Below are 141,437 nucleotides of genomic sequence, written 5' to 3' on the forward strand. Positions count from 1 at the left end.
TTTTCAAACGTTTTTTGTCAGCCGAACCCCTTTGACCTAAAATATTTTCTTGTAGTAGCCTACAGTCTAAGATCCCTTGAGATTTGAAGTAAATATTTCAAGGATTTGACAACACATTCAATCAATGTTCACTGTTTTCTGATATCGGTTATTAGTCACATGAGAGCAGGTAAACGTGCAGCCTACAGTATTTTATTATTTTAAATAAGTGTGTCATTTTGATTGCTGAATGTTTTAAAATAATTTATGCATTTTAATTGGACCTTTTTTATGTTTCGACCAATGTAGTGCAGTGCAGGATTTCAATAATTATAATCCATTTTCTCATAAAATAAATATATTTTATATGTATATAAATAGACGTAGACTAACTGCCACGTCGATACAACTATCGATACTAAATTGTAGTCTATTATAGATCAGTGATTGTGCCACAAAATTTGATTACGAGAGATTTCCGTCGTCCTCCCAGCGGCTCAGGGTTGCCAGTTAACACCAAAAATATTTTTGTTGTTTTATTTTAATTTTATTTATTTTCATTTTGAATTCAGTGATTTTAACTTTTGATTTCGTGTTTTTAATGTTTTAATACTTTAAAGATCAATTTTAGATTGTAATGTTTTAATGTTCGATTGTACATTGAAACATTACAATGTTTTATGAAACAGGGGGGGGGCGGTAAAAATCGCGTTCCGGGGGTAAAATACACGTTTTTTTGGCGGGGTTATCCTGGTAAAATTCGCATTCAATGGGATAAATATCACGTGCGTGGGGACATGAAAAACAACCCGCGGCAACAGTGTGAAAGGAACCCTATTCCGGGGGAAAAGCATGGACTTGGCAACGCTGAACTAAAGTCAAATGCGCGTTCACTGAGTTCGAGCTCTACGTCACCGCCCAAAGTGTCATAGAGTGGGCGGGGCATCTCGATCGGGGATGAGCTTTAAACATGAGAGCATAACCTTAGGGTTGTGTTCTCTATCATAACAGTCCGTTTCGATCTCAAAAAGCGCTTGCAGCTGCGGGAGTATATGTGGAGCATCAGCGTAAAGAGCTTTACCTCGATCAGGTTGCGAAGGAGGTGAAAGTAGGAGTGGAAGAGGGGGGGGCAGTGGTTGGGTTTAGTGAAAGAAAACAATATGGCCGCGGTGGAGCTGGAATGGATCCCTGAGACCCTGTACAACACCGCTATCTCAGCCGTGGTCGACAACTACGGCCGATCGCGACGGGACATCCGCTCTCTGCCTGAAAATATACAGTTTGATGTGTACTACAAGGTAAGAAGGAAAGCGAATGGGTTCAGTGCGGAACAAACGTCAAAAGCATCTGACACTTTTTACTAGCAGCTCGGCTAACAGAAACTGAAGCGACCTCTCAGTGGAGCGCTGGTTAGGAGAGACTCGAGCTGCGAGACGATTAAACCGTTCAGGTTTTCTGTTTTAAGAGTCCACTGGTTTCTGTGTGGCAGTTTGGCTGAAGTGGACACTATGTTCCAGTTATCTTAGCATGTAAGTTAGCTTATCTAGTACTGCTGTATGAGATACAGCTCTCTGGGTCAAGACTAGTTAACTATATAATACAGTGCATCTCACTTTTTACCCTGTTAACCTTATTTATGGGTACGAGCCCAGTGTAATATGTTTATTTTAATGTTATGTGAGTATTTAAACCATAACCGTGTTTATAACGACTTCATAAGATAAGACAACTGACATCTGTATGTGGTTTGAATGGTTTGTCACCAACCACTGTAAAATTATTAATAAACACTGTACAGTATAATAGACACTTATTAGCATGGTAACACTTAATAAGGTTCCTTTCGTTAACATGAACTAACAATTAAAAGTACTTCTGAAACATATATTAATTGTTGGATCCAACTAAACTCTAGTTGGATCTCTTAATATTATTTAATGCGCCATGAGCTAACATGAACTAAAAATGAACAGTTGATTATTATTATTATTAAATAAGATTAACAAAGAACAATATATATCATTGTTAGTTAATGGTAGCTACTGGTTTTACTAATGTCAACTAATGGGACCTTATTGTTAAGTGCTACTGCATATATTTATATATGAAACCACCAAATTACTTATTTTATCTCATTAATCTTTATGCGAAATAGGTTAAAAACTGTATAAAATAATGCATTTCTCATGTGTTTTGTAACCTGTTTAACGTTTTATGTTTGATTTGCATTTTTAGGTATTTAGGTTTGGAAATATGTGACTAGACCCATTCCACTGTTTCTGTTTTTTATACAAAGTCTATCAGAGTTTGTTGTCCACAAATGATTAATGATTGAGGAATGATAACATTTTTTAAATATTCTGCATTTCTATATTACCAAAGAGAGGACTGCATTTATTGCTTTAGCTCGTCAGTGTAGTTGAAATGACTTGACTTCAATTAAGTTTAACTGAAACCCACAATACTAGAGAAGAATGTTAACTGGCGTAATGGTTCTTTATTTTGGTAGTTTGGAGACTTGAAAGGTCTTATCTTGTCTAACAGCCATTTCTAAAAAAAAAAAAAAAAAAAAAAAAAGATCAGGTCTGCTTAGAATAGGGATTCTCGACCAAGGGGAATTTTGAGGTGTAAAGATGACTTTAAATATTTTAAATATAACAATACAAGCATTAAAATAACTAAAATCACAAGTTATTTACTTTTCACACCCTTTATTTGTTTATTTATGAATGAATGAAGAACCAGTGTTCCAACTGTCTTGAAAATACTTGATAAATGAGGTAGACTAAATTTGAAAGTATTATTTCTAGCTGTTGAAAAGTCATGTACATTAATACAAACTTATTACTCCATTTTTATGTAATATTTATATGATACTTTTTCTAGTTATGCTAAGTTCTGAAACATTTTCTTGGGTTGAAATTGTAAGCGCACAAATATTTTTAGAAAATTCTCATCATTTATAAATATTGTTGTGGACAGTTTGGGGCCTTGGAGTCAAAAAGCCTAATTTAGGATGATCATAGATTTTAGCTTAAATTACTCTGTTGTGAAGATAATTTAACCATTTAATCTTTGCATTATGTTTTTCACAGCTTTGTACAGTCAGGCTATTTGGTGTCGGATAACAGATGTGCCAGATCACAAACAAAATGTTATTGGCACGCGTATTGGTCTTGCACAAACTCTTCCTGATTGTACATTCTGTTTTCATAATGGCTACTTTTCCTGGTTTTCTGGCTCTTGGCACCCCCAAGGGAAGGCTTGAGTTGTCTTTGTGTCACATGTACAATAGGTTCAGCGATCTCACATTTCTTCATGTGTTCCAGCTTTACCAGCAAGGCCGGCTCTGCCAGCTGGGAGGGGAGTTCTGTGAGCTGGAGGTCTTCGCTAAAGTCCTCAGGGCTTCTGACAAAAGGTATTTGAGTCCACTCTCACTCTGTCCATCAAGGTAATATAGCTCAAATCCATATCTCAATGATGTGTTTATGGCCACGCTGAATGAGATTTGAGAGTGTGTGTGTATATTTTGAGCTGATGATTCAAATCTCACATGATGTATGGTGCAGGCCTTTATTGGCATCTTCACAAGACTTGGTTTTAGAGTAATGTATGTGGTGATAGACTTTGGCAGGATTCAGAAACTAATTTGTACTCATTTTTTAAGATGTTAAATATTAACGTACTGTATGTTGGGCTTGGTAAGATATTTTTTTGGAAAGAATTTTCTAATGCTCACCAAGTCTGCATTTATTGCATCAAAGATACAGTAATAAGTAATATTGTAAAATTTTAAAATAACTGTTTTCTGTTTGAATATATTTTATATCTTGTGATGGCGAAGCTGAATTTTCAGCATCATTACTCCAGACTTCAGTGTCACCTAATCCTTCAGAACTCATTCTAATATGCTGATTTGCTGCTCAAGAAACATTTCTTGTGATGATCAAAGTTGAAAGCAGTTTGGCTGCCTAATAAGTTTTTGGAAACTGTGGTACATTTTTGTCAGGATTCTTTAATGAATAGATGGTTAAAAAGAACAACGTTTATTCGAAAATAGATTTAAAGCAACGTAAAAGACTTGACTGTCAATTATGATCAATTTAATGCGTCCTTGTTGAATAAAAATAAAACACTTTAAAATAAAATCTTACTGACTACAAACGTTTGAACAGTAGTGTATTACATGCAAAGTGTATATGTAAATATGCAAAGTGTATAGCATATGTTTGCATTATCAGCCATTCCACTTTCTAGATATTAGCTTTGATTTTTAAAAAAAACTGTGTTGAATCACCAGTAGTAATATATTAATTATACAGTATTTGACATTGCATAAAGTTAAAAGAAACATCCCTATACCATCACCCTAAAAAAGTAGCAAATATATATATATATATATATATATATATATAGGCTCTGTTGATACTTTGATGAAAGACTAAGTACTTATTTTCTTTCACAGGCACCTCCTACACCACTGCTTCCAGGCTCTGATGGACCACGGTGTAAAGGTCGCTTCAGTCCTGGCCAACTCTTTCAGCCGCCGATGTTCATACATCGCAGAGTCAGATGCGCATGTGAAAGAGAAAGCTATACAGTTTGGCTTTGTTTTAGGTATGGCTGCTGTGGCTCACTTTTCTGCTTTTTCAGCTTGTAATAACAAGCTGTTGCAATAACACTTTGCTTGGATATCAGGTGGCTTTTTATCAGATGCCGGCTGGTATGGAGATGCAGAGAAAGTCTTCCTGTCTTGTCTCCAGCTGTGCACATTACACGATGAGGTTCTTCACTGGTATCGTGCAGTGGAGTGTTGTGTGAGGTGAGTGAATGGTCAGCTTGAGTCTCCTCTAGCTCTAAATGGTCATATTAACAGTGAGTAAATGTTATTAGTATCTTATCAATGTGTTATTGTGGACTTTGTATGCCAGGTTACTTCATGTGCGTAATGGCAACTGCAAATACCACCTGGGAGAAGAAACTTTCAAACTGGCCCAGTCTTACATGGACAAACTAGCAAAACATGGCCATCAGGCTAATAAGGCTGCACTCTATGGAGAACTGTGTGCCCTACTCTTTGCCAAAAGCCATTATGATGAGGTAAGTCCCATTGCAAATATCCCAGAAGTCTGTTTGAAGAATGGCTGCTCTACAGCTTAATGTGTTCCTAATGTGTTTCAGGCTTATAGGTGGTGTATAGAGGCGATGAGGGAGATCACAGTTGGTTTACCTGTGAAAGTAGTAGTTGATGTTCTCAGACAAGCCTCTAAGGTCAGTGATTGTTAGATATTTGAGATATTTTATAAATATATGTGAACTTCTTTTCCATTAAATAATGAATATTGATCCCTGCAGGCATGTGTTGTTAAGCGGGAGTTTAGAAAAGCTGAACAACTGATAAAACATGCAGTCTTTTTGGCACGGTAAGCACTGTCGAGCGTACTTCTTTTTCTTTAAGCATGGGTGGTGTTGAAATTTTGTTCTGTTTGGCAGCAATGAAATGTATTTCCACATTTTGTTTTCAGGGAACATTTTGGGCACAAGCACCCAAAATACTCGGATACGCTACTAGATTATGGATTTTATCTATTAAATGTGGATAATATCTGTCAATCAGTGGCCATTTACCAGGTGAGCCAAGAATTTAAAAAAGAAAGTATAAATAAAGGATTTTCTCATTCTTTGAAAGACTATTTGTGATTTACTTGTTATTGATGTGTTTTACCTTCAGACTGCACTAGATATTCGGCAGTCAGTGTTTGGAGGGAAGAATATTCATGTTGCAACTGCACATGAGGACCTGGCGTATTCGTCCTACGTCCATCAGTACAGCTCTGGTAAATTCGACAATGCACTGTGAGTATCTCAATCCCATCCTGGGTGCATTAGTTACATGTTCAGAGAAAGAATTATTTTATATCATTTTGAACCATAATTGTATCTGTCAGATGGGTAAATGGACAGTGCATGTGTTTCGTGCACCGCTAATCTTGTACTCTAAATCATAAAGAGCACATCAATTGCAGATGATTGATGGACAGATGATTTTATGAGCCGGTTCTTTTAAAGAATCTGTTGTTATCCGTTTGAATCATTCTGAATGAATCCTTCACTGAATGAACAGAATCTGTCAGAGTGCATTTTGCATCTTACTCATTTATTTGACCACAATTCTTTCATTCTTGTCCGTTTTCAAATGAAGCTAGAACTGTTTTGAGTAACAGACAGATATCAACAGTATCATTATTAACTGTTTTTTTGTGTGACTGAGCAATTAGTGTTTTTTTTTTTGAAGTAATGACATTTACATTTTAATAAACAGCATTAAGCTATAAAATATAAGCCAAAATACAAAAAAGTAACCAAAATAATATTTTTTCTTCTCTTTTTCAATCTTTGGTGGGACTCCTCGCTGCAAAAACAGAATTTGTTAGGCAACACTGAACAATACGTAATAGGTCAGAGGCAAAATAGCATTGCTGTTTTTATGAAAAAAAGACAAACATTCTTATTAGATCACCATGAAAATATGAATAATTGAATTGGTGTTGTAAGTCACTTCTTTAAAAGCAAGCTGCCACATTGCTCTATTCACACCAAGACAAAACTAATCCCATATGAACGTTTATACCATTTTATATGTCCCTTGAGTGTTAAGAAGTCCATGACACAGATGACCAGTAGTTGCCCTAAACTTTAACACAATTAAGTTGTTCTTGTAGAACTGTTCCGCAATCTGTGTGTTTTTTTTTTTTTTTTTCATGGAAGTGTTTATCGAATAACATGTACCCATTTCATACTTCGAATTTTGCTTTTAGATTCCACGCAGAACGTGCCATAGATATCATAACTCACATTCTCCCTGAAGACCATCTGCTGCTGGCCTCGTCCAAGAGGGTGAAAGGTGAGACTAGCACTTTGAAAATCTTTCATAACTCTCCTCATTCACAGCTGCATTACTGGAATGACAACATTAAGATGGTCCTTGACAGTTCAAAGTAGTATACTCTTTTCACTCATCATTTAGTTTGTTTAGGTTATGAGTTTTAAATGTTTAAAAATCATGTTTCGTCAAGCCAATTTATGTTTCTGATCTTCCATCTCAAGCCCTAATTCTGGAGGAGATCGCCATTGATTGCCATAACAAAGAAACCGAGGAACGCCTCCTGCAGGAGGCCCATGATCTGCACCTCTCCTCCCTGCAGTTGGCCAAAAAAGCTTTTGGAGAGTTCAACGTTCAGACTGCAAAACACTACGGGAACCTGGGCCGCCTCTACCAATCCATGCGCAAATTCAAGGTGCTTATTAATTATTCCATATTTAAACCCGTAGTATAAGTAAATTGTCGGGCGTGGATCATTGTGCAAGCTGTGTGTTTTTGTTTTCTGTTGTGTAAGCTAAACTCAACATAGAGTGCTTTTGAGGTCGCTCTTGGGCTAACTGACCTTTCCATGGTGTGATTTGTAATGCAGGAGGCAGAGGAGATGCACATCAAGGCCATTCAGATCAAGGAGCAGCTGTTGGGACAGGAGGACTATGAGGTGGCTCTGTCAGTGGGACACTTGGCCTCGCTCTACAACTACGACATGAATCAGTACGATGACGCAGAGCGTCTGTACTTGCGTTCCATCGCTATTGGTGAGGTTTATGTTTGTTAACTCATTTTGGGAGGGAGTGCATGATATCGGTACCATCAGACAGTTACTGACCTTTTCTTTTTCTTTTTGTAAATTATTAATTTAACTTAATATTGAATATATACTTCGGACGAAATAGGATATTTAATTGTGATGCTCATTTCCACATGACATTTATCTTTGCTGTCATCTAATGCTTAAATAATTTTTTGAAAAGATCAACATTTTATTTTTTTACATTTTTAATTAATGATTTAATTTAAATAATGTTTATGGCTAAAAACAAATCTGGGAAAAATTAAAAATCATATATGTTGTAATGCCTAAATTCACTTTTAAAAGTTAAAAGGATTCATTTTAGTTTAGTGTTTTATTGTTTGTCTGTTTAGATCAAATAATAGTGAATTGTAGTATCTGCCTTTTATCATGAAAATAATTATGAATCTGTATTTGCCACGATTTCAAAATCTTGCATTCCTAATTGTGGGCAATTTAAAGTACTGTTAGAAATTATTTTATGCTCACAAAGGCTGCATTTATTCGTTCAAAGATAGAGTAAAAACAATAATATTGAGAACTTATTACCATTTTAAAATATCAGTTTTTTCCTGTGATGGCAAAACCTTCATAGCATCATTACTCCAGTCTTCAGTGTCACATGATCCTTCAGAAATCTTTCTAATATCCTGATTTGATCTGCTCAAGAAACATTTCTAATTATTGTCAGTGTTGTGCTGCTTAATATTTTTGTGTAAACAGTAATATATTTTTACTGACCCCCAACCTTTGAGCAGTAATGCTTTGTGTTTTATCTCTAAATGTAGAATCAAGTTCTTAATCTAAACATAAACCATATGTCTGTTGTTTCCTTCAGGCAAGAAGCTGTTTGGGGAGGGTTACAGTGGACTGGAATATGACTACAGAGGCCTGATAAAACTGTACAACTCAGTTGGAAACTACGAGAAGGTCTTTGAGTACCACAATATTCTGTCCAACTGGAACCGTTTAAGGGACAGGCAGTTTGCGGTAGCCGATGCGCTGGAGGACGTCAACACCAGCCCCCAGGCCACAGAGCAGGTGGTGCAATCTTTCCTGCTTTCCCAGAGCCACGGAGCCGGGCGTCCCTGCTTGGGCTAACGGCCGGGAAGCCCACCTGAAACCTAGATGTGCACACCCACCCCCATTTCACACCCTCACATCCATTTATTCACAAGTAGTCCAGACAGACGGGGAGTGTGATTATTATCCTGAGCTTCTCAAGGACTGTCAGTACACTTGTACCAGCAACTCCCCAAAACCATTTCTTTAAAATGGGAGAAAAACCATGACGTCTTTGCAACCATGCTAACACTCATGATGGATAAGCAACCATTCATTGAATTCATTCACTCTCCTTTGAAGAACCCGACCATTTCTCTGAGTTCAAGAGGAGTTGAATAAAAAAACAGAAAAGACGGAAAACTTCCACACCCTCTATTCTTTTTTTTTATTTTATTTTGTATTTGAAGTAGAGTCACTCCACACTACAAGAATACTTTGTTTATCACCGCATTTTCTATGTGTGGAGGAAATTGCTCAGCGCAGCTCCCACAGAACGAGATTCGCCATCGTTCATGTAACCGAGTGAAGGAACATCCGTAGACATCCGTGTCCCCATTAACACGAGGATTAGAGCTTGACTTCATATAATGCAAAGCTTTGCATTTGAGGATTACCTGTGTGCTCTCTGGAAAATGAGACCAGCCATGTTACATTATGGACCATTATGTTTATTTTTGCTTCTTTTTTATTATTAATTCATGTCACGTGTGGAATTTACGGACCAGTGAGTTTACGATTGCTCTAGATACCTTGTTTTAAGTTCTCTTCTGGTTTTGTATTCCCTTAGTACTGACATAGCTTATTTTAAACTGCCAATAATTTATATGCAAGGTATGCTACAACTTGTAGGTGTAACATTGTAAATGGATGAGCCAAAATTACTTTTGTTCATAATAATAATACATGTGCGACCACAGCTAATTGCCATAATATGAACTAAACACAGTAGTATGACGAATTCACAAAGCTGGCTTTCTGTCATAGCCGAGCCTTATTCACACGCACACACGTATAAGCTGAAGTGGTGATAGTTACGAGACCAGGTCGTTGTTTCCCAGGTCGTTGTTGTTTTCCTTTCAGAGCTCGGCCCCGGGCGGCGTAGATTAACACCCCTGGCCCACTGCCAGCTGACTGGACACACAGAGGAAAGGGCTGAGCGCAGCACCTGTCATTGTGAAGAGGCTTCCCTGCTGGGGAACCTGCGGTATAGTGCACAGGGGTGTGAATCCACACACAATTGTGTAGTAACAGTGCAATATTTGCAGAACGCACCTGTACCACTCCAAAACCAATCAGTCTGACTCATTTCACTGCCGCTCCTCTCTCGAATATATATATATGTGTATATCCAAAAGTCACACAGACTCCCAAACAAGTTGAGAACATTTCAAGTTTGAGTGAGGACCGTTCAGATTAAATTGGCATCCTTTTGTCACACCTTCATGAAGAACTCATTGCTGAAACAAAGCCTTGCTGCGGGGCCAGTCATGTAGAATGTGCTTTTAGTGTCTTGCCACATTTTAGCTCCTAGCCAGCAGCACCGGGACCCCAGTTCGAGCTGAAGTCCCAGCCTTAGTCTTAAAGGACTCTCAGCTGGCTGGGATCTGCTTTGTCAGCTTTTTTTGAGTAGCTTGCTTTGAATGAAACCTCCACCTGCAGCTTTTCAAACACCTTTAGCCCCATAAACAGAGCAAGAGATGGATTAGGACATGTGAGAGACTATAGTTTGACTCCTTAGAAATCCCTTTATTGTTATGTTTGAGGTTTTATCGTGAAGATTGAGGCGGTCTTAAATAGGAAAGTCCACCTAAAATGAAAATTCTGTCAGAATTTGCTCACCCTGATGTCTTTCCAAACCTGTATGGATTTCTTTTTGCTGTGGGACATGAAGATATTTTGAAGAATGTTGATAACCAAACAGTTTTGATTTCCATTGACTTCCACTGTATACACAAAAATACATTGGAAGTCAATGGAAACTGGAAATATCTTCTTCAAAGTATGTTTCACAGAAGAATGAAAGTCATACAGGTTTGGAAAAACATGAGCTTGAGTAAATGATAGAATGTGTTTTTGGGTGGACTATTCCTTGAATACCATATTTGAGGCAGCAAGGTAAGGACAGGAATTTGCCTTGGTTAGAGAGATGGAATATTGTAACAAATAAACTGTGATCTTGCAAACTTTAAGTGCATTTCCATTGACTATATGCTGTAAATTGACTGAATTAGTAGAGTTCTCATATCAGATGACGAATTTTGGAATATGAACATCAAATGTGAAAGTAATGCACATGGGAAACAAGTAAGCTTGGTGGATACTGAATGAATTTATAACGTAGCTCTGATTGCTTCCTTCTGAATGTCGATTCAAGGGCTTATTTGTCAACCTCAAGTGGTATTTCATGGTTAGAAAGATGGTTGATCAAATCCAAACTGCTTCTCCATCTGAATAAGCCAGAGTTCCCCAAAAATCAAAGGTGCTTCTGGGTCAAACGTTCTCTATTTTTGCATGTTTAAATAAATGTATATAGATGTAGATGCATAGCTACAAGTGGTTATTGTCCCAGTGAGCTCCATATTGACAGAAAAAAAATAATTTTACACTGAGCAGTTAATAAATGTCCCATGAAATAAGAGAAAAAAAGAATGAACTCGGCCACTCTGAAGTGTTAAACTGATCACAGATATTAATAAATAGCATCCTCTGACAATAAAAGCAATCCCGTCACTTCAGCTTTTCTTCGAAATCTGCCCTCAGAGAGTTGGAGAATGTAATTAAGGGTTGATAGCTGATACAGTGGGGCCTTTTAGATGCTAATTATCTTTATGAAGTCCTCAGACATGCTGCCACGTGTAGATTGTGATTTAGCCAAAGTGCTGTTTCAGATGGACGATGGCGATCCTTGATGTAACAACCTATGAGTGGACGTGCTCTCTTATGACTTTCTTTTGTCTATATTCATTGGAGACACTCTAGAAGAGTTTTTGATCAAATCCAATGACAAAGAAGAGGAAAAATGTGTTATTTAACATTGATACTGACTCTTAACCTGGAAATGTCAGTAACCTGTGCCACAGTGAGCCTCTGCTTGGATACTCTTCAGTCATTGGCTTTATGTAACTCACCCTCAGTAGAGTCTGTTGTACATTGTACATCTGTAACCACCAAATCATTATTAAACTCATTTGTATCCACTATTGTGAAAATCTGTAACTACTTCTAACACAAAAAAACAATATAGAGCTGTCTAATAGACTACAACGAGCAATAATGCTTCTGAAGTATTAAAGTTGCTTTATTTTTTGCCTTTACATGATTATTCTCCACCTGTTCCTGAAGTCAGTGTGATAGGCTATGTTGAGTCCGTGAGATGAATGAATGCGACAGGATCCAACAAAAACCACTCTTTTGGGTGGATTGGTGACTGAACAAAAAATGAAGAATAAAAGACTGTACTCCGCATGTGTACGTCTGGAAGATATTTACTCATTTATTAATTTTCAATTCCAAATTGCTGTATCTGTCGTTGAAATATTATGCATGTAATTATACACTACTGTTCAAGTTTATTTTAAGAAAGTAATACTTTTATTCAGCATTAAATTGACCAAAAGTGGCATTTATAATCTTACAAAAGAATTATATTCCAAATGAATACCTTTTATGCACACAGCTATTGATTATTTTTACATTTACCAGATGCTTAAATTGCATTTCTAGGCACACTTTATAAAGTTCATGAATTTCCTGAGAATCAGACTCATGACCTTGCTGTTACTAGTGCCATACATTACTGTTTGAACTGCAGAAACCATAAAGTCCGATATACAATAAATACAAAATAAATACATGAAGTGCAATCTTTGCATCAAGGAAATCTAAAATGCAATGTAATTATTACAGTGCAAAAAGAAAAAAAGTTAAAGAAAGGAAGCTTTAGGGTTTTCAAGAAAATATAAATAGATCCCTGGAACATTACTCCCTGGTCAACTGGTTTTTCTTTTCCATAAATTACATTCAACAAGCTCAGTAACAGAGAAAAAGTGTTTTTTAGCTGCTTATTAGACCAGAAGCCTCATAAAATGTGAATTTTAATCTGAAACCCTTACTACATGCTAAATGAGCTTTTAGAGATCCCTAGTTCTTCTTTTCTTCCTCTTCATCCAATAAGAATCTCAAATGGGTTACGATGCACCACATCTGCAAAATGACATTAACAGTAGTATTTACACATAAATGCCTTTATTGTAACAGTAAAAGCACACTAATAATGCTGAGTAAACATGCTCCTCACCTCAACTGCAAAGCCCAGTAAGCGTCCCGCTGCCAGCACCAGAATCCCCAGAATCTGTAGCCAGTTTGGGGCAAAGAGAGTCTGCGACAGCACCTCATACTGGTAGCCATACAGCCACACGGGTAAAACATGGAGCCCTGCTACTGTCAGAATGCCCAAAGGAGTCTTGAATCCTGCAACAAGAATAACAGCATTCATCAGGGCTTTTCACAATTAAAATGGGTCATTCTAAACCCAAGGTAAATGGAGTTTATAAATTACAACCGTGAAATGTTCCTCTACCTTGGGTTAAAAGTGGGGTTTAGAATGACGACGGAGTTAAATGCAATGTGAACAGACATACATCTGTGCTTTCAAACATTTTACGGTTTAAAAAGAAAAAAATAGCTTGTTGCCATACCTTTTGCCATCACTGCCTGCACCCAAACCGGGCTCTCCGTGAACGAGTTCTTCCATTGGGCACCTCTGGCATTGTGGTTGCACACAAATACACACCACTCCACTGAAGACACTAGCCAGCCCCACTTCACAAGCACAGAGAGCAAAGTCATTCAAACTAATACAAATATGTTTGGGACAAACATACATACCTCTGCTGTCTGAACATACATCATAGAGCATGTTCCAGAGCATGCCACGTCCTACATTGTCAATGACCACATCCAGCCACGCTCCGAACCTGGAGGTTTGCTGCAGCCGACGGGCCACCCAGCCATCCACCCCTGGCGCAAAGATAAAATAATAATAAATCAATAAATGTGGTTACTAAAATTCTTTAAATATACTTAAACTAATAATTGAACAAGTAAAAGGTTTTGCAGTTACATATATTTGCATGTTACATTCTGCACTTACATATGTTTAGCAGAATATATTATGTAAACAATAAGGAAGTAAATTTTTATTTATGTAGCATAGAATTGAGTAAAAATATAACTAAAAGGATATAAAAATGCATAAAAATATAAAACTAAAAGAATAATAATTATATTAATTTTAGTTTCTTATATAATGTATTACTGTATCATACAGTATATCATTATAAATATTATGTAATTTATTTTTAATCATTTGAAGTAATTTTTTGGCCCTCTTGGAAGTTACTGAGGCCCCATAGTTTCTGGCCCTTGTTAAGCAGACTTTGTCCCTGCTAATATTATAGTATAATAATAGTAGGCCTATAATAATATCTGATTTAAAAGTGATGCTTCCAAAAGGGGGTTTTCAAAGCGATGCCAAAGAAGATCTATTTTTGGATTCCTCAAAGAACTTTTTAGTGAACAGTTTTCGATTATTATTTTTGTTTTATTATTTATTATTGTGAAGAACCTTTGACTAACAATAGAACATTTTGTACAATGTTAAATAGTTCCTAATGGAACTAAATGCTAAAAAATAACCATTATTTTTAAGTATTTATAATTTCCCTAGCTTTCATGTAATTACCTACCATCCAATATAATTGATAACACATACAAGGGCACAAAACTCCCTGGCTCACTATACAGAATCCAGGCAATGAGAACAAGAAGAATCCGGATATAACCTATAATAACAAACATTTTACATTACAAACAGCATAATACCATAATTAGAGTGCATTAAATATTGGCTATGTCATAAATGTAGCTGGAGTGATCTAATATTTTTAACCAATTCTGCTGCTGCAACAAATATAAAGATGGCACGTAATAATTACTCTGACTCACCAATTACATTGGGTACATAGAAAAAGACATGAAATCCCATATCACTGCTTCTGCAGCCGCCGCGTGTCTATACTCACCGTCTTCTGAAACAACACGAATCTTATTTCTATGACTTCATATGCGCAGTAGCGCCTAATCAAACCTCTTCTCCATGGGTGACATTTATGGCAGAGCAGATAAACAGGACTCTCTTCCGGCTTTATGACAAGGTTTATAAGCGTCATTCGTGTTGCACAAACACTAGATGCCATAGGAGGGCGCTAAAAGATAAGAGTCTGAAAGATTGTATTAATTGGTGAGGCGTAATTAAGATTAATGAAAGGTTGGCGCCAAATGCGTATGTTTACAGAGGGTAAATGTGCATTAATTACTTGTCAGACCTGATTTTGTATAGATCATACATTCCTGAAAAATTAAAGAGACCAAACCAGTGTTGTTATTGATTGTTGCTGATATCAGCTGATACCTATACGTTTTCGTTAAATGAAATAAATTAAAATATAGGCCTATATTGAATTAAAAACTTGCTAACGAAAATTAGAAATGTTGCATCGGCAACTAACTGAAATAAGTTGAAGCTACTAAAACTCAAATAATAATAAAGTAAGAAACACAAAAACAAATAAAAATGACAAAAACACATAACAAAATTAAAAAACCTTATAATAAAATTATAATAAAAACGGAAAAGATTAAATATATTCGAGAAAAATGCTATAGGCTAATAGTTTAATAATACACACACACACACATATATATATATATATATATATATATATATATATATATATATATATATATATATATATATATATATATATATATATATATATATGTGTGTGTGGGGGGGGGGGGGGGGGGGGGGATTCTATAATTGGAGATACATTTGGCATTTCAGAAATTTAAGAAAAAAAACTGTTCACTAACAGAAATTCTTTCCAGTATCTTATTGAAAACATATAACATTTTAATAATTTAGTGCTGGCCAAACACAAATTACTTTGTTTTGTTTTGTTTTACTTTTAATGAAAAAAACTGATGTCTTTATGGTATTGTTTGTCAACTCTGTTACAGACAAATAAGGCAATGTGCAGGAATAACAATAACTCATAACCAGAAAAATCCTTCTTGTTTCGTTAGACAAACAGTCCTTACATTCCAACACTCGAAACTGAGATAATATATCACCTATGTATACCTTAAAAATAAAAAATAAAAAACTATATCTTCACAGAACTGTCCACTTGGAGCAAGTATTTTCCATCTGAAAATGTATTATATAAAAGATCCAGTAAAAAAAAAAAGAAATGCTGTTGAAATATTATAAAGGTGCAACAATATCTCAATAATGTTTATGAGATTTTAAACAACAATTTTATTGTTTTTTTGTAAAAAATAGGTCCTAAACAGAGTTGACCTTTTAAGTAGCAGAATTGATAGAATTATCCGGTGGACTGTCAATTCTGTTACACTATTGTCAGCATTGTTATTCTACCTTGGTAACAGAGTTTGATGGTAACAGAATTGACAATTTTATTTCATTTTTGCTAAAAACTCCACTTGCTGGCATAAATGTTAAGAGCACATTACACTAATGAAAACATGATTAAAGGACCTTTAAATAACCCAATGTGTGATCAGTAATAAATTCTGTTTTCCTTTTGAGATTGTGGTAACAGTTGACGTTCTACAAAATAACTCTTGGTATAAGAACTTTTTAGATTAAAATATTTTTTCAGAGAGACAACACATACTTTTCAGTGCTTCAGATCTTATCAGTGAGGGAAAGTGACATCATTTCCTGTATCTTACACAGTTGTGGGAGATAATTCCACCAATTTAAAGGAAAAATATGGAACAGTAGAGTTGATGGAAGATTTGTGGACACACATTTCTTTAAGAAAAAAATTAATTTTAAATAATTTACTGTTGTAAAATTAAATAAGTGACTATTTAGAGCTTTTATAAATAAAATGAACAAAATGTTACCAAAAGAAAAGTACTAAAAAATATTTTGATTACACATTGATACATGATGGAAAAAATAAATTGACTAATTCGGGCAACAAGAAATTGTGATTTTCAGCTATTTAAGACACTTTTTAAATAAATTATGATGTTGTTATGGACTGTAACATCTTGTAATTGATAACAATGAGTAACAAATTATTAAAATAATAAAAATGATAACCATTTGAAAAAAATCTGAAAAAAATAATGCCATCGGACACCAAATATACCTGCAATTATATAATCACCCATATATATATCACCCATATATATATATATATATATATATGTGTGTGTGTGTGTGTGTGTATAGTAAATACTAGGCGTATGGAATAACGCTAAACTTTACGAAAAAGCATTTCTTAGATAATTTTACTTGCAAAAAGTTTCTAGGTAACATATTTAAGCAATTTTTTAAACATAGAAATAAACTGTGTGACTCAGAATGTTGTAAAACACTCAATAGCATATTTGAATTATATTTCGTTGGGTGATAAAATTAATAGAAACAGCTTAGGGCTCCCCAGAGCAAAACAATGTGCTGCCTCCACACAGTGCACCATGCCAAAAAAGAAATTAAATTGACCACCAGGAAAAAGCTACTGGTCTGTGAAAGTAATTTCATTATTAACCATTTTATTCCCATATACACAATGTCCTTGCAAAGTAAATGAATGGTGTTTTTTTGCCTGATGCAACACGGTGCAAATTGGTTAAACTGGCTCCTCACAACCACGCCAATATCTAAAGATCTAAAATCAAGCACGGAAATTAAAGTCCACGGTACGACAGGCAACTGTGGGCGCAAAGGCGTCGGTGCTGCGTTTCTTGCGCGAATCTGACGCTAATACGCCCTCTGTGCTCTGATTGGACAAAACTCACGTGATCAAGTATGGAGGCGTCGGCGTTTAGACGCGTCACTCGTTGATAACGCAAAACTCTACCGCTTGACTTGATAGGAACACCATACCGAGAAAAACAAAACAACGGAAAACAAGGCAACAAGAACCGGGCACACTTTGCGCATTTCTGCCATTGCCATGAAATGAGGGCACTATGGGCGCCAAGGAGTCACGGATAGGCTTCCTTTCGTATGACGAGGCCGTTAAAAGAGGTAAGAGGTTTGAGCTTCAGCGATTAACGGCGGTCAGTCAGTTACGCGGCGCGCTAAGCTAGCATTAGCAGCGTTAGCAAGCTAGTTAAGCTTACATATTAACTCTTTCTGCGAGCTAACAAGCCTCAAGATGCCCAAAATCGCCTGAGAGTGCACATCACACTTGGTATTGACATACAGCCAGTGTCTAACTAGCAGCCGACTGGAAGTGTAACTAATCTGGGCGGTGCAGGAGCGTCCATACTGGCGAACAGATTTCACTAATCTGTCAACATTTCTCAACACCCCATTCGTGTTTATCATGTAACCTATCGCACTTTATCAGCTCACTGTTCCTGAGAGTGGAAGTGCTTGGAATCTGATTTTTGCACTTGTTACTGCTCAGTGTATCACTCCTTTACCTTTATGTTTGGTGTTATTTAAGGGTTATTGTCACTTTCAGAGGGAAGTGGATGTTCTTCAAGAATGATTAAGTAATTGAGACATCGTTTAAGTCTTGTGAGAAGTGATGTTTTTAATAAAGTCCTATTGACAAGTTAATGACAGCTCAATGACAGTTTCCATAACCAAGGATGTAAACAAATATTTAAAGGGATATTTCACCCAAAAATGAAAATCCTGTCATCATTTACTCATCCTTATTTTATTCCAAACCTGACTTACTTTCTTCTGTGAAACATAAAAGAAGATATTTCGAGAAATGTCAATATTGTGGAAGTCAGTGGGAATCAAAATGGTCAACATTCTTCTGTGTTACATAAAAGAAGATATTCTGAAGAAAGTCATACAGGTTTTGCATATAAATTAGGGTCAGTAAATGATGTAAGAATTTCCATGTTTGGAGGGAATTGTGCATTTAATACTGGTGTGAAGCAAGGATATTTTTGAGAGTTTATTGAATTTAATTATTAAAGGGAACCCTTAACTGTCTTTGGTGGTTACCACCATCACATTTCATTTTAGACAATATTTGAATTTGTTGACACATTAAGGTCCAGCCATGTTTACTGTTTATCAAATTTTCATGGGTGATTTTTAGTCAACGGGCCCAAATTGTGTAAACAGATTTGCCACGTTGATCATCAGAAAGCTACTTGGTTTTAAAGTTGATTTTGTATGAGCTGCATTTCATACATCACTACATTATAAACAATAAACCCTATATTAGCCCATGAAAACTCACAGGAATTTCAAGAATGAGACCCCATGTTTAGATTCCAATATACCGTGTAAATTCATCACTGACGTGGCATAAACATTGCATTAGACTTGCTTTCTCAATACCAAGGCGGTACGTCTGGTTTGTTTTTAAGATTGTGTAAGTGAGGGTATATTTTGAGCATCGCATTCTTAGGCTGCATGTGTGTTGTTTATGTCAGTATACTCCAGAATATTTCTGGCAGTCACAATCACATATAGGCGTAACTGCTCCAGTGACTTGACCACAATTTGGGTTTCAGGTTTCTGTGTATTTATGATCCAATTTAGATTTCTGAAACTAAAATCTGAATGTCAGTGTAGTCTGATGCTACCAGGCCTCGATGCTGCTGTGTTTATGTGTAGTGATCGGGGTGTTGAGAGCAGATACTGGCACCTGAGTTAGAGTGCGTCAGCACTGCTTATCTTTCCACACCTTGATGAATAAGCAGAATTTAGCTGTTGCTTTTCATAGGCGTTATTTGCATCTTTGTTTCTCTTACCAGGAAACCACAGGCCAGGATTTACATTCTGGCCAAACCTATTACAGCTGCAGAGGAATTTCTTTGCTTTAAGCCTCTTGTTGACATGCTGATATAGTGTTTCACAAGCTAAATAGGGTGTCTTGTGAGTCACCTGAGAGTGTTGAAGGGTTAAAAGATTGTGTGATTATTATCCTACAGCACTGTGTGTGTGTGCCTTGATGTGTGCACGTGTGTTGGTGGGGAGAGGGAGCTAGCTGGCCCTGAGCCCGTTAGTAGAGGTAGAATTACTCTAATTGTTCCAGCTGCATACACACTGTGGTGGCACATTTATTGCAGCTTTTTGTGCCATGCTGCCCAACAGCCAATGTTGCTGACATCACTTCATCACAATAACATAGTGTTAAGGAAGAATAGCATTCATGTCAGCATTTTATTGTTTGCTTTATTAATGGCTAGTTCTCGATCGTGTAATAGTTTTCCTTAAATTCATCATTGTTTATTTTATATTATAAATGATTTACATGATATTAAGGGCTCCATTAAATTATATAAAATGTGTCTATTAAATGGAATATTTTTTAAGCAACATATTGATAGCCTATGTCTTAGAAAAAAAAAATATCATACTTTCAGTTCCCACTTTCAAGATGGACCAACTAATGGGTTTTCTGAATGATTTGTCGACTAATCGATCTTAAGGAGTCACTGTAGAATTAGACTGGTTTTGGTTTCATCTGACCATTTGGGTTGTTTACATTAGTTCTTGCATTTTAAAAGAGCTTGAGAGAACAAAAAATACAATTTGTCAAGGTCTTAAGATGCTTTGAAATGTTTGTAAGTGCATCATGTCACTAAAAATATTTCAACAAAAAAATCTAGATAAATTCCCTGACGTCAATAATGGTAGGATGATTAGATCACTGTCATGACCTGTCCCTACACAGAATTTTTCATTAAATAATGTCTTAAAAAAAAAACAGTGTATTATGTTTGTAATTTGTAGCTGGAAATTTTATAGCCTTAATGTGACAGCTGGAATATTCATAAACATTTTCTGGAAAATGATGTAGCAATATCTGATTTTTTTATATATTATCAAACCCATTCAGACTGTTGCTTCTACAACTATCACAAATCATTCTTTCAGTTTCAAAAAATATATTACTTCGTTGTCTACCCAGCAGAATTTGATCATTTTCAAAACACTGATGTTTAAAACATCACATACAGTGCTATGCATAAGTTTAGACACCCATGCTAAAGTTGACTAAAAAGAGAAATAAAAAATCATCTTTTGGAAATTGAACTTAATGCCTTAATTAAAAACATTAGGAAAAATCCAACCTTTAAGGAAACCAATTTTCTTTGTGAATGAATAATGTATCGTAAATAAATAAATGTTCTTCCTTAAAATACAGGGTGTATAAGTTTGGGCACCCCTATGTTAAATTCCCATAGAGGCAGGCAGATTTTTATTTTTAAAGGCCAGTTACTTCATGGATCCAGGATACTATGCATCCTGATAAAGTTCCCTTGGCTTTTGGAATTAAAATAGCCCCACATCATCACATAGCCTTCACCATACCTAGAGATTGGCATGGTTTTATTTCAGTTAGCCTAATAGCTGGTTTGATTTGCATTGAGAGATGATCTTATGGAAAGTACTCCATGCCAATCTCTAGGTATGGTGAAGGCTATGTGATGATGTGGGGCTATTTTAAATCCAAAGGCCAAGGGAACTTTATCAGGATGCATAGTATCCTGGATCCATGAAGTAACTTGCCTTTAAAAATAAAATTCTGCCTGCCTCTATGGGAATTTAACATAGGGGTGCCCAGATTTATGCACCCTGTATTTTAAGGAAGAACATGTATTTATTTACGATACATTATTCATTCACAAAGAAAATTGGTGTCCTTAAAGGTTGGATTTTTCCTAATTTTTTTAATTAAGGCATTAAGTTCAATTTCCAAAAGATGATTTTTTATTTCTCTTTTTAGTCAACTTTAGCATGGGTGTCTAAATTTATGCATAGCACTGTAGGCCTAAACCTGAATATTTAAAAAACGTAAAAACACAGGCCTATGCATGATCAAAAAGACCTCTTGTCTTCATTTTTTAGTACTCCTACTGTGTCATTCTTGAAAAGGTGTGGAAACAAGGTGTGTTCAGGTTCGTTTGAATGTAATGAGGGTTTCAGTCCAATGCTCATCCTCAAAGGTTTTCAGTGGCTTTCCTCCAAGATTGAACATTAGGTACTGTTCTGTATTATAAAGGAGCTTCTAGTGTCTGTCTGTAGCTTCCAGTGGTACAGTGAGCCCAGGCATTCCCCTGTCAGCTTGACTGAGAGAGGCTCCTCTGAGATTCCAGGCCATCGAATCCATCTGAGATAATTAAGTCTCGTCTTCAGGAATTCATGTTTATTTATACTGCTTACCTATAAGCGTCAGGTGTCTCATTTGCACTCAGGCCGTCCTTGGAGTCCTCTGTCTCGAATGTAAGGTTGCCACCACCTACAGACCTACTTTGGAGCAGCTTACTGGGAACTCAAAGTAGGTCACGTTTCTGGGTAGTAGCGCACTAAAATTAGTTTTACTATAGGATACAGTGTATCCTGCATGCTTCATCAGTAACTCAGAGCATTATGGATCTAGCTGCCTCTCCTCTGAGGGGAAGTGCTCTGACTGGACGAGGAAAGGGAAAATCAAAGAGGCTGTGAATGCTTTAGCAGTCTGTTGCTGTGCTATTTCAAAGAGTAGAGCTGTCACTGAATTCCCCAGAGCAAGACGATATTTGCATTTCCTCGTTTCTTTTTCATCACATGAACGCCACTGAATGTGTTCCTCCATGTTAGATTGTGTGTGTTTTTCTTCTTTTTGGATATTATTTTGGAGGCGAGTTTAAATAAACACTAAATCAGCCAAGTATATAGTTAAGGTAGACAGTGTTATTGGAGAATAATTGAGCCAGTGAATCAGCGAATATAGGTTACTTTGCCTCACTGTATTTTATTTTATATGTATTTTTTATTAAATTGTTTTGTTATTTTATTTATGAAACTGAATTTTAAAATAGTCATATAAATTAGAGTAATTATTCTGGAAGTTTAGTTAACCGATTCCAATGTTTCATCTCCTTCATGCATGTTTTAATTAGCTGCACTGTTGTCTCCCAAGGGAACCGTCTCATGCTTTGCAGATATTACTTTGGCGCCTTTGGAGAGAGTAATTTGACAGTTGCTTAATAGAATCGCCTTAATTGTCTCTTAATGACCTCAAAAACTGGTCAGGAGTTCTTTGTGCACATGCACAGAAAATATCTGCAGTGTTAAGCATTGACAATGTCATTGACTTTTCAGTGGAACATCTGGCGCCATGATTGTGTTTATGAATTTGGGATGTTGTTCATCTGATGCTTTTCTCCTACAGAACATTATACAGAATAATCACACGTCCTCCAGGTCTGTTAAAATGCCTGTGGAGAGCCTGCAGAGTTATATTAGTGCGCATCTGCTGACCTGTCTACTTTAAAACATCTCAGATGCATCGGTCTATTCCACAGACATGTCTCTGCATTCTGTATCACATGAAGAGATAGATACCTCAATGATCAACCTCAACTTTTGCCCTCAGTAGTGTCTCTCTCTATAGATTGTGGCCTGGGAGAATGAATGTCATTTGGGTATTAAAGGCTTTCTCCTGCTTCATAAGAAAATCAACCTTCCTTTAGTCTTGAGGAATTTTTATGACCCTCTGAGCTCTAAACTGTTTTCTCAGGCAGTATTTTATGGTTCACCCCGTGCCACGGCCAAGATTATACAGTGTGTTTCCTGTCGTCATATCTTTGCAGCACAAAATACCCTTTTCTTCCTGGTATTATGAAGACTGTGAGATGACTATTGAGAATATTCTCTGCTTAGTGGTGGAGTAATATATTGGCAAGACTGATTACTCAGCTGAAATATCTTTTTGTATTGAGACCAATAACATTACCAAGTCTATGAAAAATGCCAAATAATTTGATAAAATCCAGACTTTAGTGTTAATCAAGTTTTTTTTAGCCTTCAATTAATTTGAAATGGCCCTGCTGTGTATGTCACAATGCAAGACATGTCAACTTTCAAATAGTATTGGATGACAACTACCTGTATAGGATGTAAACGGTGTTTCTTTCCATCGACTCATTGGAAGAACAAGTTTAAGCTTGGTGCTTTATTTAAGCTTCTGTGATTTGTTATTGTCCTCAGTATTTGTCCATAGTGATTTTAAAAAAGTATCCTCAACATCCTTAGGCAGATAGTTGTATCTCAGAGTGAAAATGCTCTTTTTAACTCCCTTTCAGAAGCCAAGTATTATGTGTATGAATGTGATTCACCATCATATGTATCTCTCCAGATCCTTGAAACAGTTCACGGGCTTCATGCAGCATTTTAATTACAGTGTTCTGGCTCATAGTCTCACTTTTGTGCTGAAATTGTTCTTTAACAAGTTTCTGGCTCATTCTTTATCATTTTCAGTATCATTGAAGTCATATCACAATGACATGCCCACATATGCTGAGCACTGATCAACCAATCAGAATTAAACTTAGACTGAATCTCGTTGCCACACAAGGGATAAAACAAGGCACAGGTAAACTAAATGAACTCACTGAATCAGTCAGATGTGTTTGTTGAATTAACATCTGACTCAATTAGTGAACCACAAGTTACAAATACTTTCAGTGACATCTGTTTTGAAATTATGCTAGGTGTATGAAATTTAAGCCATTATCATTGCTGTTTATAACAATAACAATGCGTGAGTACATTTGCAACCAGATTTTTTTTTTTAATAAAAAATGAATTTTTTGTTAGAAAAATACATGTTTCTTTACAGGAAAAACAAAACAAAGGGCAGGAGAGCATCAGCTTCCATACTGTGATGACTCCATTGAGTCATCAGTGCATATCAGTCCTCAAATGGCTCTGCTCTGAACAGAGGGGGCTTTTTTGGGGTCACAGTCGCTCTGTTTCAGTGATACGCTAACAACTGTTATTACAATAGAGTGGCATTTGTAGCTTTCTTTTGTTGTGGATGTACTATTTGCTGGATAAATCCAAGCATTCCTAAAGCCATGGTTCACCCAAACATTCTGTCATCATTTACTCGCTCTCGTGTTGTTCCAGATCTTTATGAACACAAAAACAAAACATTTTGAAGAGGAATGTTCATAACCGGACAGTTGCTTGTAGCCATTGACTTTCATTGTATTTTTTTTCCATCTTCAAAAAATTCCTTAAAATATCAGCAGAAGAAATATATGCATGCAAGTTTGGAACAACTTGATTAACCATCCCTGGATGTCTATTTTATTAGTGGTATTTCAAAGCCAAAATTTGTTCTGTCAGAAAGCATTTCTGGAAAAATCCCATTTGCAGAGAGCATTGTGTTTTGGTTCTCTACTCTTGGCCCTGACCCTGTTATGGATGGGTCAGATAGAACAGTGCTGTGGTTTATGAGCAGGTCTGTTATGTATTGTGCTAGGCAGTACAAGGCTATGAGTGGCATGAAGTAGCAGTGGTCTCTTGTAAGTAGGGGTGTGCGATATGACGATTTTTGATCGTCTCCACGATCTGCTTTTGAAGAAATATCGTAGTATCGTGCTACAGCGCACATTATGTCAAATACAGTTCTGGCCTCCATCTCTATATACTGTACAACACGACATACAGCAGTAGAGTTACTCTGACAGGACACTGCACTTATTCGCGATTGCATAAGTACATTATTTGCACACAAGCCTTGCTGGTTAAATGATTCGCGCACTGGTCTGATGTGTGCTTTTTCTGAGCACATACACCTGAAGCACACGCACTAAAACCCTGTTTGGCCACAGCCATATCACCCTGCAGCCCAAGACCGGTTGCCCGCTGAAGCTAAGCAGGGTTGAGCCTGGTCAGTACCTGGATGGGAGACCTCCGGTGAAAACTGGGTTGCTGTTGGAAGAGGTGTTAGTGAGGCCAGCAGGGGGTGCTCACCCTGCGGTCTGTGTGGGTCCTAACGCCCCGGTATAGTGACGGGGACACTATACTGTCAAAAAGCACCGTCTTTCGGATGAGATGTTAAACCGAGGTCCTGACTCTCTGTGGTCATTAAAAATCCCATGGCACTTCTCGTAAAGAGTAGGGGTGTAACCCCGGTGTCCTGGCCAAATTCCCTCTACTGGCCCTTGTCTATCATGACCTCCTAATAATCCCTATACACCTGATTGGCTCTATGACTCTCTCCTCTCCACCTGTAGCTGGTGTGTGGTGAGCGCACTGGCGCCGTTGTCCTGTGGCTGCCATCGCATCATCCAAGTGGATGCTGCACACTGGTGGTGGTTGAGGAGAGACCCCCCCACTTGATTGTAAAGCGCTTTGGGTGTACAGCAATACACAATAAAGCGCTATATAAATGCATTATTCATTCATTCAAAACCCTGTCTAACAGCGCCTGATTACTCAACTAAGTTATCTTTTGCGCTAATACTGTCAAAACACACAAGGTTTACGTACAGACTCAGTTGGTTATCTCTAAAATGAATGTAAATAGTTAAGAGAGAAACGGATGCATGCCTGTATATTAGATGCGTCGACTGTCATTAAAGGGATAGTTCACCCTAAAATTTTATTTCTGTCATTATTTACTCTTTACATGTTGTCCCAAACCTCTATTCATTTCTTGTGCTGACCCCAAAATAAGATATTTTGAAGAATGAGGGTAACCAAACAGTTGCTGGTCCACATTGACTTTGATAGTAGGAAAGAAAAATCCTATGGAAGTCGACCAGCAACTGTTTGGTTTTCCACCTTCTTCAAAATAGCATTTATGTTCAGCAGAAGAAAGAAACTCATTCAGGTTTAAAACAACTTTTGAGTAAATGATGGTATAAAAATAAAACAAAACGCAAAGAGAAAAATCACTCTCTATTCTTGACTGAAAAACTTTAATACAGTTGCTTCAATTTGATTGAATGCTCCTCCTAAATACACCTATTGTACTTGAAAATAAAGCACTGTTTGTTTTATTTGTATATTATGTGTATTTGTAATGTGTATCTTTGTTCTTATTTTTTAATAAAAGATAAAATAATGACAAAGATTTTTTATCTTCGCCCACTTTGGCCTAAATATCTGCCATGCATCTTTGTCTTTCTAGTTTGGCTGTAATGCTCAGACAACTTGTAAAACCAAAATAGTCAAACTAACATGACAAAGAATCGTGATAAAATCGTGAATCGTGATATGATATTTTTCCCATATCGCCCACCCCTACCTGTAAGTGTTTGGATTAAATACAGGCTGCAGAGGCGGTGATGTTTTAAAAGGTGTGTGTGCGTGTGCGTGCGTGTGGGTGTGCATGTTTATTTGGTTTATGAGGACACAAATTTGTATAATGACATGGGTATGACAGAGGTATTACAATATGAAGGTGGTTTATGAGGACACTGCCTATGTCCCCGTAATTCAAAAGGCTTAAACATACTAAATGGTGTTTTTTTGAAAATCTAAAAATGCACAAAGTCTCCTGTGAGGGCTAAGTTTAGGTGTAGGGTTGGTGTAGGGCAATAGCACACACAGTTTGTTCAGTATAAAAACCATTACGCCTATGGAGTCCCCATAAACCACAAAAACCAACGTGTGTGTGTGTGTGTGTGTGTGTCATAACTCAACATGCTTTGAGCTAGAGGAGAAATGTGCAAAGATGGCAATGACTTTGACATGGAAATAAGAAATTTGCTCAGCAGCTACCTTTCTCAGGCTTAAGGCCTGCTTGCACCAAATGTGAATTTTCAGCATGTAAAAACTGCATAACAAATACAGTAAATGAAATGATGAACCGCTTGATGTCAATTCAGAAATATCATACTGTTCAAACTTGTTTCTTTTGAGGTCAACAAAGAGCTCAAAGGGATTCAAGTTTGAATCTGGCATGCATCATGTCTCGATTTTTCTCACTTCACTTTCCTCTTTTGTTAAATTTTTTTTATACTTTTATTCAACAAGGATGTATTAAATTGATCAAAATTTTATTCAAATGAATTCAGATAGAACATTTTGCATATCATGCATTTACAGTTTTTATTGTATTTTTGATTAAATAAATGCAGTCATGGTGTGCACAAGAGATTTCTTGCAAAACAATTTAAAAAAGCTTACCAGCCCAAATGTTTGAATGGTAATGTATATATTCATTTAATAGCCTAATTAAAATGTTTACAAATTTTTCAGAGGTTTTATTTATTTTATTTTATACAATTCTTTCAGAAATTCAGACATTGTTTTTCAGAGAATGAGGAAAATTTAGCATAATTTAATGCCACATGTAAACAAGGCATTAAACTTGGTCTGAACAGGCCGTTAGACAATAGCAGGTATAAAAGAGTGAACCTCATTTTGAAGTAATTTTTCCTATACAGCTTTTTGACAACTTCCTAATGTGTTCACAGTTACCGATGTGGAGCTCAAACGTCTGCGAGATGCCTTCAAGAGGACCAGTGGCCTGTCTGTCTATATGACCCAGCAATGCTTCTACAGGGAAGTACTAGGCGATGGAGTTCCTCCAAAAGTTACAGAGGTTAGTCAAGCTTTGTTAAAAGATAAACATCATCAGAACACCTCACAGCATCATGATCTCTCTCCAGCCACCCACTCCTTGTTTCAGTGCTGTTTCTTCATATTTTAACAGTTCTGCGATCGATTGGTCTGTTCCCCTGGTTAATTTTCTGGCAGACTACAAGTAGTACATATTCATGGATGAATTTAGATTACATTTTGTGCTCAGACTTGACACATGATGGTCACAAAATCTTAGGTAAATTTTTACAACATGCAGTTCTCCACTGTTGATTTGGTGTTCTTTGCATGGCTGCTGTTTGACTAAGCTATTTCCCTGTTTGTGTGCAGTTCAGTTTTGCTTTACTGATGCTTCAAATACCCACAGTCATGTGGTTACCAATTGTAACCCAGAGAAACACAAACTGAAAGGTGGGACTTTATGGTAAAACATCACATTATCGTCTGACATTTAAAGACTTCCCCATGACCTGACCGCTGTAACCATGAGTTCATGTGGCCCTCTCTACCTGCCTCCTGTAACTTTACAGGCTGTTCTCTGCAAGATGAATCATTCAGAGATCCCCACTCTATTTCAGCAGAAACCCGTCTGGTCTATACTTCTACTTGTTGTCATAGGAACTAGTATTTGCAGGCCAGCCTGTTTAGTTATTTTCAGCTTGTTTCTTTGTGGCTCTTAGCCAGCTTTATTGTGAATAATGTTTTGGATCAATACTCTAAAAGCGCTTTATGAGGGGGGGGGGCATATCTCTTTGACGTTTTAGAGTCAATTAAACGAAGTCCTTAAAACCCACGGAGGCCTTTAACAGGACTTGACTCTACAGTCATGAATCTTTTGTCAGGTATTATGAACTTTCAGTCATGGCTGCAATCCAATGAAATTCTTTCAGCAGAATAAAACTGCCACTCATCCAAGAAAAACAGAAAAAGAGAGAGATGTAGTTATGAGGTTATTTTTTAGCTCTTTTCCCACAACCTTGTACTGTGACTAATCCTGATTCTTGCCAAGCACCTTGCCATGCTTTTATCAGGTGAATCTTGATAAAATGATTCTTTCTGAGTGCTGCACACATTCACATCACGTTTCTTATTTTTTTTATTTTAAATGAGATCCTGATTGTCCCACATTCAGTGCAGTCTACCTAAAAAAATCAATATTTCATCAAATTATTTTTCAAATCTATTTGAATGAATGAATTATTGACTTGCTCGTAAATACTTAATTGTTTCATTACTAGATCAATCAGCATTAACTTTTTTTTAAAATCTAGTTTATAATATAATTTTAAAAAACCTTTGCTATGTCACTGTTTATATCCAAACAATTTTATCTCAGTACTTTTGTGATAATTCAAGTTAGATATACTAAACAGGGCAAATTAGCATAAGACCACAATCCCATCAAAGCGCAGATGGAAATTCTGTGGATGACAGTCCAGTCCGGACTACCCTCCGTAGTCTTCTGAGGTCAGATTTGGTAGCTGAGCTGAACCAGACAGTTATAGAAGTGCAGAGGATGGATTCAATGATGGCGAAGTAGAACTGTTTCAGCAGCTCCTGTGGCATGTTGAACTTCCTCAGCTGGCGAAGAAAGTACAACCTCTGCTGGGCCTTCCTGACAATGGAGTCTATGTGAATATCCCACTTCAGGTCCTGGGAGATGGTGGTGCCCAGGAATCTGAATGACTCCACTGCAGTCACAGTGCTGTTCATTATGGTGAGTGGGGGGAGAGCAGGGGGGTTTCTCCTGAAGTCCACTATCATCTCCACAGTTTTGAGCGTGTTAAGCTCCAGGTTGTTAAGACTGCACCAGACAGCCAGCTCCTTAACCTCGTGTCTGTAAGCAGACTCGTCACCGTCCTGGATGAGGCCGATCAGTGTGGTGTCGTCTGCAAACTTCAGGAGCTTGACAGAGGGGTCTTTAGAGGTGCAGTCGTTGGTGTAGAGGGAGAAGAGCAGTGGGGAGAGAACACAGCCCTGAGGAGCTCCAGTGCTGATGGTACGAGTGCTGGATGTGAATTTACCAAGCTTTACTAGCTGCTGTCTGTGTGTCAGGAAGCTGTTGATCCACTGGCAGACGGAGGTGGGGACGGAGAGCTGGGTTAGTTTATTCTGAAGGGTTTCCGTGATGATGGTGTTAAAAGCAGAGCTGAAGTCCACAAACAGGATCCTCACATAAGTCCCTGGTCTGTCCAGATGCTGCAGGATGAAGTGCAGTCTCATGTTGACTGCATCATCCACAGACCTGTTTGCTCTGTAGGCAAACTGCAGGGGGTCCAGTGATGTCCTTCAGATAAACCAAAACCAGTCTTTCAAATGATTTCATGGCTACAGACGTTAGGGCCACAGGTCTGTAGTCATTAAGTCCAGTAATTTTGGGTTTCTTTGGGAAGGGGATGATTTTGGAGCGTTTGAAGCATGAGGGGACTTCACACAGCTCCAGTGATCTGTTGAAGATCTGTGTGAAGATGGGGGTCAGCACTGGATTTCAGACAGGCTGGTGACACACCGTCTGGGCCTGGTGCTTTCCTCCTTTTGTTCTTCCTGAAGACCTGGCACACATCTTCTTCGCTGATTTGAATCGTAGGTGTGGGGGAGAGAGGGGTTGCTGGAGGTGTGAATGGTTGTGTGGAGAGGTGTTCTGGGCGGGTGTGGGGTGATCTTTCAAAACGACAAAAGAACTCGTTCAAGTCGTCTGCCAAGTGTTGATTCTCCAGAGTGCTGGGGGATAGTGACTTGTAACTGGTGATATCCTTCATTCCTATCCACACTGAACCAGGATCACTGGAAGAAATTTTTTTTCCTGAGCTTGTCAGAATAGTTCCTCTTTGCCACTCTGATCTCTTTTCCAGTGTGTATTTGGCCTGTTTGTGCAAGACTTTATCCCCCTTTCTGTAAGCATCTTCTTTGGCCTGACGGAGCTGTCTGAGTTTTGCAGTGAACCATGGTTTGTCGTTGTTGTAGATTAGATGAGTCCTGTTAGGAATGCGCACATCCTCACAGAAACTGATATAAGATGTTACAGTCTCTGTGAGCTCGTCCAGATCGGTGGCAGCAGCTTCAAAAACAGTCCAATCAGTGAGGTCGAAACAGGCTTGTAGATCCCGCTCTGTTTCATTAGTCCATCTTTTAACAGATCTTAATACAGGCTTTGCAGACTTAAGTTTCTGCCTGTAGGACGGAATAAGATGAACCAAACAGTGATCAGAGAGTCCTAAAGCTGCTCGTGGAACCGAGTGATATGTGTCCTTTTATTGTTGTGTAACAGTGATCCAATATATTACTGTCTCTGGTGGGACATGTGATGTGCTGTCTGTATTTTGGCAGTTCGCGGGAGAGATTTGCTTTATTAAAGTCCCCGAGAATGATTAAAACAGAGTCCGGGTGTTGTTGCTCACTCTCTGTGATCTGATCAGCGAGTTTCTGTAAAGCTGTGCTCACCTGCGCTTACGGTGGAATGTAGACACTCACGAGAATGAACGAGCGCGGCGAATAGAACGGCTTGCAGTTAATGAAGAGTGTTTCTAGATCTGAACAGCACATCTTCTTTAACACAGTTACATCTGTACACCACCTCTCATTGATGTAAAAGCACGTCCCGCTGCCGCGCGATTTCCCTGTTGATTCTGCGTCCCGATCTGCTCTGATCAGCTGGTATTTAGGCAGATGTAGTACGCTGTCCGGTATGTCGCCATTCAGCCAGGTTTCCGTGAAACACAGGGCAGCAGAGTTAGAAAAATCCTTGTTTGTCCGGGAGAGCAGAAGAAGTTTGTCCGTTTTGTTGGGTAGAGAGCGGAGATTCGCCAGATGGATGCTAGGCAACGACGTTCGAAATCTGCGCTGACGAAGCTTCACGAGCACTCCGGCTCTCTTCCCCCGCCGCCTGCGCCTCCTGTAGCGTTTGACCAGAGCTACGGCTCCGCCAACTACAATGTCCAGCAAAACGTCCGAAAAATCAAAATCCGGTAAAAGATTTTGTGGTGTGTTCTGCCGAATGTTCAGCAGGTCATCCCCTGTAAAACTATTTCCGTATTTGAAAAACAAAAAACAGGAAAAACAAACAAAAACAATACGAACACTGAAGAGCAACGCACAATAGCTGCGATCATCGCTGCCATTTTTCACCAAGAACATAAAGATACAGCCAGATCATATCAATAATGACCAACGCAATCTACCAAGAGCAGCTCAAATTAGCATTAGGGTTTCAATCAAGCAGAGGCAATAATAATCAGGCACAGGTCCTCACTACTACTAACAACACAGACACAAGGTGAGTTGAGACATGCTTTTTTGGGGCGTTAAATAATGACGTAAATTCCTGATTTGACTAAAACAAACCTTCCATGATGCATCTAAATGCTCTTCCATAAATTTTGCATCTGAAAGGGAGACTACAAATCCATATACACGAAGGTCAGCCGATTTGAATATCTAAAAACATTAATGTTCTGGTGTGATCATACTTGTCAGACGTTTAATAGAATAGAAGAATCACTGTCATTTATAGGAGTGGGTGATATGCTGGTAAACATGATTAACCAGTAGAAATTTGTCAACCGGTTGAGATTTTGGACTATCGTCTCTATCGTGGTTACATTCACACATGATGTTTCTGTGCTACGTAGTCACGAAAACTTGTCTTTTAAACTTAGTCTATACGTGCACACTGTCTGAGAGACAGTTTCTGAGTGCTGTCAGAGAGGCGCACATGTGAAGACTGTGCTCATAGTGCGCTGGAGTATTGAACGCAATTGTTTTTGCTGCTTTATAGGCCTTGAACGGTTAAATACACACACTTGTATGTGTCAGAATACCCATCTTTGCAAGTATCATGCGTCTTCAGCGGCCTGGATGTCGGGAGTAAATGATGACTGCTATGTTCATTATTACATCCAACAACAAAACACCTCAATCGCTTAGGAGCCTTTCTTGTCTACAACCGTTCTGGCGTCAAAACAATGGTGGACTGATGGCCGCAGATCTGTGATAAAACCAAAGACTGACGCCACTGTCAATCAACAATCGTGGGAGGGGCCTGTGCAGAACTACGTCATTCTACCAAGAATCTGAGATCAGCTTGATATGAGAAAGGGGTTTGGATTTATCGAGATTTAAAAAAAAACACTGGGTGGATTTTTATTATTATAGGGTGGTTGTGTACACACCCCGCCAAGGCACAGTTCAGTTCAAAAAATATGTAAAAGTGAATTTTGCATCCGACGACCCCTTTAAATGAAAGCAAACGGCTGAGAAATAAAACACATGTGCAACACAGTATATTGAATCTGGGAAGCTCTTAAAGTGATAGCAGTGTAATATTCCTGCTGTCTTTCATTTATTTTAATCAAACAACACAAGAGAGAAAATCTGTCACTGCTCTTGACTAAATCACTTTTGTAACTTTAATAAGAAGAAAAATACATTTAATTTACACAGTGAAGAATATTCAGTGTTTTTATACATTTGATTACTTTATTCAATGTATATAGCATTTCTTATTTATTTGTTATACTGTAGTTTTTTTGTCCTATTGCTTGGAATTAGTTTCTTGTTCTTATTTAAGCACTGACTGTTTACTTGTCTTCAGTGAGTTTGAGGGGTTTTTTCAATATCATAAAGACCTTATTTAAATCTGCAGTCTGTAACTTTTGGCGCTCTAGCGGACGGTTAATAAACAGAACTGCGTGCATCTTGCGGAAAAACATTGTACCCAGAGCTACTTCTCTCTGTTTATGACTACGACGAATCACACAGGTACCAGGCTACTTCGCAGTGGTACCCACCCGAACCAGTCTAAAATAGTCTGAATATAAACACTTATTATATGTGTACCTTAGTGATTCAGGACAAGCCTAAAACATGGTTTGGAAAATGGATTCATGGTGTACTCGCTTATTATATAAATTTTGTAAATTTTGAACACACAAAGGACTGCAGCTTTAAAGCAAAAATAACTATGTTGTGATATATATCGTTACCATGAAATACAAGTACTCATATCGTGATATAGGATTTTGGTCATTACGCCCACTCCTAGTCATTTAGGAATAAGATCCTATGGTGTTTGAATCAATATCACAATCTTTCACCAGTTAATTGTGCAACTGTAACTCCACCCTATCTAACTATGCTTCAAAATCAATATTATTCACTTAACCTACATGCACCCACATGTGTATGAATGGCAGATAGTCAGTGTCTGCGTCCCGTGGGTGATTAATCTATAGGCTGCAGGTGACATCTCATTATGCGTCCATCATCAGGAGGCACAGGCAGAGGGAACCCCAGGCACCCAGCTGCTCGTTTCATCGCTGTGATAAGTGGGTCGGTTCCCCTGAACTGAGCTCGCAGTCAGCCAGCCAACACCTCACATTGATCTTTAGCACCCAGCCTCATTAAATCCCTTGCAGCATCGCACACTTCCCTCCCTTTATTCCTCCAACTTCCTGTCTGTGTGCGTGTCAGCTTCAGGAATACTGTAGTTGATCATTACCTCTACCTTCAGTCGCTCAGTGTTTGTATTACATCAAAGGGCAATGATTACATGCTACGGAAGCGTGCTACATTATTCATTATGAAAGCAGCTTTCAATAAGAATGGCTTCTGTGTTTGTGTATATTATAGATCTGTACAATGTCTTTCCACAAACAAATGAAATGAAACAGTGCCGTTCTGTTACAGCAATGTTAAATTTGTACAGAAAATATGACATGCTGTCAGAGCAAAATACATACCACTTTCAAAATCACAGTGATGCAGTGACTTATGTGTGTAAACGGCCCATAAGAAGTGAATGTCTGTACACATACCAATATCCACCCAGCAAAAGGACTTAAAGCTAAAGCAATTAAAACAGTCAACTAAATGCCATTTGTTAAGCTGGAGGCTTTGTGTATTGATTTCAACATAATGGTAAACTGTGCATTCCAGTGGAGTGCCGACAGCTCCTCCAAGCCTGAGCCTGAGCACTGACATCCTCTCTGCCCTCTGGCCAAGACTGCAGCCAGCTTTACTTTACGAATCCACACAAAACTGAGGCCAGGACTGTAGAGATGGATGACAACACAGTGTTCATTAACCAGACCTTAACTTCATTCAGACTGGCCAGCAGGGTCCAAAATTAACACTCGCCCGGTGCCAACTATATAAATAGATTTGGGTGAGAGTAACTGGCCAGTAAATGTACTGTACATTTAGCTAGGAAAGTACTGGTCTGAGACATATTTTTTGTGTGTTATTTGATTTTTTTTTAAGGTTTTCTTTGATAAATATTTATTTACTTTTACTTTTTTTTTATTGTTTTGGCGAGTACAAAACAGAATAACTTTTTTTTTTTTTTAAGGTTTAGGTTTTTTTCTATTTACTGTTTTAATTAAATTTGTTTTTTATTTATTGGTTTATTTACTTAAGTTATTTATTATTTAGTAAATTTACTATCATTTAGCTAAAAGGTCACAGACAAAAATTAGTTTTTTTTAGTTTGTATTTTGTATTGGTTTTTTATTTTATAGTTATGGTTATGCATGTTTGATAATTTTGTTTATTTTTATTTCCTTGTTTGTTTCCACAAAAATGTGTGTAAATGTTTCATTGTCAGAAGTTCCTTTGCAAGTTGCTAAGGGGGAAAAAAGTGAATTTTGGACCCTGCTCACCAGTAAAGCTGCTGTCTAACTTGTCAGTCAAGACTCATTTGGACTTGGTCATGTACAGTTTGACACAAGAATGATACCACAGGGAAGGTACCTGTCACTATGTGGAAATCCCAGCTTTGACACCACTAACTTGCTCAGAATTGCAGGAAACATTACAATGTTCTTGTGATTTTTCCCTAGTAAATGTTTGTCTTGTATGCCGCAGAGCGCTGTGCAGTAGGCACCTGGGGGGGGGGGGGCGTGAAAATTTTTGTTACATGTGGCGTTAAGGGTAAGACATGGTGTCATACCAGGCATAAAAGTGAATTATATCTGCGTGAGATGCCTCTGTGGAATAGAAATTAAATAAAACAGGAAGAAAAGTATTTTACTGGTGAGCCTCCTGCTGGGCCACATTTTGCAGGGATATTTTTTATACTGAAGCACATTAAATGTAGCCCTGCAATGTGGGTAGAGAGAATGTTTCCTCTGTATTAAACTAAACATTGTCAGCTGATTTATGGGGAGATGTGTATCTAGGGAGCATTATTATTAAAAGTCTGATGTTTCTTTGAATCTCAGCGGAAATCAAAAGTGTGAGATAACAGCTAACACCAGGCTGTCTGTCTTAAGCGCTGACCATCAATATATTTAGTAATAGCATACTGATGGGAAGCAATGAACTTTCTTAACTGTGGTGAAATTCAAAAGATGCAAGTTTTCTGTTTCATTTTGGTTGCATGACTTTGTCCTGTAAATACCTGTAAAAACTTGTGTTGCTGTGCTTAATGATGAATAGCTATTTTTAAATGTAATATTTTTATTATCATTATTTATAAACTTAACTGGAGTTTGTTATTGTTGTCTGTGTAATCTATGTAGATCTCATTTTGTCACATTTACATAATCATTATGTGCAATTCAGTGTACTTTTGCATGATTTCCTGTTCTCTTTAGAAAGGGGCATTCACACTGAGAATCGATAAATCATTAATCTGAGCTTTTGGTTTCTAAAATCCTACTAGACTGCATCAAGTAGTGGAGAACTATCTTCACTCCCATTGGATGTTCCAGCATCGCTGCTCATTTTGCATAAAGTCATGTTCAGTGGCAAAATGTAGCTCAATACCAGTGATTGCTGTGACTCGCATAGGTGCAAAACTCTCATTGAAGAGTGTGAATGTACCTGAAGACAATTAGTTTTTTTTGTTTTGTTTTATACAAAGAGTTAAATGCTGAGTTATGTGCATTTTAACAGGCCATGTTTGTGCGTTCCTTTCTCATCTGTTGTAGGTGATCTACAACTCATTTGGTGGCTCGTCTAAAGGGCTGCACTTCAACTACCTGATCGTCGGGCTGGTTCTATTAACAAGAGGACGCGATGAAGAGAAAGCCAAATGTGGGTTTATAGAGAGGCACATGGCTGTCCACGCCCATATTCTACCTATTACACTCTATACATTGATCTTGCACATTATTTCAATGTTTTTCGTAGTAATTAAATGTTCTAAATCTTTGTTTTATAAATTCTGTGCATGATGCATTACAGATGAATTACTCTGTGTAGTAGCTTTATTGTCAGGATTTAAAGCGTCACTTTGAAATAGCCTTATTTAGCCTTACAAATGTAAGTGTGTATTTTGTTTGTTTTGCCTGTCACAAGAGGTGCTCGACTAATTCCATTTCAAACAGCAATCTAAACAAGCACACCTCTGGCTCAGCATATTCAATTATCCAAATGTTATTTAGCTTTGTGTTCTTTAGTCATACTGGAAGCCGCATACACACTCCACTTCACAGTCTATTCCCCATAGAGGTGCTGGCTACTCTGATGTGTCACACTGTGTCCCTGACAGCTGTGATTGATGTGAGGGTGTTAGACACATTGCCTGGTAGACTCTGATAAGGTGTGTGTGTGTGTGTATTAACCAGCATATCCTCTGTATCCACAGACATCTTCAGCTTGTTCGCCAGTGATTCGGGGGCCTATGTGGTCCGGGAGGATGTGGAGAACATGCTGCGTTCAGTGGATGGGGAGATCCCGCCCTCTCTTAGGAAGTGCTTCACTGAGGTCAGTGCAGGAAAACTAACCTGTGTGATTTACCTCAGTCTTACCAGTCTCGTGACTTTTCAAACAAACCATCACACACCATACAGCCACATAGTGTTTTTTTGTTTGTTTTGCTTTGTTTTTGCAAATTACTAAAAGGAAATTAATCTGCCTTTATTCAACAATAACCAGAAAGGTTAAATTTATATGATTTTTAGGAATTTTACACCATATATTAAGTACATAGTGTGTGTATTATTTATATATATATATATATATAAGCAGATTAATTTCCTGTTAGTAATTTGAAAAAAAAAAAAACACTGTGGCTGTATGACGTGATGGTTTTGTGTATATATATTTTTTTTTTTTTTTATTTACACACACACACATACACAACTCTATAGTTACAGCACCAAGTGTTAACATGTCACAATCCGATATTTCACAAATTAAGTTACATCAATTAGACTGCTTGGATTAAAACATAAACACAAGTCAGTAATGTTTGATATAATGTTTATACGGCAAAAGGGGGAATGAAACAGTGCTAATCATTTGTGCCGCGCCACATGGACCATTTACCTGCTCGACACAAAGTTCAAACGACAGCGCAGTGTGAGCTTACTAGCGCAGATGCGTTCACTCGCTGATAAGTCTCTCTCACACAACCACTATCAGCGCTGTGCTGTGAGATCCAGTGTGAAGCGCTTGAATTCAGCGAAGAACACAAATTACTGCAATTTAATTTACTGCCTCATTAAACAGTACTGACAAAGAAACACTGTGCGCAATGATACAGTCAAAAGACTTTTCAATCTACAAATCACCATCATTTACCATGGCTTTACTGTAGTAACACTAAATGCACCATGGTATTGTGGCAGAAATTTGGGATATTCATATGGAATTGTATTCTTTTTTATTATTAATTTATACATGTATTAAAGGAGTATTTTTTTGTGATTAAGCTATTTGTATTAAGCATTTGTGCATTTACACTAAATGTATTTAGACTACTGTTATATTTTTACCATGGTGTTGAGGTGCTGTATGCTGTATGCTACTATGGAAGACCAGTGGTTAATGTTAATCAAACTGTCAGAATAATTCAATTTCACCATACAAAAATGAGGTTGTTACAATTTTTTACAGATGTTACTGTTTTTATAATGAACATAAATTTAAACCTGTATCCTAACTCAAGCTACTACTACTGTCAACTCAAGATACTGTCAAATGTGCATTTCTAAGAGACACAAATTTTATATTATTAATATTGCAACCTGTACTGCAAGCAGTTCTGAATATACACCATCCAAGTCAGGCAACACAAACCGGTTTCATGATTTGAAACCATATCACTCATTAGAACTTGCAGGAACTAATTAATATATTTATTTTGTTAAGGAAAAATAACTGGAATAGTGTAAAGAATTCAAAAACATGACATGTTTGTCATGTTCTGACCATAAAGAGTAGATTAAAACCACAATTAACAGTCTGGTTTCTACAACTTTCACTTAGGAGCAAAAATCTGCCTTTCAACTTGAAAGAAATACTGATTTGAAATTTATCATGATAATTATCGATATCGACTGATAAGAAAAATGTTATTGTGACAATTTTTTGGCCATAACGCCCAGCCCTATACTCTATATTTTCTGGCTTATAAATGGATTGCATGCCTTTTTAATCCAATCTGTCAGACCTGTGACACTTACTTCATTGATTGCCAAAATCTATATATACAGTACCTTTTGAACCGTTTGCCCTATTTCAGCTTGCGTTTACAGAGAGAGCTTCCTCTGTGTTATAGCCCTGCTCTAATAATAAGCTTAAAAGGTTGACAGTGCAAATGTTCCAGCCAATAAGGTCGCTTTGACATGCTATCCCTTCTATTTCTCGATTAGCTCTTCTTTAAGTTGCACTCTGTTTTCAGCCTTCTTGCTTCCTGCTGCAGCATCACTTTCTTGATTTAGGGAAAAGCCATCCAGTGCAGCAATTTTGTTGGTTATCCCTTGGCAGCAGCTCTAAAACTCTCTCTTATCTCTTTATTCAACCCACTCGCACAAATGTATCTGCATACAACAGAATTCAGTCCATATTAATAATGAGAAAGCTTTCCCTTCACTGCACAAGGGGAAGCAACTAACATGAAGTCCAACTTCTCAATTCTGCACTCTTAAAGTTGGTCATGAGTTCATTAGAGTACAGTACTCTGGTGTATATTTACAGTGTTTCTGTCTTTTTCTGTCCAGGGAGAGAAGGTGAATTATGAGAAGTTTAAGAGCTGGCTTCTGCAGAATAAAGATGCTTTCACGTTCTCCCGCTGGCTGTTGTCAGGTGGCGTGTGCGTCACATTGACCGACGACAGCGACACACCCACTTTCTATCAAACCCTGGCAGGCGTCACACACTGTAAGTGTCATTATTTTCTATGAGTATTATCTGAATGCCCTCTCAGTACTCTACTCTCTGAATACTTCCTCTCAATACACTCTCAAAACTCTCTGCCTGTATTCTTTGAATACTCTCACTCTAGTTCCAGAAGTATTTTCTCCATTCATTTTGCTCATGGTTATTAAAATGATTTTCAAAAGAATTCTAAGCCTTGAATTGAAGCAGCCATCTCTGAGGCTTAAGAAAAAGAGGGTATAATAATCCTATACTTGTATACTTTTTTTGAAGGACTGAACTACAATTATAATAACAATAACTACAATTTAAAATGACTGATGTACACTACTGTTAAAAAGTTAGGGGTTGTTAAAATGTTCAAAGAGGTCTCTAATAATCACCAAGACTATATTTATTTGATCAAAATACAGTAAAAACAGTTATATTGTGAAAAATGATTACAAATTAAAATAACTTCTCTATTGTTTTAAAATTTAGCTTATTCATGGGATGGCTGAATTTTCAACAGCTGTATATTACTCAAGTTTCCAGTCTTTATTGCAAAACAATATATACACATGACATAAGTTTGATAGTGTAAGTAGACTGATAGTGTAAGTAAACTCATTTATTCTCATTTTTATGGTAACAGCAACTTCTCTGATCGGTGGATAAAGAAAGATCTCTTCAGTATTATGGGAAGTGTAGTCTCAACCTCAGGTCACGCCCATGGACCGTTGGCTAAACGTCTGATGCATATGGCACATTTATCTGGAAACACTTTAGGAGTTTCGAAGTCGTCTTTGGATTGGTTGAATTATACAGGATTTCCGGGAGATGTGTGTATCGTGTTCTTTAACGTTCCGCCTGGGACGTGGCGCCAAACCCTCTCACGAAAGAAGAAAACTGTCGTGTTTACAACTGACGACGAGTGCTTGTCAGGATCAAATAAACACAGAATTTTGAAAAGTATGTGAAAAATGTAAAGTTCACAGCATAGAATCTTTAAAATATGTCCGAGAGTTTTACACACCGGTCTGTTATTGTGGCGACATTTTCTCACCCCTAAACATGACGCGGAACAAACCGAAACATGATTGTCAGTCATATGGCCTCTTGGCCATTCAAAGCGGCCAAAGTTCCCAGACCTTCAGCCGTCAGTCTGAAGGTCTGGCTACGCGAGACTATGGAAAGTGTAGTACTTCAATTAGGCAACTGATGAAAATCACACTAAATTATGACTTTTGGAGACGCGTATACTGTACCATCAGTCTCAGAGCTCATGATGAGTCTGCCCTGAAAGATTTGTACATTATCATAAGAAATCGATTTCTCTATGTAAAACTGAATATGCTCTAAATGCTCTCTGGACTAGCTGCTTACAGAAATATGTTTTAATCAGTGCTGTCAAATGATTAATCGCATCCAAAATAAAAGTTTTTGTTTACATATTATATGTGTGTGTACTGTGTATATTTATTATGTATATAAAAATACAAACACACACATGTATATATTTAAGAAAAATGTTAGATTTATATATTTTTATACATAGCATATATTAATATAAATGTAAACATGTAATTACATGTAAATATTTTCAAAATATATACTGTATGTGTGTGTCTTTATATACAAAATAAACATACACAGTAGACATGCATATAGACATGCATATATTAAACAAAAACTTTTACTTTCGATGCGATTTAATCGCGATTAATCATTTGACAGCACTAGTTTTAATAAGAAATTACTAATAATGTACAAGAGACACTGCGTGTCGCTGAAGCTGACAGTAATCTGCTCATGGATAGTCCATGCTGTAGATATTTAAGCAGGTTTCAAGACTCGTTTTGTCCACTTCCCTCTCCTTCCCGACATACAGGAGGCATCAGCAAATCAGCCAGCCTGCCCTCCACCGGGAGAGAGGCATCTGTGTGAGATAATGGCGAGTGATAGGCAACACTTCCCACTCACTGAACACACACACAGCATTTGCACACACTCGGCCCTGCTGCAGCTGTCACTGCCACCCAGCTATTAAAACTAGACTGACACGGTGAAGGAAATGGCTGCATTCACTCAGAGACCCCAAGTCCGTATAGTGACAGAATCTGAGCACTAGCACTTCTCATAGAGACAATGATTTATTTAGGGGCTGAAGATCTCGCCCCCGCTTAGTCACTCAGTGCTTTTGCTGTCATGAAATCGTAATGTGGGAAGCCTGTAATGTTTTCAGTTATGAGTGGTGCTGCATGGCCCAATTGACCCACATTCACAAGTGACCTTGCTGTGATGGCCATGATTTCATTTTAGGTTGGTGTTTTTTTATAATAATAATTATAATACATATTATTATTATTATTATTATTATTTATTTTTCACTTGTATATATATTTTTTTATTTATTCCCTATTGCAAAAAATACTAAAATGTATTTAAAATCCTTTTTTTTCTTTCTTTTTTTTTGTATACTACAAATACATTTACTTTTAGTATTTATGTGCTTAATAAAAATACCCTGCAATTTTACTTTTGGTTTACTAAACAGTTATACTTAAAGTCTGCTAAATTGGAACTAATTTTGTGCTTAACGCACTTTAATTGTGCGGATGTAGTGCTGATGTAAACTAAAGATATACTGAAGTCTATTTGATTGTGCTAAAGTGTAACTATTGCAAGTATGCTTCAGGTACACTTTGTATATATTGCATTTAAAGACTGATATTATACAGAAATCATACAATCCTTATTAATAGAGATATTAAAACACATTTTAGGCATAATATTAAGAAGTGTGCATTGTGCAATAAAGAAATACTCTAAATAAAGTTTTAAGTATAAACTTATAATTAAGTATAATTTTTTATTCTTTTTTTTTAAGCCATTTTTAGACTCTCCCCAAGTATTATATTTGCATTAAATTGATTAAGGACTTAGGTAGCTTTGTTTGACTGTGCAAAAATCTGGATAAACGTGTGTTAGACTGTGCATTGTAAATGTATCTTTTTTTTTTTTTTTTAAGGGGGTTTGGATATTTATACTGGGAATAAGAAAACTGGATTTGACTGAGATACTGATTCAGTTTGTTCAGATGTTAGAATTGATAATGCTATGCAGGTAGGCAGCTCAGTAGGCTTTGAAACAACCATTAATACAGTGCAGGAGCAAACCAATATCGACAAGCCTGTTCTGTTTGTGATTTAAAGCAGTTGCCTATAGGTTGCTTCAAACAGCATACACAGCAGTTGTTTGCCTTTGTCATTAATCAATTGACTGTATACAGTCATTATTGGAAGGTCAATTTATGCGCCTTTCTGTGTATTAGTAAGACCATGATCAATTCTGTCTATAGCATATTTCTCATTACTGAATGAAAGCACAAGGCTGGGCTTTATTCTTTTTGCTGTGTCACCGAGACAAGATACTTTTATCCTCAGACACAAGATAGAAAGTTAAAAACCACAAAAGCAAGTGATTATGCAAATGGGTCAGTAAAATTAGAATTAGAAGTTTGCTTTGTCAATCAAGGACAGCTTTGGCTCTCCATCTCTAGCCAATCAGAGAAGCTACCTGGGAAACCCACAGTAATCTGCGGCCCGCTCCAGATTATCCTCTTAGCTCAGTGAGAGGGCTGTGTGTGTGCTGTTGGTGTGAAGTAGTCATGATCTGTGTGAGCGCATGTGGGTTTATGGGTCCATGCGCCTTCCAGAATATGCCTCACACTAGGCCAAGTGCGAACCGGCAAGAGGCCTATCATAAAGAAGAAAGTGAAGGCTGGGTGACAGTAATCTGTGAGAAAGAAAGGGAGTTGGATTGCATATGGAAATGGAGAGTAACTGTATTTTGCCAACATAACGTTTGCTATGGTGCACGCCATATCTAACATCCAGAGCCGTGACATGTTCTGTGGAATATGGTATGGTTCTTCTGTTGCAACTCTGATAGAGTCGCTCCTGTAGGTGAGTACTGGCATTTGGAGGTGTGTAGTTGACAAATAATGTTTATGTAGCTGTATGGTAGCTATATATAAATATAATAGCTTTATGTTAAACCTTCATGGTTTTATTTACCTTCATGGTTTTATTTTTTTTTTTTTTTTAACGGTAATATTGTAAAATATTCCAATTTAAAATATCTATTTTCTGTTTTATAATATATTTTAAAATGTTATTTATTGTTGTGATGACTGAATTTTCAGCAGCCATTACTCCAGTCTTCAATGTCACATGAGCAATGATCCTTCAGAAATAATTCTGACGATGAGAAATCATATGCTGATTTGATGCACAAGTAATATTTATTTTATTATTTATGTTGAAAACAGTTGTGCTGCTTACAATTTTTTGTGGAAACTATAAATAATGTTGTTGTTGTTTTATCAATAGAAAGTTTAAAAAAACAACATTTATTTGAAATAGAAATTATAGATATTATCGAACATTGTTTTTCTGTCAGTTTTAACCAATTTAATGTGTCCTTGCTGGGAAGAAAAGAATTCATAGAAAAAATATCTTACTGGCCCCAAGCATAGAGACACATTTATGTATTTACTTATGTGCTTATTTTTCACTAATATTTTTTAATCATCGTTTAGGCACAGCTCACTTACAAATTAATTTTGAAAGTGTAAATATTCTGTATAGTGTTTCAATATGTGGGCATAACTAAATAAGGGCTCTATAATTGCTCTCATTTTTTTTTCTCTCAGTGTAGAGTGAAATGTCATTCCCACTGCCGTTTAAATGACAAACACATTTCAAATATTTGATGTTGAAGTGGCATCAAAGATGGAATCTGTTCCCAAGAGAAATGTTTGTGATATTAAATACAAAAGTGTACCAGTGTCTCAGTCTAGACCTGTAATTTCTCCTCTGTCATGATCTGCATGCGTTCTGTGCCTTCTTACAGGACAGGAAGAAAAGTAATGGAAATGTAGTGCAAGTAATGGCTGGAATGGGTTTTGACAGCTTGAGAGGCCCGACAGTGTCACGCTAGCCAGAGAAACAATGCCTGTCCTCCTGCCATAATGCATTGCACGACCAGAGGATATCACAGGCTATGGCTAGCTTGAAATTAACTGCACATGGTGCCTCATATTAAGATGCACCTCAACGATCAAGGCTGTAAACATTCAGGATAAACGATGGCTCTTTGCTTATCCATACGGCACATAATAAGTGTTATAGATTAGCATTCGCTGTCCAGTGCACATCAGTGAATAACACTCGAGCAGTTATTTAGTTCCCAACAGCTATTCTAAACTAATTATTGTTCTTGGTAATAATAATAATGATAATTCTTTGTCATTGCATTAATTACGTTATGTACTGTAATGACTCTTCATTCCAGAGGGATGTTGTTGTTAAATGTTGTTTGGCTGTATGCTAAATGCATCTCAGATGGGAAGTTTGCATTAGGACTAGAGTTTCTTTTGACAGCACTTGTGAAATGACACTGAATCATTGACCGTGATTTGTAGTGAGTGGGTTTGTACCCCTATAGATCCCCTGTGTTTCTGCTCTTTCAGTTTTCAGCCCTCAGACAGTAAACCTACTCTCCCAGAGCACTATGGGAAATAATGACTATTGACCCAATCCAATCATACTCCCAATTGTCCATCAAACCACAGAGGTTTAACTGTGCTGCTGGAGTCTGAGATAACGGGGGAGTTTCAGAGCAATCCAGAGGCTGTTCATTAAGATGCCTTTTATTTCTGTCCCAAGAAACCCCTAGGACATTCTCTCTCTCTCTCTCGCTCTTATTTATTTATTTATTTTTTGTATGGATCGGTTTGCTTATTTATTTATTTATGTAGTTCATTCTCTGAGATGTATTGTGTTTTGAATAATAGACAGGGGAGGAGGCTGAAATGAACATCAGGCTAAACAAAAGATCAGATTTGTATTCCTGTGTTTTGACACTTGCCTTATGTGTGACGGTCAGTGTGGGAGGGGCAAGACCAATCCTATTAGCCTAAGCTAGAGATTATGGCCAAGCAAGAAGAGTTGATCTAGGTCCTCTTGACCCCAACAAACTAAAAGGACTATATATGGCATTTACGGAGGGAGTAACTTTCACCTAGTAGCTGTTATGTAATCAATCATTGTAAATGTTAATCATCTAATAAGAGCCCATGTCACTCACCTCAGCCCACTTACAGTCTGCTACAGCTGTGGTTTCTAATTTATTATGAAAATAATTCCTGTCTATTTTAAGAATATTTCATCCAAACAATGAAACTTATTTTCTGTAAAAGTAGTGAATGTTAACACAGTTCTAGCCATATAACAAACTCAAAAAAGGACAAACTAGTGCCATAAAACTGGAGTCTATACGACTTATGTGATAATATATTTCAGGTCTTTTGAAACCATGTAATAGCTATGTATGAGGAAATTGTGAGTGTTATTAGAGAATATTTTATATAGTAATATAGTAATTATTCATATTTTAAAATAGCTTTAATTTTTATATTTTAATTTGTTTTAGTTTGTGCTTTTGTCTTTTTTAATACTTTTAAAATTTTTAAACATTTCTATTTAGTTTTAGTTTTAGCAATAATTAATGCTCAAGCTTCTTCAGCTTATTTTTTCAGTTAGTTGCCAGAATTCAGAGTTCTCTAATATTTGACATTCATAAAATATTAATACTTTATTTGATTTTTAAAAAGAAATATTTTCAGGTGTAGTAAACATGAGGGTGAACAACATAAGGTTGAATAAACAATGACTTTTTTGTAAACTGTCTGTTTATTGTCATTATTACACAGATATATATTGGGACTGATATACAATTACACAAGGAGCATATGCTCCACTGATGCTTGACACTGCACTCTAAAAGAAATTATTTCACGGAAAATCAGATTTTTTTGTGTGTGTGCGTTTCCTTTCTTGCAGTAGAAGAATCAGACATTATCGACTTGGAAAAACGCTACTGGCTGCTGAAAGCCCAGTCAAGGACAGGCCGCTTTGATTTGGAAACCTTTGTCCCTCTGGTCTCGCCCCCTATTCACGCATCGCTTAGTGAAGGTAAGCCATAATTCATTACAGCAATTTTTAAAGATTCTCAAATGGACTGAGACACACAAACACTCACACATACATCCACCTGCACCTCACATGCTTTAAAAACATTTGCAGAACCCAGGAAAGTCACGGTTCATTTTATTTTGGTAGAAGTGGGTCTTTGCTTTTGAAATTTATTGGATCATTTGTGATAAAAGATCTCCAAAGAATCCAATTACTCTTTCTAGCTAATCTGAACACTGACATTTTCTCCCATTTTCCAGGCTTGTTTCATGCCTTTGATGAGAATCGGGACAATCATATTGACTTTAAGGAGATATCTTGCGGGCTCTCAGCGTGCTGTCGGGGCCCTGTAGCGGAGAGGCAAAAGTGTAAGCATTTTATTTTTCTATCATCCTCTTATTCCATAGCAGATGCAGGATTTTTGTGGGTGCTTTTTAAAACATTTTTAGAATAAAATCCTTTGGCTTGTTGAGGCTTATTTCATGCTTAGAACATTGTATTCCAAATACACAGTTAAATAATATTCCACAATTTTTGCACAAATTAAAAAACAAATCCTTGATGAATATGTCAAAGTTCCCCATCTTATTTTCCTCCTCCTTGTATTGCAGTTTGTTTTAAAGTGTTCGATGTAGATCGGGATGGAGTTCTGTCCAGGGATGAGATCCATGAGATGGTGGTGGCACTGCTGGAGGTGTGGAAGGATAACCGTACAGACACCCTCCCTGTAAGTGCAGAGCAGCTGATTGTCTAATCGAACTAACCTTTCTACATCCACAGAAACAGCAATAACAACGTGGTACAGTTGAAATAATCTAGTTAAACTTTTGTTAATAAATAAATTATTTCCATAGTATTACTATTCATTATTTTGTTTGTGTACATGCTTATTAGGTGATTAATGCAAATGAGATGCAGTCATGTTGTTGCATGTATGCACTAATGTGGGATTATACATTTAAATGAAACTCCAATCAATTCATTATTGATTTGTGCATCCTGAGCTGTCAATGTGTTTCAGAGTTGTTTCATGTCAGTTATAGATTTCACGATGATCTTTCATGATTTATGCTTCTGTATGTTTCAGGAGTTTGATTCCAGCGTTCCAGACATTGTAGAGGACATCTTGAAAATGCATGACACAACAAAAGTAATTATTCTTTCATTTTCATATTGCATATAGCATGATATAAAAAATGCATTAGTTAATATTCTGATTAAATTTCAAATTTCAAAACCACAGCAAAAACTAATCTGATAACACACCCCCTTTTAATTAAAATTTAAAATTTTATAGAAATTTGATGTAAAATATAATGTTTAATTTATATATTTAATATAAATATAATGTACATATTAGCAAATGAAATTAAAACATTGGCATGTAAATTAAATTTACATTTAGTCATTTAGCAGACGCTTTTATCCAAAGCAACTTACAAATGAAGACAATGGAAGCAATCAAAATCAACAAAAGAGCAATATGCAAGTGCTATGACAAGTCTCAGTTAGCCTAACGCAATACACATAGCAAGGTTTTTTTTAATTATATAAAACAGATCGAATAGAAAAAGAATAGAGCGAGCTAGTGTTAGAGGCCTTTGAATTAGAATTTCTCAGTTAAATAAACATTACTTAAGGTGTTTTTTTTTTTCTTAGATCCAATATTTGTTAAGGAAATTATTATAAGTGTATGTCATTTGTGGCCTAACCTTTATCTTGTGTTTTATTCACAGCAAGGGCACTTAACCCTGGAGGACTATCAGATATGGAGTGTGAAAAGTGCCCTCGCCAATGAGTTCCTCAATTTGCTGTTTCAGGTATGATCCTGTTGTTTGCAGTATTTTTGGAGAAAGTAACAAAAAAAGTGTCTAAATGCTTCTATAATCTGTAAACACTAGTGAATCCAATAAAGTATATACGTCGTCTTGGATCTGGCCTGAAATTGCTTGTTAATCTGTTCGTCATCAGGTGTGTCATATCGTCCTGGGCCTGCGTCCTGCTACCCCTGAAGAGGAAGGCCAGATCATTAGGTGAGAGTAGGACACAGCATTACTCACCCTATCACTGTCTGTAACTCTGCTTCATTTCAAAAGCGTCCCTACAGAGCACTTTCTCAATGTTTTAAAACAAGCCTTATGAGGGCCGTATTGTATTTCACTCTCATGATTAGGCTTTGTCTGTATATAAGCATCCATCATACCTTCTCTGCCTCTAACAGTGTTTTAGACAAGACAGAGATCGAGAACACAATTTCATTTTCAATTAGATTTTCCAGCAGGATTGACGATGCTCAAAAAGATACTATAAATACTGTATCGCATCACTGTGTCTGTATTGCTTTAGCTATACTGCATGTTTAGCGTTGATGTCTGGTTGTTTTGTTGGGTTATTTTGGTGTTTGTGTATAAGTATGATAGTTCTTTGACTGACTTGACTGTTATCCACACTGATTTTGTGTGACGGCACAGGGGTTGGCTGGAGAGGGAGAGCAGACACGGGCTACAACCCGGTCAGAACTGGTTCCTGATCTCTATGCAGTGGTGGCAGCAATGGAAAGACTATGTCAGATATGTGAGTCAGCAATATGTCTATTCAGCCTCTACATAAAAATGAAAAGAATTCATATGATTAATCACTTTCCTTTTCATTTGTTTTGAAATAAGATTATTGTACACATACTCTGCAACTAACTAAATTATGACCAATTTTCAAATCTTGTAATTAAATGTGGACAACAGAAAAGACTCAATTGATTTAAAAATCAAGCTGGATCTTGTTTCTGTCAGGCATCAACTGGCCAAAAAGTAGCGTGATGATCTAGTTTTGCGTAGCCCAGTTTTTTATTGATAATACTGACCATATGGTGGATTCTTGATTTTTGATATACAACCTATTGTGTTAAATAGGATAATAAGTCGATTGTCATGGAGCAGCCATCAATGCAGGGCAGTGGGATGAGAAGTTCTCAGTCGACAGCACCTATAGACCCTGTCCCGAACAGAATTGGAATAGTGGTCCGTTCCCCCAGTTCTCCAGAAGAAAAATTCCCTGATAACATCTCCAGCTCATCGGAGGCTTCAGAGAGCACTGGTAATAGTAAGTACAAACTCAGTTGCTAGAGTTAAAGGCTTAGTTTGCCCAAAAATGAAAATTCTGCTATTAATTACTCAACCTTAAGTCATTTCAAACCTGTAAGACCTTTGTTCATCTTTGGAACACAAATTAAGATTTTCGTGATATTGTTGTGAACATGCTAAAGACTGATGCAGAAGAGAAGAAATTGTTGAATAAAGTTTTTTTTTTTTTGGAACACAAAAAGTATTCTCGTAGCTTCATAAAATTATGGTTGAACCACTGATGTCGCATGGACTATTTTAACGATGTACTTACTACCTTTCTGGGTCTTGAATATGGTACAGTTGCTTTGCTGTCTATGCAGGGTCAGAAAGCTCTCGGATTTCATCAAAAACATTTTAGATTGAATATTAAATAAATATTTTTAGATTTAAAAAAAGATCTTATGGGTTTGGAATGACATTAGGGTGTGTAATTAATGACAGAATTTAGATTTTTGGGTGAACTATCCCTTTAAGAGTACAATTTAAGACTCTGTGTCAGAGCCTAGAAGTTACCACATACACTATCATTCAAATGTTATCAAGTATGTTATAGTGTACATATCAAGTATGTAATAACAAGTAATGTTAGCAAGGCCAGGTTAAATTGTGACAGTCAAGTCACCTTTATTTATATAGCGCTTTTAACAATGTAAATTGTGTCAAAGCAACTGCACAATATCAAACATATCACAATATCAATATCAAACATATCACAATATCAATATCAAACATTGGCCTCTGGCCAACAAACCAGCAGTTCAATTTAACTGCAGCAAAGTCAGATTGTAAGGTCTCAACTAGTTCCAGTGGTCATTTGGTAATTCTGTATGTTGTCTGAGCGTTGGCATCCTCTGAGGGGTTGGCATTATCTTTTCTCAGGTGTTCGGTCATCTCAGATCATTTAGGGGTTGGATCCAGACTGAAGCTTCTGTCATTCCTAATTACCACGGGATGTTAATCCCGTGGCAGAAACAGAGACAAATAGAAACATAATTAGCGTAGCTGCTGTTCCATCCCAAGCTAAAGAATAATAATAATGTACATTTGATCAGATATACTACAGTACAAGATTATAAAATGCATTATGTGAATGCTTGGCTAAAGAGATGTGTCTTTAATCTAGATTTAAACATAGAGAGTGTGTCTGAACCCCGAACGTTATCAGGAAGGCTATTCCAGAGTTTGGGAGCCAAATGTGAAAAAGCTCTACCTCCTTTAGTGGACTTTGCTATCCTAGGTACTACCAAAAGTCCAGAGTTTTGCGACCTTAAGGAGCGGGTTGGATTGTAGCGTGGTAGAAGACAAGTTAGGTACGCAGGAGCTAAACCATTTAGGGCCTTATAGGCAAGTAATAATATTTTGTAAATGATACGGAACTGAATAGGTAGCCAGTGCAGAGACTGTAAAATTGGGGTAATATGATCATATTTTCTTGACCTTGTAAGAACTCTAGCCGCTGCATTTTGGACTATCTGTAGCTTGTTTATTGAAGATGCAGGACAACCAGCTAGCAGTGCATTACAATAGTCCAGTCTAGAGGTCATGAATGCATGAACTAGCTTTTCTGCATCAGAAACAGGTAGCATGTTTCGAAGCTTGGCAATGTTTCTAAGATGGAAGAATGCTGTTTTTGTAACATGGGAAATATGATTTTTAAAGGACAAGTTGCTGTCTAATATAACACCCAGATTTTTGACTTTAGAGGATGTGACAGTGCATCCGTCAAGTTGTAAATTGTAATCCAAGAGATTCTGTGTATTGTTTTTTGGTCCAATAAGTAATATCTCTGTCTTATCTGAATTTAATAGGAGGAAATTATTGGTCATCCAATCTTTTAAATTTTTTACACAATCTATTATCTTAGATAGTTTAGAAGTTTCACCTGGTTTTGTTGAGATATATAGTTGAGTATCATCAGCATAGCAATGAAAACTAATCCCGTATTTTCTAATAATATTACCAAGAGGCAACATGTATATTGAAAATAGAAGAGGACCTAGGACTGATCCTTGTGGTACTCCATACTTTACTGGTGATAATTGTGATGACTCTCCATTTAAATGAACAAAGTGGTAGCGATCGGACAGGTATGATTTAAACCATCTTAAAGCCTGCCCTTGAATACCAATATGGTTTTGTAGTCGATCTATGAGTATATCATGGTCTATAGTGTCAAACGCAGCACTAAGATCAAGTAATACTAGCAATGAGATGCAGCCTTGATCTGAAGCAAGAAGCAAGTCATTTGTAATTTTAACAAGTGCAGTTTCTGTGCTATGGTGAGGCCTGAAACCTGACTGAAATTCCTCATAGAGATCATTTTTTTGCAAGAAGGAGCACAATTGGGAAGGGACAGTAAACAAATTTATAATGTTACAAAGTACTGGAGTACTTGACTGCTGAAAATTCAGCTTTGCTATCACAGGAATAGTGAAGTGACATTCAGCCAAGTATGGTGACCCATACTCGGAATTCGTGCTCTGCATTTAACCCATCCAACGTGCACACACACAGCAGTGAACATACACCCGGAGCAGTGGGCAGCCATTTTATGCTGCGGCGCCCGGGGAGCAGTTGGGGGTTCGGTGCCTTGCTCAAGGGCACCTCAGTCGTGGTATTGAGGGTGGAGAGAGCGCTGGACATTCACTCCCCCCACCTACAATTCCTGCCAGCCGGGGACTCGAACCTGCAACCTTTGGATTACAAGTCCGACTCTCTAACCATTAGGCCACGACTTTTACAATAGAATTACAATAGAAAACAGTTATTTTGAATTCTAGTAATATTTAAGTTTTTCCTGCATTTGATCAAATAAACACAGCCTTAGCATTAGTGACTGCTTTCAAATACCAAATTCCAACACTTTCTGCTGTGGTGTTCGAAACGAAGAATAGTAGCCCTAATGGGTAGTGCTCCGGTCCAGTAAAATGCCATAAAGTCTCAGGTACAGTGTTTAGCCTCATTACAAAATGTGTTTTCACTTCCCCAGGCCTGACCCCACACGCCACTTCCTCTGCCACAGATGTCTGCTTTGCTCGGCAGCACAACATCTCTGACAACAACAACCAGTGTTTCTCCAGCGCCAATGGCCATTTGCCCAACAGCATGGCTGTGCAGAGACCTGGTGCCATAGACAACCAGCCTCTGGTGACCACCGAGCCCATGAAGGTGAGTGTACCTGTGCCCAGAACACCCACCGAAACCAGGAAGCCACTGATAATCCTCTTGTCCATCAAAATGACTGCTTAAGTGCATTCGATAGACCTACGGGGAAAATAACACCTTCAAGCTATTTTTCTTCTATTCTAATTATAGCTTTAGAGAGCTCAAAATGACACTAAAGTGTCATTTTTGAAATTGAAATCACCTAGAACAAATTAATCCTGTGATGAATGGTCTGTAACATTTGTGTTCTAGAAAATGAATGCTTTTATGTGAAGCTGAAAGCATTTTTAAATAAAACTACTTGCTTCTGTAATGCCTTGTCACATTTTCAGTTTTGTATTAATGTAGCATCCCATATTATCAGGCTTTCTTTACTCAACATATGGCATAGCAGTATTTAAATCAAAATGAGACCTTTTCACTCCTATCCATCTCTTCATCCACCCTCCCACTCTCAGAATCATCGGAGAAGAGCGGGGTGAAGGACGCTTACATCGATTTATTCACTGGAGGTCGACTAGTCGCTACAAGTTGCCATTGCAAATTGCTGTCAATATGAAGTGTGTGCATCTGTTTTGTCCAGGCTCCCACATTGACCATGGAAGGAGGCCGGCTAAAGAAATCCCAACAGCTGGTGGCTTGTCGGGACTTTGAGACGGTGCCAGAGCCGGTATGGAGGGCACTTTACCACTGGTATGGGGCCAATCTCAGCCTGCCCCGACCGGTATGTATGGCTTCTCCCATCAGAAGTGCCACCCTGGCCATTTAATTTGTGCTTCAGTGAATGTCATTTGCTTTGACTTTTTTTGCTTTGAGAGAGAATATTCCTGATGACATGACATGAAGTGTCACATGAATGGTGTCAGATATTACTAAACCTGTTTCCTGACTATAGACTTGGTTTTTCTATTTTAACTTAACCCTCTATTGGACAGTGTTGCCTCTCATTATCAGACTCGTTTTTTTTTCACTTTGCAAGCACATGATTCATAATAGATAGCCTTAAAATAGTTAATAATGAGGAGATGTCTTCAAATAAACAGTAAATAGGTTACATTCTGGAGGTGATTTAAAATCTTTTGCTGACATGACGCATCGTGAAGGATAAACTGAGAAATAATTTTTAATTATTGGTTTTTCCCCCATAAAATGTATGATTCATATTTCTTATTGAGTAAACGTCATTGTAAAGCATTAGGGGTCATTACCATTATTTGTATAATATGAAAAGTAGCTGAAATGTTTTTTATCTTTTTTGTAATATTCTGACTAAAACCTAATGAAATTTAATTAAAAACAAATTAATTTAAACGTGTCACATGTCGTTTATTTAATACTTTTGGCAGCATGTTTAGTTTTTTTATATATAATATTAAAACATTTAGATATACTATTAAAATATAAGAAAATATAATTTATTATATAATCAGAATTAGTTTTTGAATGTGGTAGTGAAGTTAATTTCATACAAGAATAGTAAATCAAACCTTTTGTCATTATGTATACAGTAGAGGTTTAACATCATTTTAAATGCAGAATGGCCATGAAAAGAGCTTTAAAATTTCAAATAACGATCATGTGAATCTGGCCTGTGAACTTTTTACTTAAATTAGCTTCTCTCTTAAGCAAGCGTGCCACTATAGTCAAGCCTCGTGCATCTCTCCATTGTGCTTATGCTGTCTCTTCTTCTTTCAGGTCATCATGTCTACAGTCACAGCTCAACCAGAGCTGGAGCGCTTTCCCCGCTACCTTCTGTTCCTGCGCCAGCAACCGGCCACACGCAGCCCTCAGTCTAACATCTGGGTCAATATGGGTATGAGCAGCCTGCGAATGTTCCCTCCACATATGCCCCGAGGTAACGTAAGCCTGCAGCAAGAGAGAGGCTACCTCCACTGCCTTGACCACCTCCTCTAATCTTCTAAAACACCCAGATCGGTCTCACCAAAATGATCTGTCTGGATAACTAAAGAGCCAAATCCTGATGCCAACACCTAGAGTTATCATCTGAGTTCAAAAAACTGTAATGACAGCTAAATATAAATTCATGTTGAGTACATACAAAAATATATCCAAATATTTAAGTTTGTGAAACGTAAAAACGCATATAAGTGATTGGGAAACATAAAATGTTGTGAAAACACAGCACTGGCCTAATAGTGGGCTTCCTTATTGTTGAGCCCTGAAAGTGGGCAGACGATAGTATAATTTAGAAGCTTGCCATGGCTTTGCCAGGCTCAGAAGACTGTTTGGTGTGGGTAAAGATGAACGCTCTCTGATTTCCTATAATTGTTTGCTTTGCAATCGTACCAACCTTCTTTTTTTTTTTTTTTGGTCTCCTATGAAATCAATAATTGCTGTTCGAACAATTAAATGTATTTTTATTTGATTTGTTTTTGTTTTTTTACAAGACTGGAATAATTAAAAAAAAATGACATGATTTTTATTTAAATCACCCAGACTAATGAATTGCTGAATGTTCCCTTTGAAAATGACCTTTACCCTTTCTTGCTGCTACCTTACAACTAATCCTCAGTCTGTCAATCAGGTATTGAGGTTGTGTATATATGTGTGTGTGTGTGTTATATATCGATCTGTGTGCTCCTTGTTACTGGTTGATTTAATAGCATGCTTATTAGAATCTATGGATTGGCTGAAACTTTACATTTTTTTAATTATTGCATTAAAATGAAACCATAAAAATGTTACTTGACTAATTTAGCACAGTAGGTTAAATTAAGTTTACATTCTCAATGACTTAAAGTTAGTTTTTTTTAATATATAACAACACAGTAAGGTGGAAAAGCTCTAAAGGGTTGTATTTGAAACAATATTAAATATTTTATTGCATGTGACAAAGAGAATGCTAAAGGCTGCTTCGCTCCCAACTCAGGAAACGTTCCTTCTCCGAACGCCCCTCTGAAGCGAGTGCTGGCATACACTGGCTGTTTCAGCAGGATGGGCACCATTAAAGACATTCATGAGTACCTGTCCCAGAGGTTACGCATCAAAGAAGAGGACATGCGCCTCTGGCTCTACAACAGTGAGGTGGGGACCTCCTTAACAGATACTGAATAAAAGAACATCAAACTCTGATCAAAGACATAGATATGCAAATCTGTCCTCATTATAAAGTTACCGATGTCACCTCACAGCTGTGGGGAAACACTTCAAAATGAAAATTCCTGTGTTCACATATTTCCAATTTAATCCAAAATATTTGAGAGGAGCATCTCAAAAATAGCCACTGGTGGTATTGGGCGAGGAGAATTCTGATTATAGAGAGAATTTGATTTGACAAAAATCTGTGCAGGACGAATATTTTGATCCATTTTCCTGGAAGAGAAAGACTGTGAATTTGAAATGTGAATGCATTAAAATTGTGTCAGTGATTTAAGGGTAATATATACATTACCATTCAATTAAATTCTATTCTATTTTTTATTTTTTTTTATGTTTTTAAAAGAAATCACCAAGGCTGCATTTATTGGATAATACAATACAAAAATAAAATAAAAACAATAATTTTGTGAAATGTTACAATTTAAATTTACTGTTCTTTATTTTAATATATTTTAAAATGTTATTTAAAACTGCAAGCCACAAACCTCAAATGAATTAATTCTTTAATAATTATTATTTATTATTATATTGTTTCTAATAGGTCTTTAATAGTTTGATGCATCCATTATATTGTATACTAATCTTGATTTATACTGTCTTTTTTATCAGAATTACCTCACTCTTCTAGACGATGAAGATCACACTTTAGAAAGTTTGAAAATTCAAGACGAACAGCACTTAGTCATTGAGGGTATGTCTGTGACATTCATCTGTCTTAATTAAAGTTTTATCTCAGTTCACATTTGCTGAGCTGTGTGGATTAAATTGTGAAGCACGCATGGCTGTACTGATGGAAAAGGAAAAATGATTAAGATATTTTTCCCTCTCTCTAGTTCGAAACAAAGATATGAGCTGGCCAGAGGAAATGTCTTTCATTGCAAACAGCAGCAAAATCGACAGACACAAAGGTAATGTCAGAGGTCTTTGGAAAATGCTGGAAAAATCTATGCAGATTGGAGTCTATCTACAAGCTATCTACAAATGTCCGAATGTTTATCTGAGTTTGACCTTGCCTAGATGGCACTATAATACAATTCTTTAGACTGGTTACTTGTATCAAAGCACATATCAAGTAGATTATTAACACAGGAATGAAAGCAGCAAGAGTCCAAGAAGCAATTAAATAAAGCAAAATAAAAGCCATATCAAAACAGACATCAGCTGTGACATTTAAAGACTCACAATGTTGCTATCGAACTCTATGAAATATTGAGGAATTGAACTTCGTGGAGATGGCACTCAAGTGTTTGAGCCAGTGGAGTATAAATTTAAGCAAACCTTCAGTCTCTAATAATTGTGTATGCATTTTGCTATATCTCTTGCAGTTCCTACGGAGAAAGGTGCCACAGGTTTGAGTAACCTAGGTAACACATGCTTCATGAACTCCAGTATTCAGTGTGTAAGCAATACCAAGCCCCTCACTGAGTACTTTATCTCAGGGCGACACCTTTATGAGCTTAACAGGTACGGAGATATGGTCAGTGTCTTTTTTTTTCTTAAACTCAAACCACTTATAACTATTAAGTTAATGTGCAGTCATATTTACCATTGCTTTTTTAAATTTTGTGTGTGAAATCCAGTAATTTCAACTGAAATCCAGAATCCACAAGAGTTTTGTGCAAGGTTAAGTTCCCCATGCCGATTTTGCTCACGTTCGAGTTGGTCACGCCATGTTGTGACTTCTGTGATATCTGCCATACCTCTTGACCAATGAGCTGTGTCTTGCCTTGACAGAACCAATCCAATAGGAATGCGTGGTCACATGGCCAAATGCTATGGTGATTTGGTACAGGAACTCTGGAGCGGCACCCAGAAGAACATTGCACCTCTGAAACTCAGGGTGAGTTGATTAACATCTTTATTATTATTATGAGCATCAAACCCAAATGTTTCCATTAAAATTCTTATGCCATTTTTTAAAATCATTTTTGTAGTGGACGATAGCAAAGTATGCACCAAGATTCAACGGCTTCCAGCAGCAAGACTCCCAGGAGCTTTTGGCCTTCCTGTTGGATGGGCTTCACGAGGACTTGAATCGTGTGCATGAGAAGCCGTACGTGGAGCTCAAGGACAGCGATGGTCGGCCAGATCATGAAGTGGCCACAGAGGTCAGTGTCAGACTACCGTTTTTCAGCCCTATTTTTCTGTGTAAATTAATGGCTCTGACGCACGGTTTTGGTTACACACATACAGAAGTGTGTGTGACGCTCGTGATGTTTTCAGCCTCTGCAGCCTCAATATATGAGTACATAAACACATAAACATAATCTCTAGAACTGCTCTGAGAGTCTCTTCATGAGCATTTTACGGTTTCTTTTGAGTAGAACTATTGTCATACAAACACAAACTTGAAGGTCTTCACAGCAACCTATCAAAATAAAAGTTTGGTTTAACTCGAAGAAACAGTGACAGAAATGTTATGTAATGTAATTATAGTACTACTACTGCTAATAAGGTTATTATTAAAGCATTATTTTTGAACAAATATTTACCAGAAAAAAATATAGCAGCAAAATGTAAATACACAACAAAGTATTTCTAGATTTTTTTATAATAATAAAATCAATTAGATATTCTTTTGATTAGTAATATTTTATGAAGCCATTAAAATGGAATCCAGAAAATTAATAGAAAACAGAATTTGGTAATAAAAAAAAAAATAATAATAATAAAAATAGAATTTGAGAAAAAAATAAAACATTTCATAGGGCCTTAAAATTACATTTTTGTTCAACTTTTCATAAATCGCTGTTTAATATTGTAAGTTTCATGATTTCAGTGAATTAGACATGGTTTTTGATTGATAAAAAAATGGAATCCAGAAAAATGAACACTGAAAAAAATTATTTGGAAAAATTTCTTACGGAATTTGGGAAAAAAATAAAACTGATTTCATTGGGCCCTAATGAACCTAAATTGGCACACTGAGGCTACGCTAATGGGAAGACGTTTCTTCACCCTAACAACATCTGTGTGTTTCTCATCACAGGCCTGGGAAAACCATTTGCGGAGAAATCGTTCTATCGTGGTCGACCTTTTCCATGGGCAGCTCAGGTCCCAGGTGAAGTGCAAGACCTGTGGCCATATCAGTGCACGCTTCGACCCCTTTAACTTCCTGTCGCTGCCACTTCCCATGGACAGCTCCATGCACTTAGAAATCACAGGTGAAGCCAAGCATAGAGAAAACATAAACACTTTAAAATCCATCAGCAGGTACGCCAGTCTCACATAAAAGCTTTTTTGACTTGCAGTTATAAAACTTGACGGCTCCACTCCAGTGCGGTACGGGCTGCGTCTCAACATGGATGAGAAGTACATGGGCCTGAAGAAACAGCTGAGTGAGCTGTGCAGCCTGAAACCTGAGCAGATTCTACTGGCTGAGGTTCACACATCCAACATCAAGGTCAGCTCAACTCACCACAACAACACAGTTGTTGATGCAATCCATGTGGCCTGGCTTTTAAAACAAATGCTTGTCTTTGGTCTAGAACTTTCCTCAAGACAACCAGAAGGTGCGACACACTGTGAATGGCTTTCTCTGTGCATTTGAGATCCCTGTGCCTGGCTCGCCCACCTCAGTCACGTCTCCAGTGATAACAGGTAACAATGATTGATTACTACTTTCCTTTTTCCTTAAAGGAATAGTTGACCCAAAAAAGAAAATTTGCTGAAAATTTACTCACCCAAAGGGCACCCAGATTTAGATGAGTTTGTTTATTTGAGGTTTGGAGAAATGTGACTTAACAATTACATCACTTACTCACCAATGGATCCTCTGCAGCGAATGGGGGTCCAAACAGCTGATAAAAACCTTACAATAATCCACAAGTAATCCACACGACTTCAGTCCATCAATTAATGTCCTCTGAATCTAAAAGCTGCATGTTTATAAGAAACACATCCATTATTTAGGCTTTTTAACTCTAAAATGTCACTTCTGGCCATTCTGTTACTGGAGAAAGCGATATTATAGATAGAGGATTTGTATTTTAGTTAGAAACAACAGTTTAAAGTTAGTATTAGTAATAGATTTGTTTATTACAAATGTCAGCTTTTCACTTCACAAGATGTTAATTGATGGACTGGAGTTGGATTACTTGTGGATTATTGTGATGTTTTTTCAACTGTTTGGACGGCACCCATTCATTGGTGAGCAAGTGATGTAATGCTAAATTTCTCCAAATCCATTCTGATGAAGAAACAAACTCATCTACATCTTTGATCGGCTGAGGTTGTGTAAATATTAAGCAAATTTTCATTTTTGGGTCAACTATTTCTTTCTTTTTCGCTTTACCTTAGACACTCTTATTTGTCATTTCCCCATAAATGTCTCTTTTAGAAAAACCACCTGTGGCTAATGGGACAGCAGGGAACAATCACATTGGAAAGTCTGGCCTGATTCCTAATGGCATGCCCAGCACAGTGGTCCCCTGCACCCCAGAGAAGCCCCTCGCCAATGGTATACCTAATGGCCATGTCGTTACGGTGCAAGACAGCCCCTTCATTGGCTACATCATTGCCATGCACAGAAAGATGGTGAGGATTTACTGATATATTCACTGTTAGACTTCACTTGATGGTTGTAAGCATCCTAAGTGCAAGGTCTGTCCCCTCAGATGCGGACAGAGCTGTACTTCCTGTCCTCTCAGAAGAACAGGCCCAGTCTGTTCGGTATGCCTCTGATTGTGCCATGCACAGTTCACACGAGTAAAAAGGACCTGTATGATGCCGTGTGGATCCAGGTGTCCCGACTTGCCAGCCCTCTGCCCCCACAGGAAGCCAGCAACCATGCTCAAGACTGGTCAGTGGCATCTGCAGCTGACAAGTATTATGTTGATGATTGATTTGGATATTTGCTAAAACAGGATTGAATTACGCTAGTAACGCTAGCATGATTAAAAAATTTAGGGGCTGCAAAATTGTTAAAAGAAGTCTTTTATGCTCACCAAGGCTGTATTTATTTGTTTTAAAAAAAATGTAATATTGTTCCATATTATTACAATGTAAAATAACTGTTTACTATTTTAAATACATTTTTGTAATTTTTTATTTATCCCTGTCATGTCAAAGCTGAATTTTCAGTACCCAATACTCTATCCCATCTTTAGTGTCACATGATCCTTAAGATTTCATTCTAATATGCAGATTTGGTGCTCAAGAAATATGTCTTACTATTATTATTAAAACAGTTGTGCTGTGTAATATTTTTGCGGAAAGCATGTTACCTTTTTCAGTATTCTTTAATGAATGAAAAGTTCAATAGAAAGAACAGCATTAAACTGAAAAAACAAATTTTAGGAACGGTGTGTTACAAAATATTGTCATTTTTTATCTATTTAAAGTGTCTGGGCTGAATTAAAGTATTAATTTCTTTAAAAAAAAACATTTTACTGACCCCAGACTTTTGCGAGATAGTCTATATTTTGATAATAAGAAAGATGTACTAAATGTTTGAGTAGTTAGTTTTTAATGCAGTCTTTTCCGGATCCCTATTTCCTGTCTCCTCTCTCTATTTTTTTTTGTCAGTAGAAAGTAGTAAAAAGCCCTCTAAAACATCAGGTGACAAATGTACTGATAATTTATTAAAACATCTAGTATCACTAGTGAATTTTACATTTTTGTAATTTAATACAAATCATTACAAATTATAATATTATCATCATAATTGAAAATTTCACAATTCCTTAGTTTTTTTAGCTTGTTTAAAAAAGTCAGCGGTGACCTAGACCTAGGAAATAGTCCAGAATCTTAAAAATGTCTTATTCATTTTACATCGTAACTTTAAGTTGAAATAAACTTAACACTTTCTCTTCCAGTGATGACAGTTTGGGCTACCAGTACCCCTTCACTCTGCGAGTGGTGCAGAAAGATGGTAATTCCTGTGCCTGGTGTCCCTGGTACAGGTAAGGCTTTAAATTCAGCAGTTGTGCAGGCACATATCTCATACCGCAGCATGGGTTGTTGCGACTGACAAGGGTTCTCTGTGACTTTGCCAGGTTCTGCAGAGGCTGCACAGTGGACTGTAATGAAGACAGAGCATCTTTGGGGAATGCCTACATTGCTGTGGACTGGGACCCCACTGCTCTGCACCTTCGTTACCAGACCTCTCAGGAAAGGGTGAGTTTTACAAGGATGTTTAAAGATTTTAAAGGCCATAAAACCAGTCTATTGAGATTTCAGTCAGTTCAAGGTTTGTCCCTGTGTGAAGGTTGAAGTCTTTGTTACTGGATTCAGTCTGATGCTGCACCGCAGGACTTAATATATCCCTTAAACCCAACGATTACTCTGCCAGTCCTGCCATTCCCTGTGAAGAGATTCACTTCTATCTCAAATCACAGTTGAGAAATCCATTAAAAGCATATTGTATGATTAATTATTTTCTGGATCTGCTACCTATTTATTCTTTTATTATCTGTGCCCTGTCCTGTTGCTGTCTTTTTGTTGCACTGTGGAGCTTCTGTCACTATAACAAATTCCTTGTATGTGTAAACATACCTGGCCAATAAAGCTCATTCTGATTCTGATTAAAATCTTATAAATTTATTTTCGTAGTCCAGACCTCTTGAGTAGTTATTTCATTCTATTAATGTGTGTCAGGTAGTTAATTGCTAATGTTTATGTGGGCAGATAGTGGAAGAGCATCCCAGTGTAGAGCAGAGTCGGCGTGCTCAGGCAGAGCCTATCAGTCTGGACAGCTGTTTGAAAGCCTTTACCAGTGAAGAAGAGCTGGGAGAGGATGAGCTCTATTACTGCTCCAAGTGTAAAACCCACCGCCTGGCCACCAAGAAGCTGGACCTCTGGAGGCTGCCTCCCGTACTGGTCAGAAACACTAATTATTTCTGTTTCCTCTTTTTCTGTAGGAATAAATGTACCACATGTCTCTTGAAAAAGCAAACCTCAGTTTTTGAAATGTTTGTTTAAACGAGAATGTGCATGCAATTTGACCAGCAAGAAAAATCTATATATTAAATAATCTAAAAAAAATAATGTGAAGAGTTCATTTGCAAAACCAGAGAACTTTTTTATTTATTTTGAGAAATCATGTTTTTTTTTATTGTGCTTTCCAAGTAATATCAATCAAACTGCAGTTGGGTTGTTTGAAGTAATAATATCTTAAACAAATCAGATGGCAATGTAGATGCCTGACAAACGTTGTTGTTGTGATCATTGACTGTATGTTTGTGATTACACACAATACAGGAAGCTTTTCCCTCACCATTGTAACACTCTGTTTTTGCAAGGTTCTGCGAAAAAGTTTCAGCTTTGATTTTCCTTTTACGCCCTGAAGAAGAAATCACAGGTTCATCAAGTTCGTTGAAATTATCCATCCTTGATCACTTTTAGTCAGTTTTTACGAAACTCCTCTCAGCTAGTGCATCTTTTCAAAGTGACTGGCAGCCTTGTCATCTGACCTGAATACAGCGCACTGATTCGTTAAAATGGACTTATCGGCTTCTGTACACAAACAACAAGGGTGCTTGTTGACTTCTGCTGTAAAACCTGAACTTAGCAATGCTTTGAAAGTGGACAATACCGGCTTTTTTGACAAAACATGTTTAGGCTTCATATCGCGCTATATGTGGAGAATAATGCATGGCACAGTTCTTTTTCTTTCTTTTTTTTGTGGTATTTATTGGTTTTTGCAAATGAATTCTTCAATATAATTTTTTTAGGTAATTTTAGCAAAATGTACCATGCATTGCATAAAAAATTATAATCATTGCAAGTTGCTTTTTGTTACATTTGGCTGAAATATTTTTTTTCTATGTGCTTTTTCAGATTGTTCATTTGAAACGCTTCCAGTTTGTCAATGGTCGCTGGATTAAGTCTCAGAAAATTGTGAAGTTTCCACGTGAGAGCTTTGACCCTAGTGCGTTCCTGGCCCCACGGGAGATGTCTCAAAGCATGGGCAGCCTGCAGAGCGAATGCCTGGTAGAGGAGCTCCAGAGGCTGGAGAGAGGAGACTCCTCCGTGTCCTCCATCTCCACTACTACTGTGGCCAGTCCTCCCACCTCTGGCAGAGGTCTGTCTCTCTCTCTTCTCTTTGTGCAGACCTTTTGAATCTCATGAGATTCTCTAATCGTTGCATTGTTGTTTCAGGCACCCCGTGCTCCATTAGGAGGGTAGGCAGCCCTTTGAGCAAAAACAGCAGCCCTGGCAGCAGCCCCAGGAATACAGGACGGAAACCGGGGCGCCTCCGTCTTCCCCAGCTGGGCAGTCGACATCGACTCTGCAACAGCAAAGAAAACCTAGAAGCCTGTAGCAGCAGCAAGGAGAGCGAGACCGAGCCAGAGCAGGGCACAGTGACGGACGGGGAGAATCAGATGCCATCTGATGCAAACACACAAGAAACCTGGTCACTGGACGCCTCAAGCAATGACTGCGATGTGATCATGGTGAATGGACTGGGACAAGACAGCAGTCAGAGTAATGGACACTCAGAGGTCAGCGCAGACCTGGACACCCCTCACCAAAGAAATGACATCTGCCTGGAGCCCCTGTATAATTTATATGCAATCTCAGTAAGTGATTCTTCTTGTCTACATGATTTGTTGTGTAGTGATTGCTTTTGTAAGCAGCTTCTCTGACACTGTGATTATTGTTTTTCTTTCAGTGCCATTCAGGAATAATGGGAGGGGGGCACTATGTGACTTATGCCAAAAACCCCAATGAAAAGTGGTACTGTTACAATGACAGCAGCTGCAAGGTAAGATCTTGAATCTCGTTATTGTTTGACATCTCAGTTTCCATTATTTTGCATTCTTATTGCACAGATATAAAATGTATTTTTGCAAAGATAGAAAATGCTTCAACAAAGTAGAGATATCAGAACTATCAGTACTTCACTGTCAAGTCAGTACTAAAATAAAAAAATTGGGGACTAGAATCTTTCTACACTGTCGTAGCAATTACCATCTGAATTTGGAAAGCTCAACATTTAATTTAATTAAAATAAGTGTTATTGTAATGTTAAAATTTCACTACTAATATTTACTTTTTAATTTCTTAATTTACAGACGTTAATGAGTCTATGAAATATGTCCATAAAACCTCAAAACACGCTAAACTCCAGTGCAGCTATGAACTGTAATCCACGCTGTCATCGCGCACTGTAAAAAAAAATTTGTAAAATTTACGGTAAAAAACTGGCAGCTGTGGTTGCCAGAATTCTACCGTAAAAATACGGTAGCAACGTTTTAGGTTTTACGGTTTTAACTTAAATTTACAGTTAAATACCGTAATTTCTTTAACTGATATAATCTTAATATACCAACCTATTAAAGTACTGAAATCTGTTTTGTTCCTTTGAAAGACACTGATATCCACCTAATGCAGGTGATGATGAGAAAGTCACATGATGAGCCAAAGTCCATCACAAGCAACTTTTAAATAATAGCATTTACAGAAGGTGCACAGTGTGATTCACACAAGCACTAAACACCATCATGGTGAGACTCATTAAACTGAAATATGCTATAAACATTAATTTAACAACATTAGATGTAACATACCACCCTAATAAACATAACCGATAAGAAAAAACTAAGAAGAAACAGTTATTTCAAAGAAAAAACGTCAAATTCAAACAGAATTTGAAATGGAACGCAGGGAATTCTGGGAACGTAAGTTTACGGTTTTTCCCTGTAAATTTTACAGGAACTTTCCGTTAACCATGTAACAGGTTTTTACCGTAGCATTTTCACAGTTTTTTACCGTTAAAATCACGATAATTTTTTACAGTGTGGGGTTCAGCGCAGAAAATGCCTTCACAACACTTTTTTTTTTTTTTTTTTTTTTTTTTTTTTTTTTTAAGCAAAGCATAAGAAGCGAAGCAGAATTGTCTCAAACAGTTTGGAGATTAAAATAATTGTGAAATAATTGTAAAAAGATAATAAACAGATGTCTCATTTTAAATAAATACTAAAAACCAAAATGGCAAATTTACTTAAGCCAGAAATGTACTTTTGTGATGTTAAATAAATGTTCAGCTATCTTCAAAATATTTTTTTTTAACTTTGGCACATTTTCTTCTCTATAAAGTGATGATATGGCAAGGAAATAATAGGAAATTTAGTAAATTCTGTTATGCTAGCATGTGGAAATGTTTGTATAGTGTTACAATTAACCCCACATTTGTTCCCTGCTCAACCCATACATGTGAAATGCTTTTTACAGACCGTTTATGGATTAAATGCATATGAAGGAACGAAAACAGCAATCTCTTTACATCTCTCGGAAAGACACAGTGCCGAGTTCAAACAGACGATAGAAATGCATGAACATAAACATACCTGAAACAGTTTTCGCAACATTTGAATTTCCCGGTGTATGCAATCTCATGCAGAACACAGCACAGAAGTGAGCGAGTGTCTTCTCATTAATAATGCGGACCGAGCATTTTAATAATGAACCGTCGCTCTGAGACACTCACTGTTATTACAACTCGTGCGTGCCCACGCTTCAAAACACACAACACATGTTTTAAATCCCGGCCTTTGCGATTCGAAAATCGCACTGAGCAATATCGCAATTCGTAATTAATCTTTGTATAACACCCAGCCCTAGGAACTGTGTGCGTGTCATTTAGCTGCCGCCAAGTGGCTTTGTGCGACCCACAGTTTGAAAACCCCTGAATTAGTATCAACATTGGATTCATATTTCTGGAATTTCCTTTGCATTGGTGTTGACTGCTGAAAGTACTGAAAAATGAAATAAAATTAATGTTGAAAAATAAAAAGAATGTGTTTTTTATAAGTACTGTGGTATTAACGTTGGAGTTGATATTCCTGAAGTTTCTCTTGCATTGTCTTGCATGTTGACTACTGCAAGTCTGGTTTCGTGACAACACCATAGAAGTATTGCGCAACATTTAAAACAAACTGTTTCTTGTCGTCTCTTCAGGAAGTTCACTCGGACGAGATTGACACAGATTCAGCGTACATCCTGTTCTACGAGCAACAGGGAGTGGACTACTCACAGTTTCTGCCAAAAACAGAAGGCAAAAAGATGGCAGACACCACTAGCATGGACGAAGACTTTGAATCTGACTACAAGAAGTACTGTGTGCTGCAGTGATGCCCTGCTCTTCCACATTAAAGACACTAGGGGGGTCTGTCAGTACGCCAGTGCAATGAGAACTGAAACGCAGCGCCACCCCAGAGGACCATCATTTGTGAAAGCACAAAATATCAGTTAGCCGACAAGGCACAACACCGCCGCTGACTGTGCTTTCAGAATAGAGGTACCTGACACTTCAGATGCACGAGGGAGAGGGCGAACGGGTGAATCAGAGAGAACTGTAGCGATCATGTGATTGTTGCCAAGCAAACAAATAACTGTTAGCCAATCCCTTGAAATCACCATTATCAGACAGACAAAACTGCTCTTTCACATCCCAGCCCATACAGGTCAGTCCACAAATCACGTAACAAGAGCCTATGCTTCTGTATTGATAATATTTAGAATGCTAATCGGCAGATTGTTTCAATTAGGACATTGATGGTGAAGATGGCATTGGTATGAATTATAGAGGTTTCTCTAAAGCTTTTGTTGGCTTAGTTTTCTCATAGTTGACTCTTTTTTTTATTTAGTTTTTATTCAGTAAGTTCCATACACTACCTCACATCTTTTGCAGTTGGCTAACTGTTCATAGAAAATCAGTGACAGTATTATATCATCTGAGGGCAGTTAAAATTACTTCTACTTTATATCCAAAATTCGCTTTAATTAAAAAAAAAATGTTTCTACCAATTAATAAAATATCCTCCCACTCCTCCGCTGCCAAATTATGCACATACTATGTTTGTTGATTTTAGTTTAAAATCTTATTTAAGATGGTTACTTTCAGGCTTCGTTTCTCTTTAGAAGAGTAAATGTTTCTGTTTTTTTTCCTTTTAAATTTTTTATACATTTATTTTTATCAATGATTTTTTTTAATGCAGTAGTTCACTTTGCCTAAATGCATTCGCTTACAGCTTTAGTCTCAGCAGTCTGATCAAACCACGTACTCTCAACAAATGCACAGCTTTTTACACACTTTCCTGTTACCACTGTATTTTTTGCTTCACACAATACTGCTAACCGCAGAGACTAAAAACAGCAATCAGATGCATATCTAGACAATGTTTTCTCACCATGTCCAAGCCAAAGTTTTCAACTGGTCATGTACATATTGTGTGGGAAACATTTCATACTGTTAGACGAGAGCGTAAGAGGTCTGTTGTGTGAACAGTATTAGCACAGAGGAATATTTCACCACTTTTGCTTCTAGAGAACAGCATTCTCACTAAACTGCTGAATGTTCGTCTGTGTCGGAGGGGGTTCCATGTTATTAGTAGCATTTCTTCAGTGACTCTTGATAAAAGAGCCCACCTTAATTACCACTGTGAAAAGATGTCTGAAATATTGAATGGCTCTTATTTTTCAGCAACTCATCAACTGAACGAGCTCCTCCTGTGAGGAGGCGTTAAACCCTTGGAAATTGCCGGGAATCATTTGCAAACATCCATTTTGCTGCTGTACTTTTCCGATTTCCATGTCATGGATATTCAAACTAAATGTTTGCCATCAAAGAAAGGTTTATCCCTGTCGAAAAAAGAAATGTTTGTGAACTAAACACAGCTGTATTACTGTAAGGCAACTGTTAATCCTCATAACGAGTATTGCAAATATGATATATGGACTGTAAACATTTTTTAGGCATTTTAATGTTAAAATAAAAATAGATATCCAAAATGAAAATATAATATCACTATTCTCCAATTAAAATTGGCTCTTTGCGCAATTACAATTACAGTAACAAGTGTTTTTGAAACCACAAACATGTTTTAAACATTCACTGAATTTTTTTTGTTTTCATTTTTATACAGGGTTAATTTATTAAAATGGCAAATATATCTCTTTTCAAGTAGTGCAATCAACTACTGATGTGTGTCTTTGTCCATGTCGTTAGTCTTAATTTTGTTAAATTAATTTTGATGAACTGCTAGAGATGTATTAATTTAATGAACTTTATTTTGTAAAGTGTTGTTTAAAGAATAAAATTGACATTGCACTGACTAATGTACATAAATGTTTTGTAAATATGCCAATGAAAATGAACTGTACAAATGTACTTGTAGTTGTATATGGAGTGATACTGTTGATCTGTAACAATTATTCAAGAAACAAATTAAATGCAGCCAAATGCATGTTCTTCTCGTCTGTGTTTATTTGCTGGCAAATGATGTGAGCAGATGATTTCCTTCAGCAGCTAAGAGGAAACCACACACCTCCCCCTGTAGGGTTCTATAGAGTCCACTGCCATCAATCAGACCTGCTTCCTTGAATTCAAGCCACATTTGACATTTAAACTAACCTTCTGTAGGTCTCTACAACGTGCCTGACACAATATTTTCCTGCAAGAGTATTTCCCTTGAATGAAATATACAAATTAAGCACCTCAAGACCTTTTTGCACACTGTGGGTCGTGCAGTATTTCACACTTTATGTATTTGGAGACCAACATGCTGTAGTCAGGAAGTGCGTCGACTTGCATGCTGTGCTACTTATAGAATTCTTCTCTAAACCACATTTGCTGAAGATTTGTGGCTTATTGTTCTGAAGAGCACCTTAGCCTAAGTGGTCTTCATGCATGCTCGCACAGTATTGTCTCGTGCAGAAGAAGGTTAGACAATGGTGTGCATTGCATGATGAGTTCAGCCTGGGGACCTGCTATTTTTATTGTCTTCTCTACAAGGTGACGAAACAACTTTAACACATTTGCTTTTCAGGTCTCGCATTTAAACAATTAAAGAGACTTCGCTTGGTTGACAATTAAGGTATATGGCGTATAGTATTTTAGAAAAAACACTTTGAATTTGTCTTGCGTTTTTTTTCTCTTTCAGTTCTGATGAAACATCTCGTTCAGATTTTTAAACAACATGTGATGATATTGGTGTCATTATGGCAAATGACAGTTCACCTGATACAAACCAGTCCAGTAAGCTTTTCTTTTCTGTGTATATGTGTGTATATGTGTATATGTATACGGTGTGTGTGTATATATATATATGCTTTTATCGAATGATGTAACGTATGCATGCTTCAGCATGTTACGTTTCAAATTAAACAGAATAAATTATACAAACTTACAGCAAAGTTATATTGTATGTGCCTATATGAAAACAGACTGTACTTTATTTTAATTTGATAGCCATCACATAAAACTTCTTTTTCTTCCTTTACAGAACTTGATTTCGGACACATCATTTTAATCTGCATCTATGCCTTTACCGTTTTCTTCATGGCTGTACTTGGATGCCTTTGCCTAAACAAGTATATTTTAACATTTATATATATTTAAAAAATATTTTTTTTATATATAATTTTAACAAATCTTTAGATTAAACTCAAAGTTTTTTATCTAATAACAATTCTTAATATTTATTTAAACTTGTAATTTAAAAAATAATAATAATATAATCTATTTTATAGATATATATATAGTTTCTGTTTCTCTCCTCAGATATCGATCAATGAAGAAGGTCATACGGGAGTTGAAGCTGAAGAGACCGTCTGTCCCCCGGGTTCCTTCCCAAGATTCTCCCCCTCCATCTCCCAATGTCCCGGATATTCCTGAACTGCCCGACCGTACTACAGAGAGCCCATTACAGAGAAAACCAACTAAATCAAGCTGCAGATTTCCCTGGAAGCCTCCACTACAGGTTTACGACTACTAAAAATTTTACTCAATACATTAAACATTTATTGATGAGATTTATAAATGTATATAAAAGGCATAACAAGTATGAAATGTGGTAGACTTACGTAAACAATGCTTAAACAATGTAACATCAAATGATCTTCAGGTTCCTCGGTTTACAAAGGCAGACCTAAACCTTATTCAGCTTATAAAGGCAGGTCGAGAAGGAGTCTTCTACAAAGCAAGGATAATGAGGGGCACATGTCGAGGCCATTCACTGGTCACTTGCAAAATTGGAAAAGAAGGTAGAAAAAGACTAATTAAATTCTGTTAATTAAATGCATTTACCAAAATGTGTGAATGTCTCCATAATGATCCAGCAGTTGTTCAGATCTGCTGTTGTTTGCAGGTATCACCTCAAAGCAGATGGAAAATGAGGTGTCTATTATGAGAAAGCTTGTTTATCATAAAAATGTGATGCAGCTGCTGGACTGGAATACAGCGGAAGGTAGGTTGTGCTGTTGTGCTTCAGTATTATATGACTCTAATAAATCTTAAATGGATCCTTGCAGCTAGACAGTAACATATAGATTAGGTCTTGCCTGTGCAAAACTCACTGACACAGTGTTGTGATAGATGCCAGGACGTTGCTAAAGTGTTCTGAATATTTGCTTGGGTTTTTAGGATGTTGTCTACTGGTCCAAATCAAAAGAGCTCCCCCCGAGTCTCTGTGATAATCTCATCTCAAAATATGGCCCCTTACGACACGGGGAAAAATATATTTTTCATGGATACAGATCCTAAAAATTAAGAATTAATTTGTGGTCACTATTTTCTAAAACATAGGAAATATATGTCCATTTTATCATCCTCCAAGTGAAAATTATAAGCCTGATCAATTATAAAAGCAACATTTTTCTCTTCAACAAGCCACGATTTGTGACATCATTAACAAATATCGCTAAATAGTTGTTTCCATCATGTGACCAAAACAGTGTCTTTTTCCTCAGAGCCGTATTTGCTGATCATGGAGTTCATGAGCTACGGAACCCTGCGCAGTTTTGTTCAGAAAAACAAGGATGAACTAATTGGTGACCCTGAACTGCAGAGCCAGTTCACCATCGCATCCTACCACATCGCCCTGGCCATGGAGCACTTACGCTCCAAAATGGTATCACCATCTGCCACAAACATAAACAGCTGTTCTGTTAAACAAACAGAGAGTCATATTTACACTATAAACATGAATGGTAAATGGAAAGAATGATTTTGAACGTTTTCTGTATCATTCAGGTGGTGCACTGTGATCTTGCCTTAAGGAATATTCTGGTGAGCCGATTCCCATGGGAGGTCAAGGTAGCAGAGTTTGGCCTGGCCAGAGACTTGACCCGTATGAGGAGCAGACGCAGCAGCAAGAAAAAACAACACAAGGTGAACTAATCGCACTTGTCCGTCCCACGTCCTCATTGCTCATGTCGCTGATATGAATGTGATCTCATAGGAGCGTGTGCCGCTGCGCTGGTATCCTCCAGAGTACTTCAGGAACAACTACTACAGCTTTAAGGGCGATATCTGGGCGTTTGGTATCGTGCTGTGGGAAATGCAGACATTCGGTGAGAAATATCTGAGATGTTTGGTTGACTTCTTAAATATTTTTGAAGAATAAATAACAAATATTGAATTTTGTATTTCACAGGCACCTTGCCCTATCCAAGTCTGAACACATCTGAGGAAGTGGTGTATAGTGTCTGTGCTGGATATAAGAATACCGTGCCCAACACCTGCCGTCCGGAAATGTTAGAGACAATTTAACTCCGTTTTGTTCTTTTAAAATTACTTATACATACATATATATATATATATATATATATACATACATATATATATATATATATATATATATATATATATATATATATATATATATATATATATATATATAAACAAAATAAGATATATATTAACTATATATTAGAAATTTAATTTTAAAAAATCTGCTCTGCCAGTATTTTAAATATGGTGCTTTTTTGTTTTCAAAAGTTAATTTATTTTTTTTAATTTAGAGAACAGATCATGCAAGACTGCTGGATGGATCCATACACAAATAGACCTTCGTTTACAGACATTGTCAAGATCCTGGAGAGTGTCGTGGAGAGCGATGGGGTGAGTCATATTCGTCCTTGATCTACTTTTTCAGCTTTACCTTTGTCCTGTAGATAAGTGATAAAACATTACTAATACGTTGCAGGATTATGTGGATGTTGACAACCAAAGGATCATGAATGCAGAGGAAAAGTGAATTTTAAAAATATATATATAATATAGAGCTGATAAAATGTAAAAACTGTAACTTGAATGCAACGTAAGTCGCTTTGGATAAAAGCGTCTGCTAAATGCATAAATGTATATAACTAGTTGTTTTTAAAATTCTATGAGACTTTTGTATAAATTGTTTTATCTTTGTTCTCATGTAACACCTAACTGTGTGCAGGCATACTTTTTGAACAATGATTTTATTTAAGGTTTTAATGCAACATGCTGCATTTGTTAGCAGGAAGACATTAAACGACTCTAACGATGACCAACTGACTGTATTCTTGACATGTTTCCAAGGATTATTTTGAAAATAACATCTAAAAAAAGTCTGTGTTTGTTGTGATTAACATGCTTTTTTTTAACACCAAATAATTTAACAATAAAATAGTTTGATATCAGTTTTCATAATTGTCATTTTATTAATCAACGTAGTCATGTTTACTTAACAGTCATTGTTTGATGAAGGTGTCACTGTAAATCCATAATAATTTAATGTGGGATAATGTTTAAGTGTCTTTCTTTCATTTATTTAATCTATTTTAATGACACTGGTGGCTAATGCCTAGTTATACATTTAATAATAACTGCAGCATCTATTTAGTAAGTCTTGTGGTTATGCTCCATGAGCCAATGTGCAATCAGGAATCCGCCCACTTCAGGAATCAACCGAGCCGATGGACCAATGGAATGACAAAGTTAAGATATGACCGAGTTGAAGGACCAATCAGAGACAGAGGAGTAACACGCTACTCTACACGGACCACTGACGCCGTCTACTACTACTGCTGGAATACTGACGGGAAAAGCTTGTCAAAAACACTCACCAAAATGTTTCTTCGCGCTTTAGAAATTATATTTTTCTTTTACTTTTTGTCCCACATTCCAATAACTCTCATGATTGATCTACAGGCTTTGCTTCCTGAACATCTATATCCTTCCAAGGTAAGTTTGCACCTTGTGCTGCAGGCTCACTAATGCATCCATATAATATCTAGGTTACATATAATGGTAAATAAATATGAGTGCTTGCTTTACAGCTGAAAAGCCTATTGCACTGGTATGCTGCTGAATTCAAGGATCCGATGATGATGGACCCTCCTGTGTGGTTCAAATCTTTTGTATTCTGCGAGGCTCTCGTTCAGCTGCCCTTTTTCCCAATTGCAGCATACGCCTTCATCAAGGGTCAGTTGGGTTCGACTAAAACTCGATCCTGTGTTAATAATTAGTCAAATCAGATGTGTTAAATAGCAGAACAGTGACATCTAGTGGTGAATCACTTGTGTCCGTACGTTCACATTATTCCTGCTTATGTATTTGTCTATTTAATAGGTGGATGCAAATGGATCAGGACTCCAGCAATCATTTATTCTGTTCATGTGGCCACCACACTAATCCCCATTTTAAGTCACGTCCTTTTTAATAACTTTCCTCTGGCGCCACATCCGGGACCCCAAACTCTTCAAGAACGTCTGACCCTGGTGTCCATTTATGCTCCGTACCTCATCATCCCTGTCATGATACTGTTCACCATGCTCTTCAGCTCAACATATAACTCAACCTCTCCGAAAAGAAATGCTCCCTCAAAGTCCAAGAAACAAAGATAGATACAGTTCATCCCTTCTATGTATTCAGTTGTTGCTAGTAATTAAATGCGATTAAATATTTTAATATGTGCAAGGATATTTGATCATTGTGTACAGCTTTTACTCTATTTCCAGTTTAAGTAAATTGACCTCATGGTAATTTGTTTACTGATGACAACACATGTAAATGCAAAATATATTTTTATTCAAATGTTCTTCAAAATTGTATTTAGTCAAATATTGAGATTACGCACTTGATGATCTAAACGGCTAGTGTAAACAAACAATAAATGAATTATGTTTTCCATAACTTACGGAAAATATTTTGGTTGTGGTCCCATGAGCATATGAGAAAAAAACCGGACGAGTTCAAGTCACAAACAGCAGTTAAAATACAAATCATTCAGAAAATAAACATTTTACCTGATGATGTCTCATGATGGAATTATTTACAGTAACATGCAAATACTGTATTTTCCTGCTGTAAAAAAGATCCGATTTACGAACTAATTTTCATATAAATAGTATAAATAACTTGTTCATATAAATAGCATTCATCTGAGATTATGATCTGTGGTTGGAAAGATTACAAGTATGTGCCTCCTTGAACTGACCATGCAAACGTACTCAATGTTAACACACTAGAGTCGGAGGTTGAGGCTGATACAGACGTCTGTTGTCACCTAATAACTGGTCAATTCAGTTAACCTAGTTAGGGACCCTGCAGTTATTAAGAAGTCACTGTAAATCAAGATGCATAGCATCACTTTTCCTGTCCAACAGAAAGAGGAAACAGCACTCTTATTTCTGCAGTATAAACTGATCGATGAATTCATTTTGCTCTGCTTCAACTTTTTGAAGAGCTTCATATTCTATTCGATACCTGCAAAACAAACAATATTATAGTCAAGAATTAAAGAACTACTTCAAAAAATAAATGTAAATTTAGTCACACTCAGGCCATCTGAGATGTAGATAAGTTTGTTCCTTAAAACAGATTTGGAGAAATATAACAGATCATTAGCTCACCAATGGATGCTCTGCAGTGAATGGGTGCCGTCAGAATAATAGTCCAAACAGTTGATAAAAACACAGATCAAGCACAGTTTACAAGTGAATACAGTCTCTAAACAAATATGTCTAAGGATTACTTGTGACTTTTTAAGCAGTTGTTTGAACTCTCATTCTGACGGCACCCATTTACTGCAAAGTATCCATTGGTGAGCAAGTGATGTTTTCTCCAAAATCTGTTCTGATGAAGAAACAAACTCATCTACATCTCGGATGGCCTGTGGGTTAGTACATTGTCAGCAAATTTTCATTTTTTGGATGAACTTTTCCTTTAAGAGTGCAGTCTGATTACAGGCCTAATAAGACTGGTTACCTTTCCAACTGCATTTTCTTTTCTGCAATCAGAGCCTGAAGCTGTTGCTGTTGAGCCTCCCGTTGCTTTTCAACTGATTTCAGCAAATTTCTTGCACCTATAGCCTGTAGAATAATAATAGAAGTAATATAAATGAACATAACACACATATGCACCACTATTCATTGCAAAATGCAAGAACATACCTTCATTTTTTCATTTTCAGCTTCCTTTGCTAGCTCATCCACAAGTTCAATAAGTCCACCTATAATTTTCTGAAACTGACCGATATCTGTTTTTTTGGGGGGGAATCCATAAATTATTGATCTGTACTGAGAATGAAGCAAAGAATGCTGTTCAATCTACATGAGGGATACATTTCACAATAAGATCAAAAAACTAAATGAAAAACTCACTGTCAACAAATTCCTCACATTCCTCTTTGAGCTCAATGGTTTTCTGGCTCACATCAGGCTCGAGTACTCGCAGTTTATTGAGTTCATCAAAATGAAGACCAGCCTCTGCCAACGGGTCTTTAGCCATGACCGAGGACCTAAACCTGGCTTTAAGACTCGATAATACCTTAAAAAAGAAAAAGAATCACAGAAATATATAAACATGTATTTTAAAAGAAAGAACACGTGCATAATTTCATTTCGTTCAAACTGTCAACCCAGTAGTGGCGAAAATCACATACAAAATTAATTGTCCACAGTGCCCATATGTCACCAGATCACAATAAGCTAGCTTACCGATTAGCTAGTTAGCTGGTTAATTAGAACTACATATAACTACAACTCCGTTACATTACATAAACCACGTAAAGTTGGTCTAAATAACGTTAAATATACTAGGGGGAAAATGCTACAGCTCACAAATATCGCTTTGTTGCTGGCAAGGTCTGGTTGCTATTGAGATAGATAAACAAAAACAGATCAGCTGGGAAATTCAGAAGCTTGCTAAACATTGTTAAAAATAACATTACATTCACATAATTATCCCCTGAAATTATTACACTGAACGAGACATTTAAATAAAGTAAAACAGACCAATGACTACTTCAAACCTACCTGACTTTTGTTTGATTATGTGGCACTTCTGCTGGACTGACTGACCGTCTCTGACTGTCTCGGCTGCCAGGGGACGGCCGGTCCACCTCATGATGAGAGAGAGGGGTGTACTGGCTCATTATCAATATTTATTTTTGACATTTTACATTTTTGAAAATGAAAGAAAGCATGATTATAGATGTGATAAGTTTAACTACTTATTTATAATTTTAATTATGAGAGAATACAGTTGAAACTGTATATATGCCTAACTTTTTATACCAAATACCCCTCCTAAAGTTGTAGAGGCCCGAACTCTTCCTGCAGATCCGCATCTGACCACAGCGGCGCGTGCGAGGGACCAGATGAGATACTAAACTCTGTTAAAAACACCAGAAGAAGAGTAAGCAGAACCACTTAAGGGCGCCAATCTCTAAAAAATATGTAAATTTCATATTTATACTTGTTAGGTTTAACGTATACAAAACATATGCTGTTTATGTTTAGTGTTCGCTTTTAACCACCAGATTTGACCGTCTCTAATAGTAAGTTAACCGGTTCAACTTACTGTCATTATAAATGTATTTGTAAACAGCTAACTTAGTTGCAGCTTGTTAGCAACGAAGTAGTTGTCTGTCAAGCCTGACATGAAGTAATAATCAGAATAATATATTTTTAAATGGAACGATTGATTTATATTCTGATATACTGTAAATTAATATAGCAGGTTATTAATTAATAACACTTTAAATGTATCTACCAATAATTTGTCTTAGTAAGATAATATTTAAAGTTTATTATTATTATCAAAGCTCTGTAGTTATTATAGTGGGGATGCAACATACAATGCAATGCAATATAATGATATAATGATGCTTGAGAACAAATAAATGTAAATCAAAAGCCTGAAGTATCATATTTGCTACTTTTCCTAAAAAGAAATAAAGAATAAATATTAATCTTGAAATATTACAATATAAAAGTATTTTCTTTCATTTATTTTTATTTTTTTATTTTATTTTTTTATTATTATTATTGTGCTTTTATTCATTTTTTTGCTATTATACTAAAAGGCCTCTTACATATTTAAAAAGTATGAAAGATAAATCAGACAAAAGATAGCACCTGTACAGCAAGTTTTTTTTTCTGCAGAGTTTTAATCATTTTGGTCATTTAGAGATTATTGAAATTCATGCATCAAATTTGAGACTGTTGGATTTATAGGTGTAAATGTTATTTCAGATTCTGACAACGCAGAACCATGCCTCTGTCAACTCAGTCCCAAGCAGACATTGACCAGTACATTCTGATAGCCAGTTTGGATAACGCAAGGAATCTGTCCAACATCCTGAAAGCCATCTCTCTCAGGGACCATGCCATCTTCAATGCAACACAGAATGGGTTAAAAGTCACTGTTGAGGACTCCAAATGCCTTCAAGCCAATGCATTCATTCAGGTTAGTGTTGGAGGACAGTGTCTAGATTTACAGGTTGGGTTGACAGAAGTTGGGTTAATCAATTTGTGTGTCTGATTCCTCAGGCTGACATCTTTCAAGAATACATAATCAAACAAGATACAGTTGGATTTCAGGTTAACTTGACCGTTCTTCTGGACTGCCTTACTATCTTTGGGGGAAGCACAGTCCCAGGTGTGTATCACAATGATGATCCAGTCAGTTTTTTGGGAAAATGAATTAAAAAAACTAATTCCTGTCTTTTATTTTACCCTTAAGGTGTGTGCACCGCCTTGAGAATGTGCTACAATGGCTATGGATATCCACTGACCTTGTTCCTGGAGGAAGGTGGTGTGGTCACCGTATGCAAGATTAATACACAGGAACCGGAAGAGCCCATAGACTTTGACTTTTGCAGCACAAATGTAACCAACAAGGTGATTCTGCAGTCAGACAGTCTTAAAGAGGCTTTCTCTGAGCTTGACATGACCAGTGAGGTTCTGCAGATTACTATGTCACCAAGCCATCCTTACTTCAGGTACAGTAACAGTGTACACAACAGATGAACATGTTTGTTCTTCAGTTTGCCTGCACTACAGTTCAAAGGTTTGGGGTCGGTTATCTAATGTTTTGTAAAGAAGTCTCTTATGTACTGCATTCATTTGACCAAAAATACAGTAAAAACATTGATATTGTGAAATATTATTACAATTTCAAATAACGGTTTTCTATTTTAATGTATATTTTAAATATAATTTATTATTCTGATGCAACACTGACTTTCCAGCAGTCATTAACTCATTACTCTAGTCTTCAGTGTCACATGATCCTTCAGAAATCATTCTAATATGCTGATTTGCTGCTCAAGAAACATTTCTTATTATTATCAGTGTTGAAAACAGCTGTGCTGCTCAATACTTTTTTCAGGATTCTTTGATGAAAACTAAAATAAGAACAGCATTTATTTGAAATAGGAATCTTTTGTAGTATACGTGTCTTTACTGTCACTTTTGATTCATTTGATGCATCCTTGCTGAAATAATTTGACTGACCTCAAACTTTGAACAGTAGCACTGTATATATAATTGAATCAAGGAGTTGTAACTAATTGATAAATATTTTCAACTCCATTTATGTGATTATTAATTTTGCCTATTGCTGACAGTGGAAAAAGAAATTGTGGTAGTGTCAAATTGAATGGCAAAACCTTTCATTTATTTCCTTTGAACCCTAGATTATCCACATTCGGGAATTCTGGAAATGCTCATTATGATTATCCCAAAGACTCAGACATGATGGAGCTCTTCCAGTGTACTAAAATCCAGACCAACAGGTAGGAGGAACTTACGTTTTAGACTGCATTACCCATCATTCATAGCTCTGTATATGTAAATTCAGACTTATAACAACAGCCTTATGAGCTGCTTATAGTTGTACTTCTGAGGCATTCGCTTGTAAGTGGTAAACGAGCAATAAAGAGTCACTGAGGTTTATTTTTTCTTGTTTATTCTCAAAGGTACAAGATGTCCCTGTTGAAACCCTCTACAAAGGCCTTGGCTCTGTCCTGTAAAGTCTCAGTGAGAACTGACAGTCGAGGCTTCCTCTCTCTACAGTATCTTGTGAGGAATGATGACGGCCAGATTTGTTTTGTGGAATATTATTGCTGCCCGGATGAAGAAGTAGAAGAAGAATAAACTGGAAAGTTTTTGTTTTGTTTGACATTTAGTGTGCACTGACCAGTTGGTTCATTAATCTGATTCTGATTTATATTAATATTTCATAAATCATAATTATTTCTATACTTTATTAGAAGTTTATTATAGTTAGAAATGGTCGGGAGGGGAAAAACTTCTGGGTTTTGTATTGAATTTGAGACAATACTCTGTGTGTTCGGCAGGGGGCAGCAGAGAAATGCTAATTAGGCTGTTGTAATATTAATATAATATTAGGAGGCCGATACAATATGTTTAATTGGTATAGAAGATAGACATGTCTCAGTTTGAGCCTATATATATATATATATATACACACACACACACATACAGTTTTATTGAACATACGATTAGAAGCTGAATTTAAATAAATATATATATATATATATATATATATAAATTAGTAATGTTCCCAAACTAATTTTTAGCATGACATATGTCTGTAATAGTCGGTTTATAAAAAGACTCGTAATATTTACAGTGTTCTGAATTAAAAGAACACAGCCAGTGGAAGCTATTGTCTGAAACATGTAAATGTTTAATGCATGTTCATTTTATTTATTTATTTACACGAATGCGTTGCAAGGCAAACATGTAGTTAAGCAAAGCGGCTTGATGTTGATGCTGGTTGACGCACGCACTCCTAAAAGAAAGTCCCAGAACAGCGCGCGATGCTAGAACTGCCGCCTCGCGACCAATCGCTTCTCCACTCGCAGCTGTCGAGGCAACACTGTTTCCGGGCAGAGGAGCATTACAGGAGCAAAACAACCGCACTTCTGCCACTCATGATGTATGTGCCACATGCAAGCTGCTTATGGAAGCTTGCAGCAGACAACCAAAGTTGTTATTAAATAGCGTTAAATATATTTTGAACAAATTGTAGAGAGCTTTGGTTTAATTTGAATTGTATTTCCTTATAAGGGTTTCAGGATTTGAAAAGAATTGAATGGTAGTATAGGCTACATCACAAGTTATTGTTATATATTTCAGCCAAGTTAATTTTTCACATCCTGTGCAACAAACCCATTCTTTTCTGCTTGACAGAAAACAATTTCTTGCAGTTTAGGCATTCTGCAATTCTCCATCTGCCAACCTAACACTGTTTTGGTGACTTTTTTGCCCATAATAAACGTTTTCAAGGCCGTTATACATGGTGGCAGTTATTGAAAGGTCTTTTAAAGAGATAGTTCACCCAAAAATAAAAATTCTGTCTTTAATTACTCTCATTACCCTCATGTCGTTCCAAACCTGTAAGACCTTTGTTCATCTTTGGAACACGAATTAAGATAATTTTGATGAAATACCAAAGCTTTCTGACCCTCCATAGACAGCAATGCAACTACCACTTTCAAGACCCAGAAAGGTAGTAAGGACATCGTTAAAATAGTCCACGTGGCATCAGGGGTTCAACCTTGTGTGCATTCCTCTTGCAAACAAGGCTCAGCACATATGGGTTCTACGTCAGAAGGCCAGCTCGGTGTCACCAGCACCACACGCATGCATCTTGATACTGAATTCATGTCAACTGACAGAGAAGAAATTGTTTAATAAAAACATTATTTTTGTTTTCTTTGCACACAAAAAGTATTTTCGTAGTTCCATAAAATTAAGGTTGAACCACTGATGTCACATGGGTTATTTTAATGATGTCCTTACTACCTTTTCTGGGCCTTGAACGAGGTAGTTGCGTTGCTGTCTATGCGGGGTCAGAAAGCTCTCAGATTTCATCAAAAATATCTTAATTTGTGTTCTGAAGATGAACAAAGGTCTTAAGAGTTTGGAACAACATGAGGGTGCGTAATTAATGACAGAATTTTCATTTTTGGGTGAACTATCCATTTAATTGTCTTGAACTAATCTAAACATCTTAAGTCTTAATTCTCCAATGATTTGTGATGATTTCAGAGATTTTCATTCAGTAGATATAGTAAATATCCCTCACAAAATCACCCAATGCATGCACACAAACTGACAGCATCCAACAACAACATTTAGCGTAACCAAGTAAACACTATCCACAGAGCAAGACCAATGTATCAGTTGATAAGGGTGAGCAACTTGATCCAGCCAGAGCTACATCACTCACAGGTGATGTCAGAGGGATGGAGGCACTTTCTGCACTTTAAACACAAGCTTGCTCGACGATGAAGTGGGTGATCCTCTGCCTGTTCCTCAGATAAACAAGCTAGCACTGACCCGCTGTCTGATGTCTTGGCCTAGCAGTGCATCAAGTGGTGTCAGGTTCTAGGTTTTGTAAACACAAACTCAGCAATGACCTAATTGTTGTGACACACCAACAATAAGCAACAAGAGAGCCCATGGGAGATGAAGAGAAGGTGCACAGCTTTCAGCACGGCCTCACGAGAGACAGTGAGTCATATTGTCTGTTACATTAAGTGACGGAAGTTATATAAATTACAAGAAGAAATGCGGCCAGCTGTGTGCACTGCATAACCTTTACTACTGCTAATAAAGATTAATGGTTTTAAATACTTTAAACGGTTAAAAGACTGGAGTAATTATGATTTTTAAATGTTTTTTTAAGAAGTCTCATGATCGCCAAGGCTGCATTTATTTAATGAAAAATACAGTAAAAACAATAACACTGTGAAATAGTGTTCCCATTTTAAACAACTGTTTTCTCTCTTCTCTCTCTTTAAAATGTATTTTATTCATCTATGTCACATGATCCTTTAGAAGCTCCAAAAATACAATTATAACAAAATTATTATCAATTAATATATAGTGTTTCTTTTGTTTTTGTGGCTTAAAACAATGAAACATTGATGAATAGAAAGTTCAAAAGAATGGCATTTATTTGAAATAAAAATACATAAATTCTTTCTCTCTCTTTAATGTTTTTACTGTCACTGCGTCACTGTTCGATTTATTTTATCTATCTTAGTTTTGAGCAGCAAAACATTTTGATAATGGTAATAATGTTTAATAATAATTTTACTTTCTGAAGGATCATGTGACACCGAAGACTGGAGCAATTGTTGCTGAAAATTCAGCTTTGCATCACAGGAATAAATTACAGTTTTAAATATATTAAAACAGTTATTTTTAATTTTAATATTATTTCATAATGTTGTTTTTACTGTATTTTTTAATCAAATAAATGCACAATTATAAGCATAAGAAACTTATTTAATCATTAATTATTATTAACGTAATTATTGGAAACTTTTGACTGGTAGTGTATGTCAAAACTGATTAGATAAAAGCTTGATTTGATCAACATCTATTATGTGATGTCAGACTTTCCACAAAACAAATGACCGTGAAATTGATATGCCAACAAACGCGCCTTACCAACTCCTGCCTAGTCAGCAGAAAGGAACCCTGCAGTGGGAAACTCCACAGTGTACAAACATGATTTGAGTATTACATTCCTTCACTTTGTGTTAAAAATACCCTACATCAACAAGCCATTGTTTGGGGATTGTGCGTGTCACATGGGGTCACGGTAGCAACAGCTGGCCTTAACAGCCTTCCACAATCCACCCCCAAACCCATTAATACTGCTCTCCCTCTACCTCAGCTTGCAACCATGTGTGAAATGATCCTTGATGATGGAGATGAGGTAATGCCTTCAGCAGCTCTGACATCACTATAGCCTTTCCCATCCAGAGCAACTGACCATCACTTCCACAGTGAGCTTTTTGTCTTATAGCTTTCCTCAAGGAGAAAGCGATGAATGTCACACCTGTGAATATTAGATGTTGAAATTGCCATTTTATCCACTAACAGATGATGATTAGATGTATAATTACCCCAAAAGTCTAAAATCATTACGTTTCATTAACACACACATACACACACACACACACACACACACACACATATATATACACACACATATACATAGCCATCAAGAAGAAAGAAAAACTTACTGGATTGGTTTGTATTGAAATGTTTATATATATATATATATTTGTTTTTTTTTTAAACATTTTATTTAAAGTGCTCAATTAAATATGACACTTCAGTAACAGTAGAGACCAATGATAAGTTGACTTAACTTAAAAAAACAATTGAGGAAATCCGTTGCCTTAAAATTATTAAGTAAATAATAATAAAAAAATAAGTTAAGTGAATTGTCAACTTATTTTTTTAATTATTATTTACTTAATAATTTTAAGGCAATGGGTTTCCTCAATTTTTTTTAAGTTAAGTCAACTTATCATTTTTTAGTTCCTTTTAACAAATTGGCATGGCACATGTCGGGATGGCATATTATACTGTTTATTAATAGTAATAAATCACATATTCTGCATCTCTAATCCTACCCAATACCTAAACTTAACAACTGCCTTATACTATTAATAAGTAGCAAATAGTTTATTGAGGCAGAAGTCGTAATGGTTTGTTAATAGCAAGAATTGGATCTTAAAATAAAGTGTGACCGACATCATTTAATGGGTGATATGAATAATCTAATATACAATTAATCACGATTTTGTAGATTTCACTGGTTAATGTAAAGTAGACAGACTATAATCAGCACTAATAACAACAGCTTAATGTGGTTACAAGTGAAACAAAGCACGGTGTCCTCTGTTAGTTCCTTTTCTTTTTACTATCTTTTATGTAAACGCTCATAAATGTGACTGAAACTGGGTTTCACTTCTGTTTCTTTATTAAAACTATTTATGTAAAAACATAAACAATAAACTTACGTGAACATTTTTGCTTGATTTGTAATCATTGTTGCTGTCAGTAAAGCTGATTTGGATCCTTATGACTTTCATGTAATCAATTACAAAGTATTTTCAGTTATAAAATGATAACCAGGAAGTATATGCATAATATTTTTCTTGCTCTTTCCCCTTGACATGAAAATGAACCCTTCTGCCACAATCATGGAACTCGATGCACAAAATAACACGATGAGTACATTCAACAAGCACATTTCAAATGGGATCTAAATGTAACCCCAGTCTTGTTGTTTGTCAGCCGTCTGGACCTGCAGATCATTTTCAGGGATCTGTCACTCAGCACTCTTCCATTACCTTGAAGGGTGCCAGCTGCGGCCCTGCACCACCAACAGGGACTGTTTATCAGGCAATTAAGGTGACAACAATTAAAACTAATATGAGAAATATATGTTATGGGAGGGACGAGCAGTGCCCGGGACAGGTTTATCAGATATCATGAACACAGTGGAGAACGAAGGAAGGAGGAGGAGGTGAAGTAAAGGATGATGTCACCGGGACACAGTATACTTGAGACTCGCTGTCATGTCATCACACTCACACACACGTGGATGTTGTGTTTTGGTAACGGATGAAGCCGTTGCAGTCACAAAGAAACATGCGCATGGATCCCTTCACTTACAAAAGGCAATCTTTATCTCTTGGTAGTGAACTTTGGTAATTGTTTGCAGCTGACACTGGAGTAAAGGGAAAAGTTATTTATTTACAGTAAAGATACTGCCTTTTGTGTTATTGTGCTAAAATGTCACCACAGATGAGATGGGAACAAACATGTTACTTGTTTCACCATTGAGCTTTCTATCAGTTGTTTATGTTTATGTCACTGTTTATGTACTGTATGTACTGGCCTGACCTCAGGGTAAAAAACAGAAGTTAAAACGAAAAAAATAAGTCATAAAAAAATCCATGACTTTGGGGACATGGCACGGCTCCCCGGGCCGGCGGGCTTGCCACATGCGCTCCAGGCGAGCTTGCCAGCAGCGTGCTTGGGAGAGCCGCGGAGGGGGGCGTCGATCTCCCGCGAAAGGGCAGGTTTTGATTTAGTCTGGTCTACTCGTTACTCCCCGGTGTTCCTGTCTGTGTCAGCCTTGCCTTGCCTTGCCTCTGTTCATTTGAGTTTACTCCTCGTCTCCGTGTTCTTGTATCGTCCTCGTGTGTGCACCGTGACAATATACAAGGTACATCTCCAAAAATTAGAATATTGTGAAAAAGGTATTTATTTTCAGTTATTTTTAATAATTTTTTAGAAATAATTAAATGCAAAATTTACTTTTATCTGAAAAGAGGACTTTGGACCACTGAGCAACAGTCCAGTTCTTTTTCCCTTAGCCCAGGTACGATGCTTCTGATGTTGTCTCTGGTTCTGAAGTGGCTTGGTAGCACTTTTAGGGGAAGTCGTGGCCTAATGGTTAGAGAGTTGGACTCGTGATCCAAAGGTTGTGGGTTCGAGTCTCCGGCCGGCAGGGATTGTAGGTGGGGGGAGTGAATGTCCAGCGCTCTCTCCACCCTCAATACCACGACTGAGGTGCCCTTGAGCAAGGCATCGAACCCCCAACTGCTCCCCGGGCGCCGCAGCATAAAATGGCTGCCCACTGCTCCGGGTGTATGTTCACGGTGTGTGTGTGTTCACTGCTGTGTGTGTGCACGTTGGATGGGTTAAATGCAGAGCACGAATTCCGAGTATGGGTCACCATACTTGGCTGAATGTCACTTCACATTTCTTTTTTTTCCTGAAGACGTCTGAGCGTGGTGACTCTTGATGCACTGACTCCAGCTTCAGTCCATTCCTTATGAAGCTCTCCCAAGTGTTTGAATCGGCTTTGCTTGACAGTATTCTCAAGCTTGCGGTCATCCCTGTTGCTTGTGCACCTTTTCCTACCCAAATTCTTCCTTCCAGTCAACTTTGCATTTAATATGCTTTGATACAGCACTCTGTGAACAGCCACACCTTTCAGTAATGACCCTCTTTGTGGAGGGCGTCAATGATTGTCTTCTGGATCATTGCCAAGTCAGCAGTCTTCCCCATTATTGTGGTTTCAAAGAACAAGTGATACCCAGAATTATTACTGTAGGTCATTTAATGAAAATCAAGTGTAAATATTCTGATATTTCGAGATGCTGAATTTTTTACTTTCATGAGCTGTAAGCTCTAATCATCAAAATAAAAAAACATTAAAAAAAACTTGAAATATTTTACTTTACATGTAATGAATCTAGAATATATGAAAGTTTCACTTTTTGAAATGTTATAAAAAACTTTTTCACGATATTCAAATTTTTTGAGATGCACCTGTATACTTATATATATATATATATATATATATATATATATACACACACACACACACACAATATTGTTATACAATAATAATGTTATAATTATATAATAATATTGTTATATTAATATTTTAAATAAAAATACATTTTTAAGACTAAATTATTTCATTTATATTAATTTCATGTGATCACTATGGAAGCTCACAATGAACAGAATCAACGTTTCTAAATTAATCAATTTCATAGCAACACCCCTATGCATTTAACACTGAGACAACACGACATATGCCATTGCCATCCCAGAGCAGTCTGTGTGGGCTGTATGCCCAGACATGTACCTGCGTGGGGATTCCCCTCTGTGCTGTCGGACAGCCTCCTCTGCTGTGGGTAACAGGTCCCCATATCGCTGCAGCCCTCCATCATCCGCATGGCATCTGCATTTAAACAAAGGATGCAGTCGGAAGCTGCTGGACAAAGGTCAAAGGGGATGAAATGGGGAATTCCGTATTCAATTAGGATAATTAAATCGCCAATTATTAGCCAAGTTTGTTATGAGCGCTGCACATCAATGATCAGAGACTGTTTGATGTTAACGTTTAAATAAGCCTATTCTTTTTAAATGTACATATTAGTCCTCTCGTGCATGACTTAGATTAAAGGGGAAACAGCATATCACAAGAGGGAAAACGTTTTTTAAAAAAATAAAAACAATGGGAAAGGTTAACGAAATGCTATATTAAATAGCAAATTATTTTAATTTTTTGGCAAGAGAACAAATGTACTCTCTATTGCTATTGCATATGATATTTGCACGGTTTAACCAAAAAATATCAATTAATAACACATGTTTAATTCTCTATTTGTTTGTTTGTTTTTTTCAGTATAGTGGTAGGCTTAGTCAGTGATGTTTAATGTGTGCTGTCATAAATAAAAAAACACAATGACATAAGAATGATAATCACATATAATTAGTACAGGTCAAATGTAATGGCCGTTATAAAAGTTTGCATCAAGATTCAGAGGTCTATAAGTGCATATCAAATATCACAATTGTGCATACACACATACACACACACACGCATGCATGCACATATATGCACACAAATACTGCCTCCAAAAAAAAAAAAAAAAAAAAAAAAAAAAAAAAAAATATATATATATATATATATATTAGGCAGCAGGTGTGCACTGTATTTCCATAATGAACATAAACGTGTCGCCTTTCTGAATTTGAGGCAGATTCTGTTTTGTTTTAAATCAATAATTAATGCCGTCACACAGTTTTTTTTTATTTCTTTATTTTAATTTTTTTCATTTTCTTATATTAATGCAGTAAGCAGCAGGCTACTGTATGCAAAACATTGAAGCCTCTACACTGAAGCCACTCATATTGCGAATCGACAAACAACAGTGGGCGTAAAGGGCTGTTGGTTCCTGTGCTGTCTTGGCTGTGTGTGTGTGTGTGTGTCTTCACTCTGCCTCACACTAGCATGTCAGGACTTGTTGTGAGACGGGCGAAGGGGCGTGGTCTTTTATGCGAGCACTTCGCGGGAGTGAAAGCAACTTGCTGTCATCATAAACCTACAGCTTCATCTTCACAAGCACACCTAACTGCCGATCTGACAAAATTGACACAGTTTTTCTTTCCTCCGGTTGTGGAATAACATGAATGGACATCTAACGAAGTGTTTTTAAAGCACGACACATATCTCTGGTGTCACAGCATTACAACCCTGGAATAACATCTACTGACTTACAACACATTTTAAAGGTAAGCATACATGTGTTTTTATTCTTGAGCATGCATCTCTTTGTTGTTTGCAGGCATCGATGTAAGGTTACATGTATATGTGGCACATTACTGCTTATTATTGAGCAAAAATATTATTTAAAATGACAGAATCAGCCAGAATGCATTAGGTTACACGAATAAAAGTCATTTTATGGTTAGATCAAGTAGAAACATGTCGCTTAGTCAACAGCATGTTACCACTTTTTACAGTTCGTGTAAAAAAGGGGGTTTGATGTTCTCCTCATAGCTGTGTTTTGGAGTACAGTTGGTTCCTGGCTGGTCTGGGCTGCTCAGTTGTTCAGGTGCAAGCTGCTCGACCAGCAGCCAGGTGGACAGTCAAGCTGGGTTTTGGAACCTGGGGTCAACCAACAAACAGCTTAGACCGTCTTAGACCAGCTAAAAACCAGCTACTGTGCTGCAAAATACAACTTCCAGCTTATCTTGGAAGAACTGATTTTAACCTTCAACACGTAACGTTGTAGTATGACAACTGGTTATTTAAAGATAATAATAAAACAATCATGTAAACTATGCTGTATGTCAAAGAACTGGCAGTTTCCAAAATCTTCCACCTCTTCAAATCTTTAAGCTTGCATCACTCAACAAGTCACCGGCTGTGCGTTTGTAGGTGCCACTTTTCCGACGCTTCAATATTTCCACATCAGCCCTTGTTGCCAATTGAGAAAAATCGATAAAATCATAGTGTCGTAACTAGGAAAATGTAATATGCATTCCAGTGGAATGAAGCTTTTAAAATGCATTGAGTGTTAGTGAGACTCACTGTAGCGTGTAAGATCGATTAAAGCGCGGGAGAAGCGGTGCGTGACATCGCGTGCACGGATTTGTTTACAAACACATCCGTGAACACGAGGCTGTAGTTTCTGCCATCTTGTGGACGCTCAAAATATAGGTTGCTGGTTGAGATATGAAAAAAATGCATTGCTAGGATTTTTTTTTGTCTTTCTGAAATGTAAGTACATTATTCTTATTATTATGTAGCCTATTCAGTTAGGTCTAAATAATTGTAAATGTATTTTCATAATTACGTGGGGTCGATGTTTTGATTTATTTTATATTCTATAATTTTTTAATTATTATTTATTCCATTAAGTCTAAATTATTGCAAATTTATTTTCATAATCTTTCGAGTTTGATTTATTATTGTTATTATTATTATTATTCCATTATATCCAAATGATTGCCTATTTATTTTCACCATTATTTGGGTCTGATATTTAAATGCATTTTATATATATTTTTTTTTTTAATTTTTATTATTATTATTATTTATTCCATTAAGTCTGTGTGAGTGCAAATGTATTTTCATCTTTATTTTGGGCTATGGAATAAAATCATTTTGACTGCTGTCCACTTTAAATTTAATTTGCATGCAATAACATATGATGTCATTTGTGTCCAGCTGCATTTTTAACCCAAACAGATGGCATTCAAATACAACTGATATATGTTTTCTGTCAACTTTTTTTTTTTTTTTGCTTTTCTCATTTCAAGGCAGTATCTGGCATGGCCCGTCCAGAGATGGAAAGAAGGGCGGGTGATCGCAACCCCGGAGCACCAAACAGCTGCAGGATGGAGGCGCTGCGTCAGGACGCTTGGCCCTGCCACCGGCACCGAACAATCGCTACACAAACCGGCACTGTCTTGCCACCACTAACTCAAGTCCCCACACAAGATGCCATCAGCTCGGACAGCGTCCCGCAGCAGTACAATCCACTCAGGGATAATATAGGTAAGGTGTTGCAATATAGAGATTCATGTTTATGTGTCATTAGCATAATGTATTTAAATGAGATTCAGAAGACAAAATCACTGGCTTTAACTCCAAGGGTTAAAATGCACCAGGAAGTGCCCTCCTCCCCTCCCTAGTCAGAGAGCTCTTGCTGAGACATGTTTAGACTTGTTCTTTGCTGTTGGCTTCCTGTCAAGTGCTGTGCGGTCCACAATGGCGGCCTGTCACAGAGAATCGCGTATCATCTGAATGTCGCGGTGTCTCTCACTCCTCACGCTCTCTTTTCCTCATGTTTTTAACCTCACTTTAGTGATCAGTTAACCTTATCTGACAATTCTGCTGGCACTCCTCCTTAAAGGCTTTACTCACTAGCTGATAGTCTGGCCCTGGTCCCTCCCTGTCCTCCAACTGTCCACCCTATCCCAGCCCACCCCTCATTCCTGTCCACCAATGGCTGGATTTCAGCTCAGGCTGCACCGGCTTGCAGTTACCCTGGCAACAAGCCAGAACCCAGCACTCACGCTCTCTCAAGTCACCTGCGCCTAGGATCAGCAGATTCTTATGGCTGCTTCACTAATCCTCTACACAGAGGCATTTTCTCTGTGCACACTTGCGCGGAAAGCAAGAAAATGATATTCTGACTTATGGTTAATCTTTTAAAACACCACTTTAATAACACTTTTGAATGGAATATTTATTACATCTCAAAATCAACATTATAATATTGCAACACCTAAATTCAGGTTGCATTTAAATCAATAGATTTTTCATCTTTTTAATTGATTTAGTCAAAATATCGGTCATTTATCGGTTATTTGTCATAGGTATAACTATAATCTTATTAGTATTAGCCGGAATTTTTATATTCATGCATCCTTATTGTGCAGATTAGAATATGAATGCAAATTTTCTTCACTTTGAAGGTATAGAGACTTGTTGATATAAGATGACTTAGACTGACAGATGTATGCCACTGAATGTGCACTTGTAGTGTACTTCAAATCTTAAAAAATTGTAATATAATATTAATAAACTACAAGTGCACCTTTAGAGAGAGCACACTTCTGTTCATGTACACTTTTTAAAAAGTGCTCTTTGTAATGTCAAAAATAAATGTTTAACTTTAAAGCACATTTTAAATCATTATGTTTTAATACGTAAATTGCATCATCATTACAAATGTGTAATTAGAAATAAATTTAAATACACATACAGATTTTAATAGAAATGAGAATAAAGTATATTTTAGTTCAGCTTAAATGCTTGTCAGTGCATTTAGCAGGGTACATTTCAAAGACAACTGTAATTGTGAAATAACATATAAAAGGTTCTACAGTCATACTGACGAAATAAAAAACACTTTTAACTAATTGCATTTCATATAAATTTAAACTATGATACATTTTCATTTAATTGTAAAAAAACATTCGATTTAGTGTTGGAAAACATTACATTCAGTTCGCACTTAACTATATACTTTTAAAGTATATTATTTCATACTATAAGTCTGCTACAGTGTACTTGTTTTTCACAAGGGACTAACAATGAAGGTTTACTTTAAAGGCGCAAGTATGACAGGTGGGCACTGGGATTTGAAAGTACGTTAGCTATTTGCTGTTTATGGGTGTTGAATTGGGTCAGTTGGATGCCAGATGTCACATAATAAAGTTAGGAAGTCCACACTTTATGCCTCAAGGAGCTACAAGTAATAAAATATCAGTGCATTGTCCCATGTTACAATAGCAGTGCTCATTCAGAGATGATTGTTGTTGTCCTCCAATAAGGACTTGAAGTTTGCATTCAATCAATAAAAGTTAATGAGCGATCATACAGTTAATCAGATGGCATTGGTGCTACCGTTACTGTAAAGAATAGAATGTGAATCTTATATAGAGCTTATAGAACTGACCTAACAAAAAAAAAAAACACTGTGGCTCAACATATGACATCACATGCGTACTAAAGTACAAATAGAGAATTTGGCTCACCATTGTGTATGAAATCTTACCGCTATTGTAACCTCTGCTGAATCTGTATTTGGTTAGATTACCCACTCCTTTGCATGTCTGCCCGTTAAATGGATGTTAAATACTAGTGGCCTCAACTGAACCTATGCAACAGCCCCATATATCACGGTTTTGTCATGAGAGTACTGTTAACATTGCGCCAGTGGCGTATTTACTCAAAGTAGTTACCCGAAATGAACCTTGACACTAGTTTGACAGAACTACTAGGTAGTATGTCAACAAATGACGACTCTCAATGGATCAAGTGCACAACTAGTCCTTTAAGTACAAATAGTATGCTTAAACAGCCACAAGTGCTGATGACCATGAATAAGTAAATGGGTCAATGATATGATTTATTTGTCTAAATTATACATTTTTTGAAAAAGAAAACCATTAAAATGAAATATGTACTTAAAATGACACAAATTGACCTCTTCTATGATGAACATGTTTTTTATTTCCTAGTTATTTCCTAGTCATTAAGCCAAACTTGTTAGGGTGATACGAAGAAAAAATCTCAAAAAGAAAAAGAAAAGTATTTTGGCACAATCTTTTATTATTTCTTTGAAAAAAAAAGTAGTGAAGCAGTTTAAAATAGAAATTTTGAATACTCATTTTTATAAAATTTTTGTCAACTAAGTCAAATTCATGCGGTGCCGCCAACACAGAAATGTGCACATAAAAACAAAAAAACATAAAACAGGAAGTGGTATCATATAGAAAGACCCCCTTCAGACCCTCGTGATTGTGTCAAGGTCAACAAGTCTCTCAAAATTTCATATAAATTGTTATTTTATTAAATAAAGACTTTTGTTGTAAAATATCATGTTGTGTGACTCCCCAAAAACTTAATGATATTTTTGGGGAAAAAAAGAATAATGATTAATAAGTATACTCTCATCTATTCAAGGGAACTTTGTACAATCAATATACTGTATATATTGTACTCTTCTTGTTTTTATTTAGGTACAGAACAGGAACTCTACAGCTCCAGAGAAAGGCCGCTTCCCCTGCCCGATCTGCTCCCAGACAGCCACAGCTCCTCCGAAGACTCAACGGCCAGCAGCTCTACGGCTGAGGACGATCCCAGGCTGGAGGAGCAGGCGGTAGAGAGGGTGGCCATACAGCTGAGAACCATCGGAGACGAGATGAACACTGTTTTTCTTCAGAGGGTAAGGATCATGTTTGTCTAGTTGCGTCAGTTTAAATATGCCACAGCTTGTGCCATAGCGCCATTAAGTGCGATAAAGTAAACGGGCAGTGTCTCTTTGTTAATATGAGGGAGTGTGGGCAGGGCGTTCACAAATCTAGCCTCCAGTGGGTCTTCTAGTAAATGGATCAATATGATATTCACGAGCCTGTAGTGAGTGTTGTGACTGGAGTCGAGTTTCCAGTTGTGGCTGAACTTAATAGCCCTCCCTCCCTCTCTCTCTCTCTCGCGCTCTGGATCCCTGTTGTATTGCGTGAGGAGCTAGTCGGTGAAGCGAACAGGAGTAAACAGAGGCTAATCTCCCCTCCCCCCTCCCAAGCAAACCCACTTCGCTCTCGTCTCCTCAGACAATCACACATGACGTCACCGCTTTGCCTCAGCATGCAGCTCTCCACTCTTTTATTTACCTATTTTTAAGTGCGTGCGCCACTTTTTTATATGGATTTAATTGCTTTTACGCATTCGTCCCAGTTTCCTGCACATGCTTACACACCTGTACCGACACACGCGATGTAATAAAACCCAGTATGTCTCGTCGAGGCAGCTGCCAGCACGGTCACGTGCAGAAAGCCTGCGACCTGTCGTGTGGCCTCTCTGAACTCTGATAGCAGTGTGTTTTTACTGGATGACGGCTTTGTTTACTGAAGCCGGCAGAAGAATGACATTACTGGGACTTCCCTAGCAGGGCAACAAAAGCTCAGTGTGAGTGTGCAGCTTGCATGCTCACATATACCATTCTCTTTCACTGTCAACACGTGAGACTGGCAAACCACAGATCCTCCTCCCACCATCTTGAACTCAATCACTTCTCTCTGTTCCTTGTCCTCTTTGGTCCCCCTGTAGTTGTGGCCTTCAGTTGTCCAGACACTTTCTCTTAAACAGTCTTGTGTTTCATCTTCTTCATCTTTGTCTATTTAACCTTCAAGGGATCCTCAACAAAATTTTCAAGTCATAGACATTAATAAATGTTAAAGTCATAAAGTTTTTATCAGCAATAGAATTTGTTAATGAATGATTTTATATAGCATATTTATCATGGAAATAAATTAAATGTTTAAAAACAATTACATTTTTAATTTTAGTTTTTATAGTAAATATCACTTTTTGTAAGCTATATTATTATAAAAGCACCAAATATTTATTAATAAATGATATTTTCTAATATAATATTTTCTATATGTTATACATGTAAAATAATTAAATCTTAAGAAGCCATGGAAGTTTCTATGATAAATATAATTTGTTAAAATTATTTGTTATAAATTATTTGATTTTATTATAAAATCTTACATATATATATATATATATATATATATATATATATATATATATATATATATATATATATATATATATATATATACAGTGCCCTCCAAAAGTATTGGAACAGTAAAGACAAAATTGCTCTGTTGGCTGTGGAGTCAAGACATTTACAAATATGATTAATAGATGAATATGAGACAAAACTACAGAATGTCACATTTTATTATTGGGTGATTCAACACAGATGATTTACCAGCTAAAAAGTTCAGCACTTTTAGAGTTTCATCCCCCTATCTGATGTGAGCATAAGTATTGAAACAGTTGCCTCACGGGTCTTTCTAAGTGATCAGCTGTATACTTTTGCATTAATTCTTCAGATATTAAAAGCAGGGAATGTGTCGTATCAGTTATATCTATAACTTCTTTATTCTGAATCTTGCATTCGATGATGACACACACAAACCAGGATGAAGATGAAGGAGCTGACTTTGAGAGAAAAGCAAGTAATTTGGACGCTAAAAGAAAAGAGGAAGTCAATTAGAGCTATGGCAAAAATAAAGGGTATGGAGAAATCAAGAGTTTGGAGACCACCAGCGACACCAGCAACCAACAACGACCTGATCGGCTGAGAAAACAACAGTAGTTGATGACAGACAAATCATAAAAGCTGTGAAAATGAACCCTAAAAGATGTGTCTGTAAAATCACCAACAACTCCCAGAAAGCTGGGGTGATTCTCTGACAATCTACTGTCCTCAGGAGACTTTGACACAGAATTACAGATGCTACACAGAAAGATGCAAACTTCTGACCAGCACCAAAAATAGAAAGGCAAGATTAGAGAGTTTTTGAACTGTGTTTATGGACCGATGAGACAAAGATGAACCTTTATCTAAGTGATGGGAAAGCAAAAATGTGGAGAAAAAGGGAACTGCAATGATCCCAAGCATACAGCCTCATCTGTAAAGCATGGTGGAGGTGTTGTCATGGCATGGGCATGCACGGCTGCCTCTGGAACAGGCCCTCTCAACTTTACTGATGACTTAATGTATGATGACAGTAGCAGAATGAATTTGTAAGGGTACAAAACCATCTTGCCAACCAATATTCAAGAACATACCACTAGATTCATTGGGAAGTGCTTCATATTGCATCAGAACAATGACCCAAAACACCCTGCCAGTTCAGTCAAGGAATTTATAAGGACAAAGAAATGGAAAGTCTTAGATTGCCCAAGTCAGTCTCCAGATTTAAATCCGATTGAACATGAATTTCACCAGCTGAAGAGGAGAGTAAAGGCAGAAACTCCCCAAAACAAGCAACAATTGGAATTGGCTGCATTAAAGGCTGGGAAAAGTCTTTCAAAAGGATGAGACCAAGAGTCTGGTGATGTCTATGGGTCACAGACTCACTGCTGTGATTGTGCACAAGGGATCTGCAACTAAATAATAGCTTTTAATCTTTTATATCTGCCTTATGTTCAACTGTCCCAATACTTATGCTCACATCAATGAGTGGGATGAACTCTAAAAGTGCTGTTCTGTTTATTTGGTAAAACATGTATGTAGTTTTGTCTCATATTCATCTTTTAATCATATTTGCAAATGTCTTGACTCCTGTTCTAAATGTATTCGTTTTTCTTAAGTACTGTTTACTTGTGTGATTACTTTGAAATGTTTTTGAAGCAATGTTTACTTAATTGACAATTGATTCTAATATGTTTTAATTGAATTTGATAATATTTATTTAAATATTTAATTCTTTAAACAAACATGCTAAATAAACGTGAAAGGCGTGGTAACCCTGACCTTTTCAACATTGTGCCTATATTATCCATCTTGCACCTTTCTCTGCGTGTAGCTCATTCTTTCACTGTCACTCTCTTATTTTCCCTCTCTTGTACTTGATCCCCCCCTCTGAGGAGTTATTTTTAGCGGATGACTCATAGCAGCTGTTGACGAGTAATGTGCTGCCTCTCCTGACTCCACTTTGCAGACATTATCTGTCTGGGACTGCCTCACCCCACCCTGTGTCTGTGCACACACACGTACACATCTATGCTAACACAAACCTTGACACACACTCCCCCTCAAACACACCTTGTCACAGTTTTATGCGAGATTTGCTAATGGTCAAAAAAGTTTAAGCTATTACCTCATAGCTGATTACAGATAGAAGAGGTGGAAAAAGTTAATTACACAAAGTCAAAGTTTCGAAATTTGGTTTCCACACAGGGAAGGAACTGAGGCACAGAACTTAATCGACTTTGCTTCATACACTTGTGAAAATAAAGCACACTTAGTAGTTCTTCAAAATCTCAAGAATATTTATTTTTTAAACTGTATTTACAGATATATGAATAAAAGAGTACATGACTGTTTCTAAACACCTAAATACACTTAAAAGGTGCATTTTGTGTGCTACTTTAAAGTACATTTTAAATTGTGTAAACTTTTGTCATGCTTTAAAGAAGTACACTTATTTTGATGTGTTGACTAACATACCAAAACACTTGGAACACACTTTATAACAATTTTACCTGTATTACATACAAGTTAATGTATTTTATGTAGTAAATTGCATAAAGTTTCAATAGACATGAAATGACACTGAAGTATATTGTTTACTCTAAATGTTTGCCAGTACATTAAGCTGTACACTTTAACTGTATTTCAACGACTATAATTATGAAATGACATAGCAAGATGTACTAAAGTTTTATTTAATTATGATTACTTATGAAAACATTACATTCAGCTCACACTTAAGTATATTGTTATATTTCAAATCTGAAACTTAAGTAGGTCAGCTGTTCGGTTTTACAGTCCCCGAGTGCTTAGATGCAATGCACAAAAACAAGTTTTATTGTGCCTCTTCTGTTCCCTTTCACTTTTTGCATTACATAAAACACACGATGAGCTCATTCTTCTTGCATCTTTGTTTCAGAATGCTGTCCCACGCTGGCAGAACTTGAGAGGCCTGTACCACGGGCTCTTCGCATTCGTCGCCGACACCATCAATGCCCTTTACCAGCACGGCCTCAGATAAACAGACGGGTTATGTCACAGGAAGAGTGCAGGCGCTCTCCTGCCGACCACTTAAAGACTCTGGGACTTTTCTGCAGGATCAGATGTCAAGTTTGTTTCTTTATCTGTTTTTTTTTTTGTTGTTGTTGGTTTGTTTGTTTTGTACATCTTTTCCCATGGATTCTCATGTAGCATTAGTGACTGAAGTGTGTGTCCCGATATAGACGTCAGTAGGAGTGTGTGGCTCTCGGCGCATTTGCATCGTACTATTTTGCATCTTTAACTGCAATGCTGGGGAGTTACATTAAGCCGGGTTGCTCTCAAGCAAACGAATTGATTAGATCTGCGTAGCGCCTCAGGCCCAGAAGTGCTTTGTGTGTCGTGGGTTCTCCTCTCAGCTGCCTTACAGGAGCAATAACTGCGCTGCACTATCAGTCACCAGTGGCGCAGGCCACGCACCCGCACACCATTAATGGAAAATGGGTGATAATCGAGATAATGGAATGCTCACGCACTATACTAATGGAGCACAGTTGGACCGTGCCTTGCTAACGCTGTTTTTCAGCCCTTTGTGTACTAAAGCCATCAGGGACAATCACTGGATGGTGTGTGGGTTAAGCTAACCTGTTGCCCCCTATCTGAATCTATACTTCGGGACACAAATTTGCCACTTAATTCAAAGATTGGTCACCTCCAATGGAGGTACGGAAGTGAGGCAGGAAGCCTTGTGGGAAAGCCAGACCACTAGTTACTGAAATGGCTGGAGAGCAGTGTTAATATTTGTATGAATTACATGTGTACATATTTTTTTCAGAAAAAAGGACAGGATAGAATAAAATGTGAGTTTTGTTTCTTATGTGGTTTGTATATTTTGATAAAATGACCTTAAAATACTTAACATTAAGTTCCTTTTTTCGGTTTCTGTTTTGTTTTTCAAATATGTTTTGGACCAACACTGGAAAGAAGTTGTTTTAAAATCCAGTGGATTTCTGCCTATTTGCAATTTATTTAGATTTAAAAAGTGGAGTCCTGTAAAAAAAATCCCCATAAAAATGTACCTTGTGCATAGAATTCTCAAGTAAATATTTGAGAAGCGCAAGCTAATTTATTTTGTATGTCCACCATTTGTATTTTTGGTTATTTCGATGATTTGTTATTGACAAAAATGTTCTGCAATGGGCAAGTGGATTAAATAAGCATGGAGATATTCATTGTTGTGTTTATGGACCAAATATCTCTATGTAACTTATTTGTCGACGTTCCCCTGAAAGTTGTTCAATAAATCCATATTTTTTTCTGCTGTAATTTATTTGTCTATATAAAGGACTAAACTGAGCCAAAATTCCATGATACTTGAACAGACGTGTTCTCTATGAATCAACATGTCAGATCCAGGTCTATCTGGGATTTTTTCAGATACATAACACTGTTAGGGATTTCAAGCACTTCCTTTAGAAACCATATTTGAAAAACTGTGGCAAGTCGGTGGGAAAACCCTTTAAACCACTCACATTTCTGCTTGCATTGGCTTTGTAATGTCGGTACAGATTTTTCATGGCACATTGTGGAGCAGAGATGTCTTTCCTGTGGCTGCCTGTCTCATAACTTCCTGTAAAACAGTTGTGTGGTCTCTTTCCTGTGGCCACCTTGTGACTTCTCATCGATACATGTGTTCTCCGATGCAGAAAGGCCTTATTTGTACTGTCAGATTTACACTAAACTCATGTCGCTCATTTTCTAGCTTTGTACTTTTGCCATTTGAAATTTTCTATGTAAAATTTCTATATGAATTTTGTATTGTTTTTTTCCCTTACCATTTTCAATAAATATGATAATTACAACAGTGTTTTGGATGTTTTTTCTGTATGATTGTCCTCACACTTGACAAGTTAAATACACAATTTTCAAAAACTAGTCTTGATATTAAAGCCCATGTGATCCCATCAATAATATATTAGAGGTCTTCAACATGGGGCCAACAAAAAACTAATTTTAGAAGCTTGTTTCCTCCACGAGAAAAAAAAATGTAATTGCAATTTTTTATCTCCCAACTTTTAATTTTTTTTCACAATTCAGAGCTTATATCTCATCATTCTGACTTTTTGAGTCACATTTGCCTTTTTATTTTTCACTAACTTTCTATCCCGAGGCAGAAACAAGTTTTCATACTATATTAATTCAAACTTCAAACAAAGCTAAAAGGCAACTAAACGTTTAAATTTCCCTTCCACAAACAAAACATTTAAGTTAGAATTGTATAAATCTTCATCATCAGTATCAATTATTTTAATGGCTTTGCAATGTGGCCATCATATCAAAACGTACATTATTATATGCAAAAATATGATGATATATTTTTGATGATACCATATTCCATCAAGGGATCTTCAGCCTGAAGAAGGCTGCATTAAACAGAACAAGCCTTCTCTTGTGCATATTCCATCTGATATAGTTTAGTTATAGATATAGTTAGTACAGACTGTTTGACTGTACTCATGTTGAGAACACCAGAAGTCTTATCAGAACAAAATATGATAGATTGTGATGATCTGATTTGCGTGTGCCCAGAGCATTTCCCATGCAGGACCATTCAGACCTCACCAGAGTGTTCCTAAACGAGCTGCTGATCACGTGAGGGCTGTTCTTTCTCCCGTCACATATTTAAACATTTATAGCTGGGAGCAACACATCTGTTCTGGAGTAAGAACATCTTGCCTTGGGGGTTCCTTCACGATGAGAGGAAGGTTGCTTAATTAAAATGAGTAGATTAACACAGTGTCCGTAATTAATCCTGCTCGCTCCTCAGCTAGTGGATCTTAATCAGTCAGGGCCTCTTTACAGCTTAGGCTGTGGTTTCATTTCTCACTATATTGGCACTGAATGTGAAGTCCTTAACTAATTGGACTTCATTACTATACTTCATTATCTTGGGGAATTTGTTCTTGACTAACATTGAAAATTAATACTTGTACTCTCAATGACATTGAAAAGAAAATACTGTTTAGTTTTGTTTAAAACAACCAAATAAATGTATTCCAATTAAAATTTTAAGTGTTCATAATTATAGTCCTTTGTCACATGAAAAGACATTTTGTGAGCCATCACACTACCTAAAGCGATGCAACCTACTGCTAAAGATAGACCAATAATAATCAGTCTATAAACAACAATACACCACATATAAACAAAATCAGCTGCTGACAATTTCAGGAAACCAGGATATTGGTTTCAGTTTAACATGCTTGAGCCTTCCATTATGACTTTTTTGTAGTCATTTTGAAGTCACAAGGGAGACAGAAATAGCGACAGATCATTTCAGAGATGGTCTTGGACCTTTTCTTCCATATTGTGAAGTACATCCAAGTGAAATGGATTATCTAAAAGAAAAAAAAAGTAGAGCAGGACTTCTACTTCAGGTTTTATTTATCGTTGTTGATTGGACGGTGGCAGATCCTAATTCGAGTGTGAAGAAAGGGACAGGGTTTAAACAGACTAAATGTTTGGAGAATTGCAGCATGTGGCATCAGAGTGAAGTCATTTCACCAAAACATTGCTTTAAACAAAGTGTAAAAAAAATAACTTAAAAGGTAAAATAAGAGGTAAAAATGCAATATGCCTGGATGAATTGTTCACAATAAATATCATTTGTTTAGAAAATAGGATGAATTTCTGAATTTCCATTTCATGCCAACTTTAATTAAATGTCTTATTTTTGGCTACTGAATTTCAATCAAGATTAACTTAATACCCAGACTTCACTTTGAAAGAGACATCCTGTCTATTGTGGGAGTTTTGCCTTTCAGTGAACTTTACCGTAGCTGTTTTGTTATAATTAGCACAGTACAGTTAAAAATCTTTTCCATGCTGATGCTTAAATCTGCAATGATAAGAATCTTTAAAAAGTTTGGCCTATTAGTGGTACTTAGTTACCCATGTTTCCACAGTCAACGAATTTAACAAATGAAAAAAGGTTACATGACTTGCTGCCACTCCCACTTCAGCACCTGCTCAACCGGTCTGACCAGTCTTCTCATCTGACTCAGACTGACTCATTGATGCTGTGTTGTCATTTAAGGCTCACGTTTATTATCCATTTAAAGCCCGAAGTCTTGATTTTGCATGTCTGCAGCAGAGTCACATCATATTCAAACATCATAATACACTTCAACTGAAAGGCAAACAAACGTGACACATACGGTACTATTTGTTCTAATGCTGTACGTGAGGCTGTGGGTTCAACATGTGTTTGGACTATCAGTCGTATCGAATGTTACATTACATTCTTTAGCATTCCTCTTTGGCTCCAACTGGACGGGCAGGATAATTTCCTTCTTCGAACACATCAAATTCAAAACATGAGTTCCTACTTGCTTCGTGGGTCATAAAGTCCTGCAGTACCAGTCCAGTAAATGACATACCTGGGCTGAGCTAATAAAAGCACTTCCCGTTACGAACGTCACCATAAAACCCTAGACCTGACAAGATATGTCAAGATGCGCATCAGGCTTTCACTAGAATGTCAGAATGATAACAAGCACCAGAAAATCCACCCGGCCTCATTTCAGCGCAGGGATGGGATGATTTGTGGTTTAATTTTCAGAAATAAATGGCTCAAGGGACCATCAGACATTTTAAATTCCCTTTAAAGCTGTTTGCCTCATTTTTTGCAATTTAGCGTCACAAGACACTTTTGGCAACAGATTAGAGGAAATTATTGCAATCGATGGTGCTCAACAATCCAAACACAAATGTATTTTCTATTGGACTTTTATTATTTTAATACAAAATGTAGAAATCACATAACCTTGGTGAAAAACATGTGTACATGAATATTTAAGAGTGTGTGGACAAAATGTTCTCGTTGCTCTTGGCATCGGTTGATGTGTGGCATACTGCTACGCAAAGGTACCGTCCAAAAGACAGATTTTGATGCCTGCGGCCACTGGCAGAAAATGAACTCCATGGTGTTTCGAGAGCACACACGCATCGCCACACATTTCTCCGTGTTCTCCAGGGGCCACTTATTTGGATCCGAAGTAGTCGACCACCCCGCTGCCCTTCAGGCCGTCGAAGAAGAAAAAGTTCCTGTGCGGAGCATCTCTCTGAGACAGCGCCTGCCGAACACATGCAAACAAATCTTCAGACAGGTCTGACGCCACAGACCTTGAATTCTGTAATTAACGGCTTTGATCGAACGCGTTCTCTGTTGTGGCGACGGAGACTGATGGGCGAGGGGCAGTGAGGAACAGAGAGCCATATGCGAATTGCAGCCTGTTTCATCATGCAGGGAGATGGCGAGACAGCCTGGCTTCACTCCATTGCCATGTGGGTTCAAGGCCTGCCCAGCCACCGCCTCTGAGACCACGGCGATCACTCCATCACCCCACACAGCCCTGATCCCCACCCTCACAAAGACCCCACCGCATCCCGGTCCGGGCTATGACATCACCCTCTAAGAGAGATATTGACGTTTACCATTTACTGTATTCTGTTGTGTTGTAACTGGAGCGAATTTGTGTTTTGACATGGCCTACACTACAGCAGATTCTCTTTCGGCCCGTAATCCAGTTGCAATTATCCACTCAAGACTGACTGATTACATGACTACGCTTAAGGTTATTTAATCTCATTCGGTTTATGGAATCATATGAGAAGATTTCAGGCGCTCCCCGCAGGATTTCATCAGTGACCGGAATATTACCTCGTCATTTCTGGCATTTATACACCATCAACATAAAACTTTTGGACTTTGCCCAGATTCTGATGGAGAGGGCAGCTGCCATACGCTTCTCACAGCGCCTCATCAGAAAAGTCACTTTCGCAGCTAGTGAAAATGGAGGGTCTCATGGTTGTGTGGAGAACCAGACTGAAAGGTTGTATGGAAGGGGAAAAGCAAAGCTAGAAAATATATTTCATTTATAAGTAGGACAAAAAAGTAAAAGAAACCGAAACTACAATGAAGTCTTCAGACATGTAAATGGATCAAATCAAAGATCTCACCTTGACTATCTCTTGTCCAAGAACTCCTCCGACTACAGCGCATACTGGAGCCATCTCAGAGAAACAATAACTGTGAGGACCAAACACAAGCCAGGAGTTGTAGTTAATTGGAGAGAAAAGCCCGATGTATACTTCAGTTTTTACACTTATGGTGCACTCAGATCATGTTGGAAAGAGTTGAATGGACATGAATGCCACCACATAGTTGGAAAACTGAAAAAGTGGAAACTTTTCAGTGGAAAAAGTGGAGAGTTTCCAAGTTGGGGCTGTGTCGGTGAGAAAATATGGCACAACAGATGTAAGCATCTGTATTGATTGATTGCAAATTTGTTCAAATGAATGAAATTAATAAAAAATAAAAAAAATACCTAAATTGTATATACAAAATAATGATAGTATTGTAGAATTATAGATTTGTAAAATAAAATAAAAAACAGTTGCGTGTTTCTTTTAACTCTTCTCAGTAGTGCTTGTCAATGTGGGTGTTTTCGCTATATGTTTTTCCATCTAATCCATTTCTTCTTCGACTGTGCAAAAAATAAAAATCTGTGCACATTTGCAACCTGAGCATACTAAGCTGATGACAAAATGTATGTCACACACTGAACATAAACCCTAGTGTATGCGTAGAAACCCCAAGTATACTTTGGCTAAAGTAAGAGATGATAATACTGGTATTAACGATGGGTCATTAAAAAAAAACAATTTGTTCATGAGTTAATCTAGATATTTTCTTTCGTATTTTAGCTGGGGTGTTTTAATTAGCATGCTGTGATTAAGTTGTTAGGTACAATGTGCATGATAAAACTTTCAGAAATTCACTAAAGCCATACACATTTAGGTGGGTGTATTTGGATGGTACATTGTGTCTCTCATTTTTTTAACTTGTTTTGTTCTCTACGCTAGAATCTGTAGCTATTTTAACATATAAGCAAACATAAGTAGTTAAAAATAATTCATCTTTTAAAAAACGCCTGCATTCAGTTCCGTTCTGTTGCACTCAGTCTACTTGAGAGACACCCAGTCGGGGTCTGGTGAACCTGAAACCAGACTTATCATCATGTTCAACTAGTCGTTCATGCAACCCACCCACTAGCTTTTCACATCCTTGGTTGGTAAGAAAGAAACATGTTGGAGAGAATGAAGAGAACACAGGTTTGCATCTGCAAGTACCTGACAAATGTGTTGGGGAGCAGCTCTGAGCTCAGGCCCATGGTCTCAAGAACATCATCACTGATTTGCAAGAGCAGCTGAGAGTCTTCAGCAAAGCTGTCTGGCTGAGGATCACGACCTTTATCTGTACGAAACTTCAGAAGCACTGTTGGAGGAAGTAAGAGAGACTGAGTGGGTTTTCCACATTTAAACAGGACGTAAGTGGAAGAGAGATGCGTTTAAAGATTTGTGTAGCACGTGAAAATGCATCAAGCCCCTTTAGGCTATTTTCCAAAGTATCACTTCCCCTTTTTGACTGCCCACCAACTACAACACAATAAACCCCAGCCCACTGCATTTCCACCTGGCAGCGTAGCACATACACTTACATCAAAGAAACACACACCCACACATTCATGTTATCTCACTCCATCTAGCACAATTTCAACTTTCATAGCTGAATTTCTTGATAGAATTTTCTCCAGATTGTGAAAACAACATCTGAGGGTTTGGAAAAAAAATCATAGATGTAATAGTCACACCACAAGGGTGATAAAACCTCAAATAAATCAGTGAGTTAAGACAGAGGAAACGGCTCTTCCTCAAAAGCTGTTTGAACTGATGCGTGGTATTTTTGAGCACAGCAATGTATTTAAAGTCTTGCTTCAGTGCACAAATAGGAAGTGTTATTTTTTCCATAAATGTAATACTAGATGTTGACGGAGGGGCGGAGGTGCAGACAGAGTCTGTTATAATGATAGAGAGGTGCGGAGGTGGCATGTTTTGTTTTTGAGAGCCACTGCACATGACTGGCCATGGACAGCCTGTGATGGAAAATCAGCCAGTCTTAGTGAGGACACCAGGTGAGCACAAGTATAAAAAGAGAAATGTTGACTATAATTACACAGATCAACAGGCTCTCCCCCTGATAATGGTGTACGACAGACTGCAATGTCTTCAGTTGCCTAAACAAACCGTAATAAACTAACCACTTAAGCCCCTATTTACACCTGGTATGGTATATATAATATCATTTCTATTTTTGTTGATTATCTGTGTTAACTGAATGGATGTTTGTGCTTGACACAATCTGTCAGTAAGGTTTAAATACTAAAATCTTTTAATACTTTTATTGACTAATGATGACATTAAAATAATTATAAATGAGAGTAAGGGCATTTATAGTTTACAAATTATTTATATTCCAAATAAATGCAGTTATTTAGAACTTTTTATTAATCAAAGAATCCTGAAAAAAAATGCCCCACGGTTTCCACAAAAACTAATATTAATAAGAAATGTTTCTTGAGCAGCAAATCAGAATATTAGAATGATTTCTAAAGGATCACATGACATTGAAAATGTCGAGACATTTGAATTACATTTAGCAGTAATGGCTGCTGAAAATTCAGTTTTTCCATCACAGGAATAAATATATATTTCAACATATATTAAAACAGAAAAAAGTAATGTTACATTACAATAATATTTTACAAATTTACTGTATTTCTGATCTTTGAATCAGCTTTGGTGAGCAAGAGAAACATCTAGAATATAGTATGTGCCTGAAGATCATTCAGTACTGTACAATTTAGGAAGGAAAAAGCCATTTACTCATTTTCATGAGTTATTGGATTAATTAAATTTAGTGCCCTCAAACAATTAATCGTGATTAATCACATCCAAAATAAAAGTTTGTGTTTACATAATATGTGTGTGTACTGTGTATATTTATAAATACACACACATGCATGTATAGATTTCAGAAAATATATTTATTTATAATATAAATTATATGAATATATAGACATGTAAATCTTTTCAGAATATATACTGCATGTATTTGTATTTACATATACATAATAAATATACACAGAACACACACGCATATTATGCAAAGAAAAACTTTTATTTTGGATGTGATTAATTGTTTGACAGCACTAAATAAATAAAAAAAATATTCTGAAGGTGTACCTTGCAAAAGGAAGTAGTCTGCAGGAGTGCGCTTCAGATTGCTTTTGGCCTTCTCGTTAGTCCAGTCAACCTCCAGGGCTTCTTTGAGAGAGCAGAAACTGATGGACTATATAAAGAGAGATGGAGGTCACATTAACTTAACTTTAAAGAACCATATAGATTTGACAAAAAATTGAAAAATATAGTTAACAGACACCAAATCCACCAACATACCCACCTTCTTCACCATTGTAGTTTCATTGAGATCAACCTTTGGCTTCTTTGCCTCAGGGCCATCATTGGCCTCATTAGACCCTTTCACCACTTTTGGCTTTTCTCTGGCAAGTTTGAATGGGGCCGTCAGTTTTTTTCCATATGAAAATCAAACACAACCACCTTTTCATCCAAATTTCCTGACTTACTCTACAAAGTGATGATCCTGGCCAAGGTCGGAGAACATGTATCCATGATAACCATACACATCTCCACAGAAGACCTTGATGTTCCTGGAGGCACAGAGCTGGTCCACTCGCACCATGAGGTCTTTGGAGCACCTGGTCAGACAAACCTGAACAAAACAACATGCTTTAATATGTGCTTGTTTTCAAACCAGTGAACAGGATCTACCAGTGTACATGAGTACAAACAGAAACTTGGAAGAACAAAGGTCTGGCAATGACAGACAACTGACCAGAACATTGGTACTCTTATCCAAAGCCCCAAACCTTTCACACCCCCAATTTTGGGTTTGAGATAAGAATGGGGTGGTGTATTAATACCCATTTGACATACTGATGGCATGTGCCATGATGCGTTAACTGGGTGGATCTTCAAGGACAGATAGTTCATCACTTCATCTGCAGACTTGAGTTTGTTTACCATTGACTTTGGTTGTTAATTGTCCTCATCAGAACACCATCTGTATCCTCATAACTTAAAGTACACCTGAACTGATCATCTAATCAAGCCTTTTTTTTTAAAAGGATGTTCAAAGTTTATGCAATCCACGCCAGAATATCAACAACACTTCTCAGAAATACTTTTGCAATGAAGTAGTGCCCTGAGGAGTAACACCTTCACTACTGTTCAAGATCCGGTGGGACCAGAGAGCATGGAGAAACATTATGAAACATGTGGCGAGACATTGTCTTTTAACACAGCTCTTCCTGTCAGCAATATGTGCCTCCAGGCAGCCATACGACACAAAAGAACACATATTTATCAAGCAGTGACCCCTAGAGGATGCAAAGAAGAAACAAATCATGCCACAAAGGAATATTAATCAGAGCTACCAGCAGCTACCATATGCCTCTTCTAAATAGCTGCCACTTGGCATTACATGACTTCTGTGCTGGCAAATCTTTAATTCAATTTAAGCTCTTGGCTTTAGTCCTCCACTATCTTCAGTCCTTCAAAATGTACACCCCAGTCAGGCTACTGTGAACAGCCCTCCACCCACTCCCTACATGAGGGCTTCCTGCTTGACCTTGTCCTGGAGCTCCATGTTTGTTTTCTTTTGGTAGAATGGACTGCCAAAACAGCTGACTCTATATAAATATTCAAATTAAGCCTTGGAACACAAAAAGAGAATTTTTGAAGAAAGGCCACTATTTTCTAAATAATGAGTTAATGTGTAAAATTACAAAAAGCACTATAAAAGTATCATAAAATGCTTTGTGTGATGACTGAAATGTAAGTTTTATGGTATGTTTGATTTATTTTTAAAGGCTTGAGAGCTCTTGTGACCATTAAGTGTGATTATGGAAAAGAATGATCCGTACATTATTCAACTTTTCTTTCATTAAAATAAAACCATACAGGTGTGGAAAGACATAAGAGCTACTAAATTATGCTATATTCTTCTTTTTTTAATCAGGATTTAAACAATCATCTCACACTGATGTATAAAAGCCCATTTCTGCAACATAAGAAAAAAATATGCTTGGTAAATTATAACAATGAGATTAAAATCAATATTATGTTGACATAAAAAGTCTAAATTGCGACATAAGTCATAATTTCTCAATCAGTTGAAATTGTCATACAAAGTCATCAAAAGTAAAAAGAGATAAAACATAAAAAAAATTGTGAAGTCACATTTAGAACGAAAAGTTACAATTGATTAAAAATGATTTGCTGTAATTACACATTTTTATCTCAATTTCAACTTTTTATTTCATAATTATGACATAGCATGTCAATTTCAAATTTTAATCTCACTATAATGACTTACTTTTATTACCTTATGTCATAATTATCAATTATATAATAATATGATTTACGAAAACATGATTTTTTTTTTTATTCTTTTGCGGCAGAAATGGGCTCCTAAAAAATACATTTCTTATTTTGGATTCACAAAAAAATATATATTTTACCTAAACACCAGCAACTCCCTGTACTTGTTGCACAAAACATCCTAGTACTTGTTGTCTCAAATGATCCTTTCATGCATGTACAGTTCATCCAGACAATGAATTAATTCAGTGTATTGTTGGCTTCCTCCTGACTAAACTTGCATAGTTTATTAAGAAATCGCCTGAAAATAGCACCACACATCCACAAGAGAAGACAAAGACATTCACTCACAATGTTTCCTGTGCACTCCTCAAAGAAATATCAAGAGAAACAGATAAAAGAGAATAGATGATGTTAAACCCCCCTCCTCTTTCTGTGTCCCACCATCTCTTCCCCCTCCTCCTGAACTCTCACTAGCACTCCCAGAGGGAGGGTTCAGACAGCTCCCAGACAGAGAAAAGATGAAAGATTGCCTGTCTGCGCTTTGAACAGGGTATGTATACTGCCTGCATCTTCCACGGCCAACAAAAGAGTCCTGATTTAAAGAAAATATGGTCTGGAATATATCATAGGCTTGGAAAAGAGCATACACTTGGAACAGACCAAACTAGGTCTCAAATAAAAGTCTGTGTCTAGATCTTACGCTGGCTGTTCATAGATGGATTCACTCTGAGGTTGAGAGAAAAACAAGGAAAAAAAGTAGTTCTAACCACATTAAATGAAAATGATCAATTGTGTATAGAGACATCTAGTGGACATGAAACCCAAAAAGGTAAATGATCTATCACTGATACACAGATGAACCTCTATCACACCTGTCCATCAGACTTTCCACAGAAATGTTAAATTTCTTATGGGATTTCTGTACAATAAGATTTGCATTGATTTTGTAATATGCGCTATAAAGTGGCACAACAACTTTGGCCCATGGCGTTTTGGAAATAAAGATTCTCATCTACTGTATTTAAAATACTCACATGTCCCTAAAATATTCTTGTGTCCTTTTTTAGTTAATGAACAATCAGACACAACATAAGATTGTCTGTTGGTCTTGTGTATGATTTAGTTATGTCAAATCTACAGATTATCCCATAAAACTGCTCGCTCCAGGACTCACCGCATCAAACTGGAAGAAAAACTCATCCAGCTTGCTCTCCACCGCATCGGTGTCTGCCTTCACTTCCACCATTGGGTTGAGTAACTGAGCTCTCTCCAGAGAGGCCTTGGCCTGGTTCTGACCATCTGCATCCACAGGGATCAGGAACTGAGCACGTCTGGACTCCTCTGTCACCTGAAGCCAGATAACACTTAGTTATGTACCTGTTAAGGTGCTGTTATGAGTGGTAAATTTAAAGGAATAATTCACCCAAAAATCTAAACAACCTTATGTCATTCCAAAGCTGTAACGTCTTCAGTGGAACATGTTAAAGGTCTAGGGCAGGGGTAGGCAACGTCAATCCTGGAGTGCCGATGTCCTGCAGTGTTTAGCCCCAACCCTGAAAAAAACCTCACCTGCGTGTAGCCCTAGTAATTCTGAAGACCTTGATTAGCTTGTTCAGGTGTGTTTGATTAGGGTTGGAGCTAAACTCTACAGGACAGCGGCACTCCAGGATTGATGTTGCCTACCCCTGGTCTAGGGTCTTACAGCCTCAGTCACCATTCAATTTCATTGCTTTTCCAATTGAAATGTATGCTGACATGACTGTCATTCTACCTTACACCTCCTCTGCCGGTCCACAGAAAAAAAGTCAGGTTTGGAAGAACATGAAGGACATTAACAAATTATGAAATATTGAGGTGAACTACCCCTTTAAGTCAGTCTATATACCTTCTCATGGTCCAAGAGAGTCAGTCCTTTGACCCCAGCCAAAATAAGGTTCTTTGCTACTTCTGCACCAAGACCCCGGAGACCAACAAGAAGTACCCGTGATCCCCGAAGTCTGAAAATGTAAAATGCATATGCATGTTGTTAAATCGTGTTACATTATATTGCTTATTATTTATGCACACCTAGTCCAAAAATGTATTCGTGGAGTGGCTCTTATACACCATTTTTATTTCAGACAAAAAGCATGCATGTGAAAGATACTCAAATATTAATTTGAAATCATACTTAAAAGGTTTATGCATTATTCTTAAACAATTAGCCAAAATTTAATGAGTACAGTTGTTCTTTGTGTACGAAACCGTTATCAACAAACCTCTTTTGAGCATCGAGACCCCAAAGGCGAATCTGTCGATCATATTGTGCAGCTTCCTCCTCGCTGATAATACTGTCTTCTTTTTCGATGGTATCAATCATTTCTAAATATTTCCGTTTTTAATAATATCCTGTAACGAATTAGCTGAGAGGTCAGTTTGACTATTCTACGCTGTTATTTTTTCTACTGACCATTCAATGGGAAAGAAATGCCGCTTAGTGATCCTCGCTCAGGCGCGCAATGATGACGTATGAGCGGTGGGAAAGCGCCAGATTCAGAAACACATTCCTGAACATTACCACATTATGTCTGCCCATAGATATATATATCTATGATGTCTGCCTTGTATCTACAACTGTTTTTTTTCTTATATGTCTTAATTTTGTTCATTTAAAGCCTGCTTTGTTTGTAATTTTTTTTATTTTCATAAATAAAAAAATACAAATAATAAAAAAAATTTAGAAACACATTCCAGTCTGGAGACCCTTTCTACCTCCAGCAACTCTAAACCTCTAAAATCCATCAAATCGTAGTCTATATGATATTTTTGAATCCTAATAATGTATTTGTGTAACTGAATGATTGTGCACTGTGTATAGCTCACCCTTGTTTCTAATAACTAACTGCATTATAACTAAAAAAAAGAGAAAAGAACATGGTTTCCTCCGTTATAAGCCAATTATATTTATGTACCTTAATTGGAAATGCTGTCCTTTGCCATTCTGTTATAACATAATGACATATAAACTGAACAAAAGAATTCAAAATTCTAAGAATCTTCTTTATTTTTAAACATGGTCAACGAACCGATTTAGTATAATAAGATCATACTAACTTGACTTTCATTTAAAACATAATTTATCAGTGTAATCTGCAAAATAGCCTATTAGTCTAAACTACATATGCACTATAGTAAAATAAAATATAGGGAGGTAAAATATGACACAGATATGTTTATTGAAATGTACACCACAGTTTACATCATTAAATTATTGTTTACTTGGTGCATGCTCACAAAATACAATATTAAATAGTCTATACAAAACTATTTCAGGAAGAGTTGAATGTCACAGTGTAAATAACTAAAGCAGACTAATTACTAAAGCAGAACTGCAGTGTTGTTGCTGTTTACGTCCATTCTCAACCATGGGGCTTGGGCAAAGTTCCAAAGGGGTCCCAGAATGATTTAAAATTATTATTATAAACAAAAAATATTAATATATTAAAACAATCTAACTTAAAATGATATAAAACTGGAAAAAGATTTTTTTTTTTGTCAATTGAAGATCATACAGATCTTCTGAAATCACAATATGAATTGATTAATAAAATTCATTATACAGGGGCCTTCGATTAAAAAAAACGAACGTATTTGTTCTTCTGTCTCACCAAAATGTTCATTTTGTAACTTAGAAAATGAAACACTTATACACTTGTTTTGTAACTGTAAATATTCTCCAGACTTTTGGAAGCATGTATCTATGTTGGTTTTTGATATATTTTGCTAAATATTTAAAATAGATGAATCTATGATCCTTTTTTTTGAACTGTAATACTGGATCGGATGTAGTTGATAACACTTTAAAGGTGATAATTCTTCTTGGGAAGTTCCATATACATAAAGCAAAAATTACATCTATTAGTCCCTCATTTAAGTTTTTTTGTAAAGAACCTAATATATTTTATGACTCACTGACTTCACTTACCAGAAACAAGAAATGTATAAAAACATCTCTCATATTAAAAAATGTTATTTGTAAAATGTAATGCTTTACCATACATCATATATATTTGTTATATGTATCCCCCATATTCTTATTTATTTTTGTTGTTGTTTTTTTGTTTTTGGGTGTGAGTTAAGCTTGAAGTTAAGTACTTCTGTATAATTGAAAAAAAAGAAAAAAAAAAAAAAGAAAACGTATTTGTTCTTCGTGACCCGTGACAGACGACGTCACGTCGCATTAAGCCCCGCCCCTTCTCCTCGGAGAAGAAGCGTCGCCATTTTAAGTGAATGAGTTTCATTTCACATCGCAACTGTAGGACGGAGAACCTCAGGAGCGTTTTCAACCTGTTTCTCTTTTAAATTGTTAGTGGGGAATTGACTACTATGAACTGAATCTCTTCCTAAAGCCAATCAACAAGTAGATCAAAGTCAAGTAACGCATAAGACAGTTGATTTTTTGCACTGAATGTAGTACGTTAGAGGAAATGGCTGTGGAAAGCATGACTGTCCATCCAAACTCCCCAACAGCCAACCACGAACACAACAGTCTTCTCACTGACGAAAGGTCGAGTAATATCATCATATTTCTATCCAACTATTGATTTGTCCTGTGCTTTTTTTTCCAAAAACAAAAAGCACGGGCATTTGCTTTTTTTCTTTCAAAGGGATTAAAGTCGCCTTTCTGGGAGCGTACAGAGGTAACGAAACGCCATCTTGAAACGTTACACAGCGCAATCTGGAAGGTCATAAGCGAATCAGAATACGATCAAATTTACGTTTTCAGTCACTTTTCGAAGTTTTTTAAGCGATCGAAGACCAAGGGGCCACCACTACGCCAAAACATTGCTCCAGTAACTCAATGTTTTCATCACAGATTCATCACAGACGGACAAAAGAAAAACACGTTTTTGGGTATTAACACAAAATTAAAATTCGACTTAAAGCGCACTGTATGTAATGTGGTGGATAAATGGTAAAATACATCCCCGGTAACGCATCAAGGAATTTGTATCTTTAACCACCGCGAGGCCTGGACAACGCTAAAGCTAGCAGTGCTAACAGTTAGCAGACGACTTGCATTGAAATACAACAACAACACGGCTAACGGAAGCTAATGAAAAGCGACGGACTAGCATGTTTTAAAAACTTGTCCGCTTGATTAACAACGCTTTTATTTTATTTAATTGGTCATTGAATATTCAGTTTATCTTTACGGAATAGCATTATTTACACTAGGCGATGTTAATTTGTAACAGTTTAGCACTTAGCATGTATGCTAAGTGTCACGAGCTACGCACTTAGATTTATTGGGGACCTCTCTAAAATAAATTGTTTATGCTTATTTCTTTAGGGTTTTGCGTTTGTATTTTAAAGTTAATGTAAACTATAATCTTGCCGCTAAATTTACAAATAGTAAGTTATTCGAGTTTACTATTTTTTATATATTTTTTTTCGTAAAGATATTTACTAAATCACATTTTTTACGTCTCGATCATTTAACTTGAGAAATTGTATTAACTGTACGACATTTTAATGATAAGAACCAATAATGGAAATTATTTGTTCCCTTATTTTAAAGCTGTTCAGGCTTGTTTAATACTGTTCTTCAAGTCCTCCACGTCATTTCATTTGTTGACAGTAGAAAAATAGTATATCTCATTGTTAATAATTTGTTACATGTTCCACAATAGGTTCCCCTGTTTTTTCATATTCTAATTTTGTTGTGATCTAGTTAGCTTTGGGTGCACATACATCCCTTATGAACCAGTGCTTTCTCCAATGTCTCAAAAGCATTCAAGGTCTTTCCAAAACATGAAGCAAAACACAAAGGTGCTTAACCATACCACCATTGTCTGCAAATGCCCAAAAATGCAACCTCTCACCTCCCTTGAAAGTAATTTATGCATAAATTAGTATTTCACAGTAAGTATTTTCAGCTTATTAACAGAAATTTAAAGGCCAACATTTTGTCTTTGCATGAAATGTGCCTTATTACTTGGATACTTACAGTAAAGAAAATGTTTTTGAGTTAGAGGTAGTTTATATGTCTTTATATGCAGTTGTCAGTTTTCCCAAGGTGCATTAATAATATTAGTAAATAATACAAGTGTGGCCCTTATAATGGTTTTTTTTTTTACACTTCAGTGTGTAATATAACTTGTAGCAGTGAAAGATTATGCATGCAAGTGAAGTTGTGGTTGTTAAAAGCCATTAGATCTCTTTACCCTCTGTTAGACAACCGCTAAAGTGTGTAGATTTTTATTCACAATTTTTGTGGTAGAGTCTTTTTGGCAAATAGAAGGGATTTGTAGTGAATGCACTGCAGTTATTCATGAATCGATTCCCTGTAGTATACTTAGGACTTAACTGACTGTTCAGAGAAGCAGATGACAAGAGTTTAGCTGCATTACATGAAAGATCTGATCCACACAGTCAGTTGAAACAGAAGTTTGTATATTTAGTGTAATTGTAAAAAGCTTTGGAAGAATCTTGAAAAATATCCACATAAGTTGAAGATTTAAATTTAAGTAAAATGAGTTTTGTCTTCCAGTAAAGTTAATAGAAATGGGTGGATTAAGACCCTCCTGCAGACTTTAGATTGTTTGTAACATGTCTGGATTTATTAAATTGTCATCACTTGATGATTGCTTTTTCTACTAGTTAAAGAGACTGGGATACATTATAAGAATTATGCAAATTTGTCAGCTGATTTACCTTCTGTGGTAATAATTTATCTTGTATTTTTTTTAATTATATCTCACCCACAGCTTTGCATTGCAGTTCATCTGGTAGCACATGTGCTCTTGTCAGAAGTTGCATTGCACAGACCTGTTGTTTTTATAGGCCAAAGTTGAGGGGTTAGGTGATAATGTTTTCTCAGTGCTTCTTTGTCTTATGTGGCAACTCCTTATCACTGGATTGGAGTTTTAAAGGGCTGGCTTGCCTGAATGTAATGTGTTTATTCTGTCTGTATATACTTGTATATGTGTTAGATCTATAAACAGAGGCTTTGAGTTGTTCTCAGTAGGGCACAAATGAGCAGTGAACATTTGACACCCTTAGTATGATGACTGAAGCAACTAAATTAAAGTATTGCGTCTGTATATTGGCAGCCCTGTTTCTAAAGAGATCTCTCTTGCCCTACATCTCTACCCTCACTGTCTATAGTTTGAAGATCAGTTAAGGCATCTCAATTTTCCTTAGTTATCTGCAATGTAATGACAAGTGAATTGTTAATAGCCCAACCAGCGGAAATCGTCTTATCAGAATTAAGAATGAAGGCCCACTTAAAAAGCAAATAATAAATTGAGTGTTCTGTTCTGCACAGTTTATGACAACAGTATCCTTTTAGAAATGAACCAGTTTTCATAGACTAGAAGCAAGTAAGAGTTCTCCAAAGGCAGAATAAATTAATATGTAATTTCCTGTGTAATCCTGTTCTGAGTTGTGACATCCTTTTTGTATTTTGTCAAACAGGCAAGAAGATGGGGAACTGGAAGAAGGGGAGCTGGAGGATGACGGCGGAGAGGCAGAGATGCCCAGTGGTGAGGGAGCTGATCCCCAGGATAAACCTCGCCGAAGCAAGGAGTGCCATGCCAGTGAATCAGATGAGGAAAAGTCACATCGGCGGAGGAGAAAGAGAAAGAGGGAGAGAGAGCGTGAAAAAGAAAAAAGGAGGGCCAAGAAAAAGCGTAAATCCAAGCACAAGGTACAAGTTAATATTGTGAAATATTACTACAATTACACTTTCTATTTGAATATATTTTAAAATGCAATTTATTTCTGTGATGACAGGTGAATTTAATCAACCATTCCTCCATTTTCAGTGTCGCATGATCCTTTAGAAATCATTCTGATATGATGATTTGCTGCTCAAGAAACATTTCTTATTATTATTAATGTGGAAAACAGTTTCTGATTAATGTTTATGTGGAAACTGAGATGAATTTTTTCATCAGGATTTTTTTTATTTATAAAAATGTTCAAAAGAATAGCCTTTATTTAAAATTGAAATATTTTGTAACACTATAAATGTCTTTACTGTCACATTTGATCAATTTAATGTCCTAGCTGAATAAAAGTGTTAAGTTCTTTTGAAAAAATCCTACTGATCACAAACCTTTGAATGACAGTGTATATCATCTTCTCAAATACATTTGTGTGTAATGCAGCGTCACGCATCCTCCAGCGATGACCACTCGGACTACAGTGACGATTCAGATTACAGTCCCAGTGAAAAGAGGAAATACAGGGAATACAGCCCACAGTATCCTCCCACTGTGAGTAAAATATATATTTTTTTTTTATTTAAAGTAACACAACAATTTCCTATACCGGCCAGCCAATCAGCGGCACTTTTCCCAAAAGCAACGTTAGCTAACTATGGTTGTTAGTTCCATTGAACTCTATTGGTAACGATGGAACTTGTGACGATAGTTGCTTCTGGGAAACACACCCCAGATTAGGTTTTAATGCCAGCCTGTATTTTGGTCACTATTTGTAGTCTCAAGGAGGTTACCCTCCTGCGCCCTCTGGTCATGGAGGTCCCATGCCAAAGAAAGGTGGCTATATGAAGATGGACAAGCAGGGATATGGTGGCTATGATGACTACGAGGAGGAAACATATGAAGGTGAAGAGGATGAGGACATGGGTGATGATGACTATGATGATTTCACCAAGGAACTGAATCAGTACCGCAAGGCCAAAGAGGTTGGAGGTGGTCCACGTGGCAGAGGTGAATGTTAATTTCATGGTCATGGCTGAATGTTTTGATACATATTAACAAAAGTGGTATACTTCTTTTCTAATAATCACCAGGTAGGCTAGATGTTTGGAGTTTGTCCTTTAAGTGAATGCCAAAAGTACGACAATTATCACATGTTCAGTGTCTGCATATGTCATTTGACTCAAAGAAGTGTGTGAATTCACACCAGTGTGTCAGTGTTTGTGTGATTACATCTGGTGACCCTTATTACTGTCACACAGGTGGCAAAAACCGCATGAAGAACCACAGAGGTCGAGGCAGAGGAGCAATGAGGGGACGTGGTGGGAGAGGAGGAGGCAGAGGGAGAGGACGGGGCAAAATGGGAGGAGAGAATGATGATGGTGATGGCATGTATGATGAGATGGAGGTGGGTCATGATTCGCAAGTTATTAATGTTATCATGTTATTATCAGGGAATTTTGTGATTTCCAAGCCTAGAAAAGGACATTACCAAAATCCTAAGAAAACACCATAGAAAGTTCTATAGGGGATATAGGTCTGCTAAAATTGCATTTTGCGAGTACAGTCTATAAAATTTATTTTCTAAAAATCATGAGTGACTGAAAAAGACAGGATTCATCCAGGCTTTGTCAGATATCCCAACTATCACATACCTGGGTTTATCCTATCTGTCATTACCAAGTTGTACAAATTAAATCAGCCATTTGTCTTTGACTTAACATTAAGACGTTTTTTTTTTTTTTTGGATAGTATGGAGATGATGATTTTGACAACATGGGAGACGATGATGACTACTCAAAAGAGCTAAATCAGTACAGGAAATCAAAGGACAGAGGGCGGGGTGAGTTCTGCTTTAATAAAAGATGTAAGAACACGCCTAAATCTCAGATCAGCATTGAAGGTAAAGTATTATTTGTTTGAGTGTTTGTAATTTCTAACCTTATTTTTGTTTTCTTCAGGTGGAAAAGGTGGGCGAGGTCGTGGGAGAGGCAAAGGAGGTCGAGGAATGAACCGGGGTAGAGGGAGAAATCGAGGGAGGGGCCGTGGAGGAGACCAAGGTCCCGATGAAGATAACAGTGGCGATATGGACATGGGGGTAAGACAGTTCTTCAGATTGTCCACTTAGTTCATAATTAATCAGCAAAACGTAAATTAGCAACTGAATTATTTGTTCTCTGACTGCTTTAGGATGGATCTGGAGGCCAGAGGAGGAATGATCAGGAGAAACATGGGCCGGACAAGAAGGGGAAAGCCATCTGTAAATACTATATTGAGGGCCGCTGTACATGGGTAAGCTAACTTTGGCAGATGTTACATATAAAATTGATTGTAACACAATTTAGATGTCATTGTCTTTGAGAGCAGTAAAATAAATTATTGTATGTTTAAATCAGTCATGTCTGACTAATAAGATGATGCAAAATCACATATGACTTTGCGGGCAACATGAGCTATTTCTGTAGTAAATGCTGTCAATGTATCATCAGGGTGACCACTGTAACTTCAGTCATGACATTGAGCTGCCTAAGAAGAAAGAACTCTGCAAGTTCTACATCACTGGCTTCTGTGCGCGAGCAGAAAACTGTCCCTACATGCATGATATCCTTTGGTCATTTTGCTAGTTTGTATGAGAACGTTAGTACTTATCTATATAAGGACATTGTAATGGTACAGTCATGCACTCTAATGAATTTTCACATGTCGAAATATCTCCTTGACTCCACTGCACGTGATTTCCCTTGCAAGCTGTTCCATACCACAGGGAACTGTGTGAATGGTGAGGAGTGTATGTTCTCCCATGAGGCCCTAACAGAAGATACTCAAGAGCTGCTGGATAAGGTGACTTCACAGATATTTTAAATTCAGATGTAGTTCTCTTATTGTTGTTTCTGTGGAGTTAGAGTAACACTGCTCCTCTTTTTTAATTGAAGATGCTGGCAGAGGATGCAGAAGCTGGTGCAGAAGATGAGAAAGAGGTTGAGGAACTTAAAAAGCAAGGCATTAACCCTCTTCCAAAACCACCCCCTGGTGTTGGTCTTCTCCCGACTCCACCAAGACCTACTCCAGGGGATTCCTCTGCACCCGCAGACTTTGGAATATCTGGTGCCCCACATGGTAACATCCCTCCAAGTGGTCCAACAGCTCCAGGCCCTGGTGTTGGCCCTGTTCCTGGAGTTGGGCCATTCCAAGGCCCTCCTCCTCCCTGCCCAGATGGAAGCACCTTCCAAGGGCCACCAAACCCCAACGGCGGTCCTCCACCACCTATGGGTCCACCACCTGCTTGTGGAGGAAATGCTGGAAAGAAGATTCCATCCTTGTTTGAGATTGTGGTCAAGCCCACAGGACAACTTGCGCAAAAACTGGGTGTCAGGTTAGCTGTCTTTTTTTTTCTGTCACGTTATCTTGGTTTACTTACTAGCTGGATACAGAATATACTGACACAGATGCACTCTTTACAGAGGACCAGGTCCTGGCAATGCTGCTGCAGGTGCTTCAGGACATCAGGGACCTCCTGCAGGTCCCCCAGGTCCACCTCCGCCTCGCTTTCCTGGGGGCCCACCACCAGGACACATGGGTCTGGGTGGTCCTCATGATATGCCTCCGATGGGCCCATCTAACATGAATCAAGGCCCTCCATCAATGGGCACAGGACTGCCAATGATGCAGAACTTTGGCCAGGGAGATGGACCACCAAACCTGGGCATTATGCCTCCAGGTGGTGGAACACCTGGTAGCAACTTTTATGATAACTTTTACCAGCAACAGCAAACCATGTCGATAGATGGAAGTGGAAGAGATGGTGAGTTAATTTTGTATTTTAACTTAAGTTCTTTCTATCCAAATTAACTTTTATCAGTACATGCATTGCCTGAGAGTCGGACTCATATCCTTGTTGTTGCTCGCACCACGCTGTACCATTTGAGCTGATGTGAGCTGCTTTATTGTCCTACTCTGTTCTACTTCTGAAACAAGAGATTAGTATTCAGTCCCATTCTTTGCCTCCTGGTACAGGTGACAACTTTCAAGGTGTGGGTGGTGGAAACTTCAATGATCAGTCACTTGGGAACCAGAAATCTGGAAGCATAGAGGGTGCAGCTAATGTAGGCCCATCTAGTCAGCCTGGAATAGCAGTGCCAGATTTCCTGCCCCCAGCGCAGCGTGTGCTGTTTATGAGACTCCAGCAGAAACAACAGGAGGATGAGGAGAGAGCCAGGAGGCTGGCTGAAGGAGGAGGAACTGAGAGGGAGAATGAAGGTACTAATGAAAAACATTGCCTTTGCTTGCAGCATTTAATACAATATCATATGACAATGTTTTTGCAGAATCAACACCCATAGTTTTATGCAAGAATGTTCACTCTTTACCAAAGTGCTTTACAAGGAAGCTGGCTTTTTTAGATTTATATTTTTGTCATTGAAATAGCTGAGGTTTTCTAAACGTTAACTTCATATGTATATGTTGCCAAGGCTATTTCTGGGAAGGAAACATCTCAAGGGCTCTGCTCAAAGCTTGACCCTGCCCAGGACCTCATAATACTGTAAACATCCTCTGGCCTGGGGTTGTGCAATCTTGCCACAAAAAGAATCTTGTCCCTCCACTAGATGGTGCTTTCTTGCACTGAGTGAAACTGTGATGTTTTCAGAAGAGACTGACAGTTAAAAAATAGTCCCATTGATCTCTGAATCTCTGCACTTACATTTACTTACAGGAGATTCAGCAAACTGGTATTCCAGTGAAGATGAGGATGGTGGTGGCAGTGTCACTTCCATTCTTAAAACCTTGCGACAACAAACACAGACCCAAGGCCCTGCTAAGCCGGATGGAGGTCCCAGTGACCCCCGTCTACAAAAGTCCCAGCCTGCACAGGCACCCAGCCGACCAGCAGACCCCCGGCTAGCACGAGACCCACGACTATCCCGCAACACAGACTCTTCTCAGGCACCTGAAGCCAGTGCTTCATCCTCTCTATCTCCTACCCCTTCAGACCCCCGTCTTGCCCGGCATGCGGCTGTCCATGCTCCTAAACCTGAGCCCCCACTTGTGTACAAACCCCCGCCGTTGACTGCCCCAGCCAGTAATGAAGAAGAGGAAGGTGAGAGGATGCTGAGGGACAAGCCCGTGCCCATTCCGCTTGACCCTTTAATGGGCATGGCTTTGCGTGATCCCCGCTCCCAACTACAGCAGTTCAGCCACATCAAAAAGGATGTAGTACTGAACAAGCCTTCATTTTCTAAGGCAGTGCTGTGGAGTCCTGAAGACCTCATCCCTATTCCCATTCCTAAGCAAGACTTGCTCCCACTGCCCCCTGGCATCCCTCCAGTTACCGCCATGGATCCTCGTTTGTCCCGCACACAACCCCAGCACCAATCTGTTTCTCTCCCTCCTACTGCTCCTCCTGCTGAGCAGTCGAATCAGTCCTCCTCTTCCCTACCAGACTTTGAACTGCTCTCCCGCATCCTCAAAACTGTCAACGCCTCTTCATCCAGTCCTTCTCAAGGTGCTTCTACAGGAATCTCATCACCTCCGTCCGTCTCTGCCGAGAAGCCTGTTGACCCTCGCATGGCACGAAAAGTCCCTGCCGACCCTCGACTCCAGCCACAAAAATCTGCCCTGAAGTCCACTTTTGAGGCATCTGCTCCTCAAGGGTCTCCCCCAGCTGCCTCCTTATCTCCACCTTCCTCCAGCCCCACCATCGCACCCTACGACCCTCGACTGCTGTCAGCAGGAGGGTCAGTTCGAAGTGTGGGAGCTGGTGGCGTAGGTAGCAGCGGCAGCAGCAGTAGCGTGCTGAGCAGCATCAGTCTATACGACCCTCGGACTCAGGGCTCAGACAAAGCCGAGGGTTCATGGGCCTCTAGAAACACTAGTCCTCCCCCTGAGCCCAAGCCAAGCGAAAGTACAGCAGCTTCATCTAAACCCAAGTCTAAAGAGCCCCTGTTTGTGCGCAAGTCTGCACTGGACCAGTCAGAACCAGAGAAGAGCTCGACGGAGCAGACTACGGATCGCTACAACAGCTACAACCGCCCTCGACCCAAACCTTCACCTTCGCCCAATGCAGGGACTGCTGCAGGGGCCCCTGCAACAGGCGGTCCATCCGCAACTGGTCAAGGCCCTGCTGGTTCTGCAGAGCAGCCTGCAGGAGTCCACAATCTTCCTGTATCCACACTGTTCACCATGGTAAAGCAGGTCAACAAACCGAGCGGCACTGGCAGCCCGTTTGGTGGCAATAGCCCCGCACAGCCTGACGTGGCTGAACAGGACAATGCCTCTCTAAAAGACGTTTTCAAAGGCTTTGACCCCACAGCATCACCGTTTTGCCAGTGAACTCTACCAAGCCGCTTTAGGACTTTTAGGTGTACGGCTTCACAAATACCCGATATATAAAAATATTCACTCTTGCCAGGTTACACACCACAGTATTCACATATAGAATTCTATTGGCCGGTTGGGATTGGGAAGGATTATATCTGTACTAGTGAGAGAAAGATAAAAAGTAAATGTCTATTTTAAAACCAAATGAGAAAAGTTTAAATAAAATGTTCATTTTAAGGACCTCTATGGGTGTGTACATCAAGAAACACTGAATTACATTAATTTTGGCGTTGCGAAAGACACACTTTCATCAGCTTATACTAAACAGGTTCATTGGATTTTGACCCATTACCCTCACCATATCATCCTGCTCGAGTTTGCCGGCTGACTTTTTCGTTCCACCTGGCTTCAGGGAGACTTTATTTACTGCCACTCCCTGTGCCTCCTGCGGTGGAGCTGAACTAGTTCACGTTGTTCACGGGCACTTTTCATTTGCTTCCCACCAGTGATTTAGATCTTTTTAAGAAGTTTTAGCTGTTTCCTCTTTGCTTAGACTAGTTAGCTCATTTTTCATGTCTGTAGGGATGCCACTTGTATTCCTACTGCTTCAAATTCGTGTTTAGTCTGTTGAAGCCACTCCACAGATGAGATCTACAGTTGTATGTGTTTGTCACATGTGAAATCATTTTAATTTATTTTTTATACGGTCTGCTTTTTTCTTTTTTTTTTTCTTTGTCACGTGGCTGTCAGATTGAACAATTTTATGAATGTGTGTATATATATATATATATATAAATATAAATATATATACATGTGTATAGTACATTCTTCCCGTCTGATTTGTAAATTAACTTGAATTGTGCAACAGCTAATGTTGATGGAATATATATCATGTCATTCTTTTGCTTTCTCACAGCTCTGTCACGCTTTCCCTGAAACAGGTGGTGTGTCTCAATGAATGCTCTGAAGTATCTTGGGTTTTTTGTTTTTGGGTTGCCTCTCTGCAAAATGACGACTTGTAAATTGAAAAGTGTCCATATTTGACAAAAGGTAACATTTTGTAACCATTCATTGTAGGTGAAGTTGTGAAGTATTTAATAAAGGCAAATACCAGATTGAAAACGAGCAGGACCTCAAACAATGGGTAAATCGGTGGTGTTGGTAGTATCACGATTCTTTCGTGCATAGATGTGAGCATGATATGAGTCATTTCCTCTAGATTCCAGGTCTATGACATTCTTTACTCTTTACTATTGGTATGCTTTTACAAAGGTATGGCAAAAAGGATGAAGATTGTGTCATTGGTGTTTCAAACCTGAATTAATTTATTTCTTCTGAAGAACAAAAAAAGAACAATGTTAACCAAATTTTGGTGACCTTTGACCTCCACTGAATGGAGACAAAATATTTTCATTTTTTGGGTGAACTATCCCTTTAAGTGCAATGTAGGTTACATTTTTGGCACTTGACTCATCCCCAATGTCAACTGAGGAGAAATCTCAGTTAAGTTAAAATTGTGTCAATTTATCACAGTACAACCTCCCTAAAATGAGAAACCACAGAAAAAGATTCTATTTGACTGTTTTACATTTAGTCTGTTGTAAACACGTTTCTATACAGGGTGCCGCCACACCCTGCTGTTTTTATAACTGTAGTGGCAAGTGTTGATTTTCTTTGGCAGGAGAAACTGGCCTTGATTAAACGGAGGCTAAATTTGCGTAATGTTCTTATAAAGTAGCTTATTTTAGCCCAGATCCTTTGTTTTAAACTGTATGCAAAGCTTTTCTCAGAACAAAACTACAGCTGCTTGTCACAGATGTCAACACTACTTGAAAACAGAATAGTTGAAACTTAATAAGAATTATGCATTGGCATATATTTTGTCACTAAACCTTTTCTATTCAATTTTAAGGCTCGAGTAAACATATATTAACCTAAAAAGATTATAATTGCAGTTTTAATTTCTTATATAAAAATATATTTTTATGTATTTTAAAGGGCATTAAATAACGTGGCATTTAATCTGCAGCTAATGCAACCTTATACAATTATTTTTATATGTATGTGGAAAACAAAATGTCAGAGAGACTACTACTAATAAAATATTTTATCAGTCAGCCTATTTTTAGTTTTACTTTAACTGGAAGCCCTGCTCTCAATCTAGAACTGTTTAGGAGATTAAGTTGTGCTAAACGTCATGCCAAATTTCTACAGCCATCATGTTTGTGATTCCCATGTGGACACAACTACAACCTTCTCTTTGGTCCCTCCACCCTATTTCCTGCCCTCTTTGAGGAATTCCACCCAGTACTAATTTTTCTTGGGAAGACAGATCTGAGCCAGGCGCTGGAGCGGGAACGAGATGTCTGCTTAAGAGACCTCAAAAACAAAACTGGCTTCCTTTGGAAAAAACAGACAGGGAAATTCATTGAGCCAGCGAGTGGAGTCTTCCTTTTCATTCAAAACACTTTCTTCCTATTCCACTGGTGTGGATAAAGGGGAAATAACATAATCTATTTTAATATGTTATGTAAAATATTTCTCTGGTTTGTGACAAAAATAGCCTGGAATATTCAAAGTCCTTTGCTTTAAAGTTTGAAATCCAAAAACACAATTTGAACGGGTCGGCAAAATGTTTGCAAATAATAATAAAATTGCACTGCTTTTTAAAAAGAAATAGTTGCTTATTATTATGGCCAGAATCTTGTGTCAATAATTTAGTTATAATTATTTATTTTCATATAGTTACACTCTCTAGCATAAAATCTTACATTTGTGTTTACCTAAGTAGGCAACTTTTCATTTCAACTCCGCATGCATGCGTTACGTGTGTGAAAAAGCTGCTTAATGATAATTACTGCGGTCAATTCAAACATAGTATACCGAGTTCCCACAGCAGCCCCTCAGCCCTCTGGGAACTATCTGCACTAAATGGGTCATACGGTCTGTTTATTTCTTTTCCTGCTGAGCTGTGCCTTTTCCCAAGTCTGCTCTCATTAAATTACTGTAGTAAATCACCGATTTTGTGACATGTCAATGAAACTTAAGTAAGCTATTTCAGACTGGGCTAAAGATAAACATATACATATTTTATTCGTCACTCTTTGTTCTATTTCAGTCCTTTGTATTGTTTTCTTATCTTATATAGTAATCACTGCCCACACTGGCAGCAGTGTGTCCTTGTGAGTAGCAGACTAAATAGACCTTGAAGGGAAACGTAGTGTGACAAAACTAGTGTAAAGCTGTTTAAATGCTGTCCATTTATGTTTATGGCATGCAGGCTTTAACAACATCCTTCCAATTTTTGAACTCCAGTCACTTTAATCTGTCTGTACAGTGTTTAATAGAGTTTAAGTTTCATCTATTACAACAATTATAGGTTATTTATTCCATAGAAAGATGAGGGCTAAAAAGTACAATAAGAATGTCCAAAATATGCCACGCATCAGTAAAAGTCACAATTGTCTGAGTCCAGTGTGATTTTATGGTGGAATTACAGATCTTTTTCCATCCCAGCTTAGCGTGTCATCCTCCCAGAATGCCTTCTGACAGGCCTGTGCTCTGAACACTGTGAAAACACTCCAGAGCACTAATGCAAACCACATGTCATATCCCAAAATTGCCGCTAGTAAGGTCACTTAGCTAGTCAATTGTCCTGCAAAATTGGTCTCTGGTTCAGCATTCCCCATTTACTGCCCATTCATACAATATACACAGTAACATCTTTGATGGATTGACGACTTGAGAGGGCTTCTCAGAAGGGGGTGCTGGTTGACCTGAGGGGTCATTCTGGCCCTTTGCGTCAGAGCTGACCAGCAACTGAACCCTCCAGTGCTAAGCCACTGATTTATTCAACCAGAATGGACATTAGATCTTCCAAGAAATGATCTGTGGAGGAGGATGGTCTTAATCCTCGCATGGTTTCTGCAGTAATCTGTGAATTGGGTGTTGTAACAAATGTATGACCTTATTGAAGACTCCCCAGTTGCAAAAAATGTCACAGAAGTTTTATGCCATTATAGTTTTGTCTGTCAGCGGAGTAAGGGGAATTTCTAGGTCACTGAATCATAGTCTAAAGATCTTTTTCACACAGAAAATGAGACATTATGGAATAGTATTCAGTCAGCTGGGTCATCATCACTATGGTACATCAAGTGAAATCATGTTGAAAGTTACAGGAAAAGCTCAAAAGGCTTAATCCAAAACACCGAATACTGAACCTAAAAAATGGGTTAGACTGTGGTGTGCTGAGTGTGTGTTAAAGTTATAAATGTCAGGTCTGTGAATGTTGGAAGTCTGATAATAATTCCAGAGGTAGTCATTGATTTTAACATTAACTAGAGCTTAAACCCACAGACCCATAAAACAGAGACCTGTTTTAAAGGTTTTAAATGGTTGGAAAGGGCCTTGTATGCATATTTGTAGTCTGAGATCAACTTGGCTCATTGTCCTATAGTGACTATGTCAAACAAATGTTTCTAATTTGGAGAAAATTAATTTAATACAAGTAGGTTCTCTTTGCTGTTTTCAACATCTTTATAGGTGCTCATGTCTGCATTTTCATCTTCACGTGTACTGATGATCTGGCTGTCCAACACAGAGACTCATCACATTCATTCATCTGCTTCTTTGGAAAGATATGACACGATTATGATCTTCTGTATTTTTTTTTTTGCAAATTTTTTTTAACTTACCGTAAAATGTCTTTGACAAACATTTAATGGTTACAATATGTATGTCTTTTATTATTTGTTAGACTACTTATTATTGAAAATGATTAGTGGTATTTTGTTACCAATAATGGGATATTACAAAAATTGGTCTGTGTTTATGCAACATGATTTGCTTTGTTTTTAGACTGTTATTGAGACAGACCTACAACAGGGTAGGGCTTGTCTATCCCATGAGTCAATGAAGCATCAGCATGAGAAAATACATTGTTAAGCACTTGCTATGCTGAGTGGCCTAAAGGTAAAGTTCACCACTAAATTAAAATTCTGTCATCATTTAGTCATTATAATGTCATTCCAATCTATCCAACTTTGCTTTTTCCATAGAACACCAAACAGAAATTTACCAGAATGTTTGAGCAGCTTACATACAGCTGTCATATAATAGATATGGATTGGGACTGGACTGTCAAGCTTCAAAAAGGACAACAAAACACTATAAAATATCATAAAAATGGTTTACTGCGTGTACACTTTATTCAAAGTCCTTGGTGTAAGGAACAGACTGAAACTGAAGTTGTTGACTAAAACTTGGTCACCACAGGCTACTTTCATTCATGAAAAAGAGTTGACATTATATTTTAAATAATGTTTTGTGTGTGTGTGTGAGGGTGTGTATGTATGTGTGTGCATGTTTATGTGGTTTATGAGGACACAAATTTGTATAATGACATGGGTATGACAGAGGTATTACAATATGAAGGTGGTTTATGAGGACACTTCCTATGTCCCCGTAATACAAAAGGCTTTAAAAAACATACTAAATGGTGTTTTTTTTTAAATAAAAAAATGCACAAAGTCTCCTGTGAGGGCTAAGTTTAGGTGTAGGGTTGGTGTAGGGCAATAGCACACACAGCTTGTTCAGTACAAAAACCATTACGCCTATGGAGTCCCCATAAACCACAAAAACCAACATGTGTGTGTTTGTGTGTGCGCGTTTTTGTGACAAATTCAATTCAATTCAATTCAATACAAATGAGGACATACATTTGTATAATAACACAGGTATTACAAGGAGAAGGTGACTTATGAGGACATTGCCCCATGACCCCACTTTTCAAAACGCTTATAAATCATACAGAGTGAGTTTTTTTGGGGAAAGTAGAAATGCACAGTCTTCTGTGAGGGCTAAGTTTAGGTGTTGTGATTGAAAGTGTTTTTTTTAAATAAACATTTTTTGGATGAACTGTCCCTTTAATTACAAAGAAATAATTGAGGGAGGAAGCGAGTACAAACGAAGCATCTGTCTATATAAGTGCGCACTTTAACACTTAAAAACGGATAGACGCCTTACAGTGTGTGTGCTTGTGTGTGTGTGTGCGCGCACTTTAGAGGCGTCCTCCTGCCCTCCTCCTGCCAAAGATTTCCTCATTGACGAGAATCGTCCCTGCCCTTCTGCAGCTCGTCACCCTCAGCTTCAGCGCGCATAAGAGGTTTATAGCTACCCTACCGAGAACAGCTTATCCACTAACACCCCGGAATAACCTACCAGAACAAACGAGTGATTTCAACGCATATACCAAAGGCAAGTACAGCTACTTTCACCTCTAGTTTTGAATATTAGAACTTAAATCTCAATTTACTAAACTCATCAGTGCTGAGATTTATTGTGTCGTGATGAGCCATGTAGTGATTAGGCTACTTGTTCAATCAAATACATTGTCATTTGTACGATAGAAAAAATAACATTCAAAACTTTGCTATTTGAATGTTTACAGCATTCATTACACTTTTCTGACAACTTTTCATTTAATTTCTGGTGACGGAAACTGAACTTAGAACTCTTAAAACCTAATAGAAATAACAGACATTATTGTAAGTTAAATGGATGTAACAAAAATATTATTACATAATGATAAGAACATTGATTACAGTGTGCTTAAGGAAATTTCAATATATATATAACTGTATTGTTATATGGCTTTTTCATTGCAGCAATCAGGGTTTTGGTGACTGTGAAAGCCCTTAATTGTTATACCTGGGGGAAGTAGTGGCCTAATGGTTAGAGAGTTGGACTTGTGATCCAAAGGTTGCAGGTTCGAGTCTCGGGCCGGCGGGGATTGTAGGTGGGGGGAGTGAATGTCCAGCGCTCTCTCCACCCTCATTACCACGACTGAGGTGCCCTTGAGCAAGGCACCGAACCCCCAACTGCTCCCCGGGCGCTGCAGCATAAAATGGCTGCCCACTGCTCCGGGTGTGTGTTCACGGTGTGTGTGTGTGTGTGTGTGTTCACTGCTGTGTGTGTGCACGTTGGATGGGTTAAATGCAGAGCAGGAATTCCGAGTATGGGTCACCATACTTGGCTGAATGTCACTTCACTTCACTTAATCAAGGTTTTAGTCATCCACATTGTTCTCTCATTTGGTTATACAAAAAACTATGCAATTTCAAATAAACACATTAAAAAGCAATAATAAATAACCAAGCCTCTCACTTTCTAAACACCATGGTGGGAGTAGACTAAAGTCTCAGTTATGTTAAAGAATGACACCATGTGGTTTACTAGGGAAATCCGGGAATTGGCTGATCTCAAAGACTAACTGTGTTTAACCATTACATAATAGGAGTGTTAGTGTAACAAGTCCAAGTGATTTTCTGAAGGTCATGAGGACAGATGTCATATAAGACATGTAAGTGACTTTTTATCTTCATTTATAGAACACAGCTTTTAAACATTCAAGATATATTTTTTTGTAACAACATGTTTTCACAATTGCGTCACAGGCCAATAAATCTCAGCAACAAGCTGTGAACAGTCAAAATGGTAAAAACACATGGCTCTCATAGAGAAACAATAACAGAAATGTGCATGTTTTAATGCATGCTGTGCCAGTGACACGTCTTCTGGGTGAAGTAAAAATAACCACTTTGATGATGTCTATGCTGTCCTCTCCCTTATTTTCTTATCAAATGGACATAGTTGTATGTATATGTGCTTGAATATTCTTTTTAAATGTACAACAACTTGACATTTTAAGGGTTCTAAAGGGTTTAAGGGTTGAAAAGGGTTCAATTTGTTATCTATCTATCTATCTATCTATCTATCTATCTATCTATCTATCTATCTATCTATCTATCTATCTATCTATCCATCTATCCATCTATCGATCGATCTATCATTATTCTAATGTATAAAGTAAGGTTTCACAGTTGTGCTGTGTTGTAATAATGAGAAAATAAGATCTCATTATTCAAAAGCGATAAATGTTTATATATTTCAGGGACACTTGATGTAAATAATGCATGTTTGCCGCATGTTCTTCTGTTGTGTTCAGTGAAGGGCAGGTTCCTAAATGTTGTGCAATCTTCACACTACATTAATAAGTTGAATACAATAACATGTCAGCGTGGATGGCTAGAGTTCAAAAGAGAATAGAAGTGGGGATTTGTAATCTCGTTCTCTACTGCCAATAATGTTCTGGGGCAGTTTCATAATATTCTCATAAAGGCATGTACACAAATAACATCCTAGCTATTATATCTTTTGAAAATCCAACAAATTCCCTGCAACATGTTGTGGAAAGAAGTAGCTGCAAAGACTAGAGAGAAGAAAAACAGAGTTGCTTTCTTTGTCGTTGAAATTGCACAGTAAATATATGTGCTTTTCTTTGTGTGTGTTTTTTCTACAACCCCACTCTAGAGTTTCACAGGTTGTAAATCTTTCTTCTGTTTGTTTGTTCCTCAGATATGCAGTTGTGATGATACATTCCAGGAGCTTCTGAAGAGTTTCAGACATTAAGGACGTCGCTTCCAGCTGCCGACGGGAAATTTAGAAGTGAAATAAAGGAGACACACCAGCCTAAACGTATGAAAGAGTTCATATCAGACTGAGGACTAGGTTCCTCTCCATTTTTGCGACAAACATCATCACACGTTTGACACAAAATACTGGGAAACAGAATGCCAGCCAAGACACCCATGTACTTAAAGACATCCACACCAAAGCGAGGAAAGAAGCAGAAAATACGGGACGTTCTTTCAGGAGACATGATAAGCCCGCCGCTGGGTGATGTGCGCCACAGTGCCCATGTCGGGCCTGACGGAGAAGGGGACATGTTTGGTGATGTGGGATTCTTGCAAGGTAAACTCAATATGCTTCCACCCCTCAATCAAACACCTGGCTCTCGTTCTCACAGCTTTGACAGAAGAATGGATGAGATCTTCGATGTGAACAGCAAGAGCCACACTTACCATCGCAGTCATAATTCTCATCACAACTCTCTCCTCAAAACCACCATCTCCATGCCGGTGTTCATCGCGCCTGTGCAACCTCCTCCAAAACCCCCACGTCTGCATTTAGACGAGCAGCCTTCCCTTGTTCATAAGCAGCAGAATCACCATCACAGTCCGACGCAGCAGCGCTCCATGTCTGTGTGTGAGGAAGGGATTGGGAAGCGCAGGGATCCCTGTCGTGACCTCTCTCTCTCCACCTCCATCGCAGTCCTGCCGCACCTGGTGCCTTCCACGGGCTCCTTATCCGAGGCTTCCTCGGATGACTCAATGTCGGAAGGCTGCGGTCCGCTGGACCCAAAACGAGGCTTGAGTCTGGACTCTGATGCAGGGCTTAGTAATGAGGACCTGCGGAGCGAACACTGTGAATCTCCAGCTATCTCACCCAGCATATCACGCTCGGAGTCTCTAATGGGTTTGGACCTGGACCTGGGACCATCCATTTTGGAGGATGTTCTTAGGATCATGGACCGTTATAAGAGTGTGGAAGAGAGACATGAGATATAAAGGGACTCTTTTAGATACTGTAATATTGGCGTCAGCTCACCCATGCCATCTTATTATGCCTGTTTCAGAGGAGAATGAAAGAATTGGGAGTTATGGCACATTTTTATCCACACGCAGTTATAACAAATAGGCAATAATCTTTACAGCTTTAACTCTGATAAATACAATCCATCAATCTATCAATTTCCATAGGGTGATCCATTCATAGCACAACAGTGTTAATGGATAACATAACAAGAGCAGTGTTTTGCTGGGTTTTGGTCAGCTGGAGATGTAAAATATTTAAGCACTAACAATTTGTTCATTTTTATGTTTGCTATTGCTTATGAAGCTATGCTTTGAAGGGAAAGGAATTGAGATTTTGGCTATGTAGTGAATTTTCCGGGAAAATGTCAAATATTTAGCATAAAGTTCAGAAAATATCACTTTTAGTCAATGTAGGTGAATATGACCAAGTAATGACTCAAAATGGAGTTTTGATTCATTTCCACTGGAGTAAACCTATTATGCTTTAAATGATCTAAGATAATTCTTTTCCCTGCCTATGAGTACAAAGGAAATCACTTTGTAAAGGTTTATCTTTGATGGGGTGTTATATTACAGTATTTTATTGCATTGTAATATATTAAATAAAATGATCATGTAAATAAAATATTATAAAAATATATACCTTATGTTTTAATAATAAAATATTTTCTTTCTTTCTTTCTTTCTTTCTTTCTTTCTTTCTTTGTTGTGTTATTTAAAATCGAATGATTATTATATACTCTAGAATTTAAAAAATAAGTATTTCATAAAAAAATATTTACATGTATTAATTTTTAAAAGGTATTTCCTAAAATTAAACATATTATTACTATTATTATTAACATTTATTTATTATTGCTTTAAAATAATTGATGGTAGGGAAATACAACCAGTCCGGACTATTCAGCTTTTAATGTTGTGTCATCTTTTCTAAAATCTTTGCAAAAATTATTGTATTGTTATTTGTTTATATATTAATATTAATTAATATTTTTTTATTATTATTATTTATTTGTTTATTTATTTATTTTAACCCTTGTGCATCAATAAAAAAAAGTTACACTTAGGTCCATAGTGGACAAAAATGTCCATGTCAAACTAATTGGAAGCTTGGGAGCACAGACATATGTTTGGTCTCATTTTAAAGAAGACCCATGGCAGATTATTGTTGAAGTAAAAAAAAGTTTAAAAAGTGAAACCAAACAAAAGTTATACAAGTTTAAGTTTATGAAAATGATTTATGAACAATATTTTATTTTATGAATATTTTATATATGAAACATGTTGAATTCTAAACCTGCTAGAAAAATCAAAGCCATAAATCTAAACAAGCTGTGTTCCAAATTTGAGGTTGATATCTAAAAAAAATGAGCTTTCATAATGCACATACACACTATTTTTTTTAACACGCATACACACCACACCCTGACATCCATACCAACACACCTACACAATTATAGCTGCATTATTTATCCAGTTGGCAGAAGCAGAAAACAGGAATAAAGCAAGTATTTGCTTTATAGACCAAACCTGAAAAAATGGCACCATCTGGTAAAAAATTTAATTCTGAAGCCTTGCCAACAGAATGAAAGCCTATTAACAAAAATTGCATAATTTTTCAGTTAAACGGCACGCGGTTAAAAATAGTGGTTTAATGGGTTTCAATGGGGACATTTTTGTCCAAAAGGTGCTGAGTGTTTCACTTTTTTGTACCTAGTGTAAAACATATTTATTAAAGGAAATGAGGGTGGAATATTAAAATTCCAATAAAAAATTGTACTACTGTTCCACAGAATAAAGTTCAATAAACAGTTGTTAACACACAAAAAAGTTTAGTCCGGGCTTTTTTTCTATTATTTAGGTCTAACCCCGAAGGTGCTAAATGTACTTCCGCTGAAAAGTTGAATTGACATGTGTATCATCTAATAAGATAACAGACTGGGGAGGGTTCTCAAGCGAACAACCAATCACAGAGGCCAAAATACCTCACGCGTTTTAACTGCGACAGCTTTCGTGCTACTAAAAACGCCTGTATAACTCGATAGAAGTCTGTTGTGTAAAACACACGACAGGTACAATTACTGCTACATTAATGTGTGAAATCCTAGAAAACTGACCACCAGAAACAACTCAGCGCTGCAAATTCCTATCAGCCAACATGAAGTGAGTGAAATTGTCAAATTTCAATATATCGACTAGTAGCATTGCAAATAAGTTATGCAAACTGGCAATTCTCCAAACCGAGGTTTTCTGCTCTAATGTCTCTTTCATCCATTTAGGCTGAATATCGAGGGGTTATTAGTCTACTTTCCGTATGACTACATTTATCCTGAACAATACTCGTACATGCTTGAGCTGAAGAGGACGCTGGACGCAAAGGTGTGTTATAATCCATTTATTAAGCCAATATTGTCATATATGTAATATGTTGACATTATGGGACGTTAACATGACATTTCACGCCGTGCTAAAAGTACCATGCAATGTAATGTTCAACACTAAAACGGGTTTAAACTGCAACGTTAAACTTAAGTAATAATTAATAGCCTACATCTAGCCTACTATAATTAATAGCCTACTTTTTTGTTGAATAGTTGTTGTTGGTGTCTTAATTATGCGTGTATAATTTGTGTTTGTGTTATAATTAATGAGAAGTGAAAGGAAAAATTCCACATTGGTGGATAATAAATGTTAAATCAGTCAGTCAATCAATCATGCATGCAGCTTTTGTACTCTTATATTAACTGAGAGATAACTATCTATCTAACTGTTCCTCCACTTTTATTATCTTGCAAAGGGTCATGGAGTTCTCGAGATGCCTTCAGGGACAGGAAAAACAATTTCTCTTCTTTCCCTCATTGTTGCTTACCAGAAGGTGAGGGATTTCTGAATGTTATATAACTTGAAACTTCACGATAACGAGAGGCTGATAACTGCAAATAGTTTGATTTTATATTTTCACAACTTGCAGGCTTACCCTTTAGAAGTCACCAAGCTTGTCTACTGTTCTCGCACAGTGCCTGAAATAGAGAAGGTATTCAACATTATATACATGTTTATAACCCATTGCAAACTTAATGACTTATTTTTACATTTCTTTTCAAATACGCATTTCATCTATTAATTATGTATTTATTTTCTGTAACCTCTCTGTTCTCCTGTCAGGTTGTGGAGGAGCTAAGGAAACTAATGGATTACTATGCAAAGCAAACAGGAGTGAAAAATGACTTCCATGCACTGGCGCTTTCTTCACGGAAAAACCTGTGCATTCATCCTGAGGTAGAAGCTGCTAAATGAGCAGATTTGCATGTGGTTTGAGTAAATAGTTTTTGTGCCGGTGAATTCATTTAGTGGAATTGAATGTGTGATTACAGGTGAGCTCTCTGCGCTTTGGAAAAGAAGTAGATGGAAAGTGTCACAGTCTGACAGCATCATATATTCGCGCGCAGCATCACAGTAACCCAAGTCAACCTGTCTGCCAGTTCTATGAGGTGTGACGCATTTCTCAAGCATTTGCTGTAGGATTTGGCCTTTTTTTAATCCTGGTACAATTTGTGTAAGGCCTGAATTCCTGTATGTATTTTATTGTATTCTGGAATATGAAATAATCATGTTCATTAGAAGAAAATGTTAAATTTTTTCAAATATTTATGTTTTAAAATGATAAACATTTATTGTTATATATTTTGTCAAATTGTAATTTGCATTGCATAGTCTTTGATCGCAATATTAAAAATAAAAACATTTTAAATATAAATCTATTTAAAGCTGAATATTTAACTATCATTAAATAATAATTTCCCTGTACGCAGGAGTTTGATGCAGTAGGGAGACAGGTGCCCATTCCTCCTGGTATATATAACTTGGATGATCTGAAGGAATTTGGGCGTAGAAAAGGCTGGTGTCCGTACTTCCTGGCACGTTACGCAGTGAGTACTTGCTAGATTTAATATGGTGCAGGATTGCTGCAACTGATTGATGATTGCATACAGTTGATTGTTGTTGCTTTCATACATTTCTTCTTTAAGATTCTTCACGCAAACATTGTAGTGTACAGCTACCATTACTTACTTGATCCAAAAATTGCAGACCTGGTCTCGAAAGAGCTCGCAAAGAAATCTGTAGTTGTGTTCGACGAGGCTCACAACATCGGTGAGTAGAAATTTGCAGTACTTGTCATGATCACCCATATCAAGTGGACAGATCTTGGTTATTTAAGCTGATATTGTTCCCTCTAGATAATGTGTGTATTGATTCCATGAGCGTCAACATTACTAGGAGGACTCTGGATCGCTGTCAGACTAATGTGGAAACCCTGCAAAACACCATTAGCAGGTGTGACAAAATACTGGAAGAGTGAATTCACTAGTATTTTATTTATTACTACATGAGTAATGCCTTTAATTTCTTGCCGTTCTTTTTAAGAATTAAGGAAACAGATGCTGCCAAACTCAGAGAAGAATACAGGAGATTAGTTGAAGGTCTTAAAGAAGCAAATGTTGCCAGAGAAACTGACATCTATCTGTCCAACCCAGTTCTGCCAGATGAAATCCTCCAAGGTCAGTTTTATTAGCTACAACAACCCCTAAAATATTTGAGTCACACACAAATGTCTGTCTTTGCATTAGATAAAAGATATCAAACCAAGTGGCCTCTGCAAACAAATGTCATATTTCACAAAACTAAAGAAATGTCCAGATACTTTGTGTTGATTTAAACTGTTTAAGTCTGTTCTATAATATAAAACCTAACAGACTTATTTTGTGAGAATTTAGCTTTAAATAGCTATATTTCTTTAAATACCATATGTTTTAAAAGTGGTATGTTTGTCACTACAGAGGCTGTACCTGGCAGCATTCGCACTGCAGAGCACTTCGTGGGCTTTATGAAGCGCTTCCTGGAGTACCTGAAGGCACGTTTGCGAATCCATCATGTGGTTCAAGAGAGTGCCCCTCAGTTCCTCAAAGACATCTATGAGAAGGTCTGCATTGACCGCAAACCCCTGAGGTGAGCAAAAAAATCTGTCTTTCTTCTGCCGTCTCATACTGAAGTACTGATGGTAATTATTATGCAATAAAGCAACATTTACCCCAGCTTAAATGTATATTTAATCCACTTCCAGATTTTGTGCCGAGCGGCTGCGCTCACTGCTGAGGACGCTGGAGATCGCAGACATCGCTGACTTCTCAGCCATTACCTTGATCTCACACTTTGCCACACTTGTCAGCACCTACAGCAAAGGTTAAAACGCCTTGTCTTGGACTCCTCCCATCATAAAGCTGTGGTCACATAAAATTTCATTCTGCAAATTTGCACTGGAGAAATCCAGCAATTCCAAAGGAAATCCATATGATTGTTGGTCAATTTGCCCTATTGACCAACAGAAAGCTGCTTGATTTGGACTTTTTTTGGCCTGTGAAATTTGTCGGAAATTTCTCTCATGTGACCACACCTTAGCACTGCTAATATCTCAAACTCCCCTCAATTTAATAATGATTTCTTATGTGTAATCGCTCTTTTAGGCTTCACCATCATCATTGAGCCCTTTGAAGATAAAACGCCAACAATAGCAAATCCTGTTCTTCACTTCAGGTGCATTAATTCTGCTCTTAATACCATTTTTCTCATGCATTTTCTATTAAATGTCTTTTTAATTCAGTTTATTAGCTTTGTCACTAACTTTGGATTCTTTCAATGCAGTTGCATGGACCCCTCTATCGCCATAAAGCCAGTGTTTGGGCGCTTTCAATCAGTCATTATCACATCAGGGGTAAGGTGTGCTCCTCAATCCATATGCCCCATCTTTCCATGAATATTAGATTACACGCACACTGCTCACTAATCTCTTCATTGTAATCCCACTGTAACACTCATGCCATCCGTGTGAGACACACCTCACTTTCACCTTAAAGCGTGCAGGCCACATTTAAAATGGGTTTGCTTTAGCTTGCTAATTGGTTTAAAATAAATGGGGAACCTTTTATACAACATCTGTAGCCTTTACTTCTACTGTTATTGCAAAACACAAATGCTATTTACGAAGTCATCTGCAGTTATTTGTTTTAGAATCTTCACTATTTTGAATTCGCAAATGTTTGATTTAGATCATTTTTGATGCTCTCTCTAAATAGACACTCTCTCCGCTGGACATCTACCCACGCATCCTTGATTTCCACCCAGTCACTATGGCATCCTTCACCATGACACTGGCACGAACCTGCCTGTGCCCTCTTGTGAGTTATGACTGGCAATGCCACCCAACTGTGTGTAGTTTACCGTTTGAAGAAAGCAATTATGCAAATATTTAATAGAGTTGCGAATGAAGATATACTGGGCTGGCATCTTTTTAAAAACACATTAAATTAGTGGCTTTCAGTGTTTTTGACTCAGAGGCCCCCTGTTGCCCTACACAATATTGGAAGCCCCCCATTTAGGCAAAAATATGTTTGATATTTCTGCTGACAAAGCTGCTTAAGAGAAACTGAGTATTTATATATTGAATTTAGTAACAGTTTCATTGTTATTCCAGAAGTTTATATATAGGTGTGTGTGTGTATATATATATATATATATATATATATATGCGCATGCACGCGCACACACAGAGTGGGGGAAATAAGTATTCAAAACTTGAACAAATTTTTTATTAAACACATTTCCAGTGCAGCAATTCACATGAAATTTTGACCAGATGTTGGTGTAATAAAGTCAAATGACACAGGAAAAAGTATTGAACACACTAACTGAGATTATACTTAATACTTGGTGGAAAAGCCTTTGTTTGCAACAGCTTCAAGACGCTTCCTGTATGAACAAACTAATCGTTCAGAGTGCGCAGGTTGGAATTTGGTCCATTCTTCTAAACAGAAATCTTGAATGTTCCTCGGGGCCCTCTTGTGAATCTTGATCATCAGTTCCTTACATACATTCTCTATTGGGTTTAAGTCTGGTGATTGACTGGGCCATTCCAACAACTTTATTTTCTTCTTCTGGAACCAATTCCGAGTCTCCTTTGCAGTATGTTTTGGATCATTGTCCTGCTGGAATGTTCATCCATGTCTCATCCTCATCATCCTGGCGGATGGTAACAGATTCACCTCAAGAATTTCCCGGTACATGGCTCCATTCATCTTCCCTTCAATAACATGGATTCTGCCAGTACCATGAGAAGAAAAACAGCCCCATACCATGATGCTTCCACCTCCAAACTTCACTGTTGGTATGGTATTTTTGAGTCATACGCAGAGCCATTTCTCCTCCAAACATGGCGTGTGGTATTATTGCCAAAAAGTTCATTTTTGTCTCGTCTGACCAGACTACATTCTCCCAGTAATTCACAGGGTTGTCCAAATGTTTTGTAGCAAACATCAAACGAGCTTCAACATGCCTTTTCTTAAAAAATGGAGCCTTCCGAGGTGAGCGTGCATGGAAGCCGTGGCGGTGGAGTGCATTGCCTATAGTTTTCTCTGTGACAACTGTACCTGCTGCTTCCAAGTCTCTCCGTAGCTCTTCCGAGTGGTCCTTGGCTCTTGGATTACTCTTCTGATTAACTTTCTGACTCCCTGATCAGAAATCTTTCGAGGAGCTCCTTTGCGTGGCAGGTTCATGGTGGAGTTTTTTTCTTTCCACTTGCGTATAATGGACCCAATGGTGCTTACAGGAACATTTAGGAGTTGTGAAATCCGTCTGTAACCACTAACATTTTTATGCAGCACAA

The 141,437-nt window shown here is 37.3% G+C and overlaps 12 protein-coding genes across 22 annotated transcripts in view; 9 read left to right on the plus strand and 3 right to left on the minus strand.

The window, feature by feature from the left end:
• Window positions 1-907: 907 nt before the first annotated feature.
• Window positions 908-12,181, plus strand: LOC306851411 (amyloid protein-binding protein 2). Its single transcript, XM_079387607.1, has 13 exons — window positions 908-1,277; window positions 3,309-3,397; window positions 4,445-4,596; window positions 4,678-4,801; window positions 4,911-5,079; window positions 5,161-5,250; window positions 5,335-5,402; window positions 5,505-5,610; window positions 5,711-5,835; window positions 6,798-6,883; window positions 7,087-7,277; window positions 7,452-7,617; window positions 8,491-12,181. Exons 1-13 carry the CDS (start codon window positions 1,140-1,142, stop codon window positions 8,751-8,753), a joined length of 1,767 nt encoding a protein of 588 aa, XP_079243733.1. The 5' UTR covers window positions 908-1,139; the 3' UTR covers window positions 8,754-12,181.
• LOC306851412 (uncharacterized protein) lies at window positions 11,999-14,978 on the minus strand. Of its 2 annotated transcripts, XM_079387608.1 has the most exons (6): window positions 14,724-14,978; window positions 14,465-14,560; window positions 13,624-13,736; window positions 13,415-13,538; window positions 13,015-13,187; window positions 11,999-12,920 (listed from the first exon to the last, which is right to left on the minus strand). In XM_079387608.1, the coding sequence occupies exons 1-6, from the start codon at window positions 14,761-14,763 to the stop codon at window positions 12,858-12,860; spliced, it is 609 nt and encodes a 202-aa protein (XP_079243734.1). In that variant the 5' UTR covers window positions 14,764-14,978; the 3' UTR covers window positions 11,999-12,857. The 2 variants fall into 2 exon arrangements, with proteins under 2 accessions (XP_079243734.1, XP_079243735.1); XM_079387609.1 differs by lacking the exon at window positions 14,465-14,560 and having other exon boundaries at window positions 12,186-12,920; window positions 14,724-14,912.
• Window positions 14,979-17,617: 2,639 nt separating this feature from the next.
• On the plus strand, window positions 17,618-69,845 carry LOC306851633 (ubiquitin carboxyl-terminal hydrolase 32-like). Of its 4 annotated transcripts, none has more exons than XR_013782525.1 (35): window positions 17,648-17,847; window positions 28,002-28,129; window positions 37,056-37,161; window positions 37,715-37,833; window positions 40,074-40,233; window positions 47,118-47,249; window positions 47,510-47,617; window positions 47,861-47,976; window positions 48,337-48,399; window positions 48,986-49,069; window positions 49,221-49,282; window positions 49,721-49,823; window positions 50,159-50,348; window positions 53,361-53,539; window positions 54,120-54,260; window positions 55,232-55,349; window positions 56,427-56,581; window positions 57,266-57,347; window positions 57,490-57,564; window positions 57,982-58,120; window positions 58,391-58,496; window positions 58,591-58,764; window positions 59,646-59,820; window positions 59,908-60,059; window positions 60,145-60,256; window positions 60,996-61,192; window positions 61,273-61,457; window positions 62,473-62,559; window positions 62,653-62,773; window positions 63,284-63,475; window positions 64,436-64,679; window positions 64,757-65,178; window positions 65,271-65,363; window positions 67,559-68,064; window positions 69,084-69,845. XR_013782525.1 is itself a non-coding variant. In XM_079388022.1 (34 exons), exons 1-34 carry the CDS (start codon window positions 17,790-17,792, stop codon window positions 67,730-67,732), a joined length of 4,752 nt encoding a protein of 1,583 aa, XP_079244148.1. In that variant the 5' UTR covers window positions 17,618-17,789; the 3' UTR covers window positions 67,733-69,845. The 4 variants fall into 4 exon arrangements, 2 of the variants coding, with proteins under 2 accessions (XP_079244148.1, XP_079244147.1); XR_013782526.1 differs by having other exon boundaries at window positions 17,653-17,847; window positions 55,232-55,391; XM_079388022.1 differs by having other exon boundaries at window positions 17,618-17,847; window positions 67,559-69,845.
• Window positions 69,846-70,247: 402 nt separating this feature from the next.
• LOC306851061 (fibroblast growth factor receptor homolog 1) lies at window positions 70,248-74,162 on the plus strand. Of its 2 annotated transcripts, XM_079387110.1 has the most exons (12): window positions 70,248-70,394; window positions 70,543-70,637; window positions 70,885-70,972; window positions 71,163-71,361; window positions 71,506-71,644; window positions 71,749-71,847; window positions 72,350-72,510; window positions 72,633-72,770; window positions 72,841-72,952; window positions 73,036-73,135; window positions 73,403-73,502; window positions 73,588-74,162. In XM_079387110.1, exons 2-12 carry the CDS (start codon window positions 70,601-70,603, stop codon window positions 73,636-73,638), a joined length of 1,224 nt encoding a protein of 407 aa, XP_079243236.1. In that variant the 5' UTR covers window positions 70,248-70,394; window positions 70,543-70,600; the 3' UTR covers window positions 73,639-74,162. The 2 variants fall into 2 exon arrangements, with proteins under 2 accessions (XP_079243236.1, XP_079243237.1); XM_079387111.1 differs by lacking the exon at window positions 70,248-70,394 and having other exon boundaries at window positions 70,489-70,637; window positions 73,588-74,056.
• Window positions 74,163-74,387: 225 nt separating this feature from the next.
• Window positions 74,388-75,546, plus strand: tmem97 (transmembrane protein 97). Its single transcript, XM_079387821.1, has 3 exons — window positions 74,388-74,597; window positions 74,693-74,837; window positions 74,985-75,546. The coding sequence occupies exons 1-3, from the start codon at window positions 74,484-74,486 to the stop codon at window positions 75,257-75,259; spliced, it is 534 nt and encodes a 177-aa protein (XP_079243947.1). The 5' UTR covers window positions 74,388-74,483; the 3' UTR covers window positions 75,260-75,546.
• Window positions 75,424-77,755, minus strand: ift20 (intraflagellar transport 20 homolog (Chlamydomonas)). Of its 2 annotated transcripts, none has more exons than XM_079387822.1 (5): window positions 77,672-77,755; window positions 77,018-77,183; window positions 76,808-76,893; window positions 76,623-76,726; window positions 75,424-76,121 (listed from the first exon to the last, which is right to left on the minus strand). In XM_079387822.1, the coding sequence occupies exons 2-5, from the start codon at window positions 77,142-77,144 to the stop codon at window positions 76,040-76,042; spliced, it is 399 nt and encodes a 132-aa protein (XP_079243948.1). In that variant the 5' UTR covers window positions 77,145-77,183; window positions 77,672-77,755; the 3' UTR covers window positions 75,424-76,039. The 2 variants fall into 2 exon arrangements, with proteins under 2 accessions (XP_079243948.1, XP_079243949.1); XM_079387823.1 differs by having other exon boundaries at window positions 77,018-77,509; window positions 77,672-77,716.
• A 236-nt stretch (window positions 77,756-77,991) lies between these two features.
• On the plus strand, window positions 77,992-80,822 carry rad1 (RAD1 homolog (S. pombe)). 3 transcript variants are annotated; one of them, XM_079387839.1, is made up of 6 exons: window positions 77,992-78,053; window positions 78,893-79,106; window positions 79,190-79,298; window positions 79,383-79,641; window positions 80,338-80,436; window positions 80,620-80,822. In XM_079387839.1, exons 2-6 carry the CDS (start codon window positions 78,912-78,914, stop codon window positions 80,795-80,797), a joined length of 840 nt encoding a protein of 279 aa, XP_079243965.1. In that variant the 5' UTR covers window positions 77,992-78,053; window positions 78,893-78,911; the 3' UTR covers window positions 80,798-80,822. The 3 variants fall into 3 exon arrangements, with proteins under 3 accessions (XP_079243965.1, XP_079243966.1, XP_079243964.1); XM_079387840.1 differs by having other exon boundaries at window positions 78,014-78,094; XM_079387838.1 differs by having other exon boundaries at window positions 78,042-78,195.
• Window positions 80,823-89,328: 8,506 nt separating this feature from the next.
• On the plus strand, window positions 89,329-100,698 carry LOC306850948 (uncharacterized protein). Its single transcript, XM_079386929.1, has 4 exons — window positions 89,329-89,581; window positions 91,115-91,352; window positions 94,328-94,533; window positions 98,780-100,698. The coding sequence occupies exons 2-4, from the start codon at window positions 91,127-91,129 to the stop codon at window positions 98,879-98,881; spliced, it is 534 nt and encodes a 177-aa protein (XP_079243055.1). The 5' UTR covers window positions 89,329-89,581; window positions 91,115-91,126; the 3' UTR covers window positions 98,882-100,698.
• Window positions 100,699-102,272: 1,574 nt separating this feature from the next.
• LOC306851475 (SUMO-activating enzyme subunit 1-like) lies at window positions 102,273-112,715 on the minus strand. Its single transcript, XM_079387738.1, has 9 exons — window positions 112,464-112,715; window positions 112,091-112,202; window positions 111,380-111,553; window positions 108,387-108,532; window positions 108,203-108,302; window positions 107,986-108,091; window positions 106,033-106,177; window positions 104,860-104,929; window positions 102,273-103,973 (listed from the first exon to the last, which is right to left on the minus strand). Exons 1-9 carry the CDS (start codon window positions 112,562-112,564, stop codon window positions 103,881-103,883), a joined length of 1,047 nt encoding a protein of 348 aa, XP_079243864.1. The 5' UTR covers window positions 112,565-112,715; the 3' UTR covers window positions 102,273-103,880.
• Window positions 112,716-114,468: 1,753 nt separating this feature from the next.
• LOC306851333 (zinc finger CCCH domain-containing protein 4-like) lies at window positions 114,469-125,275 on the plus strand. Of its 2 annotated transcripts, none has more exons than XM_079387492.1 (14): window positions 114,469-114,751; window positions 117,664-117,895; window positions 118,359-118,466; window positions 118,691-118,922; window positions 119,174-119,319; window positions 119,664-119,754; window positions 119,873-120,009; window positions 120,102-120,203; window positions 120,401-120,512; window positions 120,643-120,752; window positions 120,845-121,284; window positions 121,373-121,713; window positions 121,926-122,168; window positions 122,623-125,275. In XM_079387492.1, exons 1-14 carry the CDS (start codon window positions 114,672-114,674, stop codon window positions 124,236-124,238), a joined length of 3,990 nt encoding a protein of 1,329 aa, XP_079243618.1. In that variant the 5' UTR covers window positions 114,469-114,671; the 3' UTR covers window positions 124,239-125,275. The 2 variants fall into 2 exon arrangements, with proteins under 2 accessions (XP_079243618.1, XP_079243619.1); XM_079387493.1 differs by lacking the exon at window positions 114,469-114,751 and adding an exon at window positions 115,533-116,016.
• A 7,370-nt stretch (window positions 125,276-132,645) lies between these two features.
• Window positions 132,646-134,331, plus strand: LOC306851208 (cdc42 effector protein 2). The gene has a single exon (XM_079387361.1). The coding sequence runs from the start codon at window positions 132,857-132,859 to the stop codon at window positions 133,691-133,693; it is 837 nt and encodes a 278-aa protein (XP_079243487.1). The 5' UTR covers window positions 132,646-132,856; the 3' UTR covers window positions 133,694-134,331.
• Window positions 134,332-135,717: 1,386 nt separating this feature from the next.
• Window positions 135,718-141,437, plus strand: part of LOC306851395 (general transcription and DNA repair factor IIH helicase subunit XPD-like) — a 9,157-nt gene continuing 3,437 nt past the window's right edge. For both annotated transcript variants that reach the window (XR_013782487.1, XM_079387587.1), the window contains exons 1-15: window positions 135,718-135,883; window positions 136,000-136,099; window positions 136,518-136,595; window positions 136,692-136,754; window positions 136,886-136,999; window positions 137,095-137,211; window positions 137,533-137,649; window positions 137,749-137,872; window positions 137,959-138,055; window positions 138,146-138,279; window positions 138,559-138,727; window positions 138,843-138,961; window positions 139,243-139,312; window positions 139,421-139,490; window positions 139,852-139,953. Coding sequence is in view for 1 of the 2 variants with exons in the window: in XM_079387587.1 (XP_079243713.1) it covers window positions 135,879-135,883; window positions 136,000-136,099; window positions 136,518-136,595; window positions 136,692-136,754; window positions 136,886-136,999; window positions 137,095-137,211; window positions 137,533-137,649; window positions 137,749-137,872; window positions 137,959-138,055; window positions 138,146-138,279; window positions 138,559-138,727; window positions 138,843-138,961; window positions 139,243-139,312; window positions 139,421-139,490; window positions 139,852-139,953 (1,479 nt within the window). In the remaining variant the exon portion in view is untranslated. The remainder of the gene's footprint in view (window positions 135,884-135,999; window positions 136,100-136,517; window positions 136,596-136,691; window positions 136,755-136,885; window positions 137,000-137,094; window positions 137,212-137,532; window positions 137,650-137,748; window positions 137,873-137,958; window positions 138,056-138,145; window positions 138,280-138,558; window positions 138,728-138,842; window positions 138,962-139,242; window positions 139,313-139,420; window positions 139,491-139,851; window positions 139,954-141,437) is intronic.

The sequence above is a fragment of the Barbus barbus genome (assembly GCF_936440315.1).
Source record: "Barbus barbus genome assembly, chromosome: 31".
Lineage (NCBI taxonomy): Eukaryota > Metazoa > Chordata > Actinopteri > Cypriniformes > Cyprinidae > Barbus > Barbus barbus.

Bases quoted from the DNA above. Each gene is read 5' to 3' on its own strand.
- LOC306851208 (XM_079387361.1), top strand. From the start codon at position 132,857: ATGCCAGCCAAGACACCCATGTACTTAAAGACATCCACACCAAAGCGA.
- tmem97 (XM_079387821.1), top strand. From the start codon at position 74,484: ATGTTTCTTCGCGCTTTAGAAATTATATTTTTCTTTTACTTTTTGTCC. The intron at 74,598-74,692 runs GTAAGTTTGCAC...CTTGCTTTACAG, and splicing joins AACATCTATATCCTTCCAAG to CTGAAAAGCCTATTGCACTG. The intron at 74,838-74,984 runs GTCAGTTGGGTT...TCTATTTAATAG, and splicing joins AGCATACGCCTTCATCAAGG to GTGGATGCAAATGGATCAGG.
- LOC306851412 (XM_079387608.1), bottom strand. From the start codon at position 14,763: ATGGGATTTCATGTCTTTTTCTATGTACCCAATGTAATTG. The intron at 13,539-13,623 runs GTATGTTCAGAC...GTGCTTGTGAAG, and splicing joins TCTGGAACATGCTCTATGAT to TGGGGCTGGCTAGTGTCTTC. The intron at 12,921-13,014 runs GTGAGGAGCATG...GTCATTTTGCAG, and splicing joins TACTGGGCTTTGCAGTTGAG to ATGTGGTGCATCGTAACCCA.
- LOC306851061 (XM_079387110.1), top strand. From the start codon at position 70,601: ATGGCAAATGACAGTTCACCTGATACAAACCAGTCCA. The intron at 71,848-72,349 runs GTAGGTTGTGCT...CTTTTTCCTCAG, and splicing joins GGACTGGAATACAGCGGAAG to AGCCGTATTTGCTGATCATG. The intron at 72,953-73,035 runs GTGAGAAATATC...TGTATTTCACAG, and splicing joins GTGGGAAATGCAGACATTCG to GCACCTTGCCCTATCCAAGT.
- LOC306851333 (XM_079387492.1), top strand. From the start codon at position 114,672: ATGGCTGTGGAAAGCATGACTGTCCATCCAAACTCCCCAACAGCCAAC. The intron at 118,923-119,173 runs GTGAATGTTAAT...ACTGTCACACAG, and splicing joins AGGTGGTCCACGTGGCAGAG to GTGGCAAAAACCGCATGAAG. The intron at 121,714-121,925 runs GTGAGTTAATTT...CTCCTGGTACAG, and splicing joins AGATGGAAGTGGAAGAGATG to GTGACAACTTTCAAGGTGTG.
- LOC306851633 (XM_079388021.1), top strand. From the start codon at position 17,790: ATGGGCGCCAAGGAGTCACGGATAGGCTTCCTTTCGTATGACGAGGCC. The intron at 58,497-58,590 runs GTGAGTTGATTA...TCATTTTTGTAG, and splicing joins TTGCACCTCTGAAACTCAGG to TGGACGATAGCAAAGTATGC. The intron at 63,476-64,435 runs GTCAGAAACACT...GTGCTTTTTCAG, and splicing joins GGAGGCTGCCTCCCGTACTG to ATTGTTCATTTGAAACGCTT.
- rad1 (XM_079387839.1), top strand. From the start codon at position 78,912: ATGCCTCTGTCAACTCAGTCCCAAGCAGACATTGACCAGTACATTCTG. The intron at 79,299-79,382 runs GTGTGTATCACA...TTTACCCTTAAG, and splicing joins TGGGGGAAGCACAGTCCCAG to GTGTGTGCACCGCCTTGAGA. The intron at 79,642-80,337 runs GTACAGTAACAG...TTTGAACCCTAG, and splicing joins CCAAGCCATCCTTACTTCAG to ATTATCCACATTCGGGAATT.
- LOC306850948 (XM_079386929.1), top strand. From the start codon at position 91,127: ATGGCCCGTCCAGAGATGGAAAGAAGGGCGGGTGATCGCAACCCCGGA. The intron at 91,353-94,327 runs GTAAGGTGTTGC...GTTTTTATTTAG, and splicing joins TCCACTCAGGGATAATATAG to GTACAGAACAGGAACTCTAC. The intron at 94,534-98,779 runs GTAAGGATCATG...TCTTTGTTTCAG, and splicing joins ACACTGTTTTTCTTCAGAGG to AATGCTGTCCCACGCTGGCA.
- LOC306851475 (XM_079387738.1), bottom strand. From the start codon at position 112,564: ATGATTGATACCATCGAAAAAGAAGACAGTATTATCAGCGAGGAGGAA. The intron at 108,303-108,386 runs GTAAGTCAGGAA...CAAACTTGCCAG, and splicing joins CAGGATCATCACTTTGTAGA to AGAAAAGCCAAAAGTGGTGA. The intron at 104,930-106,032 runs GTACTTGCAGAT...TGGTCCTCACAG, and splicing joins CTCCCCAACACATTTGTCAG to TTATTGTTTCTCTGAGATGG.
- ift20 (XM_079387822.1), bottom strand. From the start codon at position 77,144: ATGGCTAAAGACCCGTTGGCAGAGGCTGGTCTTCATTTTGATGAACTC. The intron at 76,894-77,017 runs GTGAGTTTTTCA...CCAAAAAAACAG, and splicing joins ATGTGAGGAATTTGTTGACA to ATATCGGTCAGTTTCAGAAA. The intron at 76,122-76,622 runs GTAACCAGTCTT...TTTGTTTTGCAG, and splicing joins AAGAAAATGCAGTTGGAAAG to GTATCGAATAGAATATGAAG.
- LOC306851411 (XM_079387607.1), top strand. From the start codon at position 1,140: ATGGCCGCGGTGGAGCTGGAATGGATCCCTGAGACCCTGTACAACACC. The intron at 5,403-5,504 runs GTAAGCACTGTC...TTTTGTTTTCAG, and splicing joins CATGCAGTCTTTTTGGCACG to GGAACATTTTGGGCACAAGC. The intron at 5,836-6,797 runs GTGAGTATCTCA...TTTTGCTTTTAG, and splicing joins GGTAAATTCGACAATGCACT to ATTCCACGCAGAACGTGCCA.